The following is a 144,179-nucleotide window of genomic DNA, read 5'->3' as shown; positions in this document are numbered from 1 at the left end:
TGGTGTTGGACATGTTGGTGTAGCACAGATGATGAGAAATTTGTCCCCCTGGTGGCATCCATACCTAACAGACATGGCCAGGTATTTGGTTAAAACTTGTACAGAGTGTACTCAGTTTGGCATTAAACCTACCCTGAAACTAATCCAAGGTCAATTTCCAATACCAACATGCCCTGGAAAAGAGATAATCATAGATTTCACAGATATGATTGACAGGGTAAAAGGCTACAGGTATCTCCTAGTGTGTGTAGATGCCTACACTGGATGGCCGGAGGCTTGGCCTGCGAAAAAAGAAGACAGCAAAACAGTCATCAAATGTCTGATCAATCATTACATTCCCCAACACGGGTTCCCGGAAAAGATCAGATCGGACAATGGGACACATTTTAAGAACAAAGATCTACAAGAGGTTGAAACCATGCTGGGACTGAAACACAAGTTTGGTTCAGTGTATCATCCTCAATCCCAGGGAAAGGTGGAAAGGATGAATCAAACGCTAAAGGTCAAATTGGCTAAAATCTGTGCACAGACCAAATTAACTTGGTTAGATGCTTTGCCCCTTGCTTTGATGTCCACACGGAGCTCAGTTAACAAAACCACAAGGTTTACTCCCTTTGAACTACAGACTGGACGGCCGTTTCCAGGACCCGCCACAAAACTACCTCTGACTGCTGACTTGACTGACTCCCTCGACTCAAGGTCATATTATAACCTGTTGCATAGTCTTGTCTCTCAGTTCTCGTTACAGGTTAAGGCTGATCGTACCACCACAGATGCCCCATCACCACAACCTGGGACAGACTGGGTCCTGCTGAAGGTCACCAAAAGGAAGTGGACGGAACCAAGGTGGACCGGACCCTACAGGATCACAGAGAGGACGTCACACGCTGTCCGGCTGGACGGCAAAGGAGACTCCTGGTACCATTGGACCCAGTGTGCTGCTGCGGAGGAGCCACACCGCACCCTGACCGAGGTCCGAGAGAACCTGTCCCAGAGGGAGGAGCCTAACCTGGAAGAGAAGCAGCCGACATCTGCCTGACCAGAAAAATACCCAAGGACCAGGACGAGAAGCAGCTGACTTCTGCCTGACCGAAAAAAAAAAAAAAAAAAAAACACAAACACAACAAGGGACCTAAAAACCAGGAAGAGAAGTAGCTGGCTACAGTAGCGTGCCAAGCTACCAATTCTGCGGGACGAGGTAGCGTGCCAAGCTACCACCACATCCTGCAGGACGAGAATCTTGATATCATCACCCCCTGCAGCTGCCTGGAGCCAGTGAAGGGACCTCAACAGGGGGAAGAAGTAACCACCCTATGAACATTCTACAAGGGTTCTATTTAACACCCTCATTTATTTTACAAGGGTTATATTTAACACCCTTCATTTATTTTATCTGGGTTCTATTTCACACCCTCATTTATTTTACAAGGGTAATATTCTACACCCTCTACTCATTTTATATTATTATTCATTTACCTGTTTAAGTATTAGATATATGTTTGTGCTCATTGCATTTCTACAACCTTTATGTACATTCTGATTACTCATTTGTCCTGGCCAGAAGAAGATTCTGAGGGTAACATAATTCAACAAGAATCCTTTACAATAGTCTGGTATCCAAGTAAGCTGAACCGGTTGGCATACAGGGACAGCAGGTTGGGGTTTAGGAACGACAGATACTTTCGCGATTTCTCCAATTTAGAAGATTTGTTAACAATTGCAATTTTAGCTTATAGCGCGTTCTCTGGTACTGATTACAGCAGCTATAACCCATACAATTTCTTAAATTAACACCGGTATAAGCCTAATTATGTCTTGGCCATTCCCTCCTATTCTCACGTGCAGGCAGCGTCTACTGATCCTACTTCTCACTGTTATCCTGCTATGTATCCCATTGGCTATTTTGTTCCTCTGTAATGACTTCCCCTTGCCACCCTCACACCCTACATCCACTAAGAATACCCCGCTAACACCAACAGCCCATACCCCACCTATTGACCGACACAAACGATCCCTACCTCTCCCATCCCCCTCACCTCCTTGTAACTCTGATTTTCTCTATTTAACCCAAGCAATCACTCTGTGTATTCCATTATCCACAGCCACCACGGTTACACTCCCCTACGATGTTTTGCCCTCGAACCCTGCCCATGGTCGTTACACGCCATCTGATCTGAAAGAGCATGTTTGGTACTTAACGTGGGGATCTTATTCTCAATGGAAGTGGAGCAGTCTTGTTGCTGAAACAGGCGATGATTGGTCATCCTACTCCAAAGGAGTAGCTACAATTTGGCGTACCAGAATCAAATTGATAAAACAAGGCGGATCCAAAACAGGCCCTTTGACTTTCATAATTAGCCCAATAAACTCTCTCGGATGTACCCTATTTGTACTTGCTCCCTGGATTAGTGGAAGGTACTACTGGACAGTGCACCTTTGTGTCCGTAATATTACATCACCTACCTCTACGGTCTTTGATATTGTCGGGCTAAGTAAATCTCACCCCACTCCTGTGTTAACTGACATGAATAAAGTAAATAAACCCTCACCAGCAATAACTATTGACACTAAAAGCCCTTCTGTTGATGAGACATTTCAGACGGTTACCGGCATTTCCGCCAGCACTAACAATTGGTTACTCCTGGCAGAACAAGCTGCCAATGCTTCAGATCAAGATTGTCTTGTTTGCCTTTCAGCTCGTCCTACGCTCCGTATTGTACCACCTCCGATCCCTCCAAAATGTTTCCTCCATTTGATGAACGGGACTTCCCTAAATTCTAATTGTACTAAGTTTGGACAAATCTTTCCAAAGCAAAAACCAGGTGATGACATTGGTACGCCCTTCTTTTCAAACACTGTGGCCCCTAATAACTTCAGTTGTATTCATCTAATTGGACAAGGCGGTCCTTTTCTAGGAAATGTCACCACAAATTGGTGCGTTAATACAACCGTGTCAGTTTCATCACAATTCAAACCCAAAAAGCGTGCCAATCTATGGTGGTGGTGTGGTGCTCCACAACTCTATAATGGTTTTCCCAGGAACTCTTCAGGTTTGTGTGCCCTTATTACTTTACTGTTACCTGTCACTGTTACTCCTGTAACACTTCGTGATACCCCTATTTCCAGCTCTTACTCTAGCATACGGCGAAAACGATCTGTACCAGCTTTACCTGCATTTCACAATCCCACTTATATAGATGCCATTGGCGTCCCCAGAGGTGTTCCCGACGAATACAAATTAGTTGACCAAATAGCCGCCGGATGGGAATCTATTTTTGTCTGGATAACTCCCAATAAAAATGTCGACCGCATTAACTACATCCATTTCAATGTTCAACTCTTAAGTAACTACACTCGTACTGCCCTTGAGGCAGTTCACCAACAACTATCGGCTACTTCCTTGATGGCGTTCCAAAACAGAATTGCTGTAGACATGCTGTTAGCTGAAAAAGGGGGCGTGTGTGCCATGTTTTCTCACGATTGCTGTGTTTACATACCCAACAATACGGCCTCGGACGGTAGCTTAACTAAGGCCTTAGACGGCCTCCGCTCTTTGACAGAAAAAATGAAATCCCACTCTGGTGTAGACACCTCCATGTGGGACTCTTGGCTTGATGTATTTGGTAAATACAAATCGCTCGTTTCCTCCGTCCTGGTGTCCATGTCTGTCTTCGCTGCCATTCTTGTTACATGCGGTTGTTGCTGTATCCCCTGTCTTAGGCAACTAGTCCAGAGATTGATTACCATTGCCATCTCTCCTCCACCTGCTGACCCAATTATCCAGATGCCCTTGTTACTAGCCAATCCTAACATCTATTTGGGAGGGGAACCCTCTGATGATAGTGATGACTCTCATGATGAAGAAGATGTTGTTAGAGTGTGAGAATGTTCAGTGATTAATGTAACGACCCTTTCACTAGTTCATTTCTATGCATTTTTTGATTGTTTTGTTTTTATTTTTTTGTTGATCATTGATGTCCTAGGCATGCACACTCTATGCCAACAGGCGTTCGCCCCAAAATTGAGATATGACAAATGGGGGGACATGGGGGAATTTTCCCTATAAACATATGATAATTAGGGTTTTTCGCCCTCATATGGAGTTGCATGCGATCCATACATGTTGTAACATGTTCAGTTGAAAGTATGATCATGTTTTTTGTATTGGTTTACTGCTAGAAAGATGAGTAAATGTAATCTGATTGGTTGTTTGTATTGGTATTTTAAAAAAACTTTGCTTATTGGATTCTTTTTGATGGAATTTGGTGTTATTGTTTTGATTTCTTATATCTTTATTGAACTCTTAAAAGAGTTCAAAAGGGGGATTGAAAATATATATCTCTCATATAAGCTCTTTCATATATTATTATAAGCTCTTTTATATGATTAAATATGTATCTCTCACTTTTGCCCCTTATATATTATCATAAATACATTATTATATGCCTTTTCATGGAATCTTGTTATAATATCAAAGACCTCTCTGTGCCTTTTCTGCTCAAGCTGAACAGCTGCATAAGGGAGTGAAAGCGTTCCTTCCTTCAGTTCCTCAATACAAGAACAACTGTCTTTGTTAGCAAAGGATGTTGCAGGATGTGTCCTGATCATCTCAAGGTTGCATGTCCTTGGGATGAATTGGTCTTTCATTAACAAGGCTATTAGCTGACGTGCGTCTGCAGGTGCAGATGGCAGAATTACGTGTGTGTATGGCAAACTACGTATGTAACATTCCTGTAATCTTCAATAAAAATCAGCCGTTTTCAGCAGAACGGCGAGAGTCTGTCCGAAGCATCTGGCAAGAGCAGGTCGCGGGACTTGCTGCAGAGACTCTCCCCCTCATGAGCGGCGAAACAGTGAATGGACTTCTGATCATTTGTCTCCTCGTTCTGTCAACTTAAAAGGTGTTTAACTCCATCTACTCCGTACCCGTGCTTGGTCTAACGGAAGAGAGACCAACATGGTATAAATTTGCAACAAAATTTTATTATGCCCATACCTCTCCCCATTTTGCGTAAAACATAATTAATCTGGCTTGTCCATGATAATTTACAATCAACTATAACTCCTAGTAATTTTACTTCTTCTAGTTGTTCTATTATGTTGTTACTCAGGGTTAAATGTAACTTTGGCATCGTCTGTAAAGTATGTTTGGAGCCAACTACCATGCATTTAGTTTTTCCTGCATTAATCACTAATTTGTTAGCAGTTATCCACTGCTCGACTGTTCTTAACTCTTCATTTAATATTTCATTCAATGCACTCTCCGTATGTGCTGAAGCTAAAACAGTAATATCATCTGCATATACTGCTGTAGTCGCATGTTGCAGCACCCACGGAAAATCATTCAAAAAAATAGAAAACAAAAGTGGTCCCAAACAACTTCCCTGTGGAACACCACATTCCATCAGACCCTTTTCAGAAAAACTGCCATTGAAATAAAATTGATATTCTCTGTCAGTAAGATAACTTTTAGTCCAGTTAAGAGCAGATGTATGAAATCCATAGTGTTTAAGTTTTTGTAATAAAATATCATGATCTAAAACATCAAAAGCCGCACTTAAATCAAGAAATATAGAACCAATTAGCTTATTATTATCGATATTCTCTAAGCAATAACCAGTTATTTGAATAAGTGCAGTAGTGGTTGAGTGATTTGTTTTGTAAGCATGTTGATTTTTGTGTTCAATTCATTTACCTCAAAATAATCTTTAATTTGATCATATGCAATTTTTTCCATGATTTTACTTAACGCTGGTAGCAAACTTATTGGTCGACTGTTTTGACCAGACAGTGGTTCTCTATTGTTCTTAATTAAAGGTATTATTTTTGCTGTTTTCCATTGAGATGGGAAAATACCTTCTTTAAAACTTCCATTTATTATATGAACAATAGGACATGAAATAAAATCTACTACTAACTTTAACCATTTTATATCAATATTATCTATGCCAGATGGTTTATTTTTACTTTTTAATATTATCTCCTTAACCTTGTCTTCAGTCACTTTATCAAATAGAAATTGGCAGTTTTTATTTAACATTATTTTTTGTTTAATTAGTTGATAGGAAATATTTTTGGTTTGACTATTTTCCATAGAATCTCGTAACAACTTAATTTTATTAGTTAAAAACTGGTTTAAATAATTAGCAATTTCTGTTGGTTTAGTGAGATAAGTTCCCCCTACATCCAAAAAAGTTGGAGCTGACCTATTATGCCTACCCATCATTTCATTCAATGTACCCCATAATCTTGCACTATCCGATTTTGCATCAGTTAGTCTTTTTTGATAATACAACCGTTTTTTATGATTATTTAATTTAGTTACAAAGTTTCGTGATCTACGATACTCTTTCCATTTATCTGGACTATTAGTTTTTACTGCTTCATTTTTAAGTTTATCCCTCTGCCTCATATATTCTTTTAATTCTTCATCCAACCATGGAGCAGATACCCTTCTCACAGCACGTTTCCTTATAGGAGCATGTCTGTCTAACACCTTTGTGAACAATTCATTGAAAACTGCTACTGCTTGGCCTGGATCATCTTCACTTAAAACCTGTGTTAAACTTATTTTCCTCACATCTTCTATGAAGTCATCTTCACTGAAGTATTTAAACATCCGTCTGCACACAAATAATTGGCCTTTTTTAGGCATCTTTGTTTTCCTTGTTACCGCAATTAAATTATGGTCGCTACAGCCCACTGGAATCGAAACGGCTTTAGAACATAAATTTGTCATATTGGTAAAAATTAAGTCAATCAAAGTTGTAGAAAGTTTGCCATTACTTTTCATTTGAATTCTAGTATCAGCCTGCACAAGTTGTGATATATTACAAATGTTGGTAAATGAAAACAATTTATTCCTCAATGGACAATTTCCTGATTTCCAGTCAATATTAAAGTCACCTAGGAAAAAAATTTCTTTTCTCAGATCACATGCCTTATCCAACATACCTCCTATCTGATCCAAGTGGTATATAGGAGCATTTGGTGGTCTGTAACAACATCCAATAATGACAGCTTTTAAATGAGGAATCTGCAATTCTAACCATAGTGTCTCAACTTCAGTTACCATGAAATCTGTTCTTACTCTAACTGGTATGTGATTTTGAACATAACAGGCCACACCTCCACCATACAAATTCCTATCTAGTCTATAAATATTATAGCCCCTAACCTCTACTACTTCATTATTAATTGTGTCATCTAAATGTGTTTCTGATATTGCTAACACGTGTAAATTATAATTTAGCAAAATTTCTTGAACATCCGCCACCTTATTTCTCAAACTGCACACATTCAAATGAGCTATTTTAAACCCCTTTTCCCGCAACCAAACATGATCTGTCATCCAAAATCTAGAATAAATTCTTGCCTGCAAAAATCATCCTGAGCTTCCTGTAACATTTTTATAATTTTACCAAACACATTCATACTGTCATTCATCTCAAACTCAAACACTGTAATGAAATAAAACATTTTTACACACCAGCTCTAGACACATAAATAACCAAATTATATAACTCTTATTATGCGGGCTATCATTTCCATCTTGCGATGTTATTTAATGCTTATATAAAAATTAAACATAATCCTCACATAACCTAAACAGTAATCTCACAGTCCATCTTCACACTCATTAAACCGTTTTTAATTGGTCCATATTATTCTCCATCCTTCTTCCCTGGTTCAATCTCCATCCTTCTTCCCTGGTTCAATCACAGTCTTGTAGTAAGCTTCAGCCTCACTCGGTTCATTGAACCTTTTTGTCTCATTTTTAAAAGTCAGAATCAGGGTAGCGGGATGAATTAGGCCATGTCTCACCTGAGCCTTCTTCAGCTTACTCCTTATTTCCCAGAAGCCAGCTCGTTTTTTCGCCATTTCACTGGTCAGATCTGGAAAAATCTTCAGCTTCATACCATGCAGTTGGAAAACACGTTCTTCTCTGGCTATCTTTATAATCTCCTCCTTTGTTGTAAGCCTCCGCAGCCGCACCATCATCGCTCTTCCTGCGTCTCTCCTAGGTCCAATCCAGTGCGCCATCTCCACTTCTGGCTCCCGCAGAAGTTTTCCTCTAAACAAATCTTTAAACAGCGTGTCCATATAAGTAGTCAGGTCGGTTTTTCCAATGTCACCAGATAATCCGAACACACGAAGGTTGTTTTTGCGGCTCTGCATTTCAAGCCGCTCCGTCCTCTCTCTCAGCTCGGCGTTGGATTTGTTCAGCCTTGCATTCTCCGACTCCAACTTTGACATCCGACTGTCCAGTTTAGGTAAAGTCTCCTCCACATCACCCAGTCTTCTCACACAAGTAGAAATATCATCCATAATCGCGTTCAGTTTATTAACCACAACGCTGATCTCTTCCTTTATGACAGAGCGTATCAACTCCGATATTTCTTTTCTGTCACCATGCGCACCTGCCATGTCTCCTTGTCCCACGTACTGAAGCTCGTCGTCGTTTTCGTTTTGTTTGGATTGCTGCTTCACCTTCCTGGGGGGCATAATACTGCCAACTGCCACATATGTTGATTTCACCAACTGAAAAACATTTATCTCAATCCAGCACCACAATATTTGACAAATTTGTCAGAGCTTGGCGTTCACCTGTGCTCACCCGTGACTCATGGGCGTGTCTCCTTTGCTAATGACTCCATTCCTTTTTGTGTTTGTAGGGGCTGTTGATTGGAGTACACTAAAACAAACCTGATCTCTCTAGGCCATTCAGAAGCCAAGTTATAAGCCCACAAATGTGTAACTGGACTACTTATTTAAATTGACACCAGATCCGGTTACCTTTGGGACATGGTTTGACCCCCTTAGGAAAGTGCTATCATCATGAAACATTCAGATCACTTACAACTCAATAGATTCTTCCTTCCTGTAACGTTTCAGCCTGACTGGACCTTGTTTTCACACAAATGAACCCAGAATGATGTGAAATTGTGCTTTGTGCAACATAATTCTGGGTGCCATTTGAAAACCATAACTGCTAATGACTCCATTCCTTTTTGGGGTAATGGGGGCTGTTAATTGGAGTACTCTAAAACAAACCTGACCTCTCTAGGATATTCCAAAGCCAAGTTATAAGCCCTCAAAGGTGTAACTGGACTACTTCTTTATAGTGACACCAGGCCCGGTGACCTTTGGGACATGATTTGACCCCCTATAGGAATGTGCGATCATCATGAAACGTTCAGATCACTTACAACTCAATAGATTCTACCTTCTTGTAACGTTTCAGCCTGATTGGACCTTGTTTTCACACAAATGGACCCGGAATGATGTGAAATTGTGCTTCGAGCAACATAATTCTGGGTGCCATTTAGAAACCATAAGTGCTAATGACTCCATTACTTTTTGAGGTTGTAGGGGCTGTTGATTGGAGTACAAAAAAACAAACCTGACCTCTCTAGGACATTCAGAAGCCAAGTTATAAGCCCACAAATGTGTAACTGGACTACTACTTTAAATTGACACCAGATCTGGTGACCTTTGGGACATGGTTTGACCCCCTTAGGAAAGTGCTATCATCATGAAATGTTCAGATCACTTACAACTCAATAGATTCTACCTTCCTGTAACGTTTCTGCCTGATTGGACCTTGTTTTCACACAAATGAACCCAGAATGATGTGAAATTGTGCTTCATGCAACATAATTATGGGTGCCATGTAAAAACCATAAGTGGTAATGACTCCATTCCTTTTTGTGGTTGTAGGGGCTGTCGATTGGAGTACACTAAAACAAACCTGATCTCTCTAGGCCATTCAGAAGCCAAGTTATAAGCCCACAAAAGTGTAACTGGACTACTTCTTTAAATTGACACCAGATGCGGTGACCTTTGGGTCATGGTTTCACCCCCTTAGGAAAGTGCTATCATCATGAAACGTTCAGATCACTTACAACTCAATAGATTCTACCTTCCTGTAACGTTTCTGCCTGATTGGACCTTGTTTTCACACAAATGGACCCAGAATGATGTGAAATTGTGCTTCGTGCAAAATAATTCTGGGTGCCATTTACAAACCATAAGTGCTAATGACTCCATTCCTTTTTGTGGTTGTAGGGGCTGTTGATTGGAGTACACTAAAACAAACCTGACCTCTCTTGGATATTCCAAAGCCAAGTTATAAGCCCTCAAAGGTGTAACTGGACTACTTCTTTAAAGTGACACCAGGCCCGGTGACCTTTGGGACATGGTTTGACCCCCTATAGGAATGTGCGATCATCATGAAACGTTCAGATCACTTACAACTCAATAGATTCTACCTTCTTGTAACGTTTCAGCCTGATTGGACCTTGTTTTCACACAAATGGACCCAGAATGATGTGAAATTGTGCTTCGTGCAACATAATTCTGGGTGCCATTTACAAACCATAAGTGCTAATGACTCCATTCCTTTTTGTGGTTGTAGGGGCTGTTGATTGGAGTGCACTGAAACAAACCTGATCTCTCTAGGACATTCAGAAGCCAAGTTATAAGCCCACAAATGTGTAACTGGACTACTTCTTTAAATTGACACCAGATCCGGTGACCTTTGGGACATGGTTTGACCCCGTTAGAAAAGTGCTATCATCATGAAACGTTCAGATCACTTACAACTCAATAGATTCTACCTTCCTGTAACGGTTGACCCTGATTGGACCTTGTTTTCACACAAATGAACCCAGAATTATGTGAAATTGTGCTTCGTGCAACGTAATTCTGGGTGCCATATAAAAACCATAACTGCTAATGACTCCATTCCTTCTTGGGGTAATGGGGGCTGTTAATTGGAGTGCTCTAAAACAAACCTGACATCTCTAAGATATTCCAAAGCCAAGTTATAAGCCCTCAAAGGTGTAACTGGACTACTTCTTTAAAGTGACACCTGGCCCGGTGACCTTTGGGACATAGTTTGACCCCCTATAGGAATGTGCGATCATCCTGAAACGTTCAGATCACTTACAACTCAATAGATTCTACCTTCCTGTAACGTTTCAGCCTGATTGGACCTTGTTTTCACACAAATGAACCCATAATGATGTGAAATTGTGCTTCATGCAACATAATTCTGGGTGCCATGTAAAAACCATAAGTGCTAATGACTCCATTCCTTTTTGTGGTTGTAGGGGCTGTCGATTGGAGTACACTAAAACAAACCTGATTTCTCTAGGCCATTCAGAAGCCAAGTTATAAGCCCACAAATGTGTAACTGGACTACTTCTTTAAAGTGACACCAGGCCCGGTGACCTTTGTGACATGGTTTGACCCCCTGTAGGAATGTGCGATCATCCTGAAACGTTCAGATCACTTACAACTCAATAGATTCTACCTTCTTGTAACAATTCAGCCTGATTGGACCTTGTTTTCACACAAATGGACCCAGAATGATGTGAAATTGTGCTTCATGCAACATAATTCTGGGTGCCATTTACAAACCATAAGAGCTAATGACTCCATTCCTTTTTGTGGTTGTAGGGGCTGTTGATTGGAGTACATTAAAACAAACCTGATCTCTCTAGGACATTCAGAAGCCAAGTTATAAGCCCACAAATGTGTAACTGGACTACTTCTTTAAAGTGACACCAGGCCCGGTGACCTTTGGGACATGGTTTGACCCCCTACAGGAATGTGGGATCATCATGAAACGTTCAGATCACTTACAACTCAATAGATTCTACCTTCTTGTAACGTTTCAGCCTGATTGGACCTTGTTTTCACACAAATGAACCCAGAATGATGTGAAATTGTGCTTCGTGCAACATAATTCTGGGTGCCATTTAAAAACCATAAGTGCTAATGACTCCATTCCTTTTTGTGGTTGTAGGGGCTGTTGATTGGAGTACACTAAAACAAACCAGATCTCTCTAGGACATTCAGAAGCCAAGTTATAAGCCCACAAATGTGTAACTGGACTACTTCTTTAAATTGACACCAGATCCGGTGACCTTTGGGACATGGTTTGACCCCCTTAGGAAAGTGCTATCATCATGAAACGTTCAGATCACTTACAACTCAATAGATTCTACCTTCCTGCAAAGTTTCAGCCTGATTGGACCTTGTTTTCACACAAATGGACCCAGAATGATGTGAAATTGTGCTTCGTGCAACGTAATTCTGGGTGCCATTTACAAACCATAAATGCTAATGACTCCATTCCTTTTTGTGGTTGTAGGGGCTGTTGATTGGAGTACACTAAAACAAACCTGATCTCTCTAGGCCATTCAGAAGCCAAGTTATAAGCCCACAAATGTGTAACTGGACTACTTCTTTAAATTGACACCATATCCGGTTACCTTTGGGACATGGTTTGACCCCTTTAGGAATGTGCTATCATCATGAAACGTTCAGATCACTTACAACTCAATAGATTCTACCTTCCTGTAACATTTCCGCCTGATTGGACCTTGTTTTCACACAAATGAACCCAGAATGATGTGAAATTGTGCTTCATGCAACATAATTCTGGGTGCCATTTAAAAACCATAAGTGCTAATGACTCCATTCCTTTTTGGGGTAATGGGGGCTGTTAATTGGAGTACTCTAAAACAAACCTGACCTCTCTAGGATATTCCAAAGCCAAGTTATAAGCCCTCAAAGGTGTAACTGGACTACTTCCTTATAGTGACACCAGGCCCGGTGACCTTTGGGACATGGTTTGACCCCCTATAGGAATGTGCGATCATCATGAAACGTTCAGATCACTTACAACTCAATAGATTCTACCTTCTTGTAACGTTTCAGCCTGATTGGACCTTGTTTTCACACAAATGAACACAGAATGATGTGAAATTGTGCTTCGTGCAACATAATTCTGGGTGCCATTTACAAACCATAAGTGCTAATGACTCCATTCCTTTTTGTGGTTGTAGGGGCTGTTGTTTGGAGTACAGTAAAACAAACCTAATCTCTCTAGGTCATTCAGAAGCCAAGCTATAAGCCCACAAATGTGTAACTGGACTACTTCTTTAAATTGACACCAGATCCGGTTACCTTTGGGACATGGTTTGACCCCCTTAGGAAAGTGCTATCATCATGAAACATTCAGATCACTTACAACTCAATAGATTCTACCTTCCTGTAACGTTTCAGCCTGACTGGACCTTGTTTTCACACAAATGAACCCAGAATGATGTGAAATTGTGCTTCGTGCAACATCATTCTGGGTGCCATTTGAAAACCATAACTGCTAATGACTCCGTTCCTTTTTGGGGTAATGGGGGCTGTTAATTGGAGTACTCTAAAACAAACCTGACCTCTCTAGGATATTCCAAAGCCAAGTTATAAGCCCTCAAAGGTGTAACTGGACTACTTCTTTAAAGTGACACCAGGCCCGGTGACCTTTGGGACATGGTTTGACCCCCTATAGGAATGTGCGATCATCATGAAACGTTCAGATCACTTACAACTCAATAGATTCTACCTTCTTGTAACGTTTCAGCCTGATTGGACCTTGTTTTCACACAAATGGACCCAGAATGATGTGAAATTGTGCTTCGTGCAACATAATTCTGAGTGCCATTTACAAACCATAAGTGCTAATGACTCCATTCCTTTTTGTGGTTGTAGGGGCTGTTGATTGGAGTGCACTGAAACAAACCTGATCTCTCTAGGACATTCAGAAGCCAAGTTATAAGCCCACAAATGTGTAACTGGACTACTTCTTTAAATTGACACCAGATCCGGTGACCTTTGGGACATGGTTTGACCCCGTTAGAAAAGTGCTATCATCATGAAACGTTCAGATCACTTACAACTCAATAGATTCTACCTTCCTGTAACGGTTGACCCTGATTGGACCTTGTTTTCACACAAATGAACCCAGAATTATGTGAAATTGTGCTTCGTGCAACGTAATTCTGGGTGCCATTTAAAAACCAAAACTGCTAATGACTCCATTACTTCTTGGGGTAATGGGGGCTGTTAATTGGAGTGCTATAAAACAAACCTGACCTCTCTAGGATATTCCAAAGCCAAGTTATAAGCCCTCAAAGGTGTAACTGGACTACTTCTTTAAAGTGACACCTGGCCCGGTGACCTTTGGGACATAGTTTGACCCCCTATAGGAATGTGCGATCATCCTGAAACGTTCAGATCACTTACAACTCAATAGATTCTACCTTCCTGTAACGTTTCAGCCTGATTGGACCTTGTTTTCACACAAATGAACCCAGAATGATGTGAAATTGTGCTTCATGCAACATAATTCTGGGTGCCATGTAAAAACCATAAGTGCTAATGACTCCATTCCTTTTTGTGGTTGTAGGGGCTGTCGATTGGAGTACACTAAAACAAACCTGATTTCTCTAGGCCATTCAGAAGCCAAGTTATAAGCCCACAAATGTGTAACTGGACTACTTCTTTAAAGTGACACCAGGCCCGGTGACCTTTGTGACATGGTTTGACCCCCTATAGGAATGTCCGATCATCCTGAAACGTTCAGATCACTTACAACTCAATAGATTCTACCTTCTTGTAACAATTCAGCCTGATTGGACCTTGTTTTCACACAAATGGACCCAGAATGATGTGAAATTGTGCTTCGTGCAACATAATTCTGGGTGCCATTTACAAACCATAAGAGCTAATGACTCCATTCCTTTTTGTGGTTGTAGGGGCTGTTGATTGGAGTACAGTAAAACAAACCTGATCTCTCTAGGTCATTCAGAAGCCAAGCTATAAGCCCACAAATGTGTAACTGGACTACTTCTTTAAATTGACACCAGATCCGGTTACCTTTGGGACATGGTTTGACCCCCTTAGGAAAGTGCTATCATCATGAAACATTCAGATCACTTACAACTCAATAGATTCTACCTTCCTGTAACGTTTCAGCCTGACTGGACCTTGTTTTCACACAAATGAACCCAGAATGATGTGAAATTGTGCTTCGTGCAACATAATTCTGGGTGCCATTTAAAAACCATAACTGCTAATGACTCCATTCCTTCTTGGGGTAATGGGGGCTGTTAATTGGAGTGCTCTAAAAAAACTGACCTCTCTAGGATATTCCAAAGCCAAGTTATAAGCCCTCAAAGGTGTAACTGGACTACTTCTTTAAAGTGACACCAGGCCCGGTGACCTTTGGGACATAGTTTGACCCCCTATAGGAATGTGCGATCATCCTGAAACGTTCAGATCACTTACAACTCAATAGATTCTACCTTCCTGTAACGTTTCAGCCTGATTGGACCTTGTTTTCACACAACAGAACCCAGAATGATGTGAAATTGTGCTTCGTGCAACATAATTCTGGGTGCCATTTAAAAACCATAACTGCTAATGACTCCATTCCTTTTGGAGTAATGGGGGCTGTTAATTGGAGTACTCTAAAACAAACCTGACCTCTCTAGGACATTCAGAAGCCAAGTTATAAGCCCACAAATGTGTAACTGGACTACTTCATTAAATTGACACCAGATCCGGTGACCTTTGGGACATGGTTTGACCCCCTTAGGAAAGTGCTATCATCATGAAACGTTCAGATCACTTACAACTCAATAGATTCTACCTTCTTGTAACGTTTCAGCCTGATTGGACCTTGTTTTCACACAAATGGACCCAGAATGATGTGAAATTGTGCTTCGTGCAACATAATTCTGGGTGCCATTTACAAACCATAAGTGCTAATGACTCCATTCCTTTTTGTGGTAGTAGGGGCTGTTGATTGGAGTACACTAAAACAAACCTGATCTCTCTAGGACATTCAGAAGCCAAGTTATAAGCCCACAAATGTGTAACTGGACTACTTATTTAAATTGACACCAGATCCGGTGACCTTTGGGACATGGTTTGACCCCCTTAGGAAAGTGCTATCATCATGAAACGTTCAGATCACTTACATCACAATAGATTCTACGTTCCTGTAACGTTTCAGCCTGATTGGACCTTGTTTTCACACAAATGAACCCAGAATGATGTGAAATTGTGCTTCGTGCAACATAATTCTGGGTGCCATTTAAAAACCATAAGTGCTAATGACTCCATTCCTTTTTGTGGTAGTAGGGGCTGTTGATTGGAGTACACTAAAACAAACCTGATCTCTCTAGGACATTCAGAAGCCAAGTTATAAGCCCACAAATGTGTAACTGGACTACATATTTAAATTGACACCAGATCCGGTGACCTTTGGGACATGGTTTGACCCCCTTAGGAAAGTGCTATCATCATGAAACGTTCAGATCACTTACAACTCAATAGATTCTACCTTTCTGTAACGTTTCAGCCTGATTGGACCTTGTTTTCACACAAATGAACCCAGAATGATGTGAAATTGTGCTTCGTGCAACATAATTCTGGGTGCCATTTAAAAACCATAAGTGCTAATGACTCCATTCCTTTTTGTGGTTGTAGGGGCTGTTGATTCGAGTACACTAAAACAAACCTGACCTCTCTAGGATATTCAAAAGCCAAGTTATAAGCCCACAAAGGTGTAACTGGACTACTTCTTTAAATTGACACCAGGCCCGGTGACCTTTGGGACATGGTTTGACCCCCTATAGGAATGTGCGATCATCATGAAACGTTCAGATCACTTACAACTCAATAGATTCTACCTTCTTGTAACGTTTCAGCCTGATTGGACTTTGTTTTCACACAAATGGACCCAGAATGATGTGAAATTGTGCTTCGTGCAACATAATTCTGGGTGCCATTTCCAAACCATAAGTGCTAATGACTCCATTCCTTTTGGTGGTTGTAGGGGCTGTTGATTGGAAGACATTAAAACAAACCTGATCTCTCTAGGACATTCAGAAGCCAAGTTATAAGGCCTCAAATGTGTAACTGGACTACTTCTTTAAATTGACACCAGATCCGGTGACCTTTGGGACATGGTTTGACCCCCTTAGGAAAGTGCTATCATCATGAAACGTTCAGATCACTTACAACTCAATAGATTCTACCTTCCTGTAACGTTTCAGCCTGATTGGACCTTGTTTTCACACAAATGAACCCAGAATGATGTGAAATTGTGCTTCGTGCAACATAATTCTGGGTGCCATTTAAAAACTATAAGTGCTAATGACTCCATTCCTTTTGGGGTAATGGGGGCTGTTAATTGGAGTACTCTAAAAGAAACCTGACCTCTCTAGGATATTCAAAAGCCAAGTTATAAGCCAACAAAGGTGTAACTGGACTACTTCTTTAAAGTGACACCAGGCCCGGTGACCTTTGGGACATGGTTTGACCCCCTATAGGAATGTGCGATCATCATGAAACGTTCAGATCACTTACAACTCAATAGATTCTACCTTCTTGTAACGTTTCAGCCTGATTGGACCTTGTTTTCACACAAATGGACCCAGAATGATGTGAAATTGTGCTTCGTGCAACATAATTCTGGGCGCCATTTCCAAACCATAAGTGCTAATGACTCCATTCCTTTTTGTGGTTGTAGGGGCTGTTGATTGGAGTACACTAAAACAAACCTGATCGCTCTAGGACATTCAGAAGCCAAGTTATAAGCCCACAAATGTGTAACTGGACCACTTTTTTAAATTCACACCAGATCCGGTGACCTTTGGGACATGGTTTGACCCCCTTAGGAAAGTGCTATCATCATGAAACGTTCAGATCACTTACAACTCAATAGATTCTACCTTCCTGTAACGTTTCAGCCTGATTGGACCTTGTTTTCACACAAATGAACCCAGAATGATGTGAAATTGTGCTTCGTGCAACATAATTCTGGGTGCCATTTAAAAACCATAAGTGCTAATGACTCCATTCCTTTTTGGGGTAATGGGGCTGTTAAGTGGAGTACTCTAAAACAAACCTGACCTCTCTAGGACATTCAGAAGCCAAGTTATAAGCCCACAAAGGTGTAACTGGACTACTTCTTTAAAGAGACACCAGACCCGGTGACCTTTGGGACATGGTTTTACCCCCTATAGGAATGTGCGATCATCATGAAACGTTCAGATCACTTACAACTCAATAGATTCTACCTTCTTGTAACGTTTCAGCCTGATTCGACCTTGTTTTCACACAAATGGACCCAGAATGATGTGAAATTGTGCTTCGTGCAACATAATTCTGGGTGCCATTTACAAACCATAAGTGCTAATGACTCCATTCCTTTTTGTGGTTGTAGGGGCTGTTGATTGGAGTACATTAAAACAAACCTGACCTCTCTAGGACATTCAGAAGCCAAGTTATAAGCCCACAAAGGTGTAACTGGACTACTTCTTTAAATTGACATCAGATCCAGTGACCTTTGGGACATGGTTTGACCCCCTTAGGGAAGTGCTATCATCAGGAAACGTTCAGATCACTTACAACTCAATAGATTCTACCTTCTTGTAACGTTTCAGCCTGATTCGACCTTGTTTTCACACAAATGGACCCAGAATAATGTGAAATTGTGCTTCGTGCAACATACTTCTGGGTGCCATTTACAAACCATAAGTGCTAATGACTCCATTCCTTTTTGTGGTTGTAGGGGCTGTTGATTGGAGTACATTAAAACAAACCTGACCTCTCTAGGACATTCAGAAGCCAAGTTATAAGCCCACAAATGTGTAACTGGACTACTTCTTTAAATTGACATCAGATCCAGTGACCTTTGGGACATAGTTTGACCCCCTTAGGGAAGTGCTATCATCATGAAACGTTCAGATCACTTACAACTCAATAGATTCTACCTTCCTGTAATGTTTCAGCCTGATTGGACCTTGTTTTCACACAAATGAACCCAGAAAGATGTGAAATTGTGCTTCGTGCAACATAATTCTGGGTGCCATTTAGAAACCATAAGTGCTAATGAATAATAATGATAATAATAATAATAATAATAATAATACATTTTATTTCAAAGCGCCTTTCAGGACACCCAAGGTCACTTTACAGAAAACACGTAATAAAATACAATAAAACAATAATAAAACCCAAACAAGAAAAAACAAAGAGAGAAACAGTTCAATAAAATCAGAGGTTGTAAGCAGATTTAAACATGTGTGTTTTGAGTTTTGATTGGAAAAGGGTAAAACTGTCGATGTTCCTGATGTCTGGGGGAAGTGAGTTCCAGAGACGGGGAGCAGAGCGGCTGAAAGCTCTGCTCCCCATGGTAGCGAGACGGGCAGAAGGAACCGCAAGATGGATGGAAGAAGAAGATCTGAGTGAACGGGGTGGGGTGTGAATACTTATAAGGTCTGAGATATATGGAGGAGAGAGGTTGTGGATAGCTTTGAAGGTATGGAGGAGAATTTTGAAGATGGACCTGAATTTAACTGGGAGCCAGTGAAGCTGCTGGAGAACCGGGGTGATGTGGTGAAAGGAAGGGGTTCTGGTGATAATACGGGCTGCTGAATTCTGGACCATTTGCAGTTTATGAAGGAGTTTGTTGGTGAGACCATAAAGAAGTGAATTGCAATAGTCGATACGGGAGGTGACGAGGCTGTGGACGAGAATGGCGGCAGTGTGAGGGGTCAGTGAGGGACGGAGACGGTTAATGGAACGTAGATGGAAGTATGCTGACCGAATTAAGTTAATAATGTGAGCTTGAAAAGAAAGTGAGCTGTCAAGAATGACACCCAGACTCTTGACGTGAGGGGAGGGGGAGACTATGGCGCTGTCAATAGTTAAAGAAAAGCTGTCAGATGTTGAGAGGGTGGAGTTAGTGCCAACTAGAAGAAGTACAGTTTTATTGCCGTTGAGTTTGAGGAAATTAGAGGTGTTGGGGTTATTCGGTAGCGAACAATTGGTAAGCTTCAACTTACTTTTGGATTCTTCAATAAATTTTGTAAATATGGGAATATTTACTGATTTATTAATTAATTAAGATATTCTTAGATATACGGGGCACCATTCCCCTTTAACCGGGGAAAAATTGAATCCAAAACTCTTATCAGTCTTTCTTGAAGTTCGTAGAATCCTTGGAGCAGAGACTTCTCTTCGACACAACAAAGCTACTGGAGACGAAAATCTGAATTTTATAACGTTTAATTAACAATTTGTCAAATGAATAAACAGTGGCATAAATGAATAATAACCATGTGATATAATAAAAGGATGTATATTCAAAATAATGTTCAAGGTGTTTTGTGTGTATGTATGTGTGTGTGTGTTTCTAAAATGGAGTCTGTTTGCAAGATGGCTGACCCCTTTGTCTGGCTAAAGCGTGGGTGGCAACTTGCACTTTAACTTCCAAGGCACTTAGAATCAGTAGTAACTTAACCTTAAATCACTCAAAACATTTCAAAGGATCATGAAACAACACAAAAGATTAATCACAAGTTAATATCTTTCAGTTTAACCACGTGGCCAAGCAGAAAACATTTAAAGATACCAAACAATGATCAATAAGCAGTTTATTCTTTCAAAATGACCCGGCGGACGTGTTTTGGGAGCGAAAGAGGAAGACACGAAGCTACTTTTTAAGCAATAGCGCGGTTTTATTGCTTATTCTGGACTATAGAGGAAACGGGAGGAGAAAAGGAGAGAGAAAAATGAGTTTTCTGATCACCAGAAGAGCAAGGCGTCCCCAGCTGTTTGATTTGACGGTTCTCCGTGTTTCTCTGCAGTTTGGCGTCGTCCGTCGGTTTGATGCTTTCTCCGTTGTTTACCTCCACGAGTGTTTCTCCACGGGCTGGACACAAAGAGAACGAAGTTTCTTTTGTGCTGAGTTTGACAACTTACAGCGTCTCTGAGAGCTGGATGGAGCTCCGCTCGTTCCCAGTCAGGTCCCGATGGAGTTGGAGTGGTTTCCAGCGGTTGCGTGGCTCAACTTGGGCACTTAGAGCTTCCGCGTGCTCAAGTTGTCGGAGCGTTCGACAAGCGTGTCCTTACCGCCAGGTATCCTGGGCAAAAGAACGAGGTTTCTTTGTCTCATTCATGATTTATAGTCTTTGAAGTCGCGGGAAAGCTGTCCAAGCTCCCGCCTCCCGCAGATCGTGTTTCTGGTATTAGGCGGTGACGTCATCACAATGCTTCCGTGTGCAAAGCATGATGGGAAATGAAGTTTCTTGGCGCTGATGTGATTATTTGCTTTCCAGAGCAATTTAAGCACAGTCATTTTGGAGAAAATCACTGCATAGTAATTTCCTCATGAGGTCAGACCCTCAACAGAGGTGAACCATGATTTGATTTCAGAGAGGCAGAGTGTAAGGGAGGATGGTGGGAGAGTAGAGTTGGGCTTACTGGAAATGTAGAGCTGGGTGTCATCCGCAAAGCAGTGAAACTGGATATTGAATTTGCGGAAGATTTTGCCGATAGGGAGGAGGTATACTATGAAGAGGAGGGGCCCCAGGACAGAGCCCTGGGGCACACCTGACTTGACTGGGGAGGGTTCTGAGGTAAAGGATTTTAACTGGATGAACTGAGTGCAGCCAGTAAGGTAAGATTGAAACCAGCTGAGGGGGGTGTGAGTGATGCCTAAGGAAGAGAGTCTATTGAGGAGGATGGGATGAGAAATGGTGTCAAAGGCCGCACTCAGATCGAGGAGAATAAGAATAGAGATTAAACCAGAATCAGCAGCAATGAGTAGGTCGTTAGTGATCTTGATGAGAGCTGTTTCTGTGCTGTGGTGGGGACGGAAACCAGACTGAAACTGTTCATAAAGGTTATTGCGGGTGAGATGGGAATGGAGCTGAGATGCAACAGTTTTCTCTAGGACTTTGGAAATGAAGGGAAGATGGGAAATGGGACGCAGGTTATTGAAATCATTGGGATCTAAACCAGGTTTTTTTAGAATAGGGCTGACTGAAGCGGATTTGAATAGGGAGGGGACCGTACCAGAGGATAGTGAGGAATGAATAATGGCCATTATAAAAGGGAGCAGAGACGAAAGGCAGGATTTAACTAAAACTGTTGGAATAGGGTCCAGTTGACAGGTGGAAGGTTTGGATTTGGTGATGTAATCTAATATTTCTGAGGGATGGGGAAGTTCAAAGGAGGAGAACTGAATGGTGGGTTCAAAGAAATCAGGAGAGGGAGGGGAGGAATGAGGTAAAGAGAGATGGATTCTATTGACCTTATCATTAAAAAACTGAAGGAGAGAGTTACAGGTTTCTGAAGAGTAAAGATGGATGGGTAAGGAGTCGGGAGGCTGAAAAATGCTGTTCATGATGGAAAATAATGCCTTAGTGTTGCTGGAGTTGGACGAGATGAGACCGGAGTAATACTGAGATTTGGCATGGGAGATGGAGTCCTTGTAGAGAGAAATCTGAGCAGAATATAAGTCTTTATGGATGGTGAGACCGGTTTTCTTGTAGAGTCTTTCAAGCCTCCGGTTGGTAGCTTTCAAGGAGCGTAGGGCAGGGGTGAACCATGGAGCAGACCGAGTAAAATATACAGAGCGGGATTTGATGGGAGCAAATGAATTAAGGAGAGAAACCAGACCGTTATTGTACTGAATGACAAGATCATCGGGAGTAGAGGACAAATTAGGGGTCAGGGTGGCAAAACTGGAGGACAGGGAGGCTAGATCAATGTCCTTAATATTACGAAAAGAAATGATACGTGGTAACTTGATGATGGAGAGACGGAGGGGAACAGAAAAGGAGATGAGGAAGTGGTCCGTGAAAGAGAGCGGGTCAGCTGTACAGTTGGAGGGGGTCACGCCGGAGCAGCAGATTAAATCCAGGGTGTGACCTTTAATGTGAGTGGGAAAATTGGCATATTGATGTAAACTGAGGCTGTCCAAAGATGAGGAGAAGTCTTTGCTGAGGGGGAGGGCCATATTGTCCATATGAATATTAAAATCACCAAGTAAAATTACATTTGGGGAAAGGGAGGACAGATGGGATAAAAGAGCACAGAGTTCATTTAAAAACTCAGAGCTGAACTTGGGGGGACGATAAACAGTGACAATTATTGTGGGGGTTGGGCCGGAGAGTTGACAGGCGAGGCATTCCAGAGTGGTGAGAGGAGGAAGGTTTACGGGAAGGACCTTCCAAGTCTTGCGATAGAGTATTGCGAGACCACCGCCACGGCCCGACCCACGGGGTTTGGAGAGGTAAACAAATCCGGGAGGAGTACAGTCATTGAGTTGTGAGAAATCGCTGGGTTGTTGCCATGTTTCGTTCAGACAAAGAAAGTCTAGCTTATGGTCATTGATGGTATCTTGGAGGAGATGTCCTTTACCAGAGAGGGAGCGAATGTTGAGAAGACCAAAATTAGCATTGCGGAAGTCCCTGGCGACAGGAGCATTAGCCCGACTAGCCAGCCGGGCTAACACGCCGGAGTCGGCAGCTCGGCAGGTATTCCTGGGTAGCCGCCGGCTAGTCGTGGACCAGAAGGAGGGTATTCCTTTGGAGCCGTCGAGATGGAGGTTCCGCTGGGACCCCCGATGGATATACCGACGGCGAGGCTGGAAGGTGATGCCGGGGAAGAGGCACAGAGCTGGTGGTGGAGATCCGGAGTAGTGAAAGCGGAGGTTGAAGAGGTCCGCCGCTGAGTACTGGAGAAGTCCATCCACGGACAGAAGAATGAGCGACAGGATGATCCAGGCCAGTTCGAGGCACAGAGAAATCCTGCTGGACCACATTATGGAGTGGAGCAGGGAGGTGGTGATGTGGAATCAGAACGCAAACTGAGCAGGTAGGTGAAAATGAGTTTTCACCGACAAAGGGATGTGACTCGGGTAAAAAGAAGAAGAAAAACACAAAAAGTTTGTTTGCCAGAGAGCAGCGGCAGCGAGACGCGCCAGCGTTCACTCAACCGGAACCGGAAGATGACTCCATTCCTTTTTGGGGTAATGGGGGCTGTTAATTGGAGTACTCTAAAACAAACCTGACCTCTCTAGGATATTCAGAAGCCAAGTTATAAGCCCACAAAGGTGTAACTGGACTACTTCTTTAAAGTGACACCAGGCCCGGTGACCTTTGGGACATGGTTTGACCCCCTATAGGAATGTGCGATCATCATGAAACGTTCAGATCACTTACAACTCAATAGATTCTACCTTCTTGTAACGTTTCAGCCTGATTGGACCTTGTTTTCACAAAAATGGACCCAGAATGATGTGAAATTGTGCTTCGTGCAACATAATTCTGGGTGCCATTTACAAACCATAAGTGCTAATGACTCCAATCATTTTTGTGGTTGTAGGGGCTGTTGATTGGAGCACTCTAAAACGAACCTGACCTCTCTAGGACATTCAGAAGCCAAGTTATAAGCCCACAAATGTAAAACTGGACAACTTCTTTAAAGTCACACCAGGCCCGGTGACCTTTGGGACATGGTTTTACCCCCTATAAGAATGTGCGATCATCATGAAACGTTCAGATCACTTACAACTCAATAGATTCTACCTTCTTGTAACGTTTCAGCCTGATTGGACCTTGTTTTCACACAAATGAACCCAGAATGATGTGAAATTGTGCTTCGTGCAACATAATTCTGGGTGCCATTTAAAAACCATAAGTGCTAATGACTCAATTCCTTTTTGTGGTTGTAGGGGCGGTTGATATGAGTACACTAAAACAAACCTGATCTCTCTAGGACATTCAGAAGCCAAGTTATGAGCCCACAAATGTGTAACTGGACTACTTCTTTAAATTGACACCAGATCCGGTTACCTGTGGGACATGGTTTGACCCCCTTAGGTAAGTGCTATCATCATGAAATGTTCAGATCACTTACAACTCAATAGATTCTACCTTCCTGTAACGTTTCAGCCTGATTGGACCTTGTTTTCACACAAATGAACCCAGAATGATGTGAAATTGTGCTTCGTGCAACATAATTCTGGGTGCCATTTAAAAACCATAAGTGCTAATGACTCCATTCCTTTTTGGGGTAATGGGGGCTGTTAATTGGAGTACTCTAAAAGAAACCTGACCTCTCTAGGATATTCAAAAGCCAAGTTAGAAGCCAACAAAGGTGTAACTGGACTACTTCTTTAAAATGACACCAGGCCCGGTGACCTTTGGGACATGGTTTGACCCCCTTAGGAATGTGCGATCATCATGAAACGTTCAGATCACTTACAACTCAATAGATTCTAGCTTCCTGTAACGTTTCAGCCTGATTGGACCTTCTTTTCACACAAATGGACCCAGAATGATGTGAAATTGTGCTTCGTGCAACATAATTCTGGGTGCCATTTACAAACCATAAGTGCTAATGACTCCATTCCTTTTTGTGGTTGTAGGGGCTGTTGATTGGAGTACATTAAAACAAACCTGATCTCTCTAGGACATTCAGAAGCCAAGTTATAAGCCCACAAATGTGTAACTGGACTACTTCTTTAAATTGACACCAGATCCGGTGACCTTTGGGACATGGTTTGACCCCCTTAGGAAAGTGCTATCATCATGAAACGTTCAGATCACTTACAACTCAATAGATTCTACCTTCCTGTAACGTTTCAGCCTGATTGGACCTTGTTTTCACACAAATGAACCCAGAATGATGTGAAATTGTGCTTCGTGCAACATAACTCTGGGTGCCATTTAAAAACCATAAGTGCTAATGACTCCATTCCTTTTTGTGGTTGGAGGGGCTGATGATTGGAGTACACTAAAACAAACCTGATCTCTCTAGGACATTCAGAAGCCAAGTTATAAGCCCACAAATGTGTAACTGGACTACTTTAAATTGACACCAGATCCGGTGATCTCTGGGACATGGTTTGACCCCCTATAGGAAAGTGCTATCATCATGAAACGTTCAGATCACTTACAACTCAATAGATTCTACCTTCTTGTAACATTTCAGCCTGATTGGACCTTGTTTTCACACAAATAAACCCAGAATGATGTGAAATTGTGCTTCGTGCAACATAATTCTGGGTGCCATTTAAAAACCATAAGTGCTAATGACGCCATTCCTTTTTGTGGTTGTAGGGGCTGTTGATTGGAGTACATTAAAACAAACCTGATCTCTCTAGGACAATCAGAAGCCAAGTTATGAGCCCACAAATGTGTAACTGGACTACTTCTTTAAATTGACACCAGATCCGGTGACCTTTGGGACATGGTTTGACCCCCTTAGGAATATGCGATCATCATGAAACGTTCAGATCACTTACAACTCAATAGATTCTACCTTAATGTAACGTTTCAGCCTGATTGGACCTTCTTTTCACACAAATAGACCCAGAATGATGTGAAATTGTGCTTCGTGCAACATAATTCTGGGTGCCATTTAAAAACCATAAGTGCTAATGACTCCATTCCTTTTTGTGGTTGTAGGGGCTGTTGATTGGAGTACACTAAAACAAACCTGATCCCTCTAGGACATTCAGAAGCCAAGTTATAAGCCCACAAATGTGTAACTGGACTACTTCTTTAAATTGACACCAGATCCGGTGACCTTTGGGACATGGTTTGTCCCCCTTAGGAAAGTGCTATCATCATGAAATGTTCAGATCACTTACAACTCAATAGATTCTACCTTCCTGTAACGTTTCAGCCTGATTGGACCTTGTTTTCACACAAATGAACCCAGAATGATGTGAAATTGTGCTTCGTGCAACATAATTCTGGGTGCCATTTAAAAACCATAAGTGCTAATGACTCCATTCCTTTTTGTGGTTGTAGGGGCTGTTGATTGGAGTACACTAAAACAAACCTGATCTCTCTAGGAAATTCAGAAGCCAAGTTATAAGCCCACAAATGTGTAACTGGACTACTTCTTTACATTGACACCAGATCCGGTGAACTTTGGGACATGGTTTGACCCCCTTAGGAAAGTGCTATCATCATGAAACGTTCAGATCACTTACAACTCAATAGATTCTACCTTCCTGTAACGTTTCAGCCTGATTGGACCTTGTTTTCACACAAATGAACCCAGAATGATGTGAAATTGTGCTTCGTGCAACATAATTCTGGGTGCCATTTAAAAACCATAAGTGCTAATGACTCCATTCCTTTTTGTGGTTGTAGGGGCTGTTGATTGGAGTACACTAAAACAAACCTGATCTCTCTAGGACATTCAGAAGCCAAGTTATAAGCCCACAAATGTGTAACTGGACTACTTCTTTAAATTGACACCAGATCCGGTGACCTCTGGGATATGGTTTGACCCCCTATAGGAAAGTGCTATCATCATGAAACGTTCAGATCACTTACAACTCAATAGATTCTACATTCTTGTAACGTTTCAGCCTGATTGGACCTTGTTTTCACACAAATGAACCCAGAATGATGTGAAATTGTGCTTCGTGCAACATAATTCTGGGTGTCATTTAAAAACCATAAGTGCTAATGACGCCACTCCTTTTTGTGGTTGTAGGGGCTGTTGATTGGAGTACATTAAAACAAACCTGATCTCTCTAGGACATTCAGAAGCCAAGTTATAAGCCCACAAATGTGTAACTGGACTACTTCTTTAAATTGACACCAGATCCGGTGACCTTTGGGACATGGTTTGACCCCCTTAGGAAAGTGCTATCATCATGAAACGTTCAGATCACTTACAACTCAATAGATTCTACCTTCCTGTAACGTTTCAGCCTGATTGGACCTTGTTTTCACACAAATGAACCCAGAATGATGTGAAATTGTGCTTCGTGCAACATAATTCTGGGTGCCATATAAAAACCATAAGTGCTAATGACTCCATTCCTTTTTGTGGTTGTAGGGGCTGTTGATTGGAGTACACTAAAACAAACCTGACCTCTCTAGGATATTCAAAAGCCAAGTTATAAGCCCACAAAGGTGTAACTGGACTACTTCTTTAAAGTGACACCAGATCCGGTGACCTCTGGGACATGGTTTGACCCCCTTAGGAAAGTGCTATCATCATGAAACGTTCAGATCACTTACAACTCAATAGATTCTACCTTCCTGTAACGTTTCAGCCTGATTGGACCTTGTTTTCACACAAATGGACCAAGAATGATGTGAAATTGTGCTTCGTGCAACATAATTCTGGGTGCCATTTACAAACCATAAGTGCTAATGACTCCATTCCTTTGTGGGGTAATGGGGGCTGTTAATTGGAGTACTCTAAAACAAACCTGACCTCTCTAGGATATTCAGAAGCCAAGTTACAAGCCCACAAAGGTGTAACTGGACTACTTCTTTAAAGTGACACCAGGCCCAGTGACCTTTGGGACATGGTTTGACCCCCTATAGGAATGTGCGATCATCATGAAACGTTCAGATCACTTACAACTCAATAGATTCTACCTTCTTGTAACGTTTCAGCCTGATTGGACCTTGTTTTCACACAAATGAACCCAGAATGATGTGAAATTGTGCTTCGTGCAACATAATTCTGGGTGCCATTTAAAAACCATAAGTGCTAATGACTCCATTCCTTTTTGTGGTTGTAGGGGCTGTTGATTGGAGTACACTAAAACAAACCTGATCTCTCTAGGAAATTCAGAAGCCAAGTTATAAGCCCACAAATGTGTAACTGGACTACTTCTTTAAATTGACACCAGATCTGGTGACCTTTGGGACATGGTTTGACCCCCTTAGGAAAGTGCTATCATAATGAAACGTTCAGATCACTTACAACTCAATAGATTCTACCTTCCTGTAACGTTTCAGCCTGATTGGACCTTGTTTTCACACAAATGAACCCAGAATGATGTGAAATTGTGTTTCGTGCAACATAATTCTGGGTGCCATTTAAAAACCATAAGTGCTAATGACTCCATTCCTTTTTGTGGTTGTAGGGGCTGTTGATTGGAGTACACTAAAACAAACCTGACCTCTCTAGGATATTCAAAAGCCAAGTTATAAGCCCACAAAGGTGTAACTGGACTACTTCTTTAAAGTGACACCAGATCCGGTGACCTCTGGGACATGGTTTGACCCCCTTAGGAAAGTGCTATCATCATGAAACGTTCAGATCACTTACAACTCAATAGATTCTACCTTCCTGTAACGTTTCAGCCTGATTGGACCTTGTTTTCACACAAATGGACCCAGAATGATGTGAAATTGTGCTTCGTGCAACATAATTCTGGGTGCCATTTACAAACCATAAGTGCTAATGACTCCATTCCTTTGTGGGGCAATGGGGGCTGTTAATTGGAGTACTCTAAAACAAACCTGACCTCTCTAGGATATTCAGAAGCCAAGTTACAAGCCCACAAAGGTGTAACTGGACTACTTCTTTAAAGTGACACCAGGCCCGGTGACCTTTGGGACATGGTTTGACCCCCTATAGGAATGTGCGATCATCATGAAACGTTCAGATCACTTACAACTCAATAGATTCTACCTTCTTGTAACGTTTCAGCCTGATTGGACCTTGTTTTCACACAAATGAACCCAGAATGATGTGAAATTGTGCTTCGTGCAACATAATTCTGCGTGCCATTTAAAAACCATAAGTGGTAATGACTCCATTCCTTTTTGTGGTTGTAGGGGCTGTTGATTGGAGTACACTAAAACAAACCTGATCTCTCTAGGACATTCAGAAGCCAAGTTATAAGCCCACAAATGTGTAACTGGACTACTTCTTTAAATTGACACCATATCCGGTGACCTTTGGGACATGGTTTGACCCCCTTAGGAAAGTGCTATCATCATGAAACGTTCAGATCACTTACAACTCAATAGATTCTACCTTCCTGTAACGTTTCAGCCTGATTGGACCTTGTTTTCACACAAATGAACCCAGAATGATGTGAAATTGTGCTTCGTGCAACATAATTCTGGGTGCCATTTAAAAACCATAAGTGCTAATGACTCCATTCCTTTTTGTGGTTGTAGGGGCTGTTGATTGGAGTACACTAAAACAAACCTGATCTCTCTAGGACATTCAGAAGCCAAGTTATAAGCCCACAAATGTGTAACTGGACTACTTCTTTAAATTGACACCAGATCCGGTGACCTCTGGGAAATGGTTTGACCCCCTATAGGAAAGTGCTATCATCATGAAACGTTCAGATCACTTACAACTCAATAGATTCTACCTTCTTGTAACGTTTCAGCCTGATTGGACCTTGTTTTCACACAAATGAACCCCGAATGATGTGAAATTGTGCTTCGTGCAACATAATTCTGGGTGCCATTTGAAAACCATAAGTGCTAATGACGCCATTCCTTTTTGTGGTTGTAGGGGCTGTTGATTGGAGTACATTAAAACAAACCTGATCTCTCTAGGACATTCAGAAGCCAAGTTATAAGCCCACAAATGTGTAACTGGACTACTTCTTTAAATTGACACCAGATCCGGTGACATTTTGGACATGGTTTGACCCCCTTAGGAAAGTGCTATCATCATGAAACGTTCAGATCACTTACAACTCAATAGATTCTACCTTCCTGTAACGTTTCAGCCTGATTGGACCTTGTTTTCACACAAATGAACCCAGAATGATGTGAAATTGTGCTTCGTGCAACATAATTCTGGGTGCCATTTAAAAACCATAAGTGCTAATGACTCCATTCCTTTTTGTGGTTGTAGGGGCTGTTGATTGGAGTACACTAAAACAAACCTGACCTCTCTAGGATATTCAAAAGCCAAGTTATAAGCACACAAAGGTGTAACTGGACTACTTCTTTGAAGTGACACCAGATCCGGTGACCTCTGGGACATGGTTTGACACCCTTAGGAAAGTGCTATCATCCTTAAACGTTCAGATCACTTAACACTCAATAGATTCTACCTTCCTGTAACGTTTCAGCCTGAAGGGACCTTGTTTTCACACAAATGGACCCAGAATGATGTGAAATTGTGCTTCGTGCAACATAATTCTTGGTGCCATTTAAAAACCATAAGTGCTAATGACTCCATTCCTTTGTGGGGTAATGGGGTCTGTTAATTGGAGTACTCTAAAAGAAACCTGACCTCTCTAGGATATTCAGAAGCCAAGTTATAAGCCCACAAAGGTGTAACTGGACTACTTCTTTAAAGTGACACCAGGCCCGGTGACCTTTGGGACATGGTTTGACCCCCTATAGGAATGTGCGATCATCATGAAACATTCAGATCACTTACAACTCAATAGATTCTACCTTCCTGTAACGTTTCAGCCTGATTGGACCTTCTTTTCACACAAATGGACCCAGAATGATGTGAAATTGTGCTTCGTGCAGCATAATTCTGGGTGCCATTTAAAAACCATATGTGCTAATGACTCCATTCCTTTTTGTGGTTGTAGGGGCTGTTGATTGGAGTACACTAAAACAAACCTGATCCCTCTAGGACATTCTGAAGCCAAGTTATAAGCCCACAAATGTGTAACTGGACTACTTCTTTAAATTGACACCAGATCCTGTGACCTTTGGGACATGGTTTGACCCCCTTAGGAAAGTGCTATCATCATGAAACGTTCAGATCACCTACAACTCAATAGATTCTACCTTCCTGTAACGTTTCAGCCTGATTGGACCTTGTTTTCACACAAATGAACCCAGAATGATGTGAAATTGTGCTTCGTGCAACATAATTCTGGGTGCCATTTAAAAACCATAAGTGCTAATGACTCCATTCCTTTTTGTGGTTGTAGGGAATGTTGATTGGAGTACACTAAAACAACCCTGATCTCTCTAGGACATTCAGAAGCCAAGTTATAAGCCCACAAATGTGTAACTGGACTACTTCTTTAAATTGACACCAGATCCGGTGACCTCTGGGACATGGTTTGACCCACTATAGGAAAGTGCTATCATCATGAAACGTTCAGATCACTTACAACTCAATAGATTCTACCTTCTTGTAACGTTTCAGCCTGATTGGACCTTGTTTTCACACAAATGAACCCAGAATGATGTGAAATTGTGCTTCATGCAACATAATTCTGGGTGCCATTTAAAAACCATAAGTGCTAATGACGCCATTCCTTTTTGTGGTTGTAGGCGCTGATGATTGGAGTACATTAAAACAAACCTGATCTCTCTAGGACATTCAGAAGCCAAGTTATAAGCCCACAAATGTGTAACTGGACTACTTCTTTAAATTGACACCAGATCCGGTGACCTTTGGGACATGGTTTGACCCCCTTAGGAAAGACCTATCATCATGAAACGTTCAGATCACTTACAACTCAATAGATTCTACCTTCCTGTAACGTTTCAGCCTGATTGGACCTTGTTTTCGCACAAATGAACCCAGAATGATGTGAAATTGTGCTTCGTGCAACATAATTCTGGGTGCCATTTAAAAACCATAAGTGCTAATGACTCCATTCCTTTTTGTGGTTGTAGGGGCTGTTGATTGGAGTACACTAAAACAAACCTGACCTCTCTAGGATATTCAAAAGCCAAGTTTTAAGCCCACAAATGTGTAACTGGACTACTTCTTTAAATTGACACCAGATCCGGTGACCTCTGGGAAATGGTTTGACCCCCTATAGGAAAGTGCTATCATCATGAAACGTTCAGATCACTTACAACTCAATAGATTCTACCTTCTTGTAACGTTTCAGCCTGATTGGACCTTGTTTTCACACAAATGAACCCCGAATGATGTGAAATTGTGCTTCGTGCAACATAATTCTGGGTGCCATTTGAAAACCATAAGTGCTAATGACGCCATTCCTTTTTGTGGTTGTAGGGGCTGTTGATTGGAGTACATTAAAACAAACCTGATCTCTCTAGGACATTCAGAAGCCAAGTTATAAGCCCACAAATGTGTAACTGGACTACTTCTTTAAATTGACACCAGATCCGGTGACATTTTGGACATGGTTTGACCCCCTTAGGAAAGTGCTATCATCATGAAACGTTCAGATCACTTACAACTCAATAGATTCTACCTTCCTGTAACGTTTCAGCCTGATTGGACCTTGTTTTCACACAAATGAACCCAGAATGATGTGAAATTGTGCTTCGTGCAACATAATTCTGGGTGCCATTTAAAAACCATAAGTGCTAATGACTCCATTCCTTTTTGTGGTTGTAGGGGCTGTTGATTGGAGTACACTAAAACAAACCTGACCTCTCTAGGATATTCAAAAGCCAAGTTATAAGCACACAAAGGTGTAACTGGACTACTTCTTTGAAGTGACACCAGATCCGGTGACCTCTGGGACATGGTTTGACACCCTTAGGAAAGTGCTATCATCATGAAACGTTCAGATCACCTACAACTCAATAGATTCTACCTTCCTGTAACGTTTCAGCCTGATTGGACCTTGTTTTCACACAAATGAACCCAGAATGATGTGAAATTGTGCTTCGTGCAACATAATTCTGGGTGCCATTTAAAATCCATAAGTGCTAATGACTCCATTCCTTTTTGTGGTTGTAGGGAATGTTGATTGGAGTACACTAAAACAACCCTGATCTCTCTAGGACATTCAGAAGCCAAGTTATAAGCCCACAAATGTGTAACTGGACTACTTCTTTAAATTGACACCAGATCCGGTGCCCTCTGGGACATGGTTTGACCCACTATAGGAAAGTGCTATCATCATGAAACGTTCAGATCACTTACAACTCAATAGATTCTACCTTCTTGTAACGTTTCAGCCTGATTGGACCTTGTTTTCACACAAATGAACCCAGAATGATGTGAAATTGTGCTTCATGCAACATAATTCTGGGTGCCATTTAAAAACCATAAGTGCTAATGACGCCATTCCTTTTTGTGGTTGTAGGCGCTGATGATTGGAGTACATTAAAACAAACCTGATCTCTCTAGGACATTCAGAAGCCAAGTTATAAGCCCACAAATGTGTAACTGGACTACTTCTTTAAATTGACACCAGATCCGGTGACCTTTGGGACATGGTTTGACCCACTATAGGAAAGTGCTATCATCATGAAACGTTCAGATCACTTACAACTCAATAGATTCTACCTTCTTGTAACGTTTCAGCCTGATTGGACCTTGTTTTCACACAAATGAACCCAGAATGATGTGAAATTGTGCTTCGTGCAACATAATTCTGGGTGCCATTTAAAAACCATAAGTGCTAATGACTCCATTCCTTTTTGTGGTTGTAGGGAATGTTGATTGGAGTACACTAAAACAACCCTGATCTCTCTAGGACATTCAGAAGCCAAGTTATAAGCCCACAAATGTGTAACTGGACTACTTCTTTAAATTGACACCAGATCCGGTGACCTCTGGGACATGGTTTGACCCACTATAGGAAAGTGCTATCATCATGAAACGTTCAGATCACTTACAACTCAATAGATTCTACCTTCTTGTAACGTTTCAGCCTGATTGGACCTTGTTTTCACACAAATGAACCCAGAATGATGTGAAATTGTGCTTCATGCAACATAATTCTGGGTGCCATTTAAAAACCATAAGTGCTAATGACGCCATTCCTTTTTGTGGTTGTAGGCGCTGATGATTGGAGTACATTAAAACAAACCTGATCTCTCTAGGACATTCAGAAGCCAAGTTATAAGCCCACAAATGTGTAACTGGACTACTTCTTTAAATTGACACCAGATCCGGTGACCTTTGGGACATGGTTTGACCCCCTTAGGAAAGACCTATCATCATGAAACGTTCAGATCACTTACAACTCAATAGATTCTACCTTCCTGTAACGTTTCAGCCTGATTGGACCTTGTTTTCGCACAAATGAACCCAGAATGATGTGAAATTGTGCTTCGTGCAACATAATTCTGGGTGCCATTTAAAAACCATAAGTGCTAATGACTCCATTCCTTTTTGTGGTTGTAGGGGCTGTTGATTGGAGTACACTAAAACAAACCTGACCTCTCAAGGATATTCAAAAGCCAAGTTTTAAGCCCACAAATGTGTAACTGGACTACTTCTTTAAATTGACACCAGATCCGGTGACCTCTGGGAAATGGTTTGACCCCCTATAGGAAAGTGCTATCATCATGAAACGTTCAGATCACTTACAACTCAATAGATTCTACCTTCTTGTAACGTTTCAGCCTGATTGGACCTTGTTTTCACACAAATGAACCCCGAATGATGTGAAATTGTGCTTCGTGCAACATAATTCTGGGTGCCATTTGAAAACCATAAGTGCTAATGACGCCATTCCTTTTTGTGGTTGTAGGGGCTGTTGATTGGAGTACATTAAAACAAACCTGATCTCTCTAGGACATTCAGAAGCCAAGTTATAAGCCCACAAATGTGTAACTGGACTACTTCTTTAAATTGACACCAGATCCGGTGACATTTTGGACATGGTTTGACCCCCTTAGGAAAGTGCTATCATCATGAAACGTTCAGATCACTTACAACTCAATAGATTCTACCTTCCTGTAACGTTTCAGCCTGATTGGACCTTGTTTTCACACAAATGAACCCAGAATGATGTGAAATTGTGCTTCGTGCAACATAATTCTGGGTGCCATTTAAAAACCATAAGTGCTAATGACTCCATTCCTTTTTGTGGTTGTAGGGGCTGTTGATTGGAGTACACTAAAACAAACCTGACCTCTCTAGGATATTCAAAAGCCAAGTTATAAGCACACAAAGGTGTAACTGGACTACTTCTTTGAAGTGACACCAGATCCGGTGACCTCTGGGACATGGTTTGACACCCTTAGGAAAGTGCTATCATCATGAAACGTTCAGATCACCTACAACTCAATAGATTCTACCTTCCTGTAACGTTTCAGCCTGATTGGACCTTGTTTTCACACAAATGAACGCAGAATGATGTGAAATTGTGCTTCGTGCAACATAATTCTGGGTGCCATTTAAAAACCATAAGTGCTAATGACTCCATTCCTTTTTGTGGTTGTAGGGAATGTTGATTGGAGTACACTAAAACAACCCTGATCTCTCTAGGACATTCAGAAGCCAAGTTATAAGCCCACAAATGTGTAACTGGACTACTTCTTTAAATTGACACCAGATCCGGTGACCTCTGGGACATGGTTTGACCCACTATAGGAAAGTGCTATCATCATGAAACGTTCAGATCACTTACAACTCAATAGATTCTACCTTCTTGTAACGTTTCAGCCTGATTGGACCTTGTTTTCACACAAATGAACCCAGAATGATGTGAAATTGTGCTTCATGCAACATAATTCTGGGTGCCATTTAAAAACCATAAGTGCTAATGACGCCATTCCTTTTTGTGGTTGTAGGCGCTGATGATTGGAGTACATTAAAACAAACCTGATCTCTCTAGGACATTCAGAAGCCAAGTTATAAGCCCACAAATGTGTAACTGGACTACTTCTTTAAATTGACACCAGATCCGGTGACCTTTGGGACATGGTTTGACCCCCTTAGGAAAGACCTATCATCATGAAACATTCAGATCACTTACAACTCAATAGATTCTACCTTCCTGTAACGTTTCAGCCTGATTGGACCTTCTTTTCACACAAATGGACCCAGAATGATGTGAAATTGTGCTTCGTGCAGCATAATTCTGGGTGCCATTTAAAAACCATATGTGCTAATGACTCCATTCCTTTTTGTGGTTGTAGGGGCTGTTGATTGGAGTACACTAAAACAAACCTGATCCCTCTAGGACATTCTGAAGCCAAGTTATAAGCCCACAAATGTGTAACTGGACTACTTCTTTAAATTGACACCAGATCCTGTGACCTTTGGGACATGGTTTGACCCCCTTAGGAAAGTGCTATCATCATGAAACGTTCAGATCACCTACAACTCAATAGATTCTACCTTCCTGTAACGTTTCAGCCTGATTGGACCTTGTTTTCACACAAATGAACCCAGAATGATGTGAAATTGTGCTTCGTGCAACATAATTCTGGGTGCCATTTAAAAACCATAAGTGCTAATGACTCCATTCCTTTTTGTGGTTGTAGGGAATGTTGATTGGAGTACACTAAAACAACCCTGATCTCTCTAGGACATTCAGAAGCCAAGTTATAAGCCCACAAATGTGTAACTGGACTACTTCTTTAAATTGACACCAGATCCGGTGACCTCTGGGACATGGTTTGACCCACTATAGGAAAGTGCTATCATCATGAAACGTTCAGATCACTTACAACTCAATAGATTCTACCTTCTTGTAACGTTTCAGCCTGATTGGACCTTGTTTTCACACAAATGAACCCAGAATGATGTGAAATTGTGCTTCATGCAACATAATTCTGGGTACCATTTAAAAACCATAAGTGCTAATGACGCCATTCCTTTTTGTGGTTGTAGGCGCTGATGATTGGAGTACATTAAAACAAACCTGATCTCTCTAGGACATTCAGAAGCCAAGTTATAAGCCCACAAATGTGTAACTGGACTACTTCTTTAAATTGACACCAGATCCGGTGACCTTTGGGACATGGTTTGACCCCCTTAGGAAAGACCTATCATCATGAAACGTTCAGATCACTTACAACTCAATAGATTCTACCTTCCTGTAACGTTTCAGCCTGATTGGACCTTGTTTTCGCACAAATGAACCCAGAATGATGTGAAATTGTGCTTCGTGCAACATAATTCTGGGTGCCATTTAAAAACCATAAGTGCTAATGACTCCATTCCTTTTTGTGGTTGTAGGGGCTGTTGATTGGAGTACACTAAAACAAACCTGACCTCTCTAGGATATTCAAAAGCCAAGTTTTAAGCCCACAAATGTGTAACTGGATTACTTCTTTAAAGTGACACCAGGCCCGGTGACCTTTGGGACATGGTTTGACCCCCTGTAGGAATGTGCGATCATCATGAAACGTTCAGATCACTTACAACTCAATATATTCTACCTTCTTGTAACGTTTTCGCCTGATTAGACCTTCTTTTCACACAAATGGACCCAGAATGATGTGAAATTGTGCTTCGTGCAGCATAATTCTGGGTGCCATTTAAAAACCATAAGTGTTAATGACTCCATTCCTTTTTGTGGTTGTAGGGGCTGTTGATTGGAGTACACTAAAACAAACCTGATCCCCCTAGGACATTCAGAAGCCAAGTTATAAGCCCACAAATGTGTAACTGGACTACTTCTTTAAATTGACACCAGATCCGGTGACCTTTGGGACATGGTTTGACCCCCTTAGGAAAGTGCTATCATCATGAAACGTTCAGATCACTTACAACTCAATAGATTCTACCTTCCTGTAACGTTTCAGCCTGATTGGACCTTCTTTTCACACAAATGGACCCAGAATGATGTGAAATTGTGCTTTGTGCAGCATAATTCTGGGTGCCATTTAAAAACCATAAGTGCTAATGACTCCATTCCTTTTTGTGGTTGTAGGGGCTGTTGATTGGAGTACACTAAAACAAACCTGATCTCTCTAGGACATTCAGAAGCCAAGTTATAAGCCCACAAATGTGTAACTGGACTACTTCTTTAAATTGACACCAGATCCGGTGACCTTTGGGACATCATTTGACCCCATGAGGAAAGTGCTATCATCATGAAACGTTCAGATCACTTACAACTCAATATATTCTACCTTCCTGTAACGTTTCAGCCTGATTGGACCTTGTTTTCACACAAATGAACCCAGAATGATGTGAAATTGTGCTTCGTGCAACATAATTCTGGGTGCCATTTAAAAACCATAAGTGCTAATGACTCCATTCCTTTTTGTGGTTGTAGGGGCTGTTGATTGGAGTACACTAAAACAAACCTGACCTCTCTAGGATATTCAAAAGCCAAGTTATAAGCCCACAAATGTGTAACTGGACTACTTCTTTAAAGTGACACCAGGCCCGGTGACCTTTGGGACATGGTTTGACCCCCTATAGGAATGTGCGATCATCATGAAACGTTCAGATTACTTACAACTCAATAGATTCTACCTTCCTGTAACGTTTCAGCCTGATTGGACCTTCTTTTCACACAAATGGACCCAGAATGATGTGAAATTGTGCTTCGTGCAGCATAATTCTGGGTGCCATTTAAAAACCATAAGTGCTAATGACTCCATTCCTTTTTGTGGTTGTAGGGGCTGTTGATTGGAGTACACTAAAACAAACCTGATCCCTCTAGGACATTCAGAAGCCAAGTTATAAGCCCACAAATGTGTAACTGGACTACTTCTTTAAATTGACACCAGATCCGGTGACCTTTGGGACATGGTTTGACCCCCTTAGGAAAGTGCTATCATCATGAAACGTTCAGATCACTTACAACTCAATAGATTCTACCTTCCTGTAACGTTTCAGCCTGATTGGACCTTGTTTTCACACAAATGAACTCAGAATGATGTGAAATTGTGCTTCGTGCAACATAATTCTGGGTGCCATTTAAAAACAATAAGTGCTAATGACTCCATTCTTTTTTGTGGTTGCAGGGGCTGTTGATTGGAGTACACTAAAACAAACCTGACCTCTCTAGGATATTCAAAAGCCAAGTTATAAGCCCACAAAGGTGTAACTGGACTACTTCTTTAAAGTGACACCAGATCCGGTGACCTCTGGGACTTTGTTTGACCCCCTTAGGAAAGTGCTATCATCATGAAACGTTCAGATCACTTACAACTCAATAGATTCTACCTTCCTGTAACGTTTCAGCCTGAAGGGACCTTGTTTTCACACAAATGGACCCAGAATGATGTGAAATTGTGCTTCGTGCAACATAATTCTGGGTGCCATTTAAAAACCATAAGTGCTAATGACTCCATTCCTTTGTGGGGTAATGGGGGCTGTTAATTGGAGTACTCTAAAACAAACCTGATCTCTCTAGGATATTCAGAAGCCAAGTTATAAGCCCACAAAGGTGTAACTGGACTACTTCTTTAAAGTGACACCAGGCCCGGTGACCTTTGGGACATGGTTTGACCCCCTATAGGAATGTGCGATCATCATGAAACGTTCAGGTCACTTACAACTCAATAGATTCTACCTTCTTGTAACGTTTCAGCCTGATTGGACCTTGTTTTCACACAAATGAACCCAGAATGATGTGAAATTGTGCTTTGTGCAACACAATTCTGGGTGCCATTTAAAAACCATAAGTGCTAATGACTCCATTCCTTTTTGTGGTTGTAGGGGCTGTTGATTGGAGTACACTAAAACAAACCTGATCCCCCTAGGACATTCAGAAGCCAAGTTACAAGCCCACAAATGTGTAACTGGACTACTTCTTTAAATTGACACCAGATCCAGTGACCTTTGGGACATGGTTTGACCCCCTTAGGAAAGTGCTATCATCATGAAACGTTCAGATCACTTACAACTCAATAGATTCTACCTTCCTTAAACGTTTCAGCCTGATTGGACCTTGTTTTCACACAAATGAACCCAGAATGATGTGAAATTGTGCTCCGTGCAACATAATTCTGGGTGCCATTTAAAAACCATAAGTGCTAATGACTCCATTCCTTTTTGTGGTTGTAGGGGCTGTTGATTGGAGTACACTAAAACAAAGCTGATCTCTCTAGGACATTCAGAAGCCAAGTTATAAGCCCACACATGTGTAACTGGACTACTTCTTTAAATTGACACCAGATCCGGTGACCTCTGGGACATGGTTTGACCCCCTATAGGAAAGTGCTATCATCATGAAACGTTCAGATCACTTACAACTCAATAGATTCTACCTTCTTGTAACGTTTCAGCCTGATTGGACCTTGTTTTCACACAAATGAACCCAGAATGATGTGAAATTGTGCTTCGTGCAACATAATTCTGGGTGCCATTTAAAAACCATAAGTGCTAATGACTCCATTCCTTTTTGTGCTTGTAGGGGCTGTTGATTGGAGTACACTAAAACAAACCTGACTTCTCTAGGATATTCAAAAGCCAAGTTATAAGCCCACAAATGTGTAACTGGACTACTTCTTTAAAGTGACACCAGATCCGGTGACCTCTGGGACTTGGTTTGACCCTCTTAGGAAAGTGCTATCATGATGAAACGTTCAGATCACTTACAACTCAATAGATTCTACCTTCCTGTAACGTTTCAGCCTGAAGGGACCTTGTTTTCACACAAATGGACCCAGAATGATGTGAAATTGTGCTTCGTGCAACATAATTCTGGGTGCCATTTAAAAACCATAAGTGCTAATGACTCCATTCCTTTGTGGGGTGATGGGGGCTGTTAATTGGAGTACTCTAAAACAAACCTGACCTCTCTAGGATATTCAGAAGCCAAGTTATAAGCCCACAAAGGTGTAACTGGACTACTTCTTTAAAGTGACACCAGGCCCGGTGACCTTTGGGACATGGTTTGACCCCCTATAGGAATGTGCGATCATCATGAAACGTTCAGATCACTTACAACTCAATAGATTCTACCTTCTTGTAACGTTTCAGCCTGATTGGACCTTGTTTTCACACAAATGAACCCAGAATGATGTGAAATTGTGCTTCGTGCAACACAATTCTGGGTGCCATTTAAAAACCATAAGTGCTAATGACTCCATTCCTTTTTGTGGTTGTAGGGGCTGTTGATTGGAGTACACTAAAACAAACCTGATCTCTCTAGGACATTCAGAAGCCAAGTTATAAGCCCAAAAATGTGTAACTGGACTACTTCTTTAAATTGACACCAGATCCGGTGACCTTTGGGACATCGTTTGACCCCATTAGGAAAGTGCTATCATCATGAAACGTTCAGATCACTTACAACTCAATATATTCTACCTTCCTGTAACATTTCAGCCTGATTGGACCTTGTTTTCACACAAATGAACCCAGAATGATGTGAAATTGTGCTTCGTGCAACATAATTCTGGGTGCCATTTAAAAACCATAAGTGCTAATGACTCCATTCCTTTTTGTGGTTGTAGGGGCTGTTGATTGGAGTACACTAAAACAAACCTGACCTCTCTAGGATATTCAAAAGCCAAGTTATAAGCCCACAAATGTGTAACTGGACTACTTCTTTAAAGTGACACCAGGCCCGGTGACCTTTGGGACATGGTTTGACCCCCTATAGGAATGTGCGATCATCATGAAACGTTCAGATCACTTACAACTCAATAGATTCTACCTTCCTGTAACGTTTCAGCCTGATTGGACCTTCTTTTCACACAAATGGACCCAGAATGATGTGAAATTGTGCTTCGTGCAGCATAATTCTGGGTGCCATTTAAAAACCATAAGTGCTAATGACTCCATTCCTTTTTGTGGTTGTAGGGGCTGTTGATTGGAGTACACTAAAACAAACCTGATCCCTCTAGGACATTCAGAAGCCAAGTTATAAGCCCACAAATGTGTAACTGGACTACTTCTTTAAATTGACACCAGATCCGGTGACCTTTGGGACATGGTTTGACCCCCTTAGGAAAGTGCTATCATCATGAAACGTTCAGATCACTTACAACTCAATAGATTCTACCTTCCTGTAACGTTTCAGCCTGATTGGACCTTGTTTTCACACAAATGAACCCAGAATGATGTGAAATTGTGCTTCGTGCAACATAATTCTGGGTGCCATTTAAAAACCATAAGTGCTAATGACTCCATTCCTTTTTGTGGTTGTAGGGGCTGTTGATTGGAGTACACTAAAACAAAGCTGATCTCTCTAGGACATTCAGAAGCCAAGTTATAAGCCCACACATGTGTAACTGGACCACTTCTTTAAATTGACACCAGATCCGGTGACCTCTGGGACATGGTTTGACCCCCTATAGGAAAGTGCTATCATCATGAAACGTTCAGATCACTTACAACTCAATAGATTCTACCTTCTTGTAACGTTTCAGCCTGATTGGACCTTGTTTTCACACAAATGAACCCAGAATGATGTGAAATTGTGCTTCGTGCAACATAATTCTGGGTGCCATTTAAAAACCATAAGTGCTAATGACTCCATTCCTTTGTGGGGTAATGGGGGCTGTTAATTGGAGTACTCTAAAACAAACATGACCTCTCTAGGATATTCAAAAGCCAAGTTATAAGCCCACAAATGTGTAACTGGACTACTTCTTTAAAGTGACACCAGGCCTGGTGACCTTTGGGACATGGTTTGACCCCCTATAGGAATGTGCGATCATCATGAAACGTTCAGATCACTTACAACTCAATAGATTCTACCTTTCTGTAACGTTTCAGCCTGATTGGACCTTCTTTTCACACAAATGGACCCAGAATGATGTGAAATTGTGCTTCGTGCAGCATAATTCTGGGTGCCATTTAAAAACCATAAGTGCTAATGACTCCATTCCTTTTTGTGGTTGTAGGGGCTGTTGATTGGAATACACTAAAACAAACCTGATCCCTCCAGGACATTCAGAAGCCAAGTTATAAGCCCACAAATGTGTAACTGGACTACTTCTTTAAATTGACACCAGATCCGGTGACCTTTGGGACATGGTTTGACCCCCTTAGGAAAGTGCTATCATCATGAAACGTTCAGATCACTTACAACTCAATAGATTCTACCTTCCTGTAACGTTTCAGCCTGATTGGACCTTGTTTTCACACAAATGAACCCAGAATGATGTGAAATTGTGCTTCGTGCAACATAATTCTGGGTGCCATTTAAAAACCATAAGTGCTAATGACTCCATTCCTTTTTGTGGTTGTAGGGGCTGTTGATTGGAGTACACTAAAACAAACCTGACCTCTCTAGGATATTCAAAAGCCAAGTTATAAGCCCACAAATGTGTAACTGGACTACTTCTTTAAAGTGACACCAGGCCCGGTGACCTTTGGGACATGGTTTGACCCCCTATAGGAATGTGCGATCATCATGAAACGTTCAGATCACTTACAACTCAATAGATTCTACCTTCCTGTAACGTTTCAGCCTGATTGGACCTTCTTTTCACACAAATGGACCCACAATGATGTGAAATTGTGCTTCGTGCAGCATAATTCTGGGTGCCATTTAAAAACCATAAGTGCTAATGACTCCATTCCTTTTTGTGGTTGTAGGGGCTGTTGATTGGAGTACACTAAAACAAACCTGATCCCTCTAGGACATTCAGAAGCCAAGTTATAAGCCCACAAATGTGTAACTGGACTACTTCTTTAAATTGACACCAGATCCGGTGACCTTTGGGACATGGTTTGACCCCCTTAGGAAAGTGCTATCATCATGAAACGTTCAGATCACTTACAACTCAATAGATTCTACCTTCCTGTAACGTTTCAGCCTGATTGGACCTTGTTTTCACACAAATGAACCCAGAATGATGTGAAATTGTGCTTCGTGCAACATAATTCTGGGTGCCATTTAAAAACCATAAGTGCTAATGACTCCATTCCTTTTTGTGGTTGTAGGGGCTGTTGATTGGAGTACACTAAAACAAAGCTGATCTCTCTAGGACATTCAGAAGCCAAGTTATAAGCCCACACATGTGTAACTGGACCACTTCTTTAAATTGACACCAGATCCGGTGACCTCTGGGACATGGTTTGACCCCCTATAGGAAAGTGCTATCATCATGAAACGTTCAGATCACTTACAACTCAATAGATTCTACCTTCTTGTAACGTTTCAGCCTGATTGGACCTTGTTTTCACACAAATGAACCCAGAATGATGTGAAATTGTGCTTCGTGCAACATAATTCTGGGTGCCATTTAAAAACCATAAGTGCTAATGACTCCATTCCTTTGTGGGGTAATGGGGGCTGTTAATTGGAGTACTCTAAAACAAACATGACCTCTCTAGGATATTCAAAAGCCAAGTTATAAGCCCACAAATGTGTAACTGGACTACTTCTTTAAAGTGACACCAGGCCTGGTGACCTTTGGGACATGGTTTGACCCCCTATAGGAATGTGCGATCATCATGAAACGTTCAGATCACTTACAACTCAATAGATTCTACCTTTCTGTAACGTTTCAGCCTGATTGGACCTTCTTTTCACACAAATGGACCCAGAATGATGTGAAATTGTGCTTCGTGCAGCATAATTCTGGGTGCCATTTAAAAACCATAAGTGCTAATGACTCCATTCCTTTTTGTGGTTGTAGGGGCTGTTGATTGGAATACACTAAAACAAACCTGATCCCTCTAGGACATTCAGAAGCCAAGTTATAAGCCCACAAATGTGTAACTGGACTACTTCTTTAAATTGACACCAGATCCGGTGACCTTTGGGACATGGTTTGACCCCCTTAGGAAAGTGCTATCATCATGAAACGTTCAGATCACTTACAACTCAATAGATTCTACCTTCCTGTAACGTTTCAGCCTGATTGGACCTTGTTTTCACACAAATGAACCCAGAATGATGTGAAATTGTGCTTCGTGCAACATAATTCTGGGTGCCATTTAAAAACCATAAGTGCTAATGACTCCATTCCTTTTTGTGGTTGTAGGGGCTGTTGATTGGAGTACACTAAAACAAACCTGACCTCTCTAGGATATTCAAAAGCCAAGTTATAAGCCCACAAATGTGTAACTGGACTACTTCTTTAAAGTGACACCAGGCCCGGTGACCTTTGGGACATGGTTTGACCCCCTATAGGAATGTGCGATCATCATGAAACGTTCAGATCACTTACAACTCAATAGATTCTACCTTCCTGTAACGTTTCAGCCTGATTGGACCTTCTTTTCACACAAATGGACCCACAATGATGTGAAATTGTGCTTCATGCAGCATAATTCTGGGTGCCATTTAAAAACCATAAGTGCTAATGACTCCATTCCTTTTTGTGGTTGTAGGGGATGTTGATTGGAGTACACTAAAACAAACCTGATCCCTCTAGGACATTCAGAAGCCAAGTTATAAGCCCACAAATGTGTAACTGGACTACTTCTTTAAATTGACACCAGATCCGGTGACCTTTGGGACATGGTTTGACCCCCTTAGGAAAGTGCTATCATCATGAAACGTTCAGATCACTTACAACTCAATAGATTCTACCTTCCTGTAACGTTTCAGCCTGATTGGACCTAGTTTTCACACAAATGAACCCAGAATGATGTGAAATTGTGCTTCGTGCAACATAATTCTGGGTGCCATTTAAAAACCATAAGTGCTAATGACTCCATTCCTTTTTGTGGTTGTAGGGGCTGTTGATTGGAGTACACTAAAACAAACCTGACCTCTCTAAGATATTCAAAAGCCAAGTTATAAGCCCACAAATGTGTAACTGGACTACTTCTTTAAAGTGACACCAGGCCCGGTGACCTTTGGGACATGGTTTGACCCCCTATAGGAATGTGCGATCATCATGAAACGTTCAGATCACTTACAACTCAATAGATTCTACCTTCCTGTAACGTTTCAGCCTGATTGGACCTAGTTTTCACACAAATGAACCCAGAATGATGTGAAATTGTGCTTCGTGCAACATAATTCTGGGTGCCATTTAAAAACCATAAGTGCTAATGACTCCATTCCTTTTTGTGGTTGTAGGGGCTGTTGATTGGAGTACACTAAAACAAACCTGATCTCTCTAGGACATTCAGAAGCCAAGTTACAAGCCCACAAATGTGTAACTGGACTACTTCTTTAAATTGACACCAGATCCGGTGACCTCTGGGACATGGTTTGACCCCCTATAGGAAAGTGCTATCATCATGAAACGTTCAGATCACTTACAACTCAATAGATTCTACATTCTTGTAACGTTTCAGTCTGATTGGACCTTGTTTTCACACAAATGAACCCAGAATGATGTGAAATTGTGCTTCGTGCAACATAATTCTGGGTGCCATTTAAAAACCATAAGTGCTAATGACGCCATTCCTTTTTGTGGTTGTAGGGGCTGTTGATTGGAGTACATTAAAACAAACCTGATCTCTCTAGGACATTCAGAAGCCAAGTTATAAGCCCACAAATGTGTAACTGGACTACTTCTTTAAATTGACACCAGATCCGGTGACCTTTGGGACATGGTTTGACCCCCTTAGGAAAGTGCTATCATCATGAAACGTTCAGATCACTTACAACTCAATAGATTCTACCTTCCTGTAACGTTTCAGCCTGATTGGACCTTCTTTTCACACAAATGGACCCAGAATGATGTGAAATTGTGCTTCGTGCAGCATAATTCTGGGTGCCATTTAAAAACCATAAGTGCTAATGACTCCATTCCTTTTTGTGGTTGTAGGGGCTGTTGATTGGAGTACACTAAAACAAACCTGATCCCTCTAGGACATTCAGAAGCCAAGTTATAAGCCCACAAATGTGTAACTGGACTACTTCTTTAAATTGACACCAGATCCGGTGACCTTTGGGACATGGTTTGACCCCCTTAGGAAAGTGCTATCATCATGAAACGTTCAGATCACTTACAACTCAATAGATTCTACCTTCCTGTAACGTTTCAGCCTGATTGGACCTTGTTTTCACACAAATGAACCCAGAATGATGTGAAATTGTGCTTCGTGCAACATAATTCTGGGTGCCATTTAAAAACCATAAGTGCTAATGACTCCATTCCTTTTTGTGGTTGTAGGGGCTGTTGATTGGAGTACACTAAAACAAAGCTGATCTCTCTCGGACATTCAGAAGCCAAGTTATAAGCCCACACATGTGTAACTGGACCACTTCTTTAAATTGACACCAGATCCGGTGACCTCTGGGACATGGTTTGACCCCCTATAGGAAAGTGTTATCATCATGAAACGTTCAGATCACTTACAACTCAATAGATTCTACCTTCTTGTAACGTTTCAGCCTGATTGGACCTTGTTTTCACACAAATGAACCCAGAATGATGTGAAATTGTGCTTCATGCAACATAATTCTGGGTGCCATTTAAAAACCATAAGTGCTAATGACTCCATTCCTTTGTGGGGTAATGGGGGCTGTTAATTGGAGTACTCTAAAACAAACCTGACCTCTCTAGGATATTCAGAAGCCAAGTTATAAGCCCACAAAGGTGTAACTGGACTACTTCTTTAAAGTGACACCAGGCCCGGTGACCTTTGGGACATGGTTTGACCCCCTATAGGAATGTGCGATCATCATGAAACGTTCAGATCACTTACAACTCAATAGATTCTACCTTCTTGTAATGTTTCAGCCTGATTGGACCTTGTTTTCACACAAATGAACCCAGAATGATGTGAAATTGTGCTTCGTGCAACACAGTTCTGGGTGCCATTTAAAAACCATAAGTGCTAATGACTCCATTCCTTTTTGTGGTTGTAGGGGCTGTTGATTGGAGTACACTAAAACAAACTTGATCTCTCTAGGACATTCAGAAGCCAAGTTATAAGCCCACAAATGTGTAACTGGACTACTTCTTTAAATTGACACCAGATCCGGTGACCTTTGAAACATCGTTTGACCCCCTTAGGAAAGTGCTATCATCATGAAACGTTCAGATCACTTACAACTCAATAAATTTCTACCTTCCTGTAACGTTTCAGCCTGATTGGACCTTGTTTTCACACAAATGAACCCAGAATGATGTGAAATTGTGCTTCGTGCAACATAATTCTGGGTGCCATTTAAAAACCATAAGTGCTGATGACTCCATTCCTTTTTGTGGTTGTAGGGGCTGTTGATTGGAGTACACTAAAACAAACCTGACCTCTCTAGGATATTCAAAAGCCAAGTTATAAGCCCACAAATGTGTAACTGGACTACTTCTTCAAAGTGACACCAGGCCTGGTGACCTTTGGGACATGGTTTGACCCCCTATAGGAATGTGCGATCATCATGAAACGTTCAGATCACTTACAACTCAATAGATTCTACCTTTCTGTAACGTTTCAGCCTGATTGGACCTTCTTTTCACACAAATGGACCCAGAATGATGTGAAATTGTGCTTCGTGCAGCATAATTCTGGGTGCCATTTAAAAACCATAAGTGCTAATGACTCCATTCCTTTTTGTGGTTGTAGGGGCTGTTGATTGGAGTACACTAAAACAAACCTGATCCCTCTAGGACATTCAGAAGCCAAGTTATAAGCCCACAAATGTGTAACTGGACTACTTCTTTAAATTGACACCAGATCCGGTGACCTTTGGGACATGGTTTGACCCCCTTAGGAAAGTGCTATCATCATGAAACGTTCAGATCACTTACAACTCAATAGATTCTACCTTCCTGTAACGTTTCAGCCTGATTGGACCTTCTTTTCACACAAATGGACCCAGAATGATGTGAAATTGTGCTTTGTGCAGCATAATTCTGGGTGCCATTTAAAAACCATAAGTGCTAATGACTCCATTCCTTTTTGTGGTTGTAGGGGCTGTTGATTGGAGTACACTAAAACAAACCTGATCTCTCTAGGACATTCAGAAGCCAAGTTATAAGCCCACAAATGTGTAACTGGACTACTTCTTTAAATTGACACCAGATCCGGTGACCTTTGGGACATCATTTGACCCCATGAGGAAAGTGCTATCATCATGAAACGTTCAGATCACTTACAACTCAATATATTCTACCTTCCTGTAACGTTTCAGCCTGATTGGACCTTGTTTTCACACAAATGAACCCAGAATGATGTGAAATTGTGCTTCGTGCAACATAATTCTGGGTGCCATTTAAAAACCATAAGTGCTAATGACTCCATTCCTTTTTGTGGTTGTAGGGGCTGTTGATTGGAGTACACTAAAACAAACCTGACCTCTCTAGGATATTCAAAAGCCAAGTTATAAGCCCACAAATGTGTAACTGGACTACTTCTTCAAAGTGACACCAGGCCTGGTGACCTTTGGGACATGGTTTGACCCCCTATAGGAATGTGCGATCATCATGAAACGTTCAGATCACTTACAACTCAATAGATTCTACCTTTCTGTAACGTTTCAGCCTGATTGGACCTTCTTTTCACACAAATGGACCCAGAATGATGTGAAATTGTGCTTCGTGCAGCATAATTCTGGGTGCCATTTAAAAACCATAAGTGCTAATGACTCCATTCCTTTTTGTGGTTGTAGGGGCTGTTGATTGGAGTACACTAAAACAAACCTGATCCCTCTAGGACATTCAGAAGCCAAGTTATAAGCCCACAAATGTGTAACTGGACTACTTCTTTAAATTGACACCAGATCCGGTGACCTTTGGGACATGGTTTGACCCCCTTAGGAAAGTGCTATCATCATGAAACGTTCAGATCACTTACAACTCAATAGATTCTACCTTCCTGTAACGTTTCAGCCTGATTGGACCTTCTTTTCACACAAATGGACCCAGAATGATGTGAAATTGTGCTTTGTGCAGCATAATTCTGGGTGCCATTTAAAAACCATAAGTGCTAATGACTCCATTCCTTTTTGTGGTTGTAGGGGCTGTTGATTGGAGTACACTAAAACAAACCTGATCTCTCTAGGACATTCAGAAGCCAAGTTATAAGCCCACAAATGTGTAACTGGACTACTTCTTTAAATTGACACCAGATCCGGTGACCTTTGGGACATCATTTGACCCCATGAGGAAAGTGCTATCATCATGAAACGTTCAGATCACTTACAACTCAATATATTCTACCTTCCTGTAACGTTTCAGCCTGATTGGACCTTGTTTTCACACAAATGAACCCAGAATGATGTGAAATTGTGCTTCGTGCAACATAATTCTGGGTGCCATTTAAAAACCATAAGTGCTAATGACTCCATTCCTTTTTGTGGTTGTAGGGGCTGTTGATTGGAGTACACTAAAACAAACCTGACCTCTCTAGGATATTCAAAAGCCAAGTTATAAGCCCACAAATGTGTAACTGGACTACTTCTTTAAAGTGACACCAGGCCCGGTGACCTTTGGGACATGGTTTGACCCCCTATAGGAATGTGCGATCATCATGAAACGTTCAGATCACTTACAACTCAATAGATTCTACCTTCCTGTAACGTTTCAGCCTGATTGGACCTAGTTTTCACACAAATGAACCCAGAATGATGTGAAATTGTGCTTCGTGCAACATAATTCTGGGTGCCATTTAAAAACCATAAGTGCTAATGACTCCATTCCTTTTTGTGGTTGTAGGGGCTGTTGATTGGAGTACACTAAAACAAACCTGATCTCTCTAGGACATTCAGAAGCCAAGTTACAAGCCCACAAATGTGTAACTGGACTACTTCTTTAAATTGACACCAGATCCGGTGACCTCTGGGACATGGTTTGACCCCCTATAGGAAAGTGCTATCATCATGAAACGTTCAGATCACTTACAACTCAATAGATTCTACATTCTTGTAACGTTTCAGTCTGATTGGACCTTGTTTTCACACAAATGAACCCAGAATGATGTGAAATTGTGCTTCGTGCAACATAATTCTGGGTGCCATTTAAAAACCATAAGTTCTAATGACGCCATTCCTTTTTGTGGTTGTAGGGGCTGTTGATTGGAGTACATTAAAACAAACCTGATCTCTCTAGGACATTCAGAAGCCAAGTTATAAGCCCACAAATGTGTAACTGGACTACTTCTTTAAATTGACACCAGATCCGGTGACCTTTGGGACATGGTTTGACCCCCTTAGGAAAGTGCTATCATCATGAAACGTTCAGATCACTTACAACTCAATAGATTCTACCTTCCTGTAACGTTTCAGCCTGATTGGACCTTCTTTTCACACAAATGGACCCAGAATGATGTGAAATTGTGCTTCGTGCAGCATAATTCTGGGTGCCATTTAAAAACCATAAGTGCTAATGACTCCATTCCTTTTTGTGGTTGTAGGGGCTGTTGATTGGAGTACACTAAAACAAACCTGATCCCTCTAGGACATTCAGAAGCCAAGTTATAAGCCCACAAATGTGTAACTGGACTACTTCTTTAAATTGACACCAGATCCGGTGACCTTTGGGACATGGTTTGACCCCCTTAGGAAAGTGCTATCATCATGAAACGTTCAGATCACTTACAACTCAATAGATTCTACCTTCCTGTAACGTTTCAGCCTGATTGGACCTTGTTTTCACACAAATGAACCCAGAATGATGTGAAATTGTGCTTCGTGCAACATAATTCTGGGTGCCATTTAAAAACCATAAGTGCTAATGACTCCATTCCTTTTTGTGGTTGTAGGGGCTGTTGATTGGAGTACACTAAAACAAAGCTGATCTCTCTCGGACATTCAGAAGCCAAGTTATAAGCCCACACATGTGTAACTGGACCACTTCTTTAAATTGACACCAGATCCGGTGACCTCTGGGACATGGTTTGACCCCCTATAGGAAAGTGTTATCATCATGAAACGTTCAGATCACTTACAACTCAATAGATTCTACCTTCTTGTAACGTTTCAGCCTGATTGGACCTTGTTTTCACACAAATGAACCCAGAATGATGTGAAATTGTGCTTCATGCAACATAATTCTGGGTGCCATTTAAAAACCATAAGTGCTAATGACTCCATTCCTTTGTGGGGTAATGGGGGCTGTTAATTGGAGTACTCTAAAACAAACCTGACCTCTCTAGGATATTCAGAAGCCAAGTTATAAGCCCACAAAGGTGTAACTGGACTACTTCTTTAAAGTGACACCAGGCCCGGTGACCTTTGGGACATGGTTTGACCCCCTATAGGAATGTGCGATCATCATGAAACGTTCAGATCACTTACAACTCAATAGATTCTACCTTCTTGTAATGTTTCAGCCTGATTGGACCTTGTTTTCACACAAATGAACCCAGAATGATGTGAAATTGTGCTTCGTGCAACACAGTTCTGGGTGCCATTTAAAAACCATAAGTGCTAATGACTCCATTCCTTTTTGTGGTTGTAGGGGCTGTTGATTGGAGTACACTAAAACAAACTTGATCTCTCTAGGACATTCAGAAGCCAAGTTATAAGCCCACAAATGTGTAACTGGACTACTTCTTTAAATTGACACCAGATCCGGTGACCTTTGAAACATCGTTTGACCCCCTTAGGAAAGTGCTATCATCATGAAACGTTCAGATCACTTACAACTCAATAAATTTCTACCTTCCTGTAACGTTTCAGCCTGATTGGACCTTGTTTTCACACAAATGAACCCAGAATGATGTGAAATTGTGCTTCGTGCAACATAATTCTGGGTGCCATTTAAAAACCATAAGTGCTGATGACTCCATTCCTTTTTGTGGTTGTAGGGGCTGTTGATTGGAGTACACTAAAACAAACCTGACCTCTCTAGGATATTCAAAAGCCAAGTTATAAGCCCACAAATGTGTAACTGGACTACTTCTTCAAAGTGACACCAGGCCTGGTGACCTTTGGGACATGGTTTGACCCCCTATAGGAATGTGCGATCATCATGAAACGTTCAGATCACTTACAACTCAATAGATTCTACCTTTCTGTAACGTTTCAGCCTGATTGGACCTTCTTTTCACACAAATGGACCCAGAATGATGTGAAATTGTGCTTCGTGCAGCATAATTCTGGGTGCCATTTAAAAACCATAAGTGCTAATGACTCCATTCCTTTTTGTGGTTGTAGGGGCTGTTGATTGGAGTACACTAAAACAAACCTGATCCCTCTAGGACATTCAGAAGCCAAGTTATAAGCCCACAAATGTGTAACTGGACTACTTCTTTAAATTGACACCAGATCCGGTGACCTTTGGGACATGGTTTGACCCCCTTAGGAAAGTGCTATCATCATGAAACGTTCAGATCACTTACAACTCAATAGATTCTACCTTCCTGTAACGTTTCAGCCTGATTGGACCTTCTTTTCACACAAATGGACCCAGAATGATGTGAAATTGTGCTTTGTGCAGCATAATTCTGGGTGCCATTTAAAAACCATAAGTGCTAATGACTCCATTCCTTTTTGTGGTTGTAGGGGCTGTTGATTGGAGTACACTAAAACAAACCTGATCTCTCTAGGACATTCAGAAGCCAAGTTATAAGCCCACAAATGTGTAACTGGACTACTTCTTTAAATTGACACCAGATCCGGTGACCTTTGGGACATCATTTGACCCCATGAGGAAAGTGCTATCATCATGAAACGTTCAGATCACTTACAACTCAATATATTCTACCTTCCTGTAACGTTGCAGCCTGATTGGACCTTGTTTTCACACAAATGAACCCAGAATGATGTGAAATTGTGCTTCGTGCAACATAATTCTGGGTGCCATTTAAAAACCATAAGTGCTAATGACTCCATTCCTTTTTGTGGTTGTAGGGGCTGTTGATTGGAGTACACTAAAACAAACCTGACCTCTCTAGGATATTCAAAAGCCAAGTTATAAGCCCACAAATGTGTAACTGGACTACTTCTTTAAAGTGACACCAGGCCCGGTGACCTTTGGGACATGGTTTGACCCCCTATAGGAATGTGCGATCATCATGAAACGTTCAGATCACTTACAACTCAATAGATTCTACCTTCCTGTAACGTTTCAGCCTGATTGGACCTTCTTTTCACACAAATGGACCCAGAATGATGTGAAATTGTGCTTCGTGCAGCATAATTCTGGGTGCCATTTAAAAACCATAAGTGCTAATGACTCCATTCCTTTTTGTGGTTGTAGGGGCTGTTGATTGGAGTACACTAAAACAAACCTGATCCCTCTAGGACATTCAGAAGCCAAGTTATAAGCCCACAAATGTGTAACTGGACTACTTCTTTAAATTGACACCAGATCCGGTGACCTTTGGGACATGGTTTGACCCCCTTAGGAAAGTGCTATCATCATGAAACGTTCAGATCACTTACAACTCAATAGATTCTACCTTCCTGTAACGTTTCAGCCTGATTGGACCTTGTTTTCACACAAATGAACTCAGAATGATGTGAAATTGTGCTTCGTGCAACATAATTCTGGGTGCCATTTAAAAACCATAAGTGCTAATGACTCCATTCTTTTTTGTGGTTGCAGGGGCTGTTGATTGGAGTACACTAAAACAAACCTGACCTCTCTAGGATATTCAAAAGCCAAGTTATAAGCCCACAAAGGTGTAACTGGACTACTTCTTTAAAGTGACACCAGATCCGGTGACCTCTGGGACTTTGTTTGACCCCCTTAGGAAAGTGCTATCTTCATGAAACGTTCAGATCACTTACAACTTAATAGATTCTACCTTCCTGTAACGTTTCAGCCTGAAGGGACCTTGTTTTCACACAAATGGACCCAGAATGATGTGAAATTGTGCTTCGTGCAACATAATTCTGGGTGCCATTTAAAAACCATAAGTGCTAATGACTCCATTTCTTTGTGGGGTAATGGGGGCTGTTAATTGGAGTACTCTAAAACAAACCTGATCTCTCTAGGATATTCAGAAGCCAAGTTATAAGCCCACAAAGGTGTAACTGGACTACTTCTTTAAAGTGACACCAGGCCCGGTGACCTTTGGGACATGGTTTGACCCCCTATAGGAATGTGCGATCATCATGAAACGTTCAGATCACTTACAACTCAATAGATTCTACCTTCTTGTAACGTTTCAGCCTGATTGGACCTTGTTTTCACACAAATGAACCCAGAATGATGTGAAATTGTGCTTCGTGCAACATAATTCTGGGTGCCATTTAAAAACCATAAGTGCTAATGACTCCATTCCTTTTTGTGGTTGTAGGGGCTGTTGATTGGAGTACACTAAAACAAAGCTGATCTCTCTAGGACATTCAGAAGCCAAGTTATAAGCCCACACATGTGTAACTGGACTACTTCTTTAAATTGACACCAGATCCGGTGACCTCTGGGACATGGTTTGACCCCCTATAGGAAAGTGCTATCATCATGAAACGTTCAGATCACTTACAACTCAATAGATTCTACCTTCTTGTAACGTTTCAGCCTGATTGGACCTTGTTTTCACACAAATGAACCCAGAATGATGTGAAATTGTGCTTCGTGCAACATAATTCTGGGTGCCATTTAAAAACCATAAGTGCTAATGACTCCATTCCTTTTTGTGCTTGTAGGGGCTGTTGATTGGAGTACACTAAAACAAACCTGACCTCTCTAGGATATTCAAAAGCCAAGTTATAAGCCCACAAAGGTGTAACTGGACTACTTCTTTAAAGTGACACCAGATCCCGTGACCTCTGGGACTTGGTTTGACCCTCTTAGGAAAGTGCTATCATGATGAAACGTTCAGATCACTTACAACTCAATAGATTCTACCTTCCTGTAACGTTTCAGCCTGAAGGGACCTTGTTTTCACACAAATGGACCCAGAATGATGTGAAATTGTGCTTCGTGCAACATAATGCTGGGTGCCATTTAAAAACCATAAGTGCTAATGACTCCATTCCTTTTTGTGGTTGTAGGGGCTGTTGATTGGAGTACACTTAAACAAACCTGACCTCTCTAGGATATTCAAAAGCCAAGTTATAAGCCCACAAATATGTAACTGGACTACTTCTTTAAAGTGACACCAGGCCCGGTGACCTTTGGGACATGGTTTGACCCCCTATAGGAATGTGCGATCATCATGAAACGTTCAGATCACTTACAACTCAATAGATTCTACCTTCCTGTAACGTTTCAGCCTGATTGGACCTTCTTTTCACACAAATGAACCCAGAATGATGTGAAATTGTGCTTCGTGCAGCATAATTCTGGGTGCCATTTAAAAACCATAAGTGCTAATGACTCCATTCCTTTTTGTGGTTGTAGGGGCTGTTGATTGGAGTACACTAAAACAAACCTGATCCCTCTAGGACATTCAGAAGCCAAGTTATAAGCCGACAAATGTGTAACTGGACTACTTCTTTAAATTGACACCAGATCCGGTGACCTTTGGGACATGGTTTGACCCCCTTAGGAAAGTGCTATCATCATGAAACGTTCAGATCACTTACAACTCAATAGATTCTACCTTCCTGTAACGTTTCAGCCTGATTGGACCTTGTTTTCACACAAATGAACCCAGAATGATGTGAAATTGTGCTTCGTGCAACATAATTCTGGGTGCCATTTAAAAACCATAAGTGCTAATGACTCCATTCCTTTTTGTGGTTGTAGGGGCTGTTGATTGGAGTACACTAAAACAAAGCTGATCTCTCTAGGACATTCAGAAGCCAACTTATAAGACCACACATGTGTAACTGGACCACTTCTTTAAATTGACACCAGATCACGTGACCTCTGGGACATGGTTTGACCCCCTATAGGAAAGTGCTATCATCATGAAACGTTCAGATCACTTACAACTCAATAGATTCTACCTTCTTGTAACGTTTCAGCCTGATTGGACCTTGTTTTCACACAAATGAACCCAGAATGATGTGAAATTGTGCTTCGTGCAACATAATTCTGGGTGCCATTTAAAAACCATAAGTGCTAATGACTCCATTCCTTTGTGGGGTAATGGGGGCTGTTAATTGGAGTACTCTAAAACAAACCTGACCTCTCTAGGATATTCAGAAGCCAAGTTATAAACCCACAAAGGTGTAACTGGACTACTTCTTTATAGTGACACCAGGCCCGGTGACCTTTGGGACATGGTTTGACCCCCTATAGGAATGTGCGATCATCATGAAACGTTCAGATCACTTACAACTCAATAGATTCTACCTTCTTGTAACGTTTCAGCCTGATTGGACCTTGTTTTCACACAAATGAACCCAGAATGATGTGAAATTGTGCTTCGTGCAACACAATTCTGGGTGCCATTTAAAAACCATAAGTGCTAATGACTCCATTCCTTTTTGTGGTTGTAGGGGCTGTTGATTGGAGTACACTAAAACAAACTTGATCTCTCTAGGACATTCAGAAGCCAAGTTATAAGCCCACAAATGTGTAACTGGACTACTTCTTTAAATTGACACCAGATCCGGTGACCTTTGAGACATCGTTTGACCCCCTTAGGAAAGTGCTATCATCATGAAACGTTCAGATCACTTACAACTCAATAAATTTCTACCTTCCTGTAACGTTTCAGCCTGATTGGACCTTGTTTTCACACAAATGAACCCAGAATGATGTGAAATTGTGCTTCGTGCAACATAATTCTGGGTGCCATTTAAAAACCATAAGTGCTGATGACTCCATTCCTTTTTGTGGTTGTAGGGGCTGTTGATTGGAGTACACTAAAACAAACCTGACCTCTCTAGGATATTCAAAAGCCAAGTTATAAGCCCACAAATGTGTAACTGGACTACTTCTTTAAAGTGACACCAGGCCTGGTGACCTTTGGGACATGGTTTGACCCCCATAGGAACGTGCGATCATCATGAAACGTTCAGATCACTTACAACTCAATAGATTCTACCTTTCTGTAACGTTTCAGCCTGATTGGACCTTCTTTTCACACAAATGGACCCAGAATGATGTGAAATTGTGCTTCGTGCAACATAATTCTGGGTGCCATTTAAAAACCATAAGTGCTAATGACTCCATTTCTTTGTGGGGTTGTAGGGGCTGTTGATTGGAGTACACTAAAACAAGCCTGACCTCTCTAGGACATTCAGAAGCCAAGTTATAAGCCCACAAATGTGTAACTGGACTACTTCTTTAAATTGACACCAGATCCGGTGACCTTTGGGACATGGTTTGACCCCCTTAGGAAAGTGCTATCATCATGAAACGTTCAGATCACTTACAACTCAATAGATTCTACCTTCCTGTAACGTTTCAGCCTGATTGGACCTTGTTTTCACACAAATGAACCCAGAATGATGTGAAATTGTGCTTCGTGCAACATAATTCTGGGTGCCATTTAAAAACCATAAGTGCTAATGACTCCATTCCTTTTTGTGGTTGTAGGGGCTGTTGATTGGAGTACACTAAAACAAACCTGACCTCTCTAGGATATTCAAAAGCCAAGTTATAAGCCCACAAATGTGTAACTTGACTACTTCTTTAAAGTGACACCAGGCCCGGTGACCTTTGGGACATGGTTTGACCCCCTATAGGAATGTGCGATCATCATGAAACGTTCAGATCACTTACAACTCAATAGATTCTACCTTCCTGTAACGTTTCAGCCTGATTGGACCTTCTTTTCACACAAATGGACCCAGAATGATGTGAAATTGTGCTTCATGCAGCATAATTCTGGGTGCCATTTAAAAACCATAAGTGCTAATGACTCCATTCCTTTTTGTGGTTGTAGGGGATGTTGATTGGAGTACACTAAAACAAACCTGATCCCTCTAGGACATTCAGAAGCCAAGTTATAAGCCCACAAATGTGTAACTGGACTACTTCTTTAAATTGACACCAGATCCGGTGACCTTTGAGACATCGTTTGACCCCCTTAGGAAAGTGCTATCATCATGAAACGTTCAGATCACTTACAACTCAATAAATTTCTACCTTCCTGTAACGTTTCAGCCTGATTGGACCTTGTTTTCACACAAATGAACCCAGAATGATGTGAAATTGTGCTTCGTGCAACATAATTCTGGGTGCCATTTAAAAACCATAAGTGCTAATGACTCCATTTCTTTGTGGGGTAATGGGGGCTGTTAATTGGAGTACTCTAAAACAAACCTGATCTCTCTAGGATATTCAGAAGCCAAGTTATAAGCCCACAAAGGTGTAACTGGACTACTTCTTTAAAGTGACACCAGGCCCGGTGACCTTTGGGACATGGTTTGACCCCCTATAGGAATGTGCGATCATCATGAAACGTTCAGATCACTTACAACTCAATAGATTCTACCTTCTTGTAACGTTTCAGCCTGATTGGACCTTGTTTTCACACAAATGAACCCAGAATGATGTGAAATTGTGCTTTGTGCAACACAATTCTGGGTGCCATTTAAAAACCATAAGTGCTAATGACTCCATTCCTTTTTGTGGTTGTAGGGGCTGTTGATTGGAGTACACTAAAACAAACCTGATCCCCCTAGGACATTCAGAAGCCAAGTTACAAGCCCACAAATGTGTAACTGGACTACTTCTTTAAATTGACACCAGATCCGGTGACCTTTGGGACATGGTTTGACCCCCTTAGGAAAGTGCTATCATCATGAAACGTTCAGATCACTTACAACTCAATAGATTCTACCTTCCTTAAACGTTTCAGCCTGATTGGACCTTGTTTTCACACAAATGAACCCAGAATGATGTGAAATTGTGCTTCGTGCAACATAATTCTGGGTGCCATTTAAAAACCATAAGTGCTAATGACTCCATTCCTTTTTGTGGTTGTAGGGGCTGTTGATTGGAGTACACTAAAACAAAGCTGATCTCTCTAGGACATTCAGAAGCCAAGTTATAAGCCCACACATGTGTAACTGGACTACTTCTTTAAATTGACACCAGATCCGGTGACCTCTGGGACATGGTTTGACCCCCTATAGGAAAGTGCTATCATCATGAAACGTTCAGATCACTTACAACTCAATAGATTCTACCTTCTTGTAACGTTTCAGCCTGATTGGACCTTGTTTTCACACAAATGAACCCAGAATGATGTGAAATTGTGCTTCGTGCAACATAATTCTGGGTGCCATTTAAAAACCATAAGTGCTAATGACTCCATTCCTTTTTGTGCTTGTGGGGGCTGTTGATTGGAGTACACTAAAACAAACCTGACCTCTCTAGGATATTCAAAAGCCAAGTTATAAGCCCACAAAGGTGTAACTGGACTACTTCTTTAAAGTGACACCAGATCCGGTGACCTCTGGGACTTGGTTTGACCCTCTTAGGAAAGTGCTATCATGATGAAACGTTCAGATCACTTACAACTCAATAGATTCTACCTTCCTGTAACGTTTCAATCTGAAGGGACCTTGTTTTCACACAAATGGACCCAGAATGATGTGAAATTGTGCTTCGTGCAACATAATTCTGGGTGCCATTTAAAAACCATAAGTGCTAATGACTCCTTTCCTTTTTGTGGTTGTAGGGGCTGTTGATTGGAGTACACTACAACAAACCTGACCTCTCTAGGATATTCAAAAGCCAAGTTATAAGCCCACAAATGTGTAACTGGACTACTTCTTTAAAGTGACACCAGGCCTGGTGACCTTTGGGACATGGTTTGACCCCCTTAGGAAAGTGCTATCATCATGAAACGTTCAGATCACTTACAACTCAATAGATTCTACCTTCCTGTAACGTTTCAGCCTGAAGGGACCTTGTTTTCACACAAATGGACCCAGAATGATGTGAAATTGTGCTTCGTGCAACATAATTCTGGGTGCCATTTAAAAACCATAAGTGCTAATGACTCCATTTCTTTGTGGGGTAATGGGGGCTGTTAATTGGAGTACTCTAAAACAAACCTGATCTCTCTAGGATATTCAGAAGCCAAGTTATAAGCCCACAAAGGTGTAACTGGACTACTTCTTTAAAGTGACACCAGGCCCGGTGACCTTTGGGACATGGTTTGACCCCCTATAGGAATGTGCGATCATCATGAAACGTTCAGATCACTTACAACTCAATAGATTCTACCTTCTTGTAACGTTTCAGCCTGATTGGACCTTGTTTTCACACAAATGAACCCAGAATGATGTGAAATTGTGCTTTGTGCAACACAATTCTGGGTGCCATTTAAAAACCATAAGTGCTAATGACTCCATTCCTTTTTGTGGTTGTAGGGGCTGTTGATTGGAGTACACTAAAACAAACCTGATCCCCCTAGGACATTCAGAAGCCAAGTTACAAGCCCACAAATGTGTAACTGGACTACTTCTTTAAATTGACACCAGATCCGGTGACCTTTGGGACATGGTTTGACCCCCTTAGGAAAGTGCTATCATCATGAAACGTTCAGATCACTTACAACTCAATAGATTCTACCTTCCTTAAACGTTTCAGCCTGATTGGACCTTGTTTTCACACAAATGAACCCAGAATGATGTGAAATTGTGCTTCGTGCAACATAATTCTGGGTGCCATTTAAAAACCATAAGTGCTAATGACTCCATTCCTTTTTGTGGTTGTAGGGGCTGTTGATTGGAGTACACTAAAACAAAGCTGATCTCTCTAGGACATTCAGAAGCCAAGTTATAAGCCCACACATGTGTAACTGGACTACTTCTTTAAATTGACACCAGATCCGGTGACCTCTGGGACATGGTTTGACCCCCTATAGGAAAGTGCTATCATCATGAAACGTTCAGATCACTTACAACTCAATAGATTCTACCTTCTTGTAACGTTTCAGCCTGATTGGACCTTGTTTTCACACAAATGAACCCAGAATGATGTGAAATTGTGCTTCGTGCAACATAATTCTGGGTGCCATTTAAAAACCATAAGTGCTAATGACTCCATTCCTTTTTGTGCTTGTGGGGGCTGTTGATTGGAGTACACTAAAACAAACCTGACCTCTCTAGGATATTCAAAAGCCAAGTTATAAGCCCACAAAGGTGTAACTGGACTACTTCTTTAAAGTGACACCAGATCCGGTGACCTCTGGGACTTGGTTTGACCCTCTTAGGAAAGTGCTATCATGATGAAACGTTCAGATCACTTACAACTCAATAGATTCTACCTTCCTGTAACGTTTCAATCTGAAGGGACCTTGTTTTCACACAAATGGACCCAGAATGATGTGAAATTGTGCTTCGTGCAACATAATTCTGGGTGCCATTTAAAAACCATAAGTGCTAATGACTCCTTTCCTTTTTGTGGTTGTAGGGGCTGTTGATTGGAGTACACTACAACAAACCTGACCTCTCTAGGATATTCAAAAGCCAAGTTATAAGCCCACAAATATGTAACTGGACTACTTCTTTAAAGTGACACCAGGCCCGGTGACCTTTGGGACATGGTTTGACCCCCTATAGGAATGTGCGATCATCATGAAACGTTCAGATCACTTACAACTCAATAGATTCTACCTTCCTGTAACGTTTCAGCCTGATTGGACCTTCTTTTCACACAAATGAACCCAGAATGATGTGAAATTGTGCTTCGTGCAGCATAATTCTGGGTGCCATTTAAAAACCATAAGTGCTAATGACTCCATTCCTTTTTGTGGTTGTAGGGGCTGTTGATTGGAGTACACTAAAACAAACCTGATCCCTCTAGGACATTCAGAAGCCAAGTTATAAGCCGACAAATGTGTAACTGGACTACTTCTTTAAATTGACACCAGATCCGGTGACCTTTGGGACATGGTTTGACCCCCTTAGGAAAGTGCTATCATCATGAAACGTTCAGATCACTTACAACTCAATAGATTCTACCTTCCTGTAACGTTTCAGCCTGATTGGACCTTGTTTTCACACTAATGAACCCAGAATGATGTGAAATTGTGCTTCTTGCAACATAATTCTGGGTGCCATTTAAAAACCATAAGTGCTAATGACTCCATTCCTTTTTGTGGTTGTAGGGGCTGTTGATTGGAGTACACTAAAACAAAGCTGATCTCTCTAGGACATTCAGAAGCCAAGTTATAAGACCACACATGTGTAACTGGACCACTTCTTTAAATTGACACCAGATCCGGTGACCTCTGGGACATGGTTTGACCCCCTATAGGAAAGTGCTATCATCATGAAACGTTCAGATCACTTACAACTCAATAGATTCTACCTTCTTGTAACGTTTCAGCCTGATTGGACCTTGTTTTCACACAAATGAACCCAGAATGATGTGAAATTGTGCTTCGTGCAACATAATTCTGGGTGCCATTTAAAAACCATAAGTGCTAATGACTCCATTCCTTTGTGGGGTAATGGGGGCTGTTAATTGGAGTACTCTAAAACAAACCTGACCTCTCTAGGATATTCAGAAGCCAAGTTATAAACCCACAAAGGTGTAACTGGACTACTTCTTTATAGTGACACCAGGCCCGGTGACCTTTGGGACATGGTTTGACCCCCTATAGGAATGTGCGATCATCATGAAACGTTCAGATCACTTACAACTCAATAGATTCTACCTTATTGTAACGTTTCAGCCTGATTGGACCTTGTTTTCACACAAATGAACCCAGAATGATGTGAAATTGTGCTTCGTGCAACACAATTCTGGGTGCCATTTAAAAACCATAAGTGCTAATGACTCCATTCCTTTTTGTGGTTGTAGGGGCTGTTGATTGGAGTACACTAAAACAAACTTGATCTCTCTAGGACATTCAGAAGCCAAGTTATAAGCCCACAAATGTGTAACTGGACTACTTCTTTAAATTGACACCAGATCCGGTGACCTTTGAGACATCGTTTGACCCCCTTAGGAAAGTGCTATCATCATGAAACGTTCAGATCACTTACAACTCAATAAATTTCTACCTTCCTGTAACGTTTCAGCCTGATTGGACCTTGTTTTCACACAAATGAACCCAGAATGATGTGAAATTGTGCTTCGTGCAACATAATTCTGGGTGCCATTTAAAAACCATAAGTGCTGATGACTCCATTCCTTTTTGTGGTTGTAGGGGCTGTTGATTGGAGTACACTAAAACAAACCTGACCTCTCTAGGATATTCAAAAGCCAAGTTATAAGCCCACAAATGTGTAACTGGACTACTTCTTTAAAGTGACACCAGGCCTGGTGACCTTTGGGACATGGTTTGACCCCCTATAGGAACGTGCGATCATCATGAAACGTTCAGATCACTTACAACTCAATAGATTCTACCTTTCTGTAACGTTTCAGCCTGATTGGACCTTCTTTTCACACAAATGGACCCAGAATGATGTGAAATTGTGCTTCGTGCAGCATAATTCTGGGTGCCATTTAAAAACCATAAGTGCTAATGACTCCATTCCTTTTTGTGGTTGTAGGGGCTGTTGATTGGAGTACACTAAAACAAACCTGATCCCTCTAGGACATTCAGAAGCCAAGTTATAAGCCCACAAATGTGTAACTGGACTACTTCTTTAAATTGACACCAGATCCGGTGACCTTTGGGACATGGTTTGACCCCCTTAGGAAAGTGCTATCATCATGAAACGTTCAGATCACTTACAACTCAATAGATTCTACCTTCCTGTAACGTTTCAGCCTGATTGGACCTTGTTTTCACACAAATGAACCCAGAATGATGTGAAATTGTGCTTCGTGCAACATAATTCTGGGTGCCATTTAAAAACCATAAGTGCTAATGACTCCATTCCTTTTTGTGGTTGTAGGGGCTGTTGATTGGAGTACACTAAAACAAACCTGACCTCTCTAGGATATTCAAAAGCCAAGTTATAAGCCCACAAATGTGTAACTGGACTACTTCTTTAAAGTGACACCAGGCCCGGTGACCTTTGGGACATGGTTTGACCCCCTATAGGAATGTGCGATCATCATGAAACGTTCAGATCACTTACAACTCAATAGATTCTACCTTCCAGTAACGTTTCAGCCTGATTGGACCTTCTTTTCACACAAATGGACCCAGAATGATGTGAAATTGTGCTTCATGCAGCATAATTCTGGGTGCCATTTAAAAACCATAAGTGCTAATGACTCCATTCCTTTTTGTGGTTGTAGGGGATGTTGATTGGAGTACACTAAAACAAACCTGATCCCTCTAGGACATTCAGAAGCCAAGTTATAAGCCCACAAATGTGTAACTGGACTACTTCTTTAAATTGACACCAGATCCGGTGACCTTTGAGACATCGTTTGACCCCCTTAGGAAAGTGCTATCATCATGAAACGTTCAGATCACTTACAACTCAATAAATTTCTACCTTCCTGTAACGTTTCAGCCTGATTGGACCTTGTTTTCACACAAATGAACCCAGAATGATGTGAAATTGTGCTTCGTGCAACATAATTCTGGGTGCCATTTAAAAACCATAAGTGCTGATGACTCCATTCCTTTTTGTGGTTGTAGGGGCTGTTGATTGGAGTACACTAAAACAAACCTGACCTCTCTAGGATATTCAAAAGCCAAGTTATAAGCCCACAAATGTGTAACTGGACTACTTCTTTAAAGTGACACCAGGCCTGGTGACCTTTGGGACATGGTTTGACCCCCTATAGGAACGTGCGATCATCATGAAACGTTCAGATCACTTACAACTCAATAGATTCTACCTTTCTGTAACGTTTCAGCCTGATTGGACCTTCTTTTCACACAAATGGACCCAGAATGATGTGAAATTGTGCTTCGTGCAGCATAATTCTGGGTGCCATTTAAAAACCATAAGTGCTAATGACTCCATTCCTTTTTGTGGTTGTAGGGGCTGTTGATTGGAGTACACTAAAACAAACCTGATCCCTCTAGGACATTCAGAAGCCAAGTTATAAGCCCACAAATGTGTAACTGGACTACTTCTTTAAATTGACACCAGATCCGGTGACCTTGGGGACATGGTTTGACCCCCTTAGGAAAGTGCTATCATCATGAAACGTTCAGATCACTTACAACTCAATAGATTCTACCTTCCTGTAACATTTCAGCCTGATTGGACCTTGTTTTCACACAAATGAACCCAGAATGATGTGAAATTGTGCTTCGTGCAACATAATTCTGGGTGCCATTTAAAAACCATAAGTGCTAATGACTCCATTCCTTTTTGTGGTTGTAGGGGCTGTTGATTGGAGTACACTAAAACAAACCTGACCTCTCTAGGATATTCAAAAGCCAAGTTATAAGCCCACAAATGTGTAACTGGACTACTTCTTTAAAGTGACACCAGGCCCGGTGACCTTTGGGACATGGTTTGACCCCCTATAGGAATGTGCGATCATCATGAAACGTTCAGATCACTTACAACTCAATAGATTCTACCTTCCTGTAACGTTTCAGCCTGATTGGACCTTCTTTTCACACAAATGGACCCAGAATGATGTGAAATTGTGCTTCATGCAGCATAATTCTGGGTGCCATTTAAAAACCATAAGTGCTAATGACTCCATTCCTTTTTGTGGTTGTAGGGGATGTTGATTGGAGTACACTAAAACAAACCTGATCCCTCTAGGACATTCAGAAGCCAAGTTATAAGCCCACAAATGTGTAACTGGACTACTTCTTTAAATTGACACCAGATCCGGTGACCTTTGGGACATGGTTTGACCCCCTTAGGAAAGTGCTATCATCATGAAACGTTCAGATCACTTACAACTCAATAGATTCTACCTTCCTGTAACGTTTCAGCCTGATTGGACCTAGTTTTCACACAAATGAACCCAGAATGATGTGAAATTGTGCTTCGTGCAACATAATTCTGGGTGCCATTTAAAAACCATAAGTGCTAATGACTCCATTCCTTTTTGTGGTTGTAGGGGCTGTTGATTGGAGTACACTAAAACAAACCTGACCTCTCTAAGATATTCAAAAGCCAAGTTATAAGACCACAAATGTGTAACTGGACTACTTCTTTAAAGTGACACCAGGCCCGGTGACCTTTGGGACATGGTTTGACCCCCTATAGGAATGTGCGATCATCATGAAACGTTCAGATCACTTACAACTCAATAGATTCTACCTTCCTGTAACGTTTCAGCCTGATTGGACCTAGTTTTCACACAAATGAACCCAGAATGATGTGAAATTGTGCTTCGTGCAACATAATTCTGGGTGCCATTTAAAAACCATTAGTGCTAATGACTCCATTCCTTTTTGTGGTTGTAGGGGCTGTTGATTGGAGTACACTAAAACAAACCTGATCCCTCTAGGACATTCAGAAGCCAAGTTACAAGCCCACAAATGTGTAACTGGACTACTTCTTTAAATTGACACCAGATCCGGTGACCTCTGGGACATGGTTTGACCCCCTATAGGAAAGTGCTATCATCATGAAACGTTCAGATCACTTACAACTCAATAGATTCTACATTCTTGTAACGTTTCAGTCTGATTGGACCTTGTTTTCACACAAATGAACCCAGAATGATGTGAAATTGTGCTTCGTGCAACATAATTCTGGGTGCCATTTAAAAACCATAAGTGCTAATGACACCATTCCTTTTTGTGGTTGTAGGGGCTGTTGATTGGAGTACATTAAAACAAACCTGATCTCTCTAGGACATTCAGAAGCCAAGTTATAAGCCCACAAATGTGTAACTGGACTACTTCTTTAAATTGACACCAGATCCGGTGACCTTTGGGACATGGTTTGACCCCCTTAGGAAAGTGCTATCATCATGAAACGTTCAGATCACTTACAACTCAATAGATTCTACCTTCCTGTAACGTTTCAGCCTGATTGGACCTTCTTTTCACACAAATGGACCCAGAATGATGTGAAATTGTGCTTCGTGCAGCATAATTCTGGGTGCCATTTAAAAACCATAAGTGCTAATGACTCCATTCCTTTTTGTGGTTGTAGGGGCTGTTGATTGGAGTACACTAAAACAAACCTGATCCCTCTAGGACATTCAGAAGCCAAGTTATAAGCCCACAAATGTGTAACTGGACTACTTCTTTAAATTGACACCAGATCCGGTGACCTTTGGGACATGGTTTGACCCCCTTAGGAAAGTGCTATCATCATGAAACGTTCAGATCACTTACAACTCAATAGATTCTACCTTCCTGTAACGTTTAAGCCTGATTGGACATTGTTTTCACACAAATGAACCCAGAATGATGTGAAATTGTTTTTCGTGCAACATAATTCTGGGTGCCATTTAAAAACCATAAGTGCTAATGACTCCATTCCTTTTTGTGGTTGTAGGGGCTGTTGATTGGAGTACACTAAAACAAAGCTGATCTCTCTAGGACATTCAGAAGCCAAGTTATAAGCCCACACATGTGTAACTGGACCACTTCTTTAAATTGACACCAGATCCGGTGACCTCTGGGACATGGTTTGACCCCCTATAGGAAAGTGCTATCATCATGAAACGTTCAGATCACTTACAACTCAATAGATTCTACCTTATTGTAACGTTTCAGCCTGATTGGACCTTGTTTTCACACAAATGAACCCAGAATGATGTGAAATTGTGCTTCGTGCAACATAATTCTGGGTGCCATTTAAAAACCATAAGTGCTAATGATTCCATTCCTTTGTGGGGTAATGGGGGCTGTTAATTGGAGTACTCTAAAACAAACCTGACCTCTCTAGGATATTCAGAAGCCAAGTTATAAGCCCACAAAGGTGTAACTGGACTACTTCTTTAAAGTGACACCAGGCCCGGTGACCTTTGGGACATGGTTTGACCCCCTATAGGAATGTGCGATCATCATGAAACGTTCAGATCACTTACAACTCAATAGATTCTACCTTCTTGTAACGTTTCAGCCTGATTGGACCTTGTTTTCACACAAATGAACCCAGAATGATGTGAAATTGTGCTTCGTGCAACACAATTCTGGGTGCCATTTAAAAACCATAAGTGCTAATGACTCCATTCCTTTTTGTGGTTGTAGGGGCTGTTCATTGGAGTACACTAAAACAAACTTGATCTCTCTAGGACATTCAGAAGCCAAGTTATAAGCCCACAAATGTGTAACTGGACTACTTCTTTAAATTGACACCAGATCCGGTGACCTTTGAGACATCGTTTGACCCCCTTAGGAAAGTGCTATCATCATGAAACGTTCAGATCACTTACAACTCAATAAATTTCTACCTTCCTGTAACGTTTCAGCCTGATTGGACCTTGTTTTCACACAAATGAACCCAGAATGATGTGAAATTGTGCTTCGTGCAACATAATTCTGGGTGCCATTTAAAAACCATAAGTGCTGATGACTCCATTCCTTTTTGTGGTTGTAGGGGCTGTTGATTAAACAAACCTGTCCTCTCTAGGATATTCAAAAGCCAAGTTATAAGCCCACAAATGTGTAACTGGACTACTTCTTTAAAGTGACACCAGGCCTGGTGACCTTTGGGACATGGTTTGACCCACTATAGGAATGTGCGATCATCATGAAACGTTCAGATCACTTACAACTCAATAGATTCTACCTTTCTGTAACGTTTCAGCCTGATTGGACCTTCTTTTCACACAAATGGACCCAGAATGATGTGAAATTGTGCTTCGTGCAGCATAATTCTGGGTGCCATTTAAAAACCATAAGTGCTAATGACTCCATTCCTTTTTGTGGTTGTAGGGGCTGTTGATTGGAGTACACTAAAACAAACCTGATCCCTCTAGGACAGTCAGAAGCCAAGTTATAAGCCCACAAATGTGTAACTGGACTACTTCTTTAAATTGACACCAGATCCGGTGACCTTTGGGACATGGTTTGACCCCCTTAGGAAAGTGCTATCATCATGAAACGTTCAGATCACTTACAACTCAATAGATTCTACCTTCCTGTAACGTTTCAGCCTGATTGGACCTTGTTTTCACACAAATGAACCCAGAATGATGTGAAATTGTGCTTCGTGCAACATAATTCTGGGTGCCATTTAAAAACCATAAGTGCTAATGACTCCATTCCTTTTTGTGGTTGTAGGGGCTGTTGATTGGAGTACACTAAAACAAACCTGACCTCTCTAGGATATTCAAAAGCCAAGTTATAAGCCCACAAATGTGTAACTGGACTACTTCTTTAAAGTGACACCAGGCCCGGTGACCTTTGGGACATGGTTTGACCCCCTATAGGAATGTGCGATCATCATGAAACGTTCAGATCACTTACAACTCAATAGATTCTACCTTCCTGTAACGTTTCAGCCTGATTGGACCTTCTTTTCACACAAATGGACCCAGAATGATGTGAAATTGTGCTTCATGCAGCATAATTCTGGGTGCCATTTAAAAACCATAAGTGCTAATGACTCCATTCCTTTTTGTGGTTGTAGGGGATGTTGATTGGAGTACACTAAAACAAACCTGATCCCTCTAGGACATTCAGAAGCCAAGTTATAAGCCCACAAATGTGTAACTGGACTACTTCTTTAAATTGACACCAGATCCGGTGACCTTTGGGACATGGTTTGACCCCCTTAGGAAAGTGCTATCATCATGAAACGTTCAGATCACTTACAACTCAATAGATTCTACCTTCCTGTAACGTTTCAGCCTGATTGGACCTAGTTTTCACACAAATGAACCCAGAATGATGTGAAATTGTGCTTCGTGCAACATAATTCTGGGTGCCATTTAAAAACCATAAGTGCTAATGACTCCATTCCTTTTTGTGGTTGTAGGGGCTGTTGATTGGAGTACACTAAAACAAACCTGACCTCTCTAGGATATTCAAAAGCCAAGTTATAAGCCCACAAATGTGTAACTGGACTACTTCTTTAAAGTGACACCAGGCCCGGTGACCTTTGGGACATGGTTTGACCCCCTATAGGAATGTGCGATCATCATGAAACGTTCAGATCACTTACAACTCAATAGATTCTACCTTCCTGTAACGTTTCAGCCTGATTGGACCTAGTTTTCACACAAATGAACCCAGAATGATGTGAAATTGTGCTTCGTGCAACATAATTCTGGGTGCCATTTAAAAACCATAAGTGCTAATGACTCCATTCCTTTTTGTGGTTGTAGGGGCTGTTGATTGGAGTACACTAAAACAAACCTGACCTCTCTAAGATATTCAAAAGCCAAGTTATAAGCCCACAAATGTGTAACTGGACTACTTCTTTAAAGTGACACCAGGCCCGGTGACCTTTGGGACATGGTTTGACCCCCTATAGGAATGTGCGATCATCATGAAACGTTCAGATCACTTACAACTCAATAGATTCTACCTTCCTGTAACGTTTCAGCCTGATTGGACCTAGTTTTCACACAAATGAACCCAGAATGATGTGAAATTGTGCTTCGTGCAACATAATTCTGGGTGCCATTTAAAAACCATAAGTGCTAATGACTCCATTCCTTTTTGTGGTTGTAGGGGCTGTTGATTGGAGTACACTAAAACAAACCTGATCTCTCTAGGACATTCAGAAGCCAAGTTACAAGCCCACAAATGTGTAACTGGACTACTTCTTTAAATTGACACCAGATCCGGTGACCTCTGGGACATGGTTTGACCCCCTATAGGAAAGTGCTATCATCATGAAACGTTCAGATCACTTACAACTCAATAGATTCTACATTCTTGTAACGTTTCAGTCTGATTGGACCTTGTTTTCACACAAATGAACCCAGAATGATGTGAAATTGTGCTTCGTGCAACATAATTCTGGGTGCCATTTAAAAACCATAAGTGCTAATGACTCCATTCCTTTTTGTGCTTGTAGGGGCTGTTGATTGGAGTACACTAAAACAAACCTGACTTCTCTAGGATATTCAAAAGCCAAGTTATAAGCCCACAAATGTGTAACTGGACTACTTCTTTAAAGTGACACCAGGCCCGGTGACCTTTGGGACATGGTTTGACCCCCTATAGGAATGTGCGATCATCATGAAACGTTCAGATCACTTACAACTCAATAGATTCTACCTTCTTGTAACGTTTCAGCCTGATTGGACCTTGTTTTCACACAAATGAACCCAGAATGATGTGAAATTGTGCTTCGTGCAACACAATTCTGGGTGCCATTTAAAAACCATAAGTGCTAATGACTCCATTCCTTTTTGTGGTTGTAGGGGCTGTTGATTGGAGTACACTAAAACAAACTTGATCTCTCTAGGACATTCAGAAGCCAAGTTATAAGCCCACAAATGTGTAACTGGAATACTTCTTTAAATTGACACCAGATCCGGTGACCTTTGAGACATCGTTTGACCCCCTTAGGAAAGTGCTATCATCATGAAACGTTCAGATCACTTACAACTCAATAAATTTCTACCTTCCTGTAACGTTTCAGCCTGATTGGACCTTGTTTTCACACAAATGAACCCAGAATGATGTGAAATTGTGCTTCGTGCAACATAATTCTGGGTGCCATTTAAAAACCATAAGTGCTGATGACTCCATTCCTTTTTGTGTTTGTAGGGGCTGTTGATTAAACAAACCTGTCCTCTCTAGGATATTCAAAAGCCAAGTTATAAGCCCACAAATGTGTAACTGGACTACTTCTTTAAAGTGACACCAGGCCTGGTGACCTTTGGGACATGGTTTGACCCACTATAGGAATGTGCGATCATCATGAAACGTTCAGATCACTTACAACTCAATAGATTCTACCTTTCTGTAACGTTTCAGCCTGATTGGACCTTCTTTTCACACAAATGGACCCAGAATTATGTGAAATTGTGCTTCGTGCAGCATAATTCTGGGTGCCATTTAAAAACCATAAGTGCTAATGACTCCATTCCTTTTTGTGGTTGTAGGGGCTGTTGATTGGAGTACACTAAAACAAACCTGATCCGTCTAGGACAGTCAGAAGCCAAGTTATAAGCCCACAAATGTGTAACTGGACTACTTCTTTAAATTGACACCAGATCCGGTGACCTTTGGGACATGGTTTGACCCCCTTAGGAAAGTGCTATCATCATGAAACGTTCAGATCACTTACAACTCAATAGATTCTACCTTCCTGTAACGTTTCAGCCTGATTGGACCTTGTTTTCACACAAATGAACCCAGAATGATGTGAAATTGTGCTTCGTGCAACATAATTCTGGGTGCCATTTAAAAACCATAAGTGCTAATGACTCCATTCCTTTTTGTGGTTGTAGGGGCTGTTGATTGGAGTACACTAAAACAAACCTGACCTCTCTAGGATATTCAAAAGCCAAGTTATAAGCCCACAAATGTGTAACTGGACTACTTCTTTAAAGTGACACCAGGCCCGGTGACCTTTGGGACATGGTTTGACCCCCTATAGGAATGTGCGATCATCATGAAACGTTCAGATCACTTACAACTCAATAGATTCTACCTTCCTGTAACGTATCAGCCTGATTGGACCTTCTTTTCACACAAATGGACCCAGAATGATGTGAAATTGTGCTTCATGCAGCATAATTCTGGGTGCCATTTAAAAACCATAAGTGCTAATGACTCCATTCCTTTTTGTGGTTGTAGGGGATGTTGATTGGAGTACACTAAAACAAACCTGATCCCTCTAGGACATTCAGAAGCCAAGTTATAAGCCCACAAATGTGTAACTGGACTACTTCTTTAAATTGACACCAGATCCGGTGACCTTTGGGACATGGTTTGACCCCCTTAGGAAAGTGCTATCATCATGAAACGTTCAGATCACTTACAACTCAATAGATTCTACCTTCCTGTAACGTTTCAGCCTGATTGGACCTAGTTTTCACACAAATGAACCCAGAATGATGTGAAATTGTGCTTCGTGCAACATAATTCTGGGTGCCATTTAAAAACCATAAGTGCTAATGACTCCATTCCTTTTTGTGGTTGTAGGGGCTGTTGATTGGAGTACACTAAAACAAACCTGACCTCTCTAGGATATTCAAAAGCCAAGTTATAAGCCCACAAATGTGTAACTGGACTACTTCTTTAAAGTGACACCAGGCCCGGTGACCTTTGGGACATGGTTTGACCCCCTATAGGAATGTGCGATCATCATGAAACGTTCAGATCACTTACAACTCAATAGATTCTACCTTCCTGTAACGTTTCAGCCTGATTGGACCTAGTTTTCACACAAATGAACCCAGAATGATGTGAAATTGTGCTTCGTGCAACATAATTCTGGGTGCCATTTAAAAACCATAAGTGCTAATGACTCCATTCCTTTTTGTGGTTGTAGGGGCTGTTGATTGGAGTACACTAAAACAAACCTGATCTCTCTAGGACATTCAGAAGCCAAGTTACAAGCCCACAAATGTGTAACTGGACTACTTCTTTAAATTGACACCAGATCCGGTGACCTCTGGGACATGGTTTGACCCCCTATAGGAAAGTGCTATCATCATGAAACGTTCAGATCACTTACAACTCAATAGATTCTACCTTCTTGTAACGTTTCAGTCTGATTGGACCTTGTTTTCACACAAATGAACCCAGAATGATGTGAAATTGTGCTTCGTGCAACATAATTCTGGGTGCCATTTAAAAACCATAAGTGCTAATGACGCCATTCCTTTTTGTGGTCGTAGGGGCTGTTGATTGGAGTACATTAAAACAAACCTGATCTCTCTAGGACATTCAGAAGCCAAGTTATAAGCCCACAAATGTGTAACTGGACTACTTCTTTAAATTGACACCAGATCCGGTGACCTTTGGGACATGGTTTGACCCCCTTAGGAAAGTGCTATCATCATGAAACGTTCAGATCACTTACAACTCAATAGATTCTACCTTCCTGTAACGTTTCAGCCTGATTGGACCTTGTTTTCACACAAATGAACCCAGAATGATGTGAAATTGTGCTTCGTGCAACATAATTCTGGGTGCCATTTAAAAACCATAAGTGCTAATGACTCCATTCCTTTTTGTGGTTGTAGGGGCTGTTGATTGGAGTACACTAAAACAAACCTGACCTCTCTAGGATATTCAAAAGCCAAGTTATAAGCCCACAAATGTGTAACTGGACTACTTCTTTAAAGTGACACCAGGCCCGGTGACTTTTGGGACATGGTTTGACCCCCTATGGGAATGTGCGATCATCATGAAACGTTCAGATCACTTACAACTCAATAGATTCTACCTTCTTCTAACGTTTCAGCCTGATTGGACCTTCTTTTCACACAAATGGACCCAGAATGATGTGAAATTGTGCTTCGTGCAACATAATTCTGGGTGCCATTTAAAAACCATAAGTGCTAATGACTCCATTCCTTTTTGTGGTTGTAGGGGCTGTTGATTGGAGTACACTAAAACAAACCTGATCTCTCTAGGACATTCAGAAGCCAAGTTATAAGCCCACAAATGTGTAACTGGACGACTTCTTTAAATTGACACCAGATCCGGTGACCTCTGGGACATGGTTTGACCCCCTATAGGAAAGTGCTATCATCATGAAACATTCAGATCACTTACAACTCAATAGATTCTACCTTCTTGTAACGTTTCAGCCTGATTGGACCTTGTTTTCACACAAATGAACCCAGAATGATGTGAAATTGTACTTCGTGCAACATAATTCTGGGTGCCATTTAAAAACCATAAGTGCTAATGACGCCATTCCTTTTTGTGGTTGTAGGGACTGTTGATTGGAGAACATTAAAACAAACCTGATCTCTCTAGGACATTCAGAAGCCAAGTTGTAAGCCCACAAATGTGTAACTGGACTAATTCTTTAAATTGACACCAGATCCGGTGACCTTTGGGACATGGTTTGACCCCCTTAGGAAAGTGCTATCATCATGAAACGTTCAGATCACTTACAACTCAATAGATTCTACCTTCCTGTAACGTTTCAGCCTGATTGGACCTTGTTTTCACACAAATGAACCCAGAATGATGTGAAATTGTGCTTCGTGCAACATAATTCTGGGTGCCATTTAAAAACCATAAGTGCTAATGACTCCATTCCTTTTTGTGGTTGTAGGGGCTGTTGATTGGAGTACACTAAAACAAACCTGACCTCTCTAGGATATTAAAAAGCCAAGTTATAAGCCCACAAAGGTGTAACTGGACTACTTCTTTAAAGTGACACCAGATCCGGTGACCTCTGGGACTTGGTTTGACCCCCTTAGGAAAGTGCTATCATCATGAAACGTTCATATCGCTTACAACTCAATAGATTCTACCTTCCTGTAACGTTTCAGCCTGAATGGACCTTGTTATCACACAAATGGACCCAGAATGATGTGAAATTGTGCTTCGTGCAACATAATTCTGGGTGCCATTTAAAAACCATAAGTGCTAATGACGCCATTCCTTTGTGGGGTAATGGGGACTGTTAATTGGAGTACTCTAAATCAAACCTGACCTCTCTAGGATATTCAGAAGCCAAGTTATAAGCCCACAAAGGTGTAACTGGACTACTTCTTTAAAGTGACACCAGGCCCGGTGACCTTTGGGACATGGTTTGACCCCCTATAGGAATGTGCGATCATCATGAAACGTTCAGATCACTTACAACTCAATAGATTCTACCTTCTTGTAACGTTTCAGCCTGATTGGACCTTGTTTTCACACAAATGAACCCAGAATGATGTGAAATTGTGCTTCATGCAACATAATTCTGGGTGCCATTTAAAAACCATAAGTGCTAATGACTCCATTTCTTTTTGTGGTTGTAGGGGCTGTTGATTGGAGTACACTAAAACAAACCTGATCTCTCTAGGACATTCAGAAGCCAAGTTATAAGCCCACAAATGTGTAACTGGACTACTTCTTTAAATTGACACCAGATCCGGTGACCTTTGGGACATGGTTTGACCCCCTTAGGAAAGTGCTATCATCATGAAACGTTCAGATCACTTACAACTCAATAGATTCTACCTTCCTGTAACGTTTCAGCCTGATTGAACCTTGTTTTCACACAAATGAACCTAGAATGATGTGAAATTGTGATTCGTGCAACATAATTCTGGGTGCCATTTAAAAACCATAAGTGCTAATGACTCCATTCCTTTTTGTGGTTGTAGGGGCTGTTGATTGGAGTACACTAAAACAAACCTGATCTCTCTAGGACATTCAAAAGCCAAGTTATAAGCCCACAAATGTGTAACTGGACTACTTCTTTAAATTGACACCAGATCCGGTGACCTTTGGGACATGGTTTGACCCCCTTAGGAAAGTGCTATCATCATGAAACGTTCAGACCACTTACAACTCAATAGATTCTAGCTTCCTGTAACGTTTCAGCCTGATTGGACCTTGTTTTCACACAAATGAACCCAGAATGATGTGAAATTGTGCTTCGTGCAACATAATTCTGGGTGCCATTTAAAAACCATAAGTGCTAATGACTCCATTCCTTTTTGTGGTTGTAGGGGCTGTTGATTGGAGTACACTAAAACAAACCTGACCTCTCTAGGATATTCAAAAGCCAAGTTATAAGCCCACAAATGTGTAACTGGACTACTTCTTTAAAGTGACACCAGGCCCGGTGACCTTTGGGACATGGTTTGACCCCCTATAGGAATGTGCGATCATCATGAAACGTTCAGATCACTTACAACTCAATAGATTGTACCTTCCTGTAACGTTTCAGCCTTATTGGACCTTCTTTTCACACAAATGGACCCAGAATGATGTGAAATTGTGCTTCGTGCAACATAATTCTGGGTGCCATTTAAAAACCATAAGTGCTAATGACTCCATTCCTTTTTGTGGTTGTAGGGGCTGTTGATTGGAGTACACTAAAACAAACCTGACCTCTCTAGGATATTCAAAAGCCAAGTTATAAGCCCACAAAGGTGTAACTGGACTACTTCTTTAAAGTGACACCAGATCCGGTGACCTTTGGGACATGGTTTGACCCCCTATAGGAATGTGCGATCATCATGAAATGTTCAGATCACTTACAACTCAATAGATTCTACCTTCTTGTAACGTCTCAGCCTGATTGGACCTTGTTTTCACACAAATGAACCCAGAATGATGTGAAATTGTGCTTCGTGCAACATAATTCTGGGTGCCATTTAAAAACCATAAGTGCTAATGACTCCATTCCTTTTTGTGGTTGTAGGGGCTGTTGATTGGAGTACACTAAAACAAACCTGATCTCTCTAGGACATTCAGAAGCCAAGTTATAAGCCCACAAATGTGTAACTGGACTACTTCTTTAAATTGACACCAGATCCGGTGACCTTTGGGACATGGTTTGACCCCCTTAGGAAAGTGCTATCATCATGAAACGTTCAGATCACTTACAACTCAATAGATTCTACCTTCCTGTAACGTTTCAGCCTTATTGAACCTTGTTTTCACACAAATGAACCCAGAATGATGTGAAATTGTGCTTCGTGCAACATAATTCTGGGTGCCATTTAAAAACCATAAGTGCTAATGACTCCATTCCTTTTTGTGGTTGTAGGGGCTGTTGATTGGAGTACACTAAACCAAACCTGACCTCTCTAGGATATTCAAAAGCCAAGGTATAAGCCCACAAATGTGTAACTGGACTACTTCTTTAAAGTGACACCAGATCCGGTGACCTTTGGGACATGGTTTGACCCCCTTAGGAAAGTGCTATCATCATGAAACGTTCAGATCACTTACAACTCAATAGATTCTACCTTCCTGTAACGTTTCAGCCTGAAGGGACCTTGTTTTCACACAAATGGACCCAGAATGATGTGAAACTGTGCTTCGTGCAACATAATTCTGGGTGCCATTTAAAAACCATAAGTGCTAATGACTCCATTCCTTTGTGGGGTAATGGGGGCTGTTAATTGGAGTACTCTAAAACAAACCTGACCTCTCTAGGATATTCAGAAGCCAAGTTATAAGCCCACAAAGGTGTAACTGGACTACTTCTTTAAAGTGACACCAGGCCCGGTGACCTTTGGGACATGGTTTGACCCCCTATAGGAATGTGCGATCATCATGAAACGTTCAAATCACTTACAACTCAATAGATTCTACCTTCTTGTAACGTTTCAGCCTGATTGGACCTTGTTTTCACACAAATTAACCCAGAATGATGTGAAATTGTGCTTCGTGCAACATAATTCTGGGTGCCATTTAAAAATCATAAGTGCTAATGACTCCATTCCTTTTTGTGGTTGTAGGGGCTGTTGATTGGAGTACACTAAAAAAACTGATCTCTCTAGGACATTCAGAAGCCAAGTTATAAGCCCACAAATGTGTAACTGGACTACTTCTTTAAATTGACACCAGATCCGGTGACCTTTGGGACATGGTTTGACCCCCTTAGGAAAGTGATATCATCATGAAACGTTCAGATAACTTACAACTCAATAGATTCTACCTTCCTGTAACGTTTCAGCCTGATTGGACCTTGTTTTCACACAAATGAACCCAGAATGATGTGAAATTGTGCTTCGTGCAACATAATTCTGGGTGCCATTTAAAAACCATAAGTGCTAATGACTCCATTCCTTTTTGTGGTTGTAGGGGCTGTTGATTGGGGTACACTAAAACAAACCTGACCTCTCTAGGATATTCAAAAGCCAAGTTATAAGCCCACAAATGTGTAACTGGACTACTTCTTTAAAGTGACACCAGGCCCGGTGACCTTTGGGACATGGTTTGACCCCCTATAGGAATGTGCGATCATCATGAAACGTTCAGATCACTTACAACTCAATAGATTCTACCTTCTTGTAACGTTTCAGCCTGATTGGACCTTCTTTTCACACAAATGGACCCAGAATGATGTGAAATTGTGCTTCATGCAACATAATTCTGGGTGCCATTTAAAAACCATAAGTGCTAATGACTCCATTCCTTTTTGTGGTTGTAGGGGCTGTTGATTGGAGTACACTAAAAAAAACCTGATCCCTCTAGGACATTCAGAAGCCAAGTTATAAGCCCACAAATGTGTAACTGGACTACTTTAAATTGACACCAGATCCGGTGACCTTTGGGACATGGTTTGACCCCCTTAGGAAAGTGCTATCATCATGAAACGTTCAGATCACTTACAACTCAATAGATTCTAGCTTCCTGTAACGTTTCAGCCTGATTGGACCTTGTTTTCACACAAATGAACCCAGAATGATGTGAAATTGTGCTTCGTGCAACATAATTCTGGGTGCCATTTAAAAACCATAAGTGCTAATGACTCCATTCCTTTTTGTGGTTGTAGGGGCTGTTGATTGGAGTACACTAAAACAAACCTGACCTCTCTAGGATATTCAAAAGCCAAGTTATAAGCCCACAAATGTGTAACTGGACTACTTCTTTAAAGTGACACCAGGCCCGGTGACCTTTGGGACATGGTTTGACCCCCTATAGGAATGTGCGATCATCATGAAACGTTCAGATCACTTACAACTCAATAGATTGTACCTTCCTGTAACGTTTCAGCCTGATTGGACCTTCTTTTCACACAAATGAACCCAGAATGATGTGAAATTGTGCTTCGTGCAACATAATTCTGGGTGCCATTTAAAAACCATAAGTGCTAATGACTCCATTCCTTTTTGTGGTTGTAGGGGCTGTTGATTGGAGTACACTAAAACAAACCTGATCTCTCTAGGACATTCAGAAGCCAAGTTATAAGCCCACAAATGTGTAACTGGACTACTTCTTTAAATTGACACCAGATCCGGTGACCTTTGGGACATGGTTTGACCCCCTTAGGAAAGTGCTATCATCATGAAACGTTCAGATCACTTACAACTCAATAGATTCTACCTTCCTGTAACGTTTCAGCCTTATTGAACCTTGTTTTCACACAAATGAACCCAGAATGATGTGAAATTGTGCTTCGTGCAACATAATTCTGGGTGCCATTTAAAAACCATAAGTGCTAATGACTCCATTCCTTTTTGTGGTTGTAGGGGCTGTTGATTGGAGTACACTAAACCAAACCTGACCTCTCTAGGATATTCAAAAGCCAAGGTATAAGCCCACAAATGTGTAACTGGACTACTTCTTTAAAGTGACACCAGATCCGGTGACCTTTGGGACATGGTTTGACCCCCTTAGGAAAGTGCTATCATCATGAAACGTTCAGATCACTTACAACTCAATAGATTCTACCTTCCTGTAACGTTTCAGCCTGAAGGGACCTTGTTTTCACACAAATGGACCCAGAATGATGTGAAACTGTGCTTCGTGCAACATAATTCTGGGTGCCATTTAAAAACCATAAGTGCTAATGACTCCATTCCTTTGTGGGGTAATGGGGGCTGTTAATTGGAGTACTCTAAAACAAACCTGACCTCTCTAGGATATTCAGAAGCCAAGTTATAAGCCCACAAAGGTGTAACTGGACTACTTCTTTAAAGTGACACCAGGCCCGGTGACCTTTGGGACATGGTTTGACCCCCTATAGGAATGTGCGATCATCATGAAACGTTCAAATCACTTACAACTCAATAGATTCTACCTTCTTGTAACGTTTCAGCCTGATTGGACCTTGTTTTCACACAAATTAACCCAGAATGATGTGAAATTGTGCTTCGTGCAACATAATTCTGGGTGCCATTTAAAAATCATAAGTGCTAATGACTCCATTCCTTTTTGTGGTTGTAGGGGCTGTTGATTGGAGTACACTAAAAAAAACTGATCTCTCTAGGACATTCAGAAGCCAAGTTATAAGCCCACAAATGTGTAACTGGACTACTTCTTTAAATTGACACCAGATCCGGTGACCTTTGGGACATGGTTTGACCCCCTTAGGAAAGTGATATCATCATGAAACGTTCAGATAACTTACAACTCAATAGATTCTACCTTCCTGTAACGTTTCAGCCTGATTGGACCTTGTTTTCACACAAATGAACCCAGAATGATGTGAAATTGTGCTTCGTGCAACATAATTCTGGGTGCCATTTAAAAACCATAAGTGCTAATGACTCCATTCCTTTTTGTGGTTGTAGGGGCTGTTGATTGGGGTACACTAAAACAAACCTGACCTCTCTAGGATATTCAAAAGCCAAGTTATAAGCCCACAAATGTGTAACTGGACTACTTCTTTAAAGTGACACCAGGCCCGGTGACCTTTGGGACATGGTTTGACCCCCTATAGGAATGTGCGATCATCATGAAACGTTCAGATCACTTACAACTCAATAGATTCTACCTTCTTGTAACGTTTCAGCCTGATTGGACCTTCTTTTCACACAAATGGACCCAGAATGATGTGAAATTGTGCTTCATGCAACATAATTCTGGGTGCCATTTAAAAACCATAAGTGCTAATGACTCCATTCCTTTTTGTGGTTGTAGGGGCTGTTGATTGGAGTACACTAAAACAAACCTGATCCCTCTAGGACATTCAGAAGCCAAGTTATAAGCCCACAAATGTGTAACTGGACTACTTTAAATTGACACCAGATCCGGTGACCTTTGGGACATGGTTTGACCCCCTTAGGAAAGTGCTATCATCATGAAACGTTCAGATCACTTACAACTCAATAGATTCTAGCTTCCTGTAACGTTTCAGCCTGATTGGACCTTGTTTTCACACAAATGAACCCAGAATGATGTGAAATTGTGCTTCGTGCAACATAATTCTGGGTGCCATTTAAAAACCATAAGTGCTAATGACTCCATTCCTTTGTGGGGTAATGGGGGCTGTTAATTGGAGTACTCTAAAACAAACCTGACCTCTCTAGGATATTCAGAAGCCAAGTTATAAGCCCACAAAGGTGTAACTGGACTACTTCTTTAAAGTGACACCAGGCCCGGTGACCTTTGGGACATGGTTTGACCCCCTATAGGAATGTGCGATCATCATGAAACGTTCAAATCACTTACAACTCAATAGATTCTACCTTCTTGTAACGTTTCAGCCTGATTGGACCTTGTTTTCACACAAATTAACCCAGAATGATGTGAAATTGTGCTTCGTGCAACATAATTCTGGGTGCCATTTAAAAATCATAAGTGCTAATGACTCCATTCCTTTTTGTGGTTGTAGGGGCTGTTGATTGGAGTACACTAAAAAAACTGATCTCTCTAGGACATTCAGAAGCCAAGTTATAAGCCCACAAATGTGTAACTGGACTACTTCTTTAAATTGACACCAGATCCGGTGACCTTTGGGACATGGTTTGACCCCCTTAGGAATGTGCGATCATCATGAAACGTTCAAATCACTTACAACTCAATAGATTCTACCTTCTTGTAACGTTTCAGCCTGATTGGACCTTGTTTTCACACAAATTAACCCAGAATGATGTGAAATTGTGCTTCGTGCAACATAATTCTGGGTGCCATTTAAAAATCATAAGTGCTAATGACTCCATTCCTTTTTGTGGTTGTAGGGGCTGTTGATTGGAGTACACTAAAAAAAACTGATCTCTCTAGGACATTCAGAATCCAAGTTATAAGCCCACAAATGTGTAACTGGACTACTTCTTTAAATTGACACCAGATCCGGTGACCTTTGGGACATGGTTTGACCCCCTTAGGAAAGTGATATCATCATGAAACGTTCAGATAACTTACAACTCAATAGATTCTACCTTCCTGTAACGTTTCAGCCTGATTGGACCTTGTTTTCACACAAATGAACCCAGAATGATGTGAAATTGTGCTTCGTGCAACATAATTCTGGGTGCCATTTAAAAACCATAAGTGCTAATGACTCCATTCCTTTTTGTGGTTGTAGGGGCTGTTGATTGGGGTACACTAAAACAAACCTGACCTCTCTAGGATATTCAAAAGCCAAGTTATAAGCCCACAAATGTGTAACTGGACTACTTCTTTAAAGTGACACCAGGCCCGGTGACCTTTGGGACATGGTTTGACCCCCTATAGGAATGTGCGATCATCATGAAACGTTCAGATCACTTACAACTCAATAGATTCTACCTTCTTGTAACGTTTCAGCCTGATTGGACCTTCTTTTCACACAAATGGACCCAGAATGATGTGAAATTGTGCTTCATGCAACATAATTCTGGGTGCCATTTAAAAACCATAAGTGCTAATGACTCCATTCCTTTTTGTGGTTGTAGGGGCTGTTGATTGGAGTACACTAAAACAAACCTGATCCCTCTAGGACATTCAGAAGCCAAGTTATAAGCCCACAAATGTGTAACTGGACTACTTTAAATTGACACCAGATCCGGTGACCTTTGGGACATGGTTTGACCCCCTTAGGAAAGTGCTATCATCATGAAACGTTCAGATCACTTACAACTCAATAGATTCTAGCTTCCTGTAACGTTTCAGCCTGATTGGACCTTGTTTTCACACAAATGAACCCAGAATGATGTGAAATTGTGCTTCGTGCAACATAATTCTGGGTGCCATTTAAAAACCATAAGTGCTAATGACTCCATTCCTTTTTGTGGTTGTAGGGGCTGTTGATTGGAGTACACTAAAACAAACCTGACCTCTCTAGGATATTCAAAAGCCAAGTTATAAGCCCACAAATGTGTAACTGGACTACTTCTTTAAAGTGACACCAGGCCCGGTGACCTTTGGGACATGGTTTGACCCCCTATAGGAATGTGCGATCATCATGAAACGTTCAGATCACTTACAACTCAATAGATTGTACCTTCCTGTAACGTTTCAGCCTGATTGGACCTTCTTTTCACACAAATGAACCCAGAATGATGTGAAATTGTGCTTCGTGCAACATAATTCTGGGTGCCATTTAAAAACCATAAGTGCTAATGACTCCATTCCTTTTTGTGGTTGTAGGGGCTGTGATTGGAGTACACTAAAACAAACCTGACCTCTCTAGGATATTCAAAAGCCAAGTTATAAGCCCACAAAGGTGTAACTGGACTACTTCTTTAAAGTGACACCAGATCCGGTGACCTTTGGGACATGGTTTGACCCCCTATAGGAATGTGCGATCATCATGAAATGTTCAGATCACTTACAACTCAATAGATTCTACCTTCTTGTAACGTCTCAGCCTGATTGGACCTTGTTTTCACACAAATGAACCCAGAATGATGTGAAATTGTGCTTCGTGCAACATAATTCTGGGTGCCATTTAAAAACCATACGTGCTAATGACTCCATTCCTTTGTGGGGTAATGGGGGCTGTTAATTGGAGTACTCTAAAACAAACCTGACCTCTCTAGGATATTCAGAAGCCAAGTTATAAGCCCACAAAGGTGTAACTGGACTACTTCTTTAAAGTGACACCAGGCCCGGTGACCTTTGGGACATGGTTTGACCCCCTATAGGAATGTGCGATCATCATGAAACGTTCAAATCACTTACAACTCAATAGATTCTACCTTCTTGTAACGTTTCAGCCTGATTGGACCTTGTTTTCACACAAATTAACCCATAATGATGTGAAATTGTGCTTCGTGCAACATAATTCTGGGTGCCATTTAAAAATCATAAGTGCTAATGACTCCATTCCTTTTTGTGGTTGTAGGGGCTGTTGATTGGAGTACACTAAAAAAAACTGATCTCTCTAGGACATTCAGAAGCCAAGTTATAAGCCCACAAATGTGTAACTGGACTACTTCTTTAAATTGACACCAGATCCGGTGACCTTTGGGACATGGTTTGACCCCCTTAGGAAAGTGATATCATCATGAAACGTTCAGATAACTTACAACTCAATAGATTCTACCTTCCTGTAACGTTTCAGCCTGATTGGACCTTGTTTTCACACAAATGAACCCAGAATGATGTGAAATTGTGCTTCGTGCAACATAATTCTGGGTGCCATTTAAAAACCATAAGTGCTAATGACTCCATTCCTTTTTGTGGTTGTAGGGGCTGTTGATTGGGGTACACTAAAACAAACCTGACCTCTCTAGGATATTCAAAAGCCAAGTTATAAGCCCACAAATGTGTAACTGGACTACTTCTTTAAAGTGACACCAGGCCCGGTGACCTTTGGGACATGGTTTGACCCCCTATAGGAATGTGCGATCATCATGAAACGTTCAGATCACTTACAACTCAATAGATTCTACCTTCTTGTAACGTTTCAGCCTGATTGGACCTTCTTTTCACACAAATGGACCCAGAATGATGTGAAATTGTGCTTCATGCAACATAATTCTGGGTGCCATTTAAAAACCATAAGTGCTAATGACTCCATTCCTTTTTGTGGTTGTAGTGGCTGTTGATTGGAGTACACTAAAACAAACCTGATCCCTCTAGGACATTCAGAAGCCAAGTTATAAGCCCACAAATGTGTAACTGGACTACTTTAAATTGACACCAGATCCGGTGACCTTTGGGACATGGTTTGACCCCCTTAGGAAAGTGCTATCATCATGAAACGTTCAGATCACTTACAACTCAATAGATTCTAGCTTCCTGTAACGTTTCAGCCTGAATGGACCTTGTTTTCACACAAATGAACCCAGAATGATGTGAAATTGTGCTTCGTGCAACATAATTCTGGGTGCCATTTAAAAACCATAAGTGCTAATGACTCCATTCCTTTTTGTGGTTGTAGGGGCTGTTGATTGGAGTACACTAAAACAAACCTGACCTCTCTAGGATATTCAAAAGCCAAGTTATAAGCCCACAAATGTGTAACTGGACTACTTCTTTAAAGTGACACCAGGCCCGGTGACCTTTGGGACATGGTTTGACCCCCTATAGGAATGTGCGATCATCATGAAACGTTCAGATCACTTACAACTCAATAGATTGTACCTTCCTGTAACGTTTCAGCCTGATTGGACCTTCTTTTCACACAAATGAACCCAGAATGATGTGAAATTGTGCTTCGTGCAACATAATTCTGGGTGCCATTTAAAAACCATAAGTGCTAATGACTCCATTCCTTTTTGTGGTTGTAGGGGCTGTGATTGGAGTACACTAAAACAAACCTGACCTCTCTAGGATATTCAAAAGCCAAGTTATAAGCCCACAAAGGTGTAACTGGACTACTTATTTAAAGTGACACCAGATCCGGTGACCTTTGGGACATGGTTTGACCCCCTATAGGAATGTGCGATCATCATGAAATGTTCAGATCACTTACAACTCAATAGATTCTACCTTCTTGTAACGTCTCAGCCTGATTGGACCTTGTTTTCACACAAATGAACCCAGAATGATGTGAAATTGTGCTTCGTGCAACATAATTCTGGGTGCCATTTAAAAACCATAAGTGCTAATGACTCCATTCCTTTTTGTGGTTGTAGGGGCTGTTGATTGGAGTACACTAAAACAAACCTGATCTCTCTAGGACATTCAGAAGCCAAGTTATAAGCCCACAAATGTGTAACTGGACTACTTCTTTAAATTGACACCAGATCCGGTGACCTTTGGGACATGGTTTGACCACCTTAGGGAAGTGCTATCATCATGAAACGTTCAGATCACTTACAACTCAATAGATTCTACCTTCCTGTAACGTTTCAGCCTGATTGAACCTTGTTTTCACACAAATGAACCCAGAATGATGTGAAATTGTGCTTCGTGCAACATAATTCTGGGTGCCATTTAAAAACCATAAGTGCTAATGACTCCATTCCTTTTTGTGGTTGTAGGGGCTGTTGATTGGAGTACATTAAAACAAACCTGACCTCTCTAGGATATTCAAAAGCCAAGTTATAAGCCCACAAATGTGTAACTGGACTACTTCTTTAAAGTGACACCAGATCCGGTGACCTTTGGGACATGGTTTGACCCCCTTAGGAAAGTGCTATCATCATGAAACGTTCAGATCACTTACAACTCAATAGATTCTACCTTCCTGTAACGTTTCAGCCTGAAGGGACCTTGTTTTCACACAAATGGACCCAGAATGATGTGAAACTGTGCTTCGTGCAACATAATTCTGGGTGCCATTTAAAAACCATAAGTGCTAATGACTCCATTCCTTTGTGGGGTAATGGGGGCTGTTAATTGGAGTACTCTAAAACAAACCTGACCTCTCTAGGATATTCAGAAGCCAAGTTATAAGCTCACAAAGGTGTAACTGGACTACTTCTTTAAAGTGACACCAGGCCCGGTGACCTTTGGGACATGGTTTGACCCCCTATAGGAATGTGCGATCATCATGAAACGTTCAGATCACTTACAACTCAATATATTCTACCTTCTTGTAACGTTTCAGCCTGATTGGACCTTGTTTTCACACAAATTAACCCAGAATGATGTGAAATTGTGCTTCGTGCAACATAATTCTGGGTGCCATTTAAAAACCATAAGTGCTAATGACTCCATTCCTTTTTGTGGTTGTAGGGGCTGTTGATTGGAGTACACTAAAAAAACCTGATCTCTCTAGGACATTCAGAAGCCAAGTTATAAGCCCACAAATGTGTAACTGGACTACTTCTTTAAATTGACACCAGATCCGGTGACCTTTGGGACATGGTTTGACCCCCTTAGGAAAGTGATATCATCATGAAACGTTCAGATAACTTACAACTCAATAGATTCTACCTTACTGTAACGTTTCAGCCTGATTGGACCTTGTTTTCACACAAATGAACCCAGAATGATGTGAAATTGTGCTTCGTGCAACATAATTCTGGGTGCCATTTAAAAACCATAAGTGCTAATGACTCCATTCCTTTTTGTGGTTGTAGGGGCTGTTGATTGGGGTACACTAAAACAAACCTGACCTCTCTAGGATATTCAAAAGCCAAGTTATAAGCCCACAAATGTGTAACTGGACTACTTCTTTAAAGTGACACCAGGCCCGGTGACCTTTGGGACATGGTTTGACCCCCTATAGGAATGTGCAATCATCATGAAACGTTCAGATCACTTACAACTCAATAGATTCTACCTTCTTGTAACGTTTCAGCCTGATTGGACCTTCTTTTCACACAAATGGACCCAGAATGATGTGAAATTGTGCTTCATGCAACATAATTCTGGGTGCCATTTAAAAACCATAAGTGCTAATGACTCCATTCCTTTTTGTGGTTGTAGGGGCTGTTGATTGGAGTACACTAAAACAAACCTGATCCCTCTAGGACATTCAGAAGCCAAGTTATAAGCCCACAAATGTGTAACTGGACTACTTTAAATTGACACCAGATCCGGTGACCTTTGGGACATGGTTTGACCCCCTTAGGAAAGTGCTATCATCATGAAACGTTCAGCTCACTTACAACTCAATAGATTCTACCTTCCTGTAACGTTTCAACCTGATTGGACCTTGTTTTCACACAAATGAACCCAGAATGATGTGAAATTGTGCTTCGTGCAACATAATTCTGGGTGCCATTTAAAAACCATAAGTGCTAATGGCTCCATTCCTTTTTGTGGTTGTAGGGGCTGTTGATTGGAGTACACTAAAACAAACCTGATCTCTCTAGGACATTCAGAAGCCAAGTTATAAGCCCACAAATGTGTAACTGGACTACTTCTTTAAATTGACACCAGATCCGGTGACCTCTGGGACATGGTTTGACCCCCTATAGGAAAGTGCTATCATCATGAAACGTTCAGATCACTTACAACTCAATAGATTCTACCTTCTTGTAACGTTTCAGCCTGATTGGACCTTGTTTTCACACAAATGAACCCAGAATGATGTGAAATTGTGCTTTGTGCAACATAATTCTGGGTGCCATTTAAAAACCATAAGTGCTAATGACGCCATTCCTTTTTGTGTTGGTAGGGGCTGTTGATTGGATTACATTAAAACAAACCTGATCTCTCTAGGACATTCAGAAGCCAAGTTATAAGCCCACAAATGTGTAACTGGACTACTTCTTTAAATTGACACCAGATCCGGTGACCTTTCGGACATGGTTTGACCCCCTTAGGAAAGTGCTATCATCATGAAACGTTCAGATCACTTACAACTCAATAGATTCTACCTTCCTGTAAAGTTTCAGCCTGATTGGACCTTGTTTTCACACAAATGAACCCAGAATGATGTGAAATTGTGCTTCGTGCAACATAATTCTGGGTGCCATTTAAAAACCATAAGTGCTAATGACTCCATTCCTTTTTGTTGTTGTAGGGGCTGTTGATTGGAGTACACTAAAACAAACCTGACCTCTCTAGGATATTCAAAAGCCAAGTTATAAGCCCACAAATGTGTAACTGGACTACTTCTTTAAAGTGACACCAGGCCCGGTGACCTTTGGGACATGGTTTGACCCCCTATAGGAATGTGCGATCATCATGAAACGTTCAGATCACTTACAACTCAATAGATTGTACCTTCCTGTAACGTTTCAGCCTGATTGGACCTTCTTTTCACACAAATGGACCCAGAATGATGTGAAATTGTGCTTCGTGCAACATAATTCTGGGTGCCATTTAAAAACCATAAGTGCTAATGACTCCATTCCTTTTTGTGGTTGTAGGGGCTGTTGATTGGAGTACACTAAAACAAACCTGACCTCTCTAGGATTTTCAAAAGCCAAGTTATAAGCCCACAAAGGTGTAACTGGACTACTTCTTTAAAGTGACACCAGATCCGGTGACCTTTGGGACATGGTTTGACCCCCTATAGGAATGTGCGATCATCATGAAATGTTCAGATCACTTACAACTCAATAGATTCTACCTTCTTGTAACGTCTCAGCCTGATTGGACCTTGTTTTCACACAAATGAACCCAGAATGATGTGAAATTGTGCTTCGTACAACATAATTCTGGGTGCCATTTAAAAACCATAAGTGCTAATGACTCCATTCCTTTTTGTGGTTGTAGGGGCTGTTGATTGGAGTACACTAAAACAAAGCTGATCTCTCTAGGACATTCAGAAGCCAAGTTATAAGACCACACATGTGTAACTGGACCACTTCTTTAAATTGACACCAGATCCGGTGACCTCTGGGACATGGTTTGACCCCCTTAGGAAAGTGCTATCATCATGAAACGTTCAGATCACTTACAACTCAATAAATTCTACCTTCCTGTAACGTTTCAGCCTGAAGGGACCTTGTTTTCACACAAATGGACCCAGAATGATGTGAAACTGTGCTTCGTGCAACATAATTCTGGGTGCCATTTAAAAACCATAAGTGCTAATGACTCCATTCCTTTGTGGGGTAATGGGGGCTGTTAATTGGAGTACTCTAAAACAAACCTGACCTCTCTAGGATATTCAGAAGCCAAGTTATAAGCCCACAAAGGTGTAACTGGACTACTTCTTTAAAGTGACACCAGGCCCGGTGACCTTTGGGACATGGTTTGACCCCCTATAGGAATGTGCGATCATCATGAAACGTTCAGATCACTTACAACTCAATAGATTCTACCTTCTTGTAACGTTTCAGCCTGATTGGACCTTGTTTTCACACAAATTAACCCAGAATGATGTGAAATTGTGCTTCGTGCAACATAATTCTGGGTGCCATTTAAAAACCATAAGTGCTAATGACTCCATTCCTTTTTGTGGTTGTAGGGGCTGTTGATTGGAGTACACTAAAAAAAACCTGATCTCTCTAGGACATTCAGAAGCCAAGTTATAAGCCCACAAATGTGTAACTGGACTACTTCTTTAAATTGACACCAGATCCGGTGACCTTTGGGACATGGTTTGACCCCCTTAGGAAAGTGATATCATCATGAAACGTTCAGATAACTTACAACTCAATAGATTCTACCTTCCTGTAACGTTTCAGCCTGATTGGACCTTGTTTTCACACAAATGAACCCAGAATGATGTGAAATTGTGCTTCGTGCAACATAATTCTGGGTGCCATTTAAAAACCATATAAGTGCTAATGACTCCATTCCTTTTTGTGGTTGTAGGGGCTGTTGATTGGGGTACACTAAAACAAACCTGACCTCTCTAGGATATTCAAAAGCCAAGTTATAAGCCCACAAATGTGTAACTGGACTACTTCTTTAAAGTGACACCAGGCCCGGTGACCTTTGGGACATGGTTTGACCCCCTATAGGAATGTGCGATCATCATGAAACGTTCAGATCACTTACAACTCAATAGATTCTACCTTCTTGTAACGTTTCAGCCTGATTGAACCTTGTTTTCACACAAATGAACCCAGAATGATGTGAAATTGTGCTTCGTGCAACATAATTCTGGGTGCCATTTAAAAACCATAAGTGCTAATGACTCCATTCCTTTTTGTGGTTGTAGGGGCTGTTGATTGGAGTACATTAAAACAAACCTGACCTCTCTAGGATATTCAAAAGCCAAGTTATAAGCCCACAAATGTGTAACTGGACTACTTCTTTAAAGTGACACCAGATCCGGTGACCTTTGGGACATGGTTTGACCCCCTTAGGAAAGTGCTATCATCATGAAACGTTCAGATCACTTACAACTCAATAGATTCTACCTTCCTGTAACGTTTCAGCCTGAAGGGACCTTGTTTTCACACAAATGGACCCAGAATGATGTGAAACTGTGCTTCGTGCAACATAATTCTGGGTGCCATTTAAAAACCATAAGTGCTAATGACTCCATTCCTTTGTGGGGTAATGGGGGCTGTTAATTGGAGTACTCTAAAACAAACCTGACCTCTCTAGGATATTCAGAAGCCAAGTTATAAGCCCACAAAGGTGTAACTGGACTACTTCTTTAAAGTGACACCAGGCCCGGTGACCTTTGGGACATGGTTTGACCCCCTATAGGAATGTGCGATCATCATGAAACGTTCAGATCACTTACAACTCAATATATTCTACCTTCTTGTAACGTTTCAGCCTGATTGGACCTTGTTTTCACACAAATTAACCCAGAATGATGTGAAATTGTGCTTCGTGCAACATAATTCTGGGTGCCATTTAAAAACCATAAGTGCTAATGACTCCATTCCTTTTTGTGGTTGTAGGGGCTGTTGATTGGAGTACACTAAAAAAACCTGATCTCTCTAGGACATTCAGAAGCCAAGTTATAAGCCCACAAATGTGTAACTGGACTACTTCTTTAAATTGACACCAGATCCGGTGACCTTTGGGACATGGTTTGACCCCCTTAGGAAAGTGATATCATCATGAAACGTTCAGATAACTTACAACTCAATAGATTCTACCTTACTGTAACGTTTCAGCCTGATTGGACCTTGTTTTCACACAAATGAACCCAGAATGATGTGAAATTGTGCTTCGTGCAACATAATTCTGGGTGCCATTTAAAAACCATAAGTGCTAATGACTCCATTCCTTTTTGTGGTTGTAGGGGCTGTTGATTGGGGTACACTAAAACAAACCTGACCTCTCTAGGATATTCAAAAGCCAAGTTATAAGCCCACAAATGTGTAACTGGACTACTTCTTTAAAGTGACACCAGGCCCGGTGACCTTTGGGACATGGTTTGACCCCCTATAGGAATGTGCGATCATCATGAAACGTTCAGATCACTTACAACTCAATAGATTCTACCTTCTTGTAACGTTTCAGCCTGATTGGACCTTCTTTTCACACAAATGGACCCAGAATGATGTGAAATTGTGCTTCATGCAACATAATTCTGGGTGCCATTTAAAAACCATAAGTGCTAATGACTCCATTCCTTTTTGTGGTTGTAGGGGCTGTTGATTGGAGTACACTAAAACAAACCTGATCCCTCTAGGACATTCAGAAGCCAAGTTATAAGCCCACAAATGTGTAACTGGACTACTTTAAATTGACACCAGATCCGGTGACCTTTGGGACATGGTTTGACCCCCTTAGGAAAGTGCTATCATCATGAAACGTTCAGCTCACTTACAACTCAATAGATTCTACCTTCCTGTAACGTTTCAACCTGATTGGACCTTGTTTTCACACAAATGAACCCAGAATGATGTGAAATTGTGCTTCGTGCAACATAATTCTGGGTGCCATTTAAAAACCATAAGTGCTAATGGCTCCATTCCTTTTTGTGGTTGTAGGGGCTGTTGATTGGAGTACACTAAAACAAACCTGATCTCTCTAGGACATTCAGAAGCCAAGTTATAAGCCCACAAATGTGTAACTGGACTACTTCTTTAAATTGACACCAGATCCGGTGACCTCTGGGACATGGTTTGACCCCCTATAGGAAAGTGCTATCATCATGAAACGTTCAGATCACTTACAACTCAATAGATTCTACCTTCTTGTAACGTTTCAGCCTGATTGGACCTTGTTTTCACACAAATGAACCCAGAATGATGTGAAATTGTGCTTTGTGCAACATAATTCTGGGTGCCATTTAAAAACCATAAGTGCTAATGACGCCATTCCTTTTTGTGGTGGTAGGGGCTGTTGATTGGATTACATTAAAACAAACCTGATCTCTCTAGGACATTCAGAAGCCAAGTTATAAGCCCACAAATGTGTAACTGGACTACTTCTTTAAATTGACACCAGATCCGGTGACCTTTCGGACATGGTTTGACCCCCTTAGGAAAGTGCTATCATCATGAAACGTTCAGATCACTTACAACTCAATAGATTCTACCTTCCTGTAAAGTTTCAGCCTGATTGGACCTTGTTTTCACACAAATGAACCCAGAATGATGTGAAATTGTGCTTCGTGCAACATAATTTTGGGTGCCATTTAAAAACCATAAGTGCTAATGACTCCATTCCTTTTTGTTGTTGTAGGGGCTGTTGATTGGAGTACACTAAAACAAACCTGACCTCTCTAGGATATTCAAAAGCCAAGTTATAAGCCCACAAATGTGTAACTGGACTACTTCTTTAAAGTGACACCAGGCCCGGTGACCTTTGGGACATGGTTTGACCCCCTATAGGAATGTGCGATCATCATGAAACGTTCAGATCACTTACAACTCAATAGATTGTACCTTCCTGTAACGTTTCAGCCTGATTGGACCTTCTTTTCACACAAATGGACCCAGAATGATGTGAAATTGTGCTTCGTGCAACATAATTCTGGGTGCCATTTAAAAACCATAAGTGCTAATGACTCCATTCCTTTTTGTGGTTGTAGGGGCTGTTGATTGGAGTACACTAAAACAAACCTGACCTCTCTAGGATTTTCAAAAGCCAAGTTATAAGCCCACAAAGGTGTAACTGGACTACTTCTTTAAAGTGACACCAGATCCGGTGACCTTTGGGACATGGTTTGACCCCCTATAGGAATGTGCGATCATCATGAAATGTTCAGATCACTTACAACTCAATAGATTCTACCTTCTTGTAACGTCTCAGCCTGATTGGACCTTGTTTTCACACAAATGAACCCAGAATGATGTGAAATTGTGCTTCGTGCAACATAATTCTGGGTGCCATTTAAAAACCATAAGTGCTAATGACTCCATTCCTTTTTGTGGTTGTAGGGGCTGTTGATTGGAGTACACTAAAACAAAGCTGATCTCTCTAGGACATTCAGAAGCCAAGTTATAAGACCACACATGTGTAACTGGACCACTTCTTTAAATTGACACCAGATCCGGTGACCTCTGGGACATGGTTTGACCCCCTTAGGAAAGTGCTATCATCATGAAACGTTCAGATCACTTACAACTCAATAAATTCTACCTTCCTGTAACGTTTCAGCCTGAAGGGACCTTGTTTTCACACAAATGGACCCAGAATGATGTGAAACTGTGCTTCGTGCAACATAATTCTGGGTGCCATTTAAAAACCATAAGTGCTAATGACTCCATTCCTTTGTGGGGTAATGGGGGCTGTTAATTGGAGTACTCTAAAACAAACCTGACCTCTCTAGGATATTCAGAAGCCAAGTTATAAGCCCACAAAGGTGTAACTGGACTACTTCTTTAAAGTGACACCAGGCCCGGTGACCTTTGGGACATGGTTTGACCCCCTATAGGAATGTGCGATCATCATGAAACGTTCAGATCACTTACAACTCAATAGATTCTACCTTCTTGTAACGTTTCAGCCTGATTGGACCTTGTTTTCACACAAATTAACCCAGAATGATGTGAAATTGTGCTTCGTGCAACATAATTCTGGGTGCCATTTAAAAACCATAAGTGCTACTGACTCCATTCCTTTTTGTGGTTGTAGGGGCTGTTGATTGGAGTACACTAAAAAAAACCTGATCTCTCTAGGACATTCAGAAGCCAAGTTATAAGCCCACAAATGTGTAACTGGACTACTTCTTTAAATTGACACCAGATCCGGTGACCTTTGGGACATGGTTTGACCCCCTTAGGAAAGTGATATCATCATGAAACGTTCAGATAACTTACAACTCAATAGATTCTACCTTCCTGTAACGTTTCAGCCTGATTGGACCTTGTTTTCACACAAATGAACCCAGAATGATGTGAAATTGTGCTTCGTGCAACATAATTCTGGGTGCCATTTAAAATCCATATAAGTGCTAATGACTCCATTCCTTTTTGTGGTTGTAGGGGCTGTTGATTGGGGTACACTAAAACAAACCTGACCTCTCTAGGATATTCAAAAGCCAAGTTATAAGCCCACAAATGTGTAACTGGACTACTTCTTTAAAGTGACACCAGGCCCGGTGACCTTTGGGACATGGTTTGACCCCCTATAGGAATGTGCGATCATCATGAAACGTTCAGATCACTTACAACTCAATAGATTCTACCTTCTTGTAACGTTTCAGCCTGATTGGACCTTCTTTTCACACAAATGGACCCAGAATGATGTGAAATTGTGCTTCATGCAACATAATTCTGGGTGCCATTTAAAAACCATAAGTGCTAATGACTCCATTCCTTTTTGTGGTTGTAGGGGCTGTTGATTGGAGTACACTAAAACAAACCTGATCCCTCTAGGACATTCAGAAGCCAAGTTATAAGCCCACAAATGTGTAACTGGACTACTTTAAATTGACACCAGATCCGGTGACCTTTGGGACATGGTTTGACCCCCTTAGGAAAGTGCTATCATCATGAAAAGTTCAGATCACTTACAACTCAATAGATTCTACCTTCCTGTAACGTTTCAACCTGATTGGACCTTGTTTTCACACAAATGAACCCAGAATGATGTGAAATTGTGCTTCGTGCAACATAATTCTGGGTGCCATTTAAAAACCATAAGTGCTAATGACTCCATTCCTTTTTGTGGTTGTAGGGGGTGTTGATTGGAGTACACTAAAACAAACCTGATCTCTCTAGGACATTCAGAAGCCAAGTTATAAGCCCACAAATGTGTAACTGGACTACTTCTTTAAATTGACACCAGATCCGGTGACCTCTGGGACATGGTTTGACCCCCTATAGGAAAGTGCTATCATCATGAAACGTTCAGATCACTTACAACTCAATAGATTCTACCTTCTTGTAACGTTTCAGCCTGATTGGACCTTGTTTTCACACAAATGAACCCAGAATGATGTGAAATTGTGCTTCGTGCAACATAATTCTGGGTGCCATTTAAAAACCATAAGTGCTAATGACGCCATTCCTTTTTGTGGTGGTAGGGGCTGTTGATTGGATTACATTAAAACAAACCTGATCTCTCTAGGACATTCAGAAGCCAAGTTATAAGCCCACAAATGTGTAACTGGACTACTTCTTTAAATTGACACCAGATCCGGTGACCTTTCGGACATGGTTTGACCCCCTTAGGAAAGTGCTATCATCATGAAACGTTCAGATCACTTACAACTAAATAGATTCTACCTTCCTGTAAAGTTTCAGCCTGATTGGACCTTGTTTTCACACAAATGAACCCAGAATGATGTGAAATTGTGCTTCTTGCAACATAATTCTGGGTGCCATTTAAAAACCATAAGTGCTAATGACTCCATTCCTTTTTGTTGTTGTAGGGGCTGTTGATTGGAGTACACTAAAACAAACCTGACCTCTCTAGGATATTCAAAAGCCAAGTTATAAGCCCACAAAGGTGTAACTGGACTACTTCTTTAAAGTGACACCAGATCCGGTGACCTCTGGGACATGGTTTGACCCCCTTAGGAAAGTGCTATCATCAAGAAACGTTCAGATCACTTACAACTCAATAGATTCTACCTTCCTGTAACGTTTCAGCCTGAAGGGACCTTGTTTTCACACAAATGGACCCAGAATGATGTGAAATTGTGCTTCGTGCAACATAATTCTGGGTGCCATTTAAAAACCATAAGTGCTAATGACTCCATTCCTTTGTGGGGTAATGGGGGCTGTTAATTGGAGTACTCTAAAACAAACCTGACCTCTCTAGGATATTCAGAAGCCAAGTTATAAGCCCACAAAGGTGTAACTGGACTACTTCTTTAAAGTGACACCAGGCTCGGTGACCTTTGGGACATGGTTTGACCCCCTATAGGAATGTGCGATCATCATGAAACGTTCAGATCACTTACAACTCAATAGATTCTACCTTCTTGTAACGTTTCAGCCTGATTGGACCTTGTTTTCACACAAATGGACCCAGAATGATGTGAAATTGTGCTTCGTGCAACATCATTCTGGGTGCCATTTAAAAACCATAAGTGCTAATGACTCCATTCCTTTTTGTGGTTGTAGGGGCTGTTGATTGGAGTACACTAAAACAAACCTGACCTCTCTAGGATATTCAAAAGCCAAGTTATAAGCCCACAAATGTGTAACTGGACTACTTCTTTAAAGTGACACCAGGCCCGGTGACCTTTGGGACATGGTTTGACCCCCTATAGGAATGTGCGATCATCATGAAATGTTCAGATCACTTACAACTCAATAGATTCTACCTTCTTGTAACGTCTCAGCCTGATTGGACCTTGTTTTCACACAAATGAACCCAGAATGATGTGAAATTGTGCTTCGTGCAACATAATTCTGGGTGCCATTTAAAAACCATAAGTGCTAATGACTCCATTCCTTTTTGTGGTTGTAGGGGCTGTTGATTGGAGTACACTAAAACAAACCTGATCTCTCTAGGACATTCAGAAGCCAAGTTATAAGCCCACAAATGTGTAACTGGACTACTTCTTTAAATTGACACCAGATCCGGTGACCTTTGGGACATGGTTTGACCCCCTTAGGAAAGTGCTATCATCATGAAACGTTCAGAACACTTACAACTCAATAGATTCTACCTTCCTGTAACTTTTCAGCCTGATTGAACCTTGTTTTCACACAAATGAACCCAGAATGATGTGAAATTGTGCTTCGTGCAACATAATTCTGGGTGCCATTTAAAAACCATAAGTGCTAATGACTCCATTCCTTTTTGTGGTTGTAGGGGCTGTTGATTGGAGTACACTAAAACAAACCTGACCTCTCTAGGATATTCAAAAGCCAAGTTATAAGCCCACAAATGTGTAACTGGACTACTTCTTTAAAGTGACACCAGATCCGGTGACCTTTGGGACATGGTTTGACCCCCTTAGGAAAGTGCTATCATCATGAAACGTTCAGATCACTTACAACTCAATAGATTCTACCTTCCTGTAACGTTTCAGCCTGAAGGGACCTTGTTTTCACACAAATGGACCCAGAATGATGTGAAACTGTGCTTCGTGCAACATAATTCTGGGTGCCATTTAAAAACCATAAGTGCTAATGACTCCATTCCTTTGTGGGGTAATGGGGGCTGTTAATTGGAGTACTCTAAAACAAACCTGACCTCTCTAGGATATTCAGAAGCCAAGTTATAAGCCCACAAAGGTGTAACTGGACTACTTCTTTAAAGTGACAACAGGCCCGGTGACCTTTGGGACATGGTTTGACCCCCTATAGGAATGTGCGATCATCATGAAACGTTCAGATCACTTACAACTCAATAGATTCTACCTTATTGTAACGTTTCAGCCTGATTGGACCTTGTTTTCACACAAATTAACCCAGAATGATGTGAAATTGTGCTTCGTGCAACATAATTCTGGGTGCCATTTAAAAACCATAAGTGCTAATGACTCCATTCCTTTTTGTGGTTGTAGGGGCTGTTGATTGGAGTACACTAAAAAAAACCTGATCTCTCTAGGACATTCAGAAGCCAAGTTATAAGCCCACAAATGTGTAACTGGACTACTTCTTTAAATTGACACCAGATCCGGTGACCTTTGGGACATGGTTTGACCCCCTTAGGAAAGTGATATCATCATGAAACGTTCAGATAACTTACAACTCAATAGATTCTACCTTCCTGTAACGTTTCAGCCTGATTGGACCTTGTTTTCACACAAATGAACCCAGAATGATGTGAAATTGTGCTTCGTGCAACATAATTCTGGGTGCCATTTAAAAACCATAAGTGCTAATGACTCCATTCCTTTTTGTGGTTGTAGGGGCTGTTGATTGGAGTACACTAAAAAAACCTGATCTCTCTAGGACATTCAGAAGCCAAGTTATAAGCCCACAAATGTGTAACTGGACTACTTCTTTAAATTGACACCAGATCCGGTGACCTTTGGGACATGGTTTGACCCCCTTAGGAAAGTGATATCATCATGAAACGTTCAGATAACTTACAACTCAATAGATTCTACCTTACTGTAACGTTTCAGCCTGATTGGACCTTGTTTTCACACAAATGAACCCAGAATGATGTGAAATTGTGCTTCGTGCAACATAATTCTGGGTGCCATTTAAAAACCATAAGTGCTAATGACTCCATTCCTTTTTGTGGTTGTAGGGGCTGTTGATTGGGGTACACTAAAACAAACCTGACCTCTCTAGGATATTCAAAAGCCAAGTTATAAGCCCACAAATGTGTAACTGGACTACTTCTTTAAAGTGACACCAGGCCCGGTGACCTTTGGGACATGGTTTGACCCCCTATAGGAATGTGCGATCATCATGAAACGTTCAGATCACTTACAACTCAATAGATTCTACCTTCTTGTAACGTTTCAGCCTGATTGGACCTTCTTTTCACACAAATGGACCCAGAATGATGTGAAATTGTGCTTCATGCAACATAATTCTGGGTGCCATTTAAAAACCATAAGTGCTAATGACTCCATTCCTTTTTGTGGTTGTAGGGGCTGTTGATTGGAGTACACTAAAACAAACCTGATCCCTCTAGGACATTCAGAAGCCAAGTTATAAGCCCACAAATGTGTAACTGGACTACTTTAAATTGACACCAGATCCGGTGACCTTTGGGACATGGTTTGACCCCCTTAGGAAAGTGCTATCATCATGAAACGTTCAGCTCACTTACAACTCAATAGATTCTACCTTCCTGTAACGTTTCAACCTGATTGGACCTTGTTTTCACACAAATGAACCCAGAATGATGTGAAATTGTGCTTCGTGCAACATAATTCTGGGTGCCATTTAAAAACCATAAGTGCTAATGGCTCCATTCCTTTTTGTGGTTGTAGGGGCTGTTGATTGGAGTACACTAAAACAAACCTGATCTCTCTAGGACATTCAGAAGCCAAGTTATAAGCCCACAAATGTGTAACTGGACTACTTCTTTAAATTGACACCAGATCCGGTGACCTCTGGGACATGGTTTGACCCCCTATAGGAAAGTGCTATCATCATGAAACGTTCAGATCACTTACAACTCAATAGATTCTACCGTCTTGTAACGTTTCAGCCTGATTGGACCTTGTTTTCACACAAATGAACCCAGAATGATGTGAAATTGTGCTTTGTGCAACATAATTCTGGGTGCCATTTAAAAACCATAAGTGCTAATGACGCCATTCCTTTTTGTGGTGGTAGGGGCTGTTGATTGGATTACATTAAAACAAACCTGATCTCTCTAGGACATTCAGAAGCCAAGTTATAAGCCCACAAATGTGTAACTGGACTACTTCTTTAAATTGACACCAGATCCGGTGACCTTTCGGACATGGTTTGACCCCCTTAGGAAAGTGCTATCATCATGAAACGTTCAGATCACTTACAACTCAATAGATTCTACCTTCCTGTAAAGTTTCAGCCTGATTGGACCTTGTTTTCACACAAATGAACCCAGAATGATGTGAAATTGTGCTTCGTGCAACATAATTTTGGGTGCCATTTAAAAACCATAAGTGCTAATGACTCCATTCCTTTTTGTTGTTGTAGGGGCTGTTGATTGGAGTACACTAAAACAAACCTGACCTCTCTAGGATATTCAAAAGCCAAGTTATAAGCCCACAAATGTGTAACTGGACTACTTCTTTAAAGTGACACCAGGCCCGGTGACCTTTGGGACATGGTTTGACCCCCTATAGGAATGTGCGATCATCATGAAACGTTCAGATCACTTACAACTCAATAGATTGTACCTTCCTGTAACGTTTCAGCCTGATTGGACCTTCTTTTCACACAAATGGACCCAGAATGATGTGAAATTGTGCTTCGTGCAACATAATTCTGGGTGCCATTTAAAAACCATAAGTGCTAATGACTCCATTCCTTTTTGTGGTTGTAGGGGCTGTTGATTGGAGTACACTAAAACAAACCTGACCTCTCTAGGATTTTCAAAAGCCAAGTTATAAGCCCACAAAGGTGTAACTGGACTACTTCTTTAAAGTGACACCAGATCCGGTGACCTTTGGGACATGGTTTGACCCCCTATAGGAATGTGCGATCATCATGAAATGTTCAGATCACTTACAACTCAATAGATTCTACCTTCTTGTAACGTCTCAGCCTGATTGGACCTTGTTTTCACACAAATGAACCCAGAATGATGTGAAATTGTGCTTCGTGCAACATAATTCTGGGTGCCATTTAAAAACCATAAGTGCTAATGACTCCATTCCTTTTTGTGGTTGTAGGGGCTGTTGATTGGAGTACACTAAAACAAAGCTGATCTCTCTAGGACATTCAGAAGCCAAGTTATAAGACCACACATGTGTAACTGGACCACTTCTTTAAATTGACACCAGATCCGGTGACCTCTGGGACATGGTTTGACCCCCTTAGGAAAGTGCTATCATCATGAAACGTTCAGATCACTTACAACTCAATAAATTCTACCTTCCTGTAACGTTTCAGCCTGAAGGGACCTTGTTTTCACACAAATGGACCCAGAATGATGTGAAACTGTGCTTCGTGCAACATAATTCTGGGTGCCATTTAAAAACCATAAGTGCTAATGACTCCATTCCTTTGTGGGGTAATGGGGGCTGTTAATTGGAGTACTCTAAAACAAACCTGACCTCTCTAGGATATTCAGAAGCCAAGTTATAAGCCCACAAAGGTGTAACTGGACTACTTCTTTAAAGTGACACCAGGCCCGGTGACCTTTGGGACATGGTTTGACCCCCTATAGGAATGTGCGATCATCATGAAACGTTCAGATCACTTACAACTCAATAGATTCTACCTTCTTGTAACGTTTCAGCCTGATTGGACCTTGTTTTCACACAAATTAACCCAGAATGATGTGAAATTGTGCTTCGTGCAACATAATTCTGGGTGCCATTTAAAAACCATAAGTGCTACTGACTCCATTCCTTTTTGTGGTTGTAGGGGCTGTTGATTGGAGTACACTAAAAAAAACCTGATCTCTCTAGGACATTCAGAAGCCAAGTTATAAGCCCACAAATGTGTAACTGGACTACTTCTTTAAATTGACACCAGATCCGGTGACCTTTGGGACATGGTTTGACCCCCTTAGGAAAGTGATATCATCATGAAACGTTCAGATAACTTACAACTCAATAGATTCTACCTTCCTGTAACGTTTCAGCCTGATTGGACCTTGTTTTCACACAAATGAACCCAGAATGATGTGAAATTGTGCTTCGTGCAACATAATTCTGGGTGCCATTTAAAATCCATATAAGTGCTAATGACTCCATTCCTTTTTGTGGTTGTAGGGGCTGTTGATTGGGGTACACTAAAACAAACCTGACCTCTCTAGGATATTCAAAAGCCAAGTTATAAGCCCACAAATGTGTAACTGGACTACTTCTTTAAAGTGACACCAGGCCCGGTGACCTTTGGGACATGGTTTGACCCCCTATAGGAATGTGCGATCATCATGAAACGTTCAGATCACTTACAACTCAATAGATTCTACCTTCTTGTAACGTTTCAGCCTGATTGGACCTTCTTTTCACACAAATGGACCCAGAATGATGTGAAATTGTGCTTCATGCAACATAATTCTGGGTGCCATTTAAAAACCATAAGTGCTAATGACTCCATTCCTTTTTGTGGTTGTAGGGGCTGTTGATTGGAGTACACTAAAACAAACCTGATCCCTCTAGGACATTCAGAAGCCAAGTTATAAGCCCACAAATGTGTAACTGGACTACTTTAAATTGACACCAGATCCGGTGACCTTTGGGACATGGTTTGACCCCCTTAGGAAAGTGCTATCATCATGAAAAGTTCAGATCACTTACAACTCAGTAGATTCTACCTTCCTGTAACGTTTCAACCTGATTGGACCTTGTTTTCACACAAATGAACCCAGAATGATGTGAAATTGTGCTTCGTGCAACATAATTCTGGGTGCCATTTAAAAACCATAAGTGCTAATGACTCCATTCCTTTTTGTGGTTGTAGGGGGTGTTGATTGGAGTACACTAAAACAAACCTGATCTCTCTAGGACATTCAGAAGCCAAGTTATAAGCCCACAAATGTGTAACTGGACTACTTCTTTAAATTGACACCAGATCCGGTGACCTCTGGGACATGGTTTGACCCCCTATAGGAAAGTGCTATCATCATGAAACGTTCAGATCACTTACAACTCAATAGATTCTACCTTCTTGTAACGTTTCAGCCTGATTGGACCTTGTTTTCACACAAATGAACCCAGAATGATGTGAAATTGTGCTTCGTGCAACATAATTCTGGGTGCCATTTAAAAACCATAAGTGCTAATGACGCCATTCCTTTTTGTGGTGGTAGGGGCTGTTGATTGGATTACATTAAAACAAACCTGATCTCTCTAGGACATTCAGAAGCCAAGTTATAAGCCCACAAATGTGTAACTGGACTACTTCTTTAAATTGACACCAGATCCGGTGACCTTTCGGACATGGTTTGACCCCCTTAGGAAAGTGCTATCATCATGAAACGTTCAGATCACTTACAACTAAATAGATTCTACCTTCCTGTAAAGTTTCAGCCTGATTGGACCTTGTTTTCACACAAATGAACCCAGAATGATGTGAAATTGTGCTTCTTGCAACATAATTCTGGGTGCCATTTAAAAACCATAAGTGCTAATGACTCCATTCCTTTTTGTTGTTGTAGGGGCTGTTGATTGGAGTACACTAAAACAAACCTGACCTCTCTAGGATATTCAAAAGCCAAGTTATAAGCCCACAAAGGTGTAACTGGACTACTTCTTTAAAGTGACACCAGATCCGGTGACCTCTGGGACATGGTTTGACCCCCTTAGGAAAGTGCTATCATCAAGAAACGTTCAGATCACTTACAACTCAATAGATTCTACCTTCCTGTAACGTTTCAGCCTGAAGGGACCTTGTTTTCACACAAATGGACCCAGAATGATGTGAAATTGTGCTTCGTGCAACATAATTCTGGGTGCCATTTAAAAACCATAAGTGCTAATGACTCCATTCCTTTGTGGGGTAATGGGGGCTGTTAATTGGAGTACTCTAAAACAAACCTGACCTCTCTAGGATATTCAGAAGCCAAGTTATAAGCCCACAAAGGTGTAACTGGACTACTTCTTTAAAGTGACACCAGGCTCGGTGACCTTTGGGACATGGTTTGACCCCCTATAGGAATGTGCGATCATCATGAAACGTTCAGATCACTTACAACTCAATAGATTCTACCTTCTTGTAACGTTTCAGCCTGATTGGACCTTGTTTTCACACAAATGGACCCAGAATGATGTGAAATTGTGCTTCGTGCAACATCATTCTGGGTGCCATTTAAAAACCATAAGTGCTAATGACTCCATTCCTTTTTGTGGTTGTAGGGGCTGTTGATTGGAGTACACTAAAACAAACCTGACCTCTCTAGGATATTCAAAAGCCAAGTTATAAGCCCACAAATGTGTAACTGGACTACTTCTTTAAAGTGACACCAGGCCCGGTGACCTTTGGGACATGGTTTGACCCCCTATAGGAATGTGCGATCATCATGAAATGTTCAGATCACTTACAACTCAATAGATTCTACCTTCTTGTAACGTCTCAGCCTGATTGGACCTTGTTTTCACACAAATGAACCCAGAATGATGTGAAATTGTGCTTCGTGCAACATAATTCTGGGTGCCATTTAAAAACCATAAGTGCTAATGACTCCATTCCTTTTTGTGGTTGTAGGGGCTGTTGATTGGAGTACACTAAAACAAACCTGATCTCTCTAGGACATTCAGAAGCCAAGTTATAAGCCCACAAATGTGTAACTGGACTACTTCTTTAAATTGACACCAGATCCGGTGACCTTTGGGACATGGTTTGACCCCCTTAGGAAAGTGCTATCATCATGAAACATTCAGAACACTTACAACTCAATAGATTCTACCTTCCTGTAACTTTTCAGCCTGATTGAACCTTGTTTTCACACAAATGAACCCAGAATGATGTGAAATTGTGCTTCGTGCAACATAATTCTGGGTGCCATTTAAAAACCATAAGTGCTAATGACTCCATTCCTTTTTGTGGTTGTAGGGGCTGTTGATTTGAGTACACTAAAACAAACCTGACCTCTCTAGGATATTCAAAAGCCAAGTTATAAGCCCACAAATGTGTAACTGGACTACTTCTTTAAAGTGACACCAGATCCGGTGACCTTTGGGACATGGTTTGACCCCCTTAGGAAAGTGCTATCATCATGAAACGTTCAGATCACTTACAACTCAATAGATTCTACCTTCCTGTAACGTTTCAGCCTGAAGGGACCTTGTTTTCACACAAATGGACCCAGAATGATGTGAAACTGTGCTTCGTGCAACATAATTCTGGGTGCCATTTAAAAACCATAAGTGCTAATGACTCCATTCCTTTGTGGGGTAATGGGGGCTGTTAATTGGAGTACTCTAAAACAAACCTGACCTCTCTAGGATATTCAGAAGCCAAGTTATAAGCCCACAAAGGTGTAACTGGACTACTTCTTTAAAGTGACAACAGGCCCGGTGACCTTTGGGACATGGTTTGACCCCCTATAGGAATGTGCGATCATCATGAAACGTTCAGATCACTTACAACTCAATAGATTCTACCTTATTGTAACGTTTCAGCCTGATTGGACCTTGTTTTCACACAAATTAACCCAGAATGATGTGAAATTGTGCTTCGTGCAACATAATTCTGGGTGCCATTTAAAAACCATAAGTGCTAATGACTCCATTCCTTTTTGTGGTTGTAGGGGCTGTTGATTGGAGTACACTAAAAAAAACCTGATCTCTCTAGGACATTCAGAAGCCAAGTTATAAGCCCACAAATGTGTAACTGGACTACTTCTTTAAATTGACACCAGATCCGGTGACCTTTGGGACATGGTTTGACCCCCTTAGGAAAGTGATATCATCATGAAACGTTCAGATAACTTACAACTCAATAGATTCTACCTTCCTGTAACGTTTCAGCCTGATTGGACCTTGTTTTCACACAAATGAACCCAGAATGATGTGAAATTGTGCTTCGTGCAACATAATTCTGGGTGCCATTTAAAAACCATAAGTGCTAATGACTCCATTCCTTTTTGTGGTTGTAGGGGCTGTTGATTGGGGTACACTAAAACAAACCTGACCTCTCTAGGATATTCAAAAGCCAAGTTATAAGCCCACAAATGTGTAACTGGACTACTTCTTTAAAGTGACACCAGGCCCGGTGACCTTTGGGACATGGTTTGACCCCCTATAGGAATGTGCGATCATCATGAAACGTTCAGATCACTTACAACTCAATAGATTCTACCTTCTTGTAACGTTTCAGCCTTATTGGACCTTCTTTTCACACAAATGGACCCAGAATGATGTGAAATTGTGCTTCATGCAACATAATTCTGGGTGCCATTTAAAAACCATAAGTGCTAATGACTCCATTCCTTTTTGTGGTTGTAGGGGCTGTTGATTGGAGTACACTAAAACAAACCTGATCCCTCTAGGACATTCAGAAGCCAAGTTATAAGCCCACAAATGTGTAACTGGACTACTTTAAATTGACACCAGATCCGGTGACCTTTGGGACATGGTTTGACCCCCTTAGGAAAGTGCTATCATCATGAAACGTTCAGATCACTTACAACTCAATAGATTCTACCTTCCTGTAACGTTTCAACCTGATTGGACCTTGTTTTCACACAAATGAACCCAGAATGATGTGAAATTGTGCTTCGTGCAACATAATTCTGGGTGCCATTTAAAAACCATAAGTGCTAATGACTCCATTCCTTTTTGTGGTTGTAGGGGCTGTTGATTGGAGTACACTAAAACAAACCTGATCTCTCTAGGACATTCAGAAGCCAAGTTATAAGCCCACAAATGTGTAACTGGACTACTTCTTTAAATTGACACCAGATCCGGTGACCTCTGGGACATGGTTTGACCCCCTATAGGAAAGTGCTATCATCATGAAACGTTCAGATCACTTACAACTCAATAGATTCTACCTTCTTGTAACGTTTCAGCCTGATTGGACCTTGTTTTCACACAAATGAACCCAGAATGATGTGAAATTGTGCTTCGTGCAACATAATTCTGGGTGCCATTTAAAAACCATAAGTGCTAATGACGCCATTCCTTTTTGTGGAGGTAGGGGCTGTTGATTGGATTACATTAAAACAAACCTGATCTCTCTAGGACATTCAGAAGCCAAGTTATAAGCCCACAAATGTGTAACTGGACTACTTCTTTAAATTGACACCAGATCCGGTGACATTTCGGACATGGTTTGACCCCCTTAGGAAAGTGCTATCATCATGAAACGTTCAGATCACTTACAACTAAATAGATTCTACCTTCCTGTAAAGTTTCATCCTGATTGGACCTTGTTTTCACACAAATGAACCCAGAATGATGTGAAATTGTGCTTCGTGCAACATAATTCTGGGTGCCATTTAAAAACCATAAGTGCTAATGACTCCATTCCTTTTTGTTGTTGTAGGGGCTGTTGATTGGAGTACACTAAAACAAACCTGACCTCTCTAGGATATTCAAAAGCCAAGTTATAAGCCCACAAAGGTGTAACTGGACTACTTCTTTAAAGTGACACCAGATCCGGTGACCTCTGGGACATGGTTTGACCCCCTTAGGAAAGTGCTATCATCATGAAACGTTCAGATCACTTACAACTCAATAGATTCTACCTTCCTGTAACGTTTCAGCCTGAAGGGACCTTGTTTTCACACAAATGGACCCAGAATGATGTGAAATTGTGCTTCGTGCAACATAATTCTGGGTGCCATTTAAAAACCATAAGTGCTAATGACTCCATTCCTTTGTGGGGTAATGGGGGCTGTTAATTGGAGTACTCTAAAACAAACCTGACCTCTCTAGGATATTCAGAAGCCAAGTTATAAGCCCACAAAGGTGTAACTGGACTACTTCTTTAAAGTGACACCAGGCTCGGTGACCTTTGGGACATGGTTTGACCCCCTATAGGAATGTGCGATCATCATGAAACGTTCAGATCACTTACAACTCAATAGATTCTACCTTCTTGTAACGTTTCAGCCTGATTGGACCTTGTTTTCACACAAATGGACCCAGAATGATGTGAAATTGTGCTTCGTGCAACATAATTCTGGGTGCCATTTAAAAACCATAAGTGCTAATGACTCCATTCCTTTTTGTGGTTGTAGGGGCTGTTGATTGGAGTACACTAAAACAAACCTGACCTCTCTAGGATATTCTAAAGCCAAGTTATAAGCCCACAAATGTGTAACTGGACTACTTCTTTAAAGTGACACCAGGCCCGGTGACCTTTGGGACATGGTTTGACCCCCTATAGGAATGTGCGATCATCATGAAACGTTCAGATCACTTACAACTCAATAGATTCTACCTTCTTGTAACGTTTCAGCCTGATTGGACCTTGTTTTGACACAAATGGACCCAGAATGATGTGAAATTGTGCTTCGTGCAACATAATTCTGGGTGCCATTTAAAAACCATAAGTGCTATTGACTCCATTCCTTTTTGTGGTTGTAGGGGCTGTTGATTGGAGAACACTAAAACAAACCTGATCCCTCTAGGACATTCAGAAGCCAAGTTATAAGCCCACAAATGTGTAACTGGACTACTTCTTTAAATTGACACCAGATCCGGTGACCTTTGGGACATGGTTTGACCCCCTTAGGAAAGTGCTATCATGATGAAACGTTCAGATCACTTACAACTCAATAGATTCTACCTTCCTGTAACATTTCAGCCTGATTGGACCTTGTTTTCACACAAATGAACCCAGAATGATGTGAAATTGTGCTTCGTGCAACATAATTCTGGGTGCCATTTAAAAACCATAAGTGCTAATGACTCCATTCCTTTTTGTGGTTGTAGGGGCTGTTGATTGGAGTACACTAAAACAAACCTGACCTCTCTAGGATATTCAAAAGCCAAGTTATAAGCCCACAAAGGTGTAACTGGACTACTTCTTTAAAGTGACACCAGGCCTGGTGATCTTTGGGACATGGTTTGACCCCCTATAGGAATGTGCGATCATCATGAATTGTTCAGATAACTTACAACTCAATAGATTCTACCTTCTTGTAACATTTCAGCCTGATTGGACCTTGTTTTCACACATATGGACCCAGAATGATGTGAAATTGTGCTTCGTGCAACATAATTCTGTGTGCCATTTTCAAACCATAAGTGCTAATGACTCCATTCCTTTTTGTGGTTGTAGGGGCTGTTGATTGGAGTACACTAAAACAAACCTGATCTCTCTAGGACATTCAGAAGCCAAGTTATAAGCCCACAAATGTGTAACTGGACTACTTCTTTAAATTGACACCAGATCCGGTGACCTCTGGGACATGGTTTGACCCCCTTACGAAAGTGCTATCATCATGAAACGTTCAGATCACTTACAACTCAATAGATTCTACCTTCCTGTAACGTTTCAGCCTGAAGGGACCTTGTTTTCACACAAATGGACCCAGAATGATGTGAAATTGTGCTTCGTGCAACATAATTCTGGGTGCCATTTAAAAACCATAAGTGCTAATGACTCCATTCCTTTGTGGGGTAATGGGGGCTGTTAATTGGAGTACTCTAAAACAAACCTGACCTGTCTAGGATATTCAGAAGCCAAGTTATAAGCCCACAAAGGTGTAACTGGACTACTTCTTTAAAGTGACACCAGGCCCGGTGACCTTTGGGACATGGTTTGACCCCCTATAGGAATGTGCGATCATCATGAAACGTTCAGATCACTAACAACTCAATAGATTCTACCTTCTTGTAACGTTTCAGCCTGATTGGACCTTGGTTTCAAACAAATGAACCCAGAATGATGTGAAATTGTGCTTCGTGCAACATAATTCTGGGTGCCATTTAAAAACCATAAGTGCTAATGACTCCATTCCTTTTTGTGGTTGTAGGGGCTGTTGATTGGAGTACACTAAAACAAACCTGATCTCTCTAGGACATTCAGAAGCCAAGTTATAAGCCCACAAATGTGTAACTGCACTACTTCTTTAAATTGACACCAGATCCGGTGACCTTTGGGACATGGTTTGACCCCCTTAGGAAAGTGCTATCATCATGAAACGTTCAGATCACTTACAACTCAATAGATTCTACCTTCCTGTAACGTTTCAGCCTGATTGGACCTTGTTTTCACACAAATGAACCCAGAATGATGTGAAATTGTGCTTCGTGCAACATAATTCTGGGTGCCATTTAAAAACCATAAGTGCTAATGACTCCATTCCTTTTTGTGGTTGTAGGGGCTGTTGATTGGAGTACACTAAAACAAACCTGATCTCTCTAGGACATTCAGAAGCCAAGTTATAAGCCCACAAATGTGTAACTGGACTACTTCTTTAAATTGACACCAGATCCGGTGACCTTTGGGACATGGTTTGACCCCCTTAGGAAAGTGCTATCATCATGAAACGTTCAGATCACTTACAACTCAATAGATTCTACCTTCCTGTAATGTTTCAGACTGATTGGACCTTGTTTTCACACAAATGAACCCAGAATGATGTGAAATTGTGCTTCGTGCAACATAATTCTGGGTGCCATTTAAAAACCATTAGTGCTAATGACTCCATTCCTTTTTGTGGTTGTAGGGGCTGTTGATTGGAGTACACTAAAACAAACCTGATCTCTCTAGGACATTCAGAAGCCAAGTTATAAGCCCACTAATGTGTAACTGGACTACTTCTTTAAATTGACACCAGATCCGGTGACCTCTGGGACATGGTTTGACCCCCTATAGGAAAGTGCTATCATCATGAAACGTTCAGATCACTTACAACTCAATAGGTTCTACCTTCTTGTAACGTTTCAGCCTGATTGGACCTTGTTTTCACACAAATGAACCCAGAATGATGTGAAATTGTGCTTCGTGCAACATAATTCTGGGTGCCATTTAAAAACCATAAGTGCTAATGACGCCATTCCTTTTTGTGGTTGTAGGGGCTGTTGATTGGAGTACATTAAAACAAACCTGATCTCTCTAGGACATTCAGAAGCCAAGTTATAAGCCCACAAATGTGTAACTGCACTACTTCTTTAAATTGACACCAGATCCGGTGACCTTTGGGACATGGTTTGACCCCCTTAGGAAAGTGCTATCATCATGAAACGTTCAGATAACTTACAACTCAATAGATTCTACCTTCCTGTAATGTTTCAGCCTGATTGGACCTTGTTTTCACACAAATGAACCCAGAATGATGTGAAATTGTGCTTCGTGCAACATAATTCTGGGTGCCATTTAAAAACCATAAGTGCTAATGACTCCATTCCTTTTTGTGGTTGTAGGGGCTGTTGATTGGAGTACACTTAAACAAACCTGACCTCTCTAGGATATTCAAAAGCCAAGTTATAAGCCCACAAATGTGTAACTGGACTACATCTTTAAAGTGACACCAGGCCCGTTGACCTTTGGGACATGGTTTGACCCCCTATAGGAATGTGCGATCATCATGAAACGTTCAGATCACTTACAACTCAATAGATTCTACCTTCCTGTAACGTTTCAGCCTGATTGGACCTTGTTTTCACACAAATGAACCCAGAATGATGTGAAATTGTGCTTCGTGCAACATAATTCTGGGTGCCATTTAAAAACCATAAGTGCTAATGACTCCATTCCTTTTTGTGGTTGTAGGGGCTGTTGATTGGAGTACACTAAAACAAACCTGATCTCTCTAGGACATTCAGAAGCCAAGTTATAAGCCCAAAAATGTGTAACTGGACTACTTCTTTAAATTGACACCAGATCCGGTGACCTCTGGGACATGGTTTGACCCCCTATAGGAAAGTGCTATCATCATGAAACGTTCAGATCACTTACAACTCAATAGATTCTACCTTCTTGTACCGTTTCAGCCTGATTGGACCTTGTTTTCACACAAATGAACCCAGAATGATGTGAAATTGTGCTTCGTGCAACATCATTCTGGGTGCCATTTAAAAACCATAAGTGCTAATGACGCCATTCCTTTTTGTGGTTGTAGGGGCTGTTGATTGGAGTACATTAAAACAAACCTGATCCCTCTAGGACATTCAGAAGCCAAGTTATAAGCCCACAAATGTGTAACTGGACTACTTCTTTAAATTGACACCATATCCGGTGACCTTTGGGACATGGTTTGACCCCCTTAGGAAAGTGCTATCATCATGAAACGTTCAGATCACTTACAACTCAATAGATTCTACCTTCCTGTAACGTTCAGCCTGATTGGACCTTGTTTTCACACAAATGAACCCAGAATGATGTGAAATTGTGCTTCGTGTAACATAATTCTGGGTGCCATTTAAAAACCATAAGTGCTAATGACTCCATTCCTTTTTGTGGTTGTAGGGGCTGTTGATTGGAGTACACTAAAACAAACCTGATCTCTCTAGGGCATTCAGAAGTCAAGTTATAAGCCCACAAATGTGTAACTGGACTACTTCTTTAAATTGACACCAGATCCGGTGACCTTTGGGACATGGTTTGACCCCCTTAGGAAAGTGCTATCATCATGAAACGTTCAGATCACTTACAACTCAATAGATTCTACCTTCCTGTAACGTTTCAGCCTGATTGTACCTTGTTTTCACACAAATGAACCCAGAATGATGTGAAATTGTGCTTCGTGCAACATAATCCTGGGTGCCATTTAAAAACCATAAGTGCTAATGACTCCATTCCTTTTTGTGGTTGTAGGGGCTGTTGATTGGAGTACACTAAAACAAACCTGACCTCTCTAGGATATTCAAAAGCCAAATTATAAAACCACAAATGTGTAACTGGACTACTTCTTTAAAGTGACACCAGATCTGGTGACCTCTGGGACATGGTTTGGCCCCCTTAGGAAAGTGCTATCATCATGAAACGTTCAGATCACTTACAACTCAATAGATTCTACCTTCCTGTAACGTTTCAGCCTGAAGGGACCTTGTTTTCACACAAATGGACCCAGAATGATTTGAAATTGTGCTTCGTGCAACATAATTCTGGGTGCCATTTAAAAACCATAAGTGCTAATGACTCCATTCCTTTGTGGGGTAATGGGGGCTGTTAACTGGAGTACTCTAAAACAAACCTGACCTCTCTAGGATATTCAGAAGCCAAGTTATAAGCCCACAAAGGTGTAACTGGACTACTTCTTTAAAGTGACACCAGGCCCGGTGACCTTTGGGACATGGTTTGACCCCCTATAGGAATGTGTGATCATCATGAAACGTTCAGATCACTTACAACTCAATAGATTCTACCTTCTTGTAACGTTTCAGCCTGATTGGACCTTGTTTTCACACAAATGGACCCAGAATGATGTGAAATTGTGATTCGTGCAACATAATTCTGGGTGCCATTTAAAAACCATAAGTGCTAATGACTCCATTCCTTTTTGTGGTTGTAGGGGCTGTTGATTGGAGTACACTAAAACAAACCTGATCTCTCTAGGACATTCAGAAGCCAAGTTATAAGCCCACAAATGTGTAACTGGACTACTTCTTTAAATTGACACCAGATCCGGTGACCTTTGGGACATGGTTTGACCCCCTTAGGAAAGTGCTATCATCATGAAACGTTCAGATCACTTACAACTCAATAGATTCTACCTTCCTGTAATGTTTCAGCCTGATTGGACCTTGTTTTCACACAAATGAACCCAGAATGATGTGAAATTGTGCTTCGTGCAACATAATTCTGGGTGCCATTTAAAAACCATAAGTGCTAATGACTCCATTCCTTTTTGTGGTTGTAGGGGCTGTTGATTGGAGTACACTAAAACAAACCTGATCTCTCTAGGACATTCAGAAGCCAAGTTATAAGCCCACTAATGTGTAACTGGACTACTTCTTTAAATAGACACCAGATCCGGTGACCTCTGGGACATGGTTTGACCCCCTATAGGAAAGTGCTATCATCATGAAACGTTCAGATCACTTACAACTCAATAGGTTCTACCTTCTTGTAACGTTTCAGCCTGATTGGACCTTGTTTTCACACAAATGAACCCAGAATGATGTGAAATTGTGCTTCGTGCAACATAATTCTGGGTGCCATTTAAAAACCATAAGTGCTAATGATGCCTTTCCTTTTTGTGGTTGTAGGGGCTGTTGATTGGAGTACATTAAAACAAACCTGATCTCTCTAGGACATTCAGAAGCCAAGTTATAAGCCCACAAATGTGTAACTGCACTACTTCTTTAAATTGACACCAGATCCGGTGACCTTTGGGACATGGTTTGACCCCCTTAGGAAAGTGCTATCATCATGAAACGTTCAGATAACTTACAACTCAATAGATTCTACCTTCCTGTAACGTTTCAGCCTGATTGGACCTTGTTTTCACACAAATGAACCCAGAATGATGTGAAATTGTGCTTCGTGCAACATAATTCTGGGTGCCATTTAAAAACCATAAGTGCTAATGACTCCATTCCTTTTTGTGGTTGTAGGGGCTGTTGATTGGAGTACACTAAAACAAACCTGACCTCTCTAGGATATTCAAAAGCCAAGTTATAAGCCCACAAATGTGTAACTGGACTACATCTTTAAAGTGACACCAGGCCCGGTGACCTTTGGGACATGGTTTGACCCCCTATAGGAATGTGCGATCATCATGAAACGTTCAGATCACTTACAACTCAATAGATTCTACCTTCCTGTAACGTTTCAGCCTGATTGGACCTTGTTTTCACACAAATGAACCCAGAATGATGTGAAATTGTGCTTCGTGCAACATAAATCTGGGTGCCATTTAAAAACCATAAGTGCTAATGACTCCATTCCTTTTTGTGGTTGTAGGGGCTGTTGATTGGAGTACACTAAAACAAACCTGATCTCTCTAGGACATTCAGAAGCCAAGTTATAAGCCCAAAAATGTGTAACTGGACTACTTCTTTAAATTGACACCAGATCCGGTGACCTCTGGGACATGGTTTGACCCCCTATAGGAAAGTGCTATCATCATGAAACGTTCAGATCACTTACAACTCAATAGATTCTACCTTCTTGTACCGTTTCAGCCTGATTGGACCTTGTTTTCACACAAATGAACCCAGAATGATGTGAAATTGTGCTTCGTGCAACATAATTCTGGGTGCCATTTAAAAACCATAAGTGCTAATGACTCCATTCCTTTTTGTGGTTGTAGGGGCTGTTGATTGGAGTACATTAAAACAAACCTGATCTCTCTAGGACATTCAGAAGCCAAGTTATAAGCCCACAAATGTGTAACTGGACTACTTCTTTAAATTGACACCATATCCGGTGACCTTTGGGACATGGTTTGACCCCCTTAGGAAAGTGCTATCATCATGAAACGTTCAGATCACTTACAACTCAATAGATTCTACCTTCCTGTAACGTTTCAGCCTGATTGGACCTTGTTTTCACACAAATGAACCCAGAATGATGTGAAATTGTGCTTCGTGTAACATAATTCTGGGTGCCATTTAAAAACCATAAGTGCTAATGACTCCATTCCTTTTTGTGGTTGTAGGGGCTGTTGATTGGAGTACACTAAAACAAACCTGATCTCTCTAGGGCATTCAGAAGCCAAGTTATAAGCCCACAAATGTGTAACTGGACTACTTCTTTAAATTGACACCAGATCCGGTGACCTCTGGGACATGTTTGACCCCCTATAGGAAAGTGCTATCATCATGAAACATTCAGATCACTTACAACTCAATATATTCTACCTTCTTGTAACGTTTCAGACTGATTGGACCTTGTTTTCACACAAATGAACCCAGAATGATGTGAAATTGTGCTTCGTGCAACATAATTCTGGGTGCCATTTAAAAACCATAAGTGCTAATGACGACATTCCTTTTTGTGGTTGTAGGGGCTGTTGATTGGAGTACAATAAAACAAACCTGATCTCTCTAGGACATTCAGAAGCCAAGTTATAAGCCCACAAATGTGTAACTGGACTACTTCTTTAAATTGACACCAGATCCGGTGACCTTTGGGACATGGTTTGACCCCCTTAGGAAAGTGCTATCATCATGAAACGTTCAGATCACTTACAACTCAATAGATTCTACCTTCCTGTAACGTTTCAGCCTGATTGGACCTTGTTTTCACACAAATGAACCCAGAATGATGTGAAATTGTGCTTCGTGCAACATAATTCTGGGTGCCATTTAAAAACCATAAGTGCTAATGACTCCATTCCTTTTTGTGGTTGTAGGGGCTGTTGATTGGAGTACACTAAAACAAACTTGACCTCTCTAGGATATTCAAAAGCCAAATTATAAAACCACAAATGTGTAACTGGACTACTTCTTTAAAGTGACACCAGATCTGGTGACCTCTGGGACATGGTTTGACCCCCTTAGGAAAGTGCTATCATCATGAAACGTTCAGATCACTTACAACTCAATAGATTCTACCTTCCTGTAACGTTTCAGCCTGAAGGGACCTTGTTTTCACACAAATGGACCCAGAATGATTTGAAATTGTGCTTCGTGCAACATAATTCTGGGTGCCATTTAAAAACCATAAGTGCTAATGACTCCATTCCTTTGTGGGGTAATGGGGGCTGTTAACTGGAGTACTCTAAAACAAACCTGACCTCTCTAGGATATTCAGAAGCCAAGTTATAAGCCCACAAAGGTGTAACTGGACTACTTCTTTAAAGTGACACCAGGCCCGGTGACCTTTGGGACATGGTTTGACCCCCTATAGGAATGTGTGATCATCATGAAACGTTCAGATCACCTACAACTCAATAGATTCTACCCTCTTGTAACGTTTCAGCCTGACTGGACCTTGTTTTCACACAAATGAACCCAGAATGATGTGAAATTGTGCTTCGTGCAACATAATTCTGGGTGCCATTTAAAAACCATAAGTGCTAATGACTCCATTCATTTTTGTGGTTGTAGGGGCTGTTGATTGGAGTACACTAAAACAAACCTAATCTCTCTAGGACATTCAGAAGCAAAGTTATAAGCCCACAAATGTGTAACTGGACTACTTGTTTAAATTGACACCAGATCCGGTGACATTTGGGACATGGTTTGACCCCCTTAGGAAAGTGCTATCATCATGAAACGTTCAGGTAACTTACAACTCAATAGATTCTACCTTCCTGTAACGTTTCAGCCTGATTGGACCTTGTTTTCACACAAATGAACCCAGAATGATGTGAAATTGTGCTTCGTGCAACATAATTCTGGGTGCCATTTAAAAACCATAAGTGCTAATGACTCCATTCCTTTTTGTGGTTGTAGGGGCTGTTGATTGGAGTACACTAAAACAAACCTGACCTCTCTAGTATATTCAAAAGCCAAGTTATAAGCCCACAAATGTGTAACTGGACTAAATCTTTAAAGTGACACCAGGCCCGGTGACCTTTGGGACATGGTTTGACCCCCTATAGGAATGTGCGATCATCATGAAACGTTCAGATCACTTACAACTCAATAGATTCTACCTTCCTGTAACGTTTCAGCCTGATTGGACCTTGTTTTCACACAAATGAACCCAGAATGATGTGAAATTGTGCTTCATGCAACATAATTCTGGGTGCCATTTAAAAACCATAAGTGCTAATGACTCCATTCCTTTTTGTTGTTGTAGGGGCTGTTGATTGGAGTACACTAAAACAAACCTGACCTCTCTAGGATATTCAAAAGCCAAGTTATAAGCCCACAAAGGTGTAACTGGACTACTTCTTTAAAGTGACACCAGATCCGGTGACCTCTGGGACATGGTTTGACCCCCTTAGGAAAGTGCTATCATCATGAAACGTTCAGATCACTTACAACTCAATAGATTCTACCTTCCTGTAACGTTTCAGCCTGAAGGGACCTTGTTTTCACACAAATGGACCCAGAATGATGTGAAATTGTGCTTCGTGCAACATAATTCTGGGTGCCATTTAAAAACCATAAGTGCTAATGACTCCATTCCTTTGTGGGGTAATGGGGGCTGTTAATTGGAGTACTCTAAAACAAACCTGACCTCTCTAGGATATTCAGAAGCCAAGTTATAAGCCCACAAAGGTGTAACTGGACTACTTCTTTGAAATGACACCAGGCTCGGTGACCTTTGGGACATGGTTTGACCCCCTATAAGAATGTGCGATCATCATGAAACGTTCAGATCACTTACAACTCAATAGATTCTACCTTCTTGTAACGTTTCAGCCTGATTGGACCTTGTTTTCACACAAATGGACCCAGAATGATGTGAAATTGTGCTTCGTGCAACATAATTCTGGGTGCCATTTAAAAACCATAAGTGCTAATGACTCCATTCCTTTTTGTGGTTGTAGGGGCTGTTGATTGGAGTACACTAAAACAAACCTGACCTCTCTAGGATATTCAAAAGCCAAGTTATAAGCCCACAAATGTGTAACTGGACTACTTCTTTAAAGTGACACCAGGCCCGGTGACCTTTGGGACATGGTTTGACCCCCTATAGGAATGTGCGATCATCATGAAACGTTCAGATCACTTACACCTCAATAGATTCTACCTTCTTGTAACGTTTCAGCCTGATTGGACCTTGTTTTGACACAAATGGACCCAGAATGATGTGAAATTGTGCTTCGTGCAACATAATTCTGGGTGCCATTTAAAAACCATAAGTGCTATTGACTCCATTCCTTTTTGTGGTTGTAGGGGCTGTTGATTGGAGAACACTAAAAGAAACCTGATCCCTCTAGGACATTCAGAAGCCAAGTTATAAGCCCACAAATGTGTAACTGGACTACTTCTTTAAATTGACACCAGATCCGGTGACCTTTGGGACATGGTTTGACCCCCTTAGGAAAGTGCTATCATGATGAAACGTTCAGATCACTTACAACTCAATAGATTCTACCTTCCTGTAACATTTCAGCCTGATTGGACCTTGTTTTCACACAAATGAACCCAGAATGATGTGAAATTGTGCTTCGTGCAACATAATTCTGGGTGCCATTTAAAAACCATAAGTGCTAATGACTCCATTCCTTTTTGTGGTTGTAGGGGCTGTTGATTGGAGTACACTAAAACAAACCTGACCTCTCTAGGATATTCAAAAGCCAAGTTATAAGCCCACAAAGGTGTAACTGGACTACTTCTTTAAAGTGACACCAGGCCTGGTGATCTTTGGGACATGGTTTGACCCCCTATAGGAATGTGCGATCATAATGAATTGTTCAGATAACTTACAACTCAATAGATTCTACCTTCTTGTAACGTTTCAGCCTGATTGGACCTTGTTTTCACACATATGGACCCAGAATGATGTGAAATTGTGCTTCGTGCAACATAATTCTGTGTGCCATTTTCAAACCATAAGTGCTAAAAACTCCATTCCTTTTTGTGGTTGTAGGGGCTGTTGATTGGAGTACACTAAAACAAACCTGATCTCTCTAGGACATTCAGAAGCCAAGTTATAAGCCCACAAATGTGTAACTGGACTACTTCTTTAAATTGACACCAGATCCGGTGACCTCTGGGACATGGTTTGACCCCCTTACGAAAGTGCTATCATCATGAAACGTTCAGATCACTTACAACTCAATAGATTCTACCTTCCTGTAACGTTTCAGCCTCAAGGGACCTTGTTTTCACACAAATGGACCCAGAATGATGTGAAATTGTGCTTCGTGCAACATAATTCTGGGTGCCATTTAAAAACCATAAGTGCTAATGACTCCATTCCTTTGTGGGGTAATGGGGGCTGTTAATTGGAGTACTCTAAAACAAACCTGACCTCTCTAGGATATTCAGAAGCCAAGTTATAAGCCCACAAAGGTGTAACTGGACTACTTCTTTAAAGTGACACCAGGCCCGGTGACCTTTGGGACATGGTTTGACCCCCTATAGGAATGTGCGATCATCATGAAACGTTCAGATCACTTACAACTCAATAGATTCTACCTTCTTGTAACGTTTCAGCCTGATTGGACCTTGGTTTCAAACAAATGAACCCAGAATGATGTGAAATTGTGCTTCGTGCAACATAATTCTGGGTGCCATTTAAAAACCATAAGTGCTAATGACTCCATTCCTTTTTGTGGTTGTAGGGGCTGTTGATTGGAGTACACTAAAACAAACCTGATCTCTCTAGGACATTCAGAAGCCAAGTTATAAGCCCACAAATGTGTAACTGCACTACTTCTTTAAATTGACACCAGATCCGGTGACCTTTGGGACATGGTTTGACCCCCTTAGGAAAGTGCTATCATCATGAAACGTTCAGATCACTTACAACTCAATAGATTCTACCTTCCTGGAACGTTTCAGCCTGATTGGACCTTGTTTTCACACAAATGAACCCAGAATGATGTGAAATTGTGCTTCGTGCAACATAATTCTGGGTGCAATTTAAAAACCATAAGTGCTAATGACTCCATTCCTTTTTGTGGTTGTAGGGGCTGTTGATTGGAGTACACTAAAACAAACCTGACCTCTCTAGGATATTCAAAAGCCAAGTTATAAGCCCACAAATGTGTAACTGGACTACATCTTTAAAGTGACACCAGGCCCGGTGACCTTTGGGACATGGTTTGACCCCCTATAGGAATGTGCGATCATCATGAAACGTTCAGATCACTTACAACTCAATAGATTCTACCTTCTTGTAACGTTTCAGCCTGATTGGACCTTGTTTTCACACAAATGGACCCAGAATGATGTGAAATTGTGCTTCGTGCAACATAATTCTGGGTGCCATTTAAAAACCATAAGTGCTAATGACTCCATTCCTTTTTGTGGTTGTAGGGGCTGTTGATTGGAGTACACTAAAACAAACCTGATCTCTCTAGGACATTCAGAAGCCAAGTTATAAGCCCACAAATGTGTAACTGGACTACTTCTTTAAATTGACACCAGATCCGGTGACCTTTGGGACGTGGTTTGACCCCCTTAGGAAAGTGCTATCATCATGAAACGTTCAGATCACTTACAACTCAATAGATTCTACCTTCCTGTAATGTTTCAGCCTGATTGGACCTTGTTTTCACACAAATGAACCCAGAATGATGTGAAATTGTGCTTCGTGCAACATAATTCTGGGTGCCATTTAAAAACCATAAGTGCTAATGACTCCATTCCTTTTTGTGGTTGTAGGGGCTGTTGATTGGAGTACACTAAAACAAACCTGATCTCTCTAGGACATTCAGAAGCCAAGTTATAAGCCCACTAATGTGTAACTGGACTACTACTTTAAATTGACACCAGATCCGGTGACCTCTGGGACATGGTTTGACCCCCTATAGGAAAGTGCTATCATCATGAAACGTTCAGATCACTTACAACTCAATAGATTCTACCTTCTTGTACCGTTTCAGCCTGATTGGACCTTGTTTTCACACAAATGAACCCAGAATGATGTGAAATTGTGCTTCGTGCAACATAATTCTGGGTGCCATTTAAAAACCATAAGTTCTAATGACGCCATTCCTTTTTGTGGTTGTAGGGGCTGTTGATTGGAGTACATTAAAACAAACCTGATCTCTCTAGGACATTCAGAAGCCAAGTTATAAGCCCACAAATGTGTAACTGGACTACTTCTTTAAATTGACACCATATCCGGTGACCTTTGGGACATGGTTTGACCCCCTTAGGAAAGTGCTATCATCATGAAACGTTCAGATCACTTACAACTCAATAGATTCTACCTTCCTGTAACGTTTCAGCCTGATTGGACCTTGTTTTCACACAAATGAACCCAGAATGATGTGAAATTGTGCTTCGTGTAACATAATTCTGGGTGCCATTTAAAAACCATAAGTGCTAATGACTCCATTCCTTTTTGTGGTTGTAGGGGCTGTTGATTGGAGTACACTAAAACAAACCTGATCTCTCTAGGGCATTCAGAAGCCAAGTTATAAGCCCACAAATGTGTAACTGGACTACTTCTTTAAATTGACACCAGATCCGGTGACCTCTGGGACATGTTTGACCCCCTATAGGAAAGTGCTATCATCATGAAACATTCAGATCACTTACAACTCAATAGATTCTACCTTCTTGTAACGTTTCAGACTGATTGGACCTTGTTTTCACACAAATGAACCCAGAATGATGTGAAATTGTGCTTCGTGCAACATAATTCTGGGTGCCATTTAAAAACCATAAGTGCTAATGACGCCATTCCTTTTTGTGGTTGTAGGGGCTGTTGATTGGAGTACAATAAAACAAACCTGATCTCTCTAGGACATTCAGAAGCCAAGTTATAAGCACACAAATGTCTAACTGGACTACTTCTTTAAATTGACACCAGATCCGGTGACCTTTGGGACATGGTTTGACCCCCTTAGGAAAGTGCTATCATCATGAAACGTTCAGATCACTTACAACTCAATAGATTCTACCTTCCTGTAACGTTTCAGCCTGATTGGACCTTGTTTTCACACAAATGAACCCAGAATGATGTGAAATTGTGCTTCGTGCAACATAATTCTGGGTGCCATTTAAAAACCATAAGTGCTAATGACTCCATTCCTTTTTGTGGTTGTAGGGGCTGTTGATTGGAGTACACTAAAACAAACCTGACCTCTCTAGGATATTCAAAAGCCAAATTATAAAACCACAAATGTGTAACTGGACTACTTCTTTAAAGTGACACCAGATCTGGTGACCTCTGGGACATGGTTTGGCCCCCTTAGGAAAGTGCTATCATCATGAAACGTTCAGATCACTTACAACTCAATAGATTCTACCTTCCTGTAACGTTTCAGCCTGAAGGGACCTTGTTTTCACACAAATGGACCCAGAATGATTTGAAATTGTGCTTCGTGCAACATAATTCTGGGTGCCATTTAAAAACCATAAGTGCTAATGACTCCATTCCTTTGTGGGGTAATGGGGGCTGTTAACTGGAGTACTCTAAAACAAACCTGACCTCTCTAGGATATTCAGAAGCCAAGTTATAAGCCCACAAAGGTGTAACTGGACTACTTTTTTAAAGTGACACCAGGCCCGGTGACCTTTGGGACATGGTTTGACCCCCTATAGGAATGTGTGATCATCATGAAACGTTCAGATCACTTACAACTCAATAGATTCTACCTTCTTGTAACGTTTCAGCCTGATTGGACCTTGTTTTCACACAAATGGACCCAGAATGATGTGAAATTGTGCTTCGTGCAACATAATTCTGGGTGCCATTTAAAAACCATAAGTGCTAATGACTCCATTCCTTTTTGTGGTTGTAGGGGCTGTTGATTGGAGTACACTAAAACAAACCTGATCTCTCTAGGACATTCAGAAGCCAAGTTATAAGCCCACAAATGTGTAACTGGACTACTTCTTTAAATTGACACCAGATTCGGTGACCTTTGGGACATGGTTTGACCCCCTTAGGAAAGTGCTATCATCATGAAACGTTCAGATCACTTACAACTCAATAGGTTCTACCTTCTTGTAACGTTTCAGCCTGATTGGACCTTGTTTTCACACAAATGAACCCAGAATGATGTGAAATTGTGCTTCGTGCAACATAATTCTGGGTGCCATTTAAAAACCATAAGTGCTAATGATGCCATTCCTTTTTGTGGTTGTAGGGGCTGTTGATTGGAGTACATTAAAACAAACCTGATCTCTCTAGGACATTCAGAAGCCAAGTTATAAGCCCACAAATGTGTAACTGCACTACTTCTTTAAATTGACACCAGATCCGGTGACCTTTGGGACATGGTTTGACCCCCTATAGGAATGTGCGATCATCATGAAACGTTCAGATCACTTACAACTCAATAGATTCTACCTTCCTGTAACGTTTCAGCCTGATTGGACCTTGTTTTCACACAAATGAACCCAGAATGATGTAAAATTGTGCTTCGTGCAACATAATTCTGGGTGCCATTTAAAAACCATAAGTGCTAATGACTCCATTCCTTTTTGTGGTTGTAGGGGCTGTTGATTGGAGTACACTAAAACAAACCTGACCTCTCTAGGATATTCAAAAGCCAAATTATAAAACCACAAATGTGTAACTGGACTACATCTTTAAAGTGACACCAGGCCCGGTGACCTTTGGGACATGGTTTGACCCCCTATAGGAATGTGCGATCATCATGAAACGTTCAGATCACTTACAACTCAATAGATTCTACCTTCCTGTAACGTTTCAGCCTGATTGGACCTTGTTTTCACACAAATGAACCCAGAATGATGTGAAATTGTGCTTCGTGCAACATAATTCTGGGTGCCATTTAAAAACCATAAGTGCTAATGACTCCATTCCTTTGTGGGGTAATGGGGGCTGTTAACTGGAGTACTCTAAAACAAACCTGACCTCTCTAGGATATTCAGAAGCCAAGTTATAAGCCCACAAAGGTGTAACTGGACTACTTCTTTAAAGTGACACCAGGCCCGGTGACCTTTGGGACATGGTTTGACCCCCTATAGGAATGTGTGATCATCATGAAACGTTCAGATCACTTACAACTCAATAGATTCTACCTTCTTGTAACGTTTCAGCCTGATTGGACCTTGTTTTCACACAAATGGACCCAGAATGATGTGAAATTGTGCTTCGTGCAACATAATTCTGGGTGCCATTTAAAAACCATAAGTGCTAATGACTCCATTCCTTTTTGTGGTTGTAGGGGCTGTTGATTGGAGTACACTAAAACAAACCTGATCTCTCTAGGACATTCAGAAGCCAAGTTATAAGCCCACAAATGTGTAACTGGACTACTTCTTTAAATTGACACCAGATCCGGTGACCTTTGGGACATGGTTTGACCCCCTTAGGGAAGTGCTATCATCATGAAACGTTCAGATCACTTACAAGTCAATAGATTCTACCTTCCTTTAACGTTTCAGCCTGATTGGACCTTGTTTTCACACAAATGAACCCAGAATGATGTGAAATTGTGCTTCGTGCAACATAATTCTGGGTGCCATTTAAAAACCATAAGTGCTAATGACTCCATTCCTTTTTGTGGTTGTAGGGGCTGTTGATTGGAGTACACTAAAACAAACCTGATCTCTCTAGGACATTCAGAAGCCAAGTTATAAGCCCAAAAATGTGTAACTGGACTACTTCTTTAAATTGACACCAGATCCGGTGACCTCTGGGACATGGTTTGACCCCCTATAGGAAAGTGCTATCATCATGAAACGTTCAGATCACTTACAACTCAATAGATTCTACCCTCTTGTAACGTTTCAGCCTGACTGGACCTTGTTTTCACACAAATGAACCCAGAATGATGTGAAATTGTGCTTCGTGCAACATAATTCTGGGTGCCATTTAAAAACCATAAGTGCTAATGACTCCATTCCTTTTTGTGGTTGTAGGGGCTGTTGATTGGAGTACACTAAAACAAACCTGATCTCTCTAGGACATTCAGAAGCCAAGTTATAAGCCCACAAATGTGTAACTGGACTACTTGTTTAAATTGACACCAGATCCGGTGACATTTGGGACATGGTTTGACCCCCTTAGGAAAGTGCTATCATCATGAAACGTTCAGGTAACTTACAACTCAATAGATTCTACCTTCCTGTAACGTTTCAGCCTGATTGGACCTTGTTTTCACACAAATGAACCCAGAATGATGTGAAATTGTGCTTCGTGCAACATAATTCTGGGTGCCATTTAAAAACCATAAGTGCTAATGACTCCATTCCTTTTTGTGGTTGTAGGGGCTGTTGATTGGAGTACACTAAAACAAACCTGATCTCTCTAGGACATTCAGAAGCCAAGTTATAAGCCCACTAATGTGTAACTGGACTACTTCTTTAAATTGACACCAGATCCGGTGACCTCTGGGACATGGTTTGACCCCCTATAGGAAAGTGCTATCATCATGAAACATTCAGAGCACTTACAACTCAATAGGTTCTACCTTCTTGTAACGTTTCAGCCTGATTGGACCTTGTTTTCACACAAATGAACCCAGAATGATCTTAAATTGTGCTTCGTGCAACATAATTCTGGGTGCCATTTAAAAACCATAAGTGCTAATGACTCCATTCCTTTTTGTGGTTGTAGGGGCTGTTGATTGGAGTACAATAAAACAAACCTGATCTCTCTAGGACATTCAGAAGTCAAGTTATAAGCCCACAAATGTGTAACTGGACTACTTCTTTAAATTGACACCAGATCCGGTGACCTTTGGGACATGGTTTGACCCCCTTAGGAAAGTGCTATCATCATGAAACGTTCAGATCACTTACAACTCAATAGATTCTACCTTCCTGTAACGTTTCAGCCTGATTGGACCTTGTTTTCACACAAATGAACCCAGAATGATGTGAAATTGTGCTTCGTGCAACATAATTCTGGGTGCCATTTAAAAACCATAAGTGCTAATGACTCCATTCCTTTTTGTGGTTGTAGGGGCTGTTGATTGGAGTACACTAAAACAAACCTGACCTCTCTAGGATATTCAAAAGCCAAATTATAAAACCACAAATGTGTAACTGGACTACTTCTTTAAAGTGACACCAGATCTGGTGACCTCTGGGACATGGTTTGACCCCCTTAGGAAAGTGCTATCATCATGAAACGTTCAGATCACTTACAACTCAATAGATTCTACCTTCCTGTAACGTTTCAGCCTGAAGGGACCTTGTTTTCACACAAATGGACCCAGAATGATTTGAAATTGTGCTTCGTGCAACATAATTCTGGGTGCCATTTAAAAACCATAAGTGCTAATGACTCCATTCCTTTGTGGGGTAATGGGGGCTGTTAACTGGAGTACTCTAAAACAAACCTGACCTCTCTAGGATATTCATGAGCCAAGTTATAAGCCCACAAAGGTGTAACTGGACTACTTCTTTAAAGTGACACCAGGCCCGGTGACCTTTGGGACATGGTTTGACCCCCTATAGGAATGTGTGATCATCATGAAACGTTCAGATCACCTACAACTCAATAGATTCTACCCTCTTGTAACGTTTCAGCCTGACTGGACCTTGTTTTCACACAAATGAACCCAGAATGATGTGAAATTGTGCTTCGTGCAACATAATTCTGGGTGCCATTTAAAAACCATAAGTGCTAATGACTCCATTCCTTTTTGTGGTTGTAGGGGCTGTTGATTGGAGTACACTAAAACAAACCTGATCTCTCTAGGACATTCAGAAGCCAAGTTATAAGCCCACAAATGTGTAACTGGACTACTTGTTTAAATTGACACCAGATCCGGTGACATTTGGGACATGGTTTGACCCCCTTAGGAAAGTGCTATCATCATGAAACGTTCAGGTAACTTACAACTCAATAGATTCTACCTTCCTGTAACGTTTCAGCCTGATTGGACCTTGTTTTCACACAAATGAACCCAGAATGATGTGAAATTGTGCTTCGTGCAACATAATTCTGGGTGCCATTTAAAAACCATAAGTGCTAATTACTCCATTCCTTTTTGTGGTTGTAGGGGCTGTTGATTGGAGTACACTAAAACAAACCTGATCTCTCTAGGACATTCAGAAGCCAAGTTATAAGCCCACTAATGTGTAACTGGACTACTTCTTTAAATTGACACCAGATCCGGTGACCTCTGGGACATGGTTTGACCCCCTATAGGAAAGTGCTATCATCATGAAACGTTCAGAGCACTTACAACTCAATAGGTTCTACCTTCTTGTAACGTTTCAGCCTGATTGGACCTTGTTTTCACACAAATGAACCCAGAATGATGTGAAATTGTGCTTCGTGCAACATAATTCTGGGTGCCATTTAAAAACCATAAGTGCTAATGACGCCATTCCTTTTTGTGGTTGTAGGGGCTGTTGATTGGAGTACATTAAAACAAACCTGATCTCTCTAGGACAATCAGAAGCCAAGTTATAAGCCCACAAATGTGTAACTGCACTACTTCTTTAAATTGACACCAGATCCGGTGACCTTTGGGACATGGTTTGACCCCCTTAGGAAAGTGCTATCATCATGAAACGTTCAGATAACTTACAACTCAATAGATTCTACCTTCCTGTAACGTTTCAGCCTGATTGGACCTTGTTTTCACACAAATGAACCCAGAATGATGTGAAATTGTGCTTCGTGCAACATAATTCTGGGTGCCATTTAAAAACCATAAGTGCTAATGACTCCATTCCTTTTTGTGGTTGTAGGGGCTGTTGATTGGAGTACACTAAAACAAACCTGACCTCTCTAGGATATTCAAAAGCCAAGTTATAAGCCCACAAATGTGTAACTGGACTACATCTTTAAAGTGACACCAGGCCCGGTGACCTTTGGGACATGGTTTGACCCCCTATAGGAAAGTGCTATCATCATGAAACGTTCAGATCACTTACAACTCAATAGATTCTACCTTCTTGTACCGTTTCAGCCTGATTGGACCTTGTTTTCACACAAATGAACCCAGAATGATGTGAAATTGTGCTTCGTGCAACATAATTCTGGGTGCCATTTAAAAACCATAAGTGCTAATGACGCCATTCCTTTTTGTGGTTGTAGGGGCTGTTGATTGGAGTACATTAAAACAAACCTGATCTCTCTAGGACATTCAGAAGCCAAGTTATAAGCCCACAAATGTGTAACTGGACTACTTCTTTAAATTGACACCATATCCGGTGACCTTTGCGACATGGTTTGACCCCCTTAGGAAAGTGCTATCATCATGAAACGTTCAGATCACTTACAACTCAATAGATTCTACCTTCCTGTAACGTTTCAGCCTGATTGGACCTTGTTTTCACACAAATGGACCCAGAATGATGTGAAATTGTGCTTCGTGTAACATAATTCTGGGTGCCATTTAAAAACCATAAGTGCTAATGACTCCATTCCTTTTTGTGGTTGTAGGGGCTGTTGATTGGAGTACACTAAAACAAACCTGATCTCTCTAGGGCATTCAGAAGCCAAGTTATAAGCCCACAAATGTGTAACTGGACTACTTCTTTAAATTGACACGAGATCCGGTGACCTCTGGGACATGTTTGACCCCCTATAGGAAAGTGCTATCATCATGAAACATTCAGATCACTTACAACTCAATAGATTCTACCTTCTTGTAACGTTTCAGACTGATTGGACCTTGTTTTCACACAAATGAACCCAGAATGATGTGAAATTGTGCTTCGTGCAACATAATTCTGGGTGCCATTTAAAAACCATAAGTGCTAATGACGCCATTCCTTTTTGTGGTTGTAGGGGCTGTTGATTGGAGTACAATAAAACAAACCTGATCTCTCTAGGACATTCAGAAGCCAAGTTATAAGCCCACAAATGTGTAACTGGACTACTTCTTTAAATTGACACCAGATCCGGTGACCTTTGGGACATGGTTTGACCCCCTTAGGAAAGTGCTATCATCATGAAACGTTCAGATCACTTACAACTCAATAGATTCTACCTTCCTGTAACGTTTCAGCCTGATTGGACTTTGTTTTCACACAAATGAACCCAGAATGATGTGAAATTGTGCTTCGTGCAACATAATTCTGGGTGCCATTTAAAAACCATAAGTGCTAATGACTCCATTCCTTTTTGTGGTTGTAGGGGCTGTTGATTGGAGTACACTAAAACAAACCTGACCTCTCTAGGATATTCAAAAGCCAAATTATAAAACCACAAATGTGTAACTGGACTACTTCTTTAAAGTGACACCAGATCTGGTGACCTCTGGGACATGGTTTGGCCCCCTTAGGAAAGTGCTATCATCATGAAACGTTCAGATCACTTACAACTCAATAGATTCTACCTTCCTGTAACGTTTCAGCCTGAAGGGACCTTGTTTTCACACAAATGGACCCAGAATGATTTGAAATTGTGCTTCGTGCAACATAATTCTGGGTGCCATTTAAAAACCATAAGTGCTAATGACTCCATTCCTTTGTGGGGTAATGGGGGCTGTTAACTGGAGTACTCTAAAACAAACCTGACCTCTCTAGGATATTCAGAAGCCAAGTTATAAGCCCACAAAGGTGTAACTGGACTACTTCTTTAAAGTGACACCAGGCCCGGTGACCTTTGGGACATGGTTTGACCCCCTATAGGAATGTGTGATCATCATGAAATGTTCAGATCACTTACAACTCAATAGATTCTACCTTCTTGTAACGTTTCAGCCTGATTGGACCTTGTTTTCACACAAATGGACCCAGAATGATGTGAAATTGTGCTTCGTGCAACATAATTCTGGGTGCCATTTAAAAACCATAAGTGCTAATGACTCCATTCCTTTTTGTGGTTGTAGGGGCTGTTGACTGGAGTACACTAAAACAAACCTGATCTCTCTAGGACATTCAGAAGCCAAGTTATAAGCCCACAAATGTGTAACTGGACTACTTCTTTAAATTGACACCAGATCCGGTGACCTTTGGGACATGGTTTGACCCCCTTAGGAAAGTGCTATCATCATGAAACGTTCAGATCACTTACAACTCAATAGATTCTAGCTTCCTGTAATGTTTCAGCCTGATTGGACCTTGTTTTCACACAAATGAACCCAGAATGATGTGAAATTGTGCTTCGTGCAACATAATTCTGGGTGCCATTTAAAAACCATAAGTGCTAATGACTCCATTCCTTTTTGTGGTTGTAGGGGCTGTTGATTGGAGTACACTAAAACAAACCTGATCTCTCTAGGACATTCAGAAGCCAAGTTATAAGCCCACTAATGTGTAACTGGACTACTTCTTTAAATTGACACCAGATCCGGTGACCTCTGGGACATGGTTTGACCCCCTATAGGAAAGTGCTATCATCATGAAACGTTCAGATCACTTACAACTCAATAGGTTCTACCTTCTTGTAACGTTTCAGCCTGATTGGACCTTGTTTTCACACAAATGAACCCAGAATGATGTGAAATTGTGCTTCGTGCAACATAATTCTGGGTGCCATTTAAAAACCATAAGTGCTAATGACTCCATTCCTTTTTGTGGTTGTAGGGGCTGTTGATTGGAGTACACTAAAACAAACCTGACCTCTCTAGGATATTCAAAAGCCAAATTATAAAACCACAAATGTGTAACTGGACTACTTCTTTAAAGTGACACCAGATCTGGTGACCTCTGGGACATGGTTTGGCCCCCTTAGGAAAGTGCTATCATCATGAAACGTTCAGATCACTTACAACTCAATAGATTCTACCTTCCTGTAACGTTTCAGCCTGAAGGGACCTTGTTTTCACACAAATGGACCCAGAATGATTTGAAATTGTGCTTCGTGCAACATAATTCTGGGTGCCATTTAAAAACCATAAGTGCTAATGACTCCATTCCTTTGTGGGGTAATGGGGGCTGTTAACTGGAGTACTCTAAAACAAACCTGACCTCTCTAGGATATTCAGAAGCCAAGTTATAAGCCCACAAAGGTGTAACTGGACTACTTCTTTAAAGTGACACCAGGCCCGGTGACCTTTGGGACATGGTTTGACCCCCTATAGGAATGTGTGATCATCATGAAATGTTCAGATCACTTACAACTCAATAGATTCTACCTTCTTGTAACGTTTCAGCCTGATTGGACCTTGTTTTCACACAAATGGACCCAGAATGATGTGAAATTGTGCTTCGTGCAACATAATTCTGGGTGCCATTTAAAAACCATAAGTGCTAATGACTCCATTCCTTTTTGTGGTTGTAGGGGCTGTTGACTGGAGTACACTAAAACAAACCTGATCTCTCTAGGACATTCAGAAGCCAAGTTATAAGCCCACAAATGTGTAACTGGACTACTTCTTTAAATTGACACCAGATCCGGTGACCTTTGGGACATGGTTTGACCCCCTTAGGAAAGTGCTATCATCATGAAACGTTCAGATCACTTACAACTCAATAGATTCTAGCTTCCTGTAATGTTTCAGCCTGATTGGACCTTGTTTTCACACAAATGAACCCAGAATGATGTGAAATTGTGCTTCGTGCAACATAATTCTGGGTGCCATTTAAAAACCATAAGTGCTAATGACTCCATTCCTTTTTGTGGTTGTAGGGGCTGTTGATTGGAGTACACTAAAACAAACCTGATCTCTCTAGGACATTCAGAAGCCAAGTTATAAGCCCACTAATGTGTAACTGGACTACTTCTTTAAATTGACACCAGATCCGGTGACCTCTGGGACATGGTTTGACCCCCTATAGGAAAGTGCTATCATCATGAAACGTTCAGATCACTTACAACTCAATAGGTTCTACCTTCTTGTAACGTTTCAGCCTGATTGGACCTTGTTTTCACACAAATGAACCCAGAATGATGTGAAATTGTGCTTCGTGCAACATAATTCTGGGTGCCATTTAAAAACCATAAGTGCTAATGACTCCATTCCTTTTTGTGGTTGTAGGGGCTGTTGATTGGAGTACACTAAAACAAACCTGATCTCTCTAGGACATTCAGAAGCCAAGTTATAAGCCCAAAAATGTGTAACTGGACTACTTCTTTAAATTGACACCAGATCCGGTGACCTCTGGGACATGGTTTGACCCCCTATAGGAAAGTGCTATCATCATGAAACGTTCAGATCACTTACAACTCAATAGATTCTACCTTCTTGTACCGTTTCAGCCTGATTGGACCTTGTTTTCACACAAATGAACCCAGAATGATGTGAAATTGTGCTTCGTGCAACATAATTCTGGGTGCCATTTAAAAACCATAAGTGCTAATGACGCCATTCCTTTTTGTGGTTGTAGGGGCTGTTGATTGGAGTACATTAAAACAAACCTGATCTCTCTAGGACATTCAGAAGCCAAGTTATAAGCCCACAAATGTGTAACTGGACTACTTCTTTAAATTGACACCATATCCGGTGACCTTTGGGACATGGTTTGACCCCCTTAGGAAAGTGCTATCATCATGAAACGTTCAGATCACTTACAACTCAATAGATTCTACCTTCCTGTAACGTTTCAGCCTGATTGGACCTTGTTTTCACACAAATGGACCCAGAATGATGTGAAATTGTGCTTCGTGTAACATAATTCTGGGTGCCATTTAAAAACCATAAGTGCTAATGACTCCATTCCTTTTTGTGGTTGTAGGGGCTGTTGATTGGAGTACACTAAAACAAACCTGATCTCTCTAGGGCATTCAGAAGCCAAGTTATAAGCCCACAAATGTGTAACTGGACTACTTCTTTAAATTGACACCAGATCTGGTGACCTCTGGGACATGTTTGACCCCCTATAGGAAAGTGCTATCATCATGAAACATTCAGATCACTTACAACTCAATAGATTCTACCTTCTTGTAACGTTTCAGACTGATTGGACCTTGTTTTCACACAAATGAACCCAGAATGATGTGAAATTGTGCTTCGTGCAACATAATTCTGGGTGCCATTTAAAAACCATAAGTGCTAATGACGCCATTCCTTTTTGTGGTTGTAGGGGCTGTTGATTGGAGTACAATAAAACAAACCTGATCTCTCTAGGACATTCAGAAGCCAAGTTATAAGCCCACAAATGTGTAACTGGACTACTTCTTTAAATTGACACCAGATCCGGTGACCTTTGGGACATGGTTTGACCCCCTTAGGAAAGTGCTATCATCATGAAACGTTCAGATCACTTACAACTCAATAGATTCTACCTTCCTGTAACGTTTCAGCCTGATTGGACTTTGTTTTCACACAAATGAACCCAGAATGATGTGAAATTGTGCTTCGTGCAACATAATTCTGGGTGCCATTTAAAAACCATAAGTGCTAATGACTCCATTCCTTTTTGTGGTTGTAGGGGCTGTTGATTGGAGTACACTAAAACAAACCTGACCTCTCTAGGATATTCAAAAGCCAAATTATAAAACCACAAATGTGTAACTGGACTACTTCTTTAAAGTGACACCAGATCTGGTGACCTCTGGGACATGGTTTGGCCCCCTTAGGAAAGTGCTATCATCATGAAACGTTCAGATCACTTACAACTCAATAGATTCTACCTTCCTGTAACGTTTCAGCCTGAAGGGACCTTGTTTTCACACAAATGGACCCAGAATGATTTGAAATTGTGCTTCGTGCAACATAATTCTGGGTGCCATTTAAAAACCATAAGTGCTAATGACTCCATTCCTTTGTGGGGTAATGGGGGCTGTTAACTGGAGTACTCTAAAACAAACCTGACCTCTCTAGGATATTCAGAAGCCAAGTTATAAGCCCACAAAGGTGTAGCTGGACTACTTCTTTAAAGTGACACCAGGCCCGGTGACCTTTGGGACATGGTTTGACCCCCTATAGGAATGTGTGATCATCATGAAACGTTCAGATCACTTACAACTCAATAGATTCTACCTTCTTGTAACGTTTCAGCCTGATTGGACCTTGTTTTCACACAAATGGACCCAGAATGATGTGAAATTGTGCTTCGTGCAACATATTTCTGGGTGCCATTTAAAAACCATAAGTGCTAATGACTCCATTCCTTTTTGTGGTTGTAGGGGCTGTTGACTGGAGTACACTAAAACAAACCTGATCTCTCTAGGACATTCAGAAGCCAAGTTATAAGCCCACAAATGTGTAACTGGACTACTTCTTTAAATTGACACCAGATCCGGTGACCTTTGGGACATGGTTTGACCCCCTTAGGAAAGTGCTATCATCATGAAACGTTCAGATCACTTACAACTCAATAGATTCTAGCTTCCTGTAATGTTTCAGCCTGATTGGACCTTGTTTTCACACAAATGAACCCAGAATGATGTGAAATTGTGCTTCGTGCAACATAATTCTGGGTGCCATTTAAAAACCATAAGTGCTAATGACTCCATTCCTTTTTGTGGTTGTAGGGGCTGTTGATTGGAGTACACTAAAACAAACCTGATCTCTCTAGGACATTCAGAAGCCAAGTTATAAGCCCACTAATGTGTAACTGGACTACTTCTTTAAATTGACAATAGATCCGATGACCTCTGGGACATGGTTTGACCCCCTATAGGAAAGTGCTATCATCATGAAACGTTCAGATCACTTACAACTCAATAGGTTCTACCTTCTTGTAACGTTTCAGCCTGATTGGACCTTGTTTTCACACAAATGAACCCAGAATGATGTGAAATTGTGCTTCGTGCAACATAATTCTGGGTGCCATTTAAAAACCATAAGTGCTAATGACTCCATTCCTTTTTGTGGTTGTAGGGGCTGTTGATTGGAGTACACTAAAACAAACCTGATCTCTCTAGGACATTCAGAAGCCAAGTTATAAGCCCAAAAATGTGTAACTGGACTACTTCTTTAAATTGACACCAGATCCGGTGACCTCTGGGACATGGTTTGACCCCCTATAGGAAAGTGCTATCATCATGAAACGTTCAGATCACTTACAACTCAATAGATTCTACCTTCTTGTACCGTTTCAGCCTGATTGGACCTTGTTTTCACACAAATGAACCCAGAATGATGTGAAATTGTGCTTCGTGCAACATAATTCTGGGTGCCATTTAAAAACCATAAGTGCTAATGACGCCATTCCTTTTTGTGGTTGTAGGGGCTGTTGATTGGAGTACATTAAAACAAACCTGATCTCTCTAGGACATTCAGAAGCCAAGTTATAAGCCCACAAATGTGTAACTGGACTACTTCTTTAAATTGACACCATATCCGGTGACCTTTGGGACATGGTTTGACCCCCTTAGGAAAGTGCTATCATCATGAAACGTTCAGATCACTTACAACTCAATAGATTCTACCTTCCTGTAACGTTTCAGCCTGATTGGACCTTGTTTTCACACAAATGAACCCAGAATGATGTGAAATTGTGCTTCGTGTAACATAATTCTGGGTGCCATTTAAAAACCATAAGTGCTAATGACTCCATTCCTTTTTGTGGTTGTAGGGGCTGTTGATTGGAGTACACTAAAACAAACCTGATCTCTCTAGGGCATTCAGAAGCCAAGTTATAAGCCCACAAATGTGTAACTGGACTACTTCTTTAAATTGACACCAGATCCGGTGACCTCTGGGACATGTTTGACCCCCTATAGGAAAGTGCTATCATCATGAAACATTCAGATCACTTACAACTCAATAGATTCTACCTTCTTGTAACGTTTCAGACTGATTGGACCTTGTTTTCACACAAATGAACCCAGAATGATGTGAAATTGTGCTTCGTGCAACATAATTCTGGGTGCCATTTAAAAACCATAAGTGCTAATGACGCCATTCCTTTTTGTGGTTGTAGGGGCTGTTGATTGGAGTACAATAAAACAAACCTGATCTCTCTAGGACATTCAGAAGCCAAGTTATAAGCCCACAAATGTGTAACTGGACTACTTCTTTAAATTGACACCAGATCCGGTGACCTTTGGGACATGGTTTGACCCCCTTAGGAAAGTGCTATCATCATGAAACGTTCAGATCACTTACAACTCAATAGATTCTACCTTCCTGTAACGTTTCAGCCTGATTGGACCTTGTTTTCACACAAATGAACCCAGAATGATGTGAAATTGTGCTTCGTGCAACATAATTCTGGGTGCCATTTAAAAACCATAAGTGCTAATGACTCCATTCCTTTTTGTGGTTGTAGGGGCTGTTGATTGGAGTACACTAAAACAAACCTGACCTCTCTAGGATATTCAAAAGCCAAATTATAAAACCACAAATGTGTAACTGGACTACTTCTTTAAAGTGACACCAGATCTGGTGACCTCTGGGACATGGTTTGACCCCCTTAGGAAAGTGCTATCATCATGAAACGTTCAGATCACTTACAACTCAATAGATTCTACCTTCCTGTAACGTTTCAGCCTGAAGGGACCTTGTTTTCACACAAATGGACCCAGAATGATTTGAAATTGTGCTTCGTGCAACATAATTCTGGGTGCCATTTAAAAACCATAAGTGCTAATGACTCCATTCCTTTGTGGGGTAATGGGGGCTGTTAACTGGAGTACTCTAAAACAAACCTGACCTCTCTAGGATATTCAGAAGCCAAGTTATAAGCCCACAAAGGTGTAACTGGACTACTTCTTTAAAGTGACACCAGGCCCGGTGACCTTTGGGACATGGTTTGACCCCCTATAGGAATGTGTGATCATCATGAAACGTTCAGATCACCTACAACTCAATAGATTCTACCCTCTTGTAACGTTTCAGCCTGACTGGACCTTGTTTTCACACAAATGAACCCAGAATGATGTGAAATTGTGCTTCGTGCAACATAATTCTGGGTGCCATTTAAAAACCATAAGTGCTAATGACTCCATTCCTTTTTGTGGTTGTAGGGGCTGTTGATTGGAGTACACTAAAACAAACCTGACCTCTCTAGGATATTCAAAAGCCAAGCTATAAGCCCACAAATGTGTAACTGGACTACATCTTTAAAGTGACACCAGGCCCGGTGACCTTTGGGACATGGTTTGACCCCCTATAGGAATGTGCGATCATCATGAAACGTTCAGATCACTTACAACTCAATAGATTCTACCTTCCTGTAACGTTTCAGCCTGATTGGACCTTGTTTTCACACAAATGAACCCAGAATGATGTGAAATTGTGCTTCGTGCAACATAATTCTGGGTGCCATTTAAAAACCATAAGTGCTAATGACTCCATTCCTTTTTGTGGTTGTAGGGGCTGTTGATTGGAGTACACTAAAACAAACCTGATCTCTCTAGGACATTCAGAAGCCAAGTTATAAGCCCAAAAATGTGTAACTGGACTACTTCTTTAAATTGACACCAGATCCGGTGACCTCTGGGACATGGTTTGACCCCCTATAGGAAAGTGCTATCATCATGAAACGTTCAGATCACTTACAACTCAATAGATTCTACCTTCTTGTACCGTTTCAGCCTGATTGGACCTTGTTTTCACACAAATGAACCCAGAATGATGTGAAATTGTTTTTCGTGCAACATAATTCTGGGTGCCATTTAAAAACCATAAGTGCTAATGATGCCATTCCTTTTTGTGGTTGTAGGGGCTGTTGATTGGAGTACATTAAAACAAACCTGATCTCTCTAGGACATTCAGAAGCCAAGTTATAAGCCCACAAATGTGTAACTGGACTACTTCTTTAAATTGACACCATATCCGGTGACATTTGGGACATGGTTTGACCCCCTTAGGAAAGTGCTATCATCATGAAACGTTCAGATCACTTACAACTCAATAGATTCTACCTTCCTGTAACGTTTCAGCCTGATTGGACCTTGTTTTCACACAAATGAACCCAGAATGATGTGAAATTGTGCTTCGTGCAACATAATTCTGGCTGCCATTTAAAAACCATAAGTGCTAATGACTCCATTCCTTTTTGTGGTTGTAGGGGCTGTTGATTGGAGTACAATAAAACAAACCTGATCTCTCTAGGACATTCAGAAGCCAAGTTATAAGCCCACAAATGTGTAACTGGACTACTTCTTTAAATTTACACCAGATCCGGTGACCTTTGGGAGATGGTTTGACCCCCTTAGGAAAGTGCTATCATCATGAAACGTTCAGATCACTTACAACTCAATAGATTCTACCTTCCTGTAACGTTTCAGCCTGATTGGACCTTGTTTTCACACAAATGAACCCAGAATGATGTGAAATTGTGCTTCGTGCAACATAATTCTGGGTGCCATTTAAAAACCATAAGTGCTAATGACTCCATTCCTTTTTGTGGTTGTAGGGGCTGTTGATTGGAGTACACTAAAACAAACCTGATCTCTCTAGGACATTCAGAAGCCAAGTTATAAGCCCACTAATGTGTAACTGGACTACTTCTTTAAATTGACACCAGATCCGGTGACCTCTGGGACATGGTTTGACCCCCTATAGGAAAGTGCTATCATCATGAAACGTTCAGATCACTTACAACTCAATAGGTTCTACCTTCTTGTAACGTTTCAGCCTGATTGGTCCTTGTTTTCACACAAATGAACCCAGAATGATGTGAAATTGTGCTTCGTGCAACATAATTCTGGGTGCCATTTAAAAACCATAAGTGCTAATGACGCCATTCCTTTTTGTGGTTGTAGGGGCTGTTGATTGGAGTACATTAAAACAAACCTGATCTCTCTAGGACATTCAGAAGCCAAGTTATAAGCCCACAAATGTGTAACTGCACTACTTCTTTAAATTTACACCAGATCCGGTGACCTTTGGGACATGGTTTGACCCCCTTAGGAAAGTGCTATCATCATGAAACGTTCAGATAACTTACAACTCAATAGATTCTACCTTCCTGTAACGTTTCAGCCTGATTGGACCTTGTTTTCACACAAATGAACCCAGAATGATGTGAAATTGTGCTTCGTGCAACATAATTCTGGGTGCCATTTAAAAACCATAAGTGCTAATGACTCCATTCCTTTTTGTGGTTGTAGGGGCTGTTGATTGGAGTACACTAAAACAAACCTGACCTCTCTAGGATATTCAAAGGCCAAGTTATAAGCCCACAAATGTGTAACTGGACTACATCTTTAAAGTGACACCAGGCCCGGTGACCTTTGGGACATGGTTTGACCCCCTATAGGAATGTGCGATCATCATGAAACGTTCAGATCACTTACAACTCAATAGATTCTACCTTCCTGTAACGTTTCAGCCTGATTGGACCTTGTTTTCACACAAATGAACCCAGAATGATGTGAAATTGTGCTTCGTGCAACATAATTCTGGGTGCCATTTAAAAACCATAAGTGCTAATGACTCCATTCCTTTTTGTGGTTGTAGGGGCTGTTGATTGGAGTACACTAAAACAAACCTGATCTCTCTAGGACATTCAGAACCCAAGTTATAAGCCCAAAAATGTGTAACTGGACTACTTCTTTAAATTGACACCAGATCCGGTGACCTCTGGGACATGGTTTGACCCCCTATAGGAAAGTGCTATCATCATGAAACGTTCAGATCACTTACAACTCAATAGATTCTACCTTCTTGTACCGTTTCAGCCTGATTGGACCTTGTTTTCACACAAATGAACCCAGAATGATGTGAAATTGTGCTTCGTGCAACATAATTCTGGGTGCCATTTAAAAACCATAAGTGCTAATGACGCCATTCCTTTTTGTGGTTGTAGGGGCTGTTGATTGGAGTACATTAAAACAAACCTGATCTCTCTAGGAGTTTCAGAAGCCAAGTTATAAGCCCACAAATGTGTAACTGGACTACTTCTTTAAATTGACACCATATCCGGTGACCTTTGGGACATGGTTTGACCCCCTTAGGAAAGTGCTATCATCATGAAACGTTCAGATCACTTACAACTCAATAGATTCTACCTTTCTGTAACGTTTCAGCCTGATTGGACCTTGTTTTCACACAAATGAACCCAGAATGATGTGAAATTGTGCTTCGTGTAACATAATTCTGGGTGCCATTTAAAAACCATAAGTGCTAATGACTCCATTCCTTTTTGTGGTTGTAGGGGCTGTTGATTGGAGTACACTAAAACAAACCTGATCTCTCTAGGGCATTCAGAAGCCAAGTTATAAGCCCACAAATGTGTAACTGGACTACTTCTTTAAACTGACACCAGATCCGGTGACCTCTGGGACATGTTTGACCCCCTATAGGAAAGTGCTATCATCATGAAACATTCAGATCACTTACAACTCAATAGATTCTACCTTCTTGTAACGTTTCAGACTGATTGGACCTTGTTTTCACACAAATGAACCCAGAATGATGTGAAATTGTGCTTCGTGCAACATAATTCTGGGTGCCATTTAAAAACCATAAGTGCTAATGACGCCATTCCTTTTTGTGGTTGTAGGGGCTGTTGATTGGAGTACAATAAAACAAACCTGATCTCTCTAGGACATTCAGAAGCCAAGTTATAAGCCCACAAATGTGTAACTGGACTACTTCTTTAAATTGACACCAGATCTGGTGACCTTTGGGACATGGTTTGACCCCCTTAGGAAAGTGCTATCATCATGAAACGTTCAGATCACTTACAACTCAAAAGATTCTACCTTCCTGTAACGTTTCAGCCTGATTGGACCTTGTTTTCACACAAATGAACCCAGAATGATGTGAAATTGTGCTTCGTGCAACATAATTCTGGGTGCCATTTAAAAACCATAAGTGCTAATGACTCCATTCCTTTTTGTGGTTGTAGGGGCTGTTGATTGGAGTACACTAAAACAAACCTGACCTCTCTAGGATATTCAAAAGCCAAGTTATAAGCCCACAAATGTGTAACTGGACTACTTATTTAAAGTGACACCAGATCTGGTGACCTCTGGGACATGGTTTGACACCCTTAGGAAAGTGCTATCATCATGAAACGTTCAGATCACTTACAACTGAATAGATTCTACCTTCCTGTAACGTTTCAGCCTGAAGGGACCTTGTTTTCACACAAATGGACCCAGAATGATTTGAAATTGTGCTTCGTGCAACATAATTCTGGGTGCCATTTAAAAACCATAAGTGCTAATGACTCCATTCCTTTGTGGGGTAATGGGGGCTGTTAACTGGAGTACTCTAAAACAAACCTGACCTCTCTAGGATATTCAGAAGCCAAGTTATAAGCCCACAAAGGTGTAACTGGACTACTTCTTTAAAGTGACACCAGGCCCGGTGACCTTTGGGACATGGTTTGACCCCCTATAGGAATGTGTGATCATCATGAAACGTTCAGATCACCTACAACTCAATAGATTCTACCCTCTTGTAACGTTTCAGCCTGACTGGACCTTGTTTTCACACAAATGAACCCAGAATGATGTGAAATTGTGCTTCGTGCAACATAATTCTGGGTGCCATTTAAAAACCATAAGTGCTAATGACTCCATTCCTTTTTGTGGTTGTAGGGGCTGTTGATTGAAGTACACTAAAACAAACCTGATCTCTCTAGGACATTCAGAAGCCAAGTTATAAGCCCACAAATGTGTAACTGGACTACTTGTTTAAATTGACACCAGATCCGGTGACATTTGGGACATGGTTTGACCCCCTTAGGAAAGTGCTATCATCATGAAACGTTCAGATAACTTACAACTCAATAGATTCTACCTTCTTGTAACGTTTCAGCCTGATTGGACCTTGTTTTCACACAAATGAACCCAGAATGATGTGAAATTGTGCTTCGTGCAACATAATTCTGGGTGCCATTTAAAAACCATAAGTGCTAATGACTCCATTCCTTTTTGTGGTTGTACGGGCTGTTGATTGGAGTACACTAAAACAAACCTGACCTCTCTAGGATATTCAAAAGCCAAGTTATAAGCCCACAAATGTGTAACTGGACTACATCTTTAAAGTGACACCAGGCCCGGTGACCTTTGGGACATGGTTTGACCCCCTATAGGAATGTGCGATCATCATGAAACGTTCAGATCACTTACAACTCAATAGATTCTACCTTCCTGTAACAATTCAGCCTGATTGGACCTTGTTTTCACACAAATGAACCCAGAATGATGTGAAATTGTGCTTCGTGCAACATAATACTGGGTGCCATTTAAAAACCATAAGTGCTAATGACTCCATTCCTTTTTGTGGTTGTAGGGGCTGTTGATTAGAGTACACTAAAACAAACCTGATCTCTCTAGGACATTCAGAAGCCAAGTTATAAGCCCAAAAATGTGTAACTGGACTACTTCTTTAAATTGACACCAGATCCGGTGACCTCTGGGACATGGTTTGACCCCCTATAGGAAAGTGCTATCATCATGAAACGTTCAGATCACTTACAACTCAATAGATTCTACCTTCTTGTACCGTTTCAGCCTGATTGGACCTTGTTTTCACACAAATGAACCCAGAATGATGTGAAATTGTGCTTCGTGCAACATAATTCTGGGTGCCATTTAAAAACCATAAGTGCTAATGACGCCATTCCTTTTTGTGGTTGTAGGGGCTGTTGATTGGAGTACATTAAAACAAACCTGATCTCTCTAGGACATTCAGAAGCCAAGTTATAAGCCCACAAATGTGTAACTGGACTACTTCTTTAAATTGACACCATATCCGGTGACCTTTGGGACATGGTTTGACCCCCTTAGGAAAGTGCTATCATCATGAAACGTTCAGATCACTTACAACTCAATAGATTCTACCTTCCTGTAACGTTTCAGCCTGATTGGACCTTGTTTTCACACAAATGAACCCAGAATGATGTGAAATTGTGCTTCGTGCAACATAATTCTGGGTGCTATTTAAAAACCATAAGTGCTAATGACTCCATTCCTTTCTGTGGTTGTAGGGGCTGTTGATTGGAGTACACTAAAACAAACCTGATCTCTCTAGGACATTCAGAAGCCAAGTTATAAGCCCACAAATGTGTAACTGGACTACTTCTTTAAATTGACACCAGATCCGGTGACCTCTGGGAAATGGTTTGACCCCCTATAGGAACGTGCTATCATCATGAAACATTCAGATCACTTACAACTCAATAGATTCTACCTTCCTGTAACAATTCAGCCTGATTGGACCTTGTTTTCACACAAATGAACCCAGAATGATGTGAAATTGTGCTTCGTGCAACATAATACTGGGTGCCATTTAAAAACCATAAGTGCTAATGA

This window comes from Nothobranchius furzeri, chromosome 6, assembly GCF_043380555.1.
Source record: "Nothobranchius furzeri strain GRZ-AD chromosome 6, NfurGRZ-RIMD1, whole genome shotgun sequence".
Taxonomy (NCBI): Eukaryota; Metazoa; Chordata; class Actinopteri; order Cyprinodontiformes; family Nothobranchiidae; genus Nothobranchius; species Nothobranchius furzeri.
This window is presented reverse-complemented; position numbering follows the sequence as displayed.